This window comes from Carica papaya, chromosome 7, assembly GCF_054855325.1.
Source record: "Carica papaya isolate Zhongbai chromosome 7, ASM5485532v1, whole genome shotgun sequence".
NCBI classification, from domain to species: Eukaryota; Viridiplantae; Streptophyta; class Magnoliopsida; order Brassicales; family Caricaceae; genus Carica; species Carica papaya.
The window spans coordinates 12,055,819-12,177,714 of record NC_142315.1 but is presented as its reverse complement, the minus strand read 5'-3'; the positions used below and the strand labels follow the sequence as shown (position 1 = coordinate 12,177,714).

The 121,896-nt window shown below is 35.5% G+C and overlaps 5 protein-coding genes across 10 annotated transcripts; 3 read left to right on the top strand and 2 right to left on the bottom strand.

The window, feature by feature from the left end:
• The first annotated feature begins 10,072 nt into the window (after positions 1–10,072).
• LOC110817699 (tubulin-tyrosine ligase) lies at positions 10,073–16,683 on the top strand. The gene is made up of 15 exons (XM_022046339.2): positions 10,073–10,432; positions 10,948–11,196; positions 11,666–11,790; positions 11,873–12,086; positions 12,316–12,441; positions 12,543–12,799; positions 13,577–13,684; positions 13,925–14,066; positions 14,159–14,324; positions 14,643–14,800; positions 15,063–15,386; positions 15,517–15,591; positions 15,820–15,889; positions 15,997–16,154; positions 16,303–16,683. Exons 1-15 carry the CDS (start codon positions 10,166–10,168, stop codon positions 16,450–16,452), a joined length of 2,589 nt encoding a protein of 862 aa, XP_021902031.2. The 5' UTR covers positions 10,073–10,165; the 3' UTR covers positions 16,453–16,683.
• Positions 16,684–19,260: 2,577 nt separating this feature from the next.
• FIP1 (FRIGIDA interacting protein 1) lies at positions 19,261–52,134 on the bottom strand. 6 transcript variants are annotated; one of them, XM_088206860.1, is made up of 14 exons: positions 51,868–52,132; positions 50,563–50,654; positions 50,317–50,421; positions 49,582–49,631; positions 49,086–49,152; positions 48,143–48,215; positions 44,449–44,504; positions 28,896–28,992; positions 28,552–28,636; positions 25,915–25,977; positions 25,120–25,179; positions 20,379–20,471; positions 19,723–19,785; positions 19,261–19,613 (listed from the first exon to the last, which is right to left on the bottom strand). In XM_088206860.1, exons 1-14 carry the CDS (start codon positions 51,921–51,923, stop codon positions 19,500–19,502), a joined length of 1,074 nt encoding a protein of 357 aa, XP_088062986.1. In that variant the 5' UTR covers positions 51,924–52,132; the 3' UTR covers positions 19,261–19,499. The 6 variants fall into 6 exon arrangements, with proteins under 6 accessions (XP_088062986.1, XP_088062989.1, XP_088062987.1 ...); XM_088206863.1 differs by having other exon boundaries at positions 49,582–49,654; positions 51,868–51,915; XM_088206861.1 differs by lacking the exon at positions 25,120–25,179 and having other exon boundaries at positions 51,868–52,134.
• Positions 52,135–52,295: 161 nt separating this feature from the next.
• Positions 52,296–61,873, top strand: LOC110817675 (Pentatricopeptide repeat (PPR) superfamily protein). The gene is made up of 2 exons (XM_022046311.2): positions 52,296–54,633; positions 61,152–61,873. Exon 1 carries the CDS (start codon positions 52,738–52,740, stop codon positions 54,514–54,516), a length of 1,779 nt encoding a protein of 592 aa, XP_021902003.1. The 5' UTR covers positions 52,296–52,737; the 3' UTR covers positions 54,517–54,633; positions 61,152–61,873.
• Positions 61,874–62,309: 436 nt separating this feature from the next.
• Positions 62,310–65,267, bottom strand: LOC110817702 (thiol protease aleurain-like). The gene is made up of 8 exons (XM_022046346.2): positions 64,987–65,267; positions 64,756–64,877; positions 64,178–64,293; positions 63,968–64,041; positions 63,611–63,875; positions 63,010–63,141; positions 62,745–62,880; positions 62,310–62,614 (listed from the first exon to the last, which is right to left on the bottom strand). The coding sequence occupies exons 1-8, from the start codon at positions 65,169–65,171 to the stop codon at positions 62,577–62,579; spliced, it is 1,068 nt and encodes a 355-aa protein (XP_021902038.1). The 5' UTR covers positions 65,172–65,267; the 3' UTR covers positions 62,310–62,576.
• A 22,855-nt stretch (positions 65,268–88,122) lies between these two features.
• Positions 88,123–90,129, top strand: RIPK (Protein kinase superfamily protein). The gene is made up of 4 exons (XM_022049373.2): positions 88,123–88,664; positions 88,771–88,906; positions 89,016–89,152; positions 89,253–90,129. Exons 1-4 carry the CDS (start codon positions 88,260–88,262, stop codon positions 89,931–89,933), a joined length of 1,359 nt encoding a protein of 452 aa, XP_021905065.1. The 5' UTR covers positions 88,123–88,259; the 3' UTR covers positions 89,934–90,129.
• Positions 90,130–121,896: the final 31,767 nt, after the last annotated feature.

Here is a 121,896-nt window from a genome sequence, read left to right as displayed (position 1 = left end):
GGTCTCTAGGTACGGCGACTCCACCAATTATCTTTTGCGGCTAACCTACACAAGAAGACGGTGAACACAATGGCCAAAAAATAGTGTCAAACAGGAAACAGGAAGGGGCTCATTGGAGAGGTTTTAGGGTTTTGGCTGCGGCGGCTCTATTGAGCTTTGTCGACAATTTTCAGCTCATCTGTCATCCCTTTTACTCTAATATGGCCATAGAGAGGCTCGAAATTTAATTCCGAGTGCGGAGGAAAAGATTTTACCCGTTTTGGTAGTTGACAGTGGCTTTGGTGCGACAACGGTATGGGATCAGCCTCCTTCTCTGATGTTTGGTTCTTCTTCTCTAGCGAGGGCTGGTCGGCTAGACTTAGGTTCTCTTATGATGTGATGTTTAAATACCCATCCCGTGTTGATATGGGTTATCCGTTTGGGGACACATGGATAGAGGAGGGTTGTTTGATGATTTTCCATTTAGGCTGATTACATGGACGAATCTGGACCATCCATCACGATCAATCTTGTTCATTCGATCGTGTCTAAAGAGGGAATGCATTTGGACCGTCAGATTATCCAAGCACGCGGATCGCCCTCATGGCTTCCTGCGTGGAGCTGATGTCAGCCTACCTTCTGCGTAGCGTGCTCTGATTCGCTCAGGTTGCTGACTAGTTTGTCCCATGTGGCCAAACCTTTTTTTTTCAGTTTAGCCCTCTGTTTTCAATTTTTCTTTTAAAAATACCCATCAAATTCAAAATTTTGCCCTTTTTTTCAAAATTATTTTTAATTTCGTCTATAATCTATTTTTCTCGATAATTTAAATAAAATTTAAATTAAAATAATATTTTTAATTATTTATATATATTTTATAAATAAGAAAATTTATCTCGGGCTAAATTTCGGGCTTGGATATTACAATTCTCCCCCGTTAAGAAAAAAGTTGATCCCTCAAATTTGTCAGCTTCTCACTTTGTTAAACAGTTGGTGGTATTGGGCTTTGAAATCCGTTTCTAGCTCCCTTGTGGCCTCATTCTGCGTGTGATTCTGGCATAGGACCTTGGCGAAGAAAATTTCTCTATTGCGAAGTACTCTACTCTTCTGGTCTATAATGTCTATCGGTAGCTTCTTATAGGATTGATCATCTTGGAGTGAAAGGAGTTCGTGAGACAAGATATGCAAAGGGTCTGGGTTGTACTTGTATAACATAGACACATGAAACACTTTATAAACTCTGGATAACTCTGAAAGTAGTGCTATTCTTTAGGCGAACGTACCAATCCTATCTAAAATTTCAAAGGGACCAATGAACTGAAGATTCAATTTTTCCCTCTTGTCAAACTTGCTAATTCGTTAAAAATGGGTAACCTTAAGAAATACTTGATCGTCTTCTTCAAATTCCAAATCCCTACTCCGGGTATCTGCATAACTCTTCTATCTGCTCTGAGCTATCTGAATGTTCTTTCTGATCTTAACTATCTTGACTGTAGTCTCCTCTATAAGATCCGAGCTAAATAATTTTCTATCACCCACATCTTCCCAGCAGATCGGCGACCTACAGGGTTGGCCATATAATGCCTCATACGGGGCCATACTGATGTTTGCTTGATAGCTGTTATTGTCGGCGAACTCTATCAAAGGTAGGTGATCATTCCAATATCCCCCAAAGTCTATAACATAAGCTCGAAGCATATCTTTTAATGTGCAAATTGTCCTCTCTGATTGCCCATCAGTTTAAGGGTGGAATACAGTGCTAAAGGACAGTTTCGTTCTCATGCGGCGCTATTGTGATATGTTTATACTTCCATTCCGGGATCGGTAATGGCTGAAGTAACCTGCCTGAGCGTTGATGTTCTATTTTAACTCGTTGATATATCAGACACTTAAAGACAAAGTCAGCTATCTCTCTCTTCATCTTATTCCATCAAAACTGAGATTGTATACTTTGATACATTTTAATACTTCTAGGATGTATGGTGAATTTTGAGCTATGAGCCTCTGTCATGGTGTCCCTTTTCAGTTCACTGTTATCTGAAACACACACCTTGTCCTTATATCTAAGCAACTCATCAGCAGAGACTCAAAATTCTAAATTTACTTCATGTTATACATTATTCTCAAGAGCTGTTATGGTGGAATCGGTTAATTAGGGTTCCTTTATTCTCTAGATCAATTCGAGTTAGACAGCTAGGTGGGCCAAACATGTAACCCTATTCAAGTTCTGAAGTCATATATGTTTTGCAGCCCCTATTACCCTACATTTGGAAACTACTAAATGAGCTAATATACCTGTACTTTTTCTGCTGAGCGCGTCGGCTACCACATTGCCCTTGCCTGGATGATATAAAATCTTACAATCATAGTCCTTTAGGAGCTCTATCCAATGTCTTTGACGCATGTTGAGATTCTTTTGAGTGAATATGTGCTTCAAGCTCTTATAGTATATGTAAATCTTAAAAGTCTCCCCATAAAAATAGTGATGCCAGGTCTTCAATGTGTGGATAATGGTGGCCAATTCCAAGGCGTGGGTGAAGTAATACTTTCATAACTCTTCAACTGTTTAGACCCATAGGCAATGACCTTCCCATGCTGCATCAGAACATAACCCAATTCTAAGTAGGAGACATCACTGTATACTGTGTATCCACCTGTCCCACTCGGTAGCGCCAATACGGGTGCAGTAGTTAACCGCTTCTTGAGTCTTGTAAAGCTCCGTTCGCAATTCTTGTTCCACTCAAACTTGACATTCTTCTTTTTAAGTCAGGTCAGTGGAGCGGCTAGATTAAAAAATCCTTCCACAAACTTGTGGTAATAACCTGTCATTCTCAGAAGGCTACGAATCTCTTTAATCAATGTCAATTTCTTCCAACCAAGTACTGCTTCAATTTTTTTGAAGTTCACTGATACTCCATTTGTTGATATAATGTGCCATAGAAAGATAGTCTGTTCGAGATTCACACTTGCTCAATTTTGCATACAATTCTTCTTTCCTAAGAACTTGCAAAATTCGAGTCAGGTAGTGAGCGTGTTCTTCTCTGCTCTTTGAATAGACCAAGATATCATCAATAAAAAAATGACGAATTGATCCAGGAATTGTCTAACAACCCTATTCATCAAGTTCATATAAATGGCTGGGGCATTAGTTAGTCCAATTAACATAACCAGAAACTCATAGTATCTGTACCTGGTTCTGAAGGCTGTCTTGATAATGTTCTCTACCTTGATCTTTGCCTGATGGTAAGCTGAACGTGAATCTATTTTGAAGAATATCTGGGCACCCTACAACTGGTAAAAAAAGTCATCAATTCTGGGGATGGGGTACTTATTCTTGATCATGACTCTGTTCAATCCCCTGTAGTCAATACATAATCTTAATGTCCCATCCTTTTTTTTGCAAATGTGACTCTAGCACCCTAAGGAGACACACTATGTAGGATGAACCCAATATCCTATAATTCATTTATATATTTTCTCAACTCTTCCATCTCAACACGACTCATGCGGTAAAGAGTAACGGAGATAGGCTAGGTGTCAGGCTAAAGATCTATGGAGAACTTAACTTCTCTATTCATTGACAGTTTGGGTAGTTCATCAAGAAACACATCTGGAAAGTCTCAGACCACCGAAATTTCTTGAATGCAAACTTCTTTCTTAGGTTTGCCTATGTAGAAAAGACAATCTAGTTAAAGCACTATGTAATAAAAAAATTGCCATAAGGGAATAATATTTAAAATTTTTATTATTTTATTATTTTATAAATGACTCTTCATTAGGAAGATTAAATACAAGTTTCTTATGAAAATAATCTACGGTGGCATGATACGCCGTTAACTAGTTTATTCCCCAAATTACATCAAAGTTTTATGTGTTAATCTCTATTAAATCCATACTCAGTTTCCTATCTGCTGTGTCTATGATACAAGTTTTGTATATAGCCTCTCCTAGTAGTGTTATACTTTTAGGAGCAAACACAAACAACATAGAATCAAGTTTCTCGAGTAATATATTTAGGTTTTTTACATAAACATGTGAGACAAACGAATGTGAAGCACCAGTATCAATCAAAATATGTGTAAGGTGATTACAGATAGTGTACGTATCCTGTATCACGTCTGAGTTAGTTTCAGCATCTTGCTAGGTGAGGTTGTAAGCTTTGCCCTGGATAGGAGGTCTGGCTTGATTCTAATTTTGCGAGCACTCTCTTGCATAGTGTTGGACTCTCCCATATATGCAGCAGGTATTGTTGAGATGATAACATGGTCGGTCTCCATGATCCTTAACATAGTGCTCGTCCTGTTTTTGGAGTCTGAGGAGGAACTTGAGTCACTAGTCTAGGCCTCTTGTTCTGTTGAACCAGTACAATGGGTGCTGGTCTACAGTGTGAGACTAGGGGTCTGGGGTTCCCCACTATTGGAGGGAGGATACGAAGGTTCCTCTCCATTAGCTGTGCCTTGCCCAAAATGGCTGAGTAGGTGCCGAGCTCAAATATGTATAGCTGTTGTCTGATCTCAGAACGGAGGCCCCACTCGAACTTCCTTGCCTTCCTACCTTCATCCATCATACTCTTGGGGGAATATCGGCCCAACTATAAGAACTTTTGGGTATATTTTGTCACAGTCATATCACCCTGAACTAGGTGTGCAAACTCCATTTTCTTCAAATACTGGAGGTCCTCTAGGAAGTACTCTGTATTGAAGGCCATAAGGAATTATTCCTAAGTGACTGGAATGGGCAAGGTGGCCTACTTGAGCTGCCACCAGCGACCTGCCTCTCTCATGAACATGTAGGTGACAAGTACAACATTATGTTTAGGAATTACCCCAAGAGTTACGAAGACCTTCTCTGTCTCAGCTAACCAATACTCGGCCTTCGAAGAAAGATGCCCCTATAAAGATAGATGAGTTTAGTCTTTTATACTTCTCAATGTAGTCTAGGTTCATCATGGGTGAAATTGGGTCCTGTAGAAGAGGGACTAAATTGTATTGGGGAGGAACCAGGTGGCCCTGTGGTGGTACCAGATAATACGGTGGAGGCACTGGATTGCATTGTGGCGGTGTCGAATGATACGATGGAGGAGCTGTGTTGTATTGAGGTGGCTTCGGATCTTTCTACTACAAGGGTGGCTCAAACTGTGCAGTAGGGGAGGGTCAGACAACTCTCTCCTTTCCTCCCAGGCCTGTTGGGTAGAGATGAGTCTCTCTAGTATCTCAAAAAATCAATCAACATCCTCTCGAAATAAACCATCCCGGGCTGCTCGGTTTAGTGGGGACCTTTTTTTCCTCAAAATTTTATACCTGTATTTCATAAGAAAGGGTCGAGCGATAGTTTGTATTTGGTGTTTTTAAGTCTTTGTGTAAGGAATTGTTCCGAGAAATGTGGCTCTGATACCAACTGTAAAAGTCCAAAACCTTAAGCAAAGAAATATATATTAAAATAGCAGAAGTAAATAGTAATTTAGAGTTTACATTTCTTACACAGTAAATTAGAATGTCTAATAGGGCTTACGAGAATATCCCTACTATAACTGCTCGTAAAAAGAAGCAAATAAATTGCTTAACACAAATAGATAATTATCCTAGGGGTTAACCTCCACTAGCTCTTAAAGGGGTTTGGGAGATAAAGTACTCACAACCTTCTTCCTGATTGAGATCTGGATCTTAATCCTCTTTATTTAAAATGGTTAATAGAAAAGTGAGCTATACTAGCCCAGTAAAAATATCACACTAATCACTGATAAGAAAAATCGAAGGTTGGTAAAAATTATAAAACAACTAATGAAGCCATTTGCTTTCTTAAATAAATTCATTTAGCATAAAACTGTTTATTCCATACTTACCATTACGAGTTTTCAAAATCGACCTATAAGGATAATAACTCAAATAATATTATGATTTCATATACAAGTTAGCAAGAACAACAACTTTTATTTTTACCCATTTACTAGTACCTTTTAGGGTTCATAGGGATGTCCCCCCTACGCGTGAACTTAATATCCAAATTTGTTAATCAACCGGCCGTTCCCATACCCCGTCCAGTAATGAGCGCCACAAATACCATCGCCTTAATATACCGTTCAGTATGAGGGTAAACCATATCTCCCAAACTCGTCCGATATGGGACTTTCCAGTCCCGCCCAACTAAAGTAACGTTCACAGTATGATTTTTTCTATGTATCAGGTTCGTCCACACTTTTCCAAGGTACCCAGTAAGCTTTCATACATAGATCCACATTATCAACTAATGTCCAATTACATATCAATATCCTATATTTACTAATCAACAACAAGTTATGCAAAGAGACGGTACGTAAATTAAGACAACATAATTGAGACACTTATTGCAAATGAACCAATAATTAAGGCTATCAGTTAAGTAAACTAAATAACTGAGAAAGCAATAGAAACTAGCAATTTAATGCACACTATATAATAATAAGTATTTTAGGCAGTATAGGAGAAAATAAAAAGTAAACTAGGACGAATATGCACTGATCGATTCCGACTCCACTAGTGACCTGCAATTAATTTTTAAGATTTTTTAATTTTTACAAAATATAACATTATTGATTATTAGGTTTCAATTTACCGTAACAGAAAAAAATGGTGAAGGATTCTTACCGAGATCAGTGTTCGAAATGTCGTGCTACCTACTGCGCCTTCTGACGGTCCTTGAATTTTTTGAATTTTCCTTGTAAAAATTAAAATACCCTTTGCATACCCAAAAATACCACAAAAGGCCAAAATCGGTATTTAAAAGGCTTTCTGGTTAATTTTAAGATTCTGGCACGGCGGTGTCACCGTGCTTCAGCGCTGGTTCTATCACCCACAGTGGCAGTTTGCCTCAGCCTGGCTAGTTTTGGTCGGTTTTACACGTATCCCTGCGAAAAAATATATTAGGAGGCCTCGGTTGACCAGAAAATAAAAAACAAAACTGAACCTACTGGCAGAGGGGTCTCCAAGTGCGGCGGCTCCATCGGTTATCCTTTGCAGCTGGGATTTCTTCTACGGCTAACCTGCACACAAAAAGACGGTGAACATAATTGTCGAAAAATAATATAAAACGGGAAATGGGAAAGGGCTCATCGGGGAGGGTTTAAAGTTTTGGCTGCTGTGGCTCCGCTGGGCTTTGCCCGCAGTTTTCTACTCACCTATTGTCCCTTTTGTCAGAGAAAAAAGTTTTATCTTTTTTGGTGGTCGATAGTGGCTCCGATGCGGCAGCAATCGGGGATCGACTTCCTTCTCTAGCGTCTGGTTCTTGTTCTCCAACAAGGGCTGGTCAGCTAGGGTTATGTTATTTTATAATGCGGATGTTTAAATACTTATTCTATGTCGATTTGGATCGTCCGTTCGGGGGCACATAGAGAGCAAGGAGGATCGTTCGATGATTTTCTGTTTAGGCTGATTACGTAGATAAATCTAGACCGTTCATCATGATTAATCTCGTTCGTCTGATCGCGTTTAAAAAGGGAATACATCATGGCCGTTCACGTGCGCGTGATGCGATCTGGGCCATCGAATCGCCCAAGTAGGTGGATCACCCGCGTGGAGTCAATGCCTGCCTGCTTGCCATGCAGCGTGCTCTAGTTCGCTCGAGTTGCTGACTGGGTCATTCCACGTAGCCAAATTTTTTTTAATGATTTAATCCCCTATTTTTAATTTTTCTTTCAAAAATATTCAACAGATTCAAAATTTCATTCATTTTTTCCAAAATTATTTTCATTTTCTTCCATAATCTATTTTTTTCTCAATAATTTAAATAAAATTTAAATTAAATAATATTTTTAATTATTTATATATATTTTATAAATAAAAAAAATTTATCTCGAACCAAATTTCGGGATCGGATATTATAACACTCACTCACCCAACACCTCCACACTATAAGAGTGCCACCACCAGATTATCTCTAGGACATATCCTTTATGTTTCCTGTACCCCCATGTCGACGTGCAATGGCCACACATTCACAGGATACTACTTTAACTATCAGACTACATACAATGATAATATACTCCAGTCTCACTCCTGTCACCACACTCCAATCAACTGAAATTACCATCAGTCTATATATATATATATATATATACACATAAATATATATCAACCTTAGTTCGGCCACTCACGCACACACAACCACACATACATGCACATGTTGCCTCTATTTACGCAACCACCAAACTAGAATTTGTGGAACTCAATCCACACTCCCACACACCGACCCAATCGACCACACACAAATAGCAACATCATACACATATATACATACAGTCCATGTTTTCCCAAAATCACCCATTCAGTGCATACTCACACACGTACGGCCACCAGTTGGCCACACATACACTTATTTTCGATAGCACCGGCATTGATGTGTCAAACTTCTCTTTATCGTCACCAACATCGGTGCACCTCCAGTTCACAGCACCAACATCGACACCTCAACACCTTGAAACAGCGACTCACATCACCGTTCCAGTTTCCTGTAGATTCTCTCTCTTACCTACAGTCCCTACTTTACACTTTTTCTAACTCATCTTCTCCCTCACCGAACCTAAACCTAAATATACCATCTTTCACACTCCTGCCCCACAATTAGTCTCCTCCTTCCACTCTACCACCAAACAACTCTATTCATCATGTTCCGCCTCTCTATACCTCAAAATCGTGAATCAATTACTAAATTTGACCAGATAAAGACTTACACTATATCATCTTACCAAATTCGAAATTGGGAATTTGTTTAGCTCTGGCTTCCATCCTTCCCTAGACTTGTAAAACGCCTTTACTCGTAGCTCTCTTCGACTCCCTCTCTTGAATCTCCTTTTAAACTTTCTAAATCTCCCTTCTCCCTGGTAACCCGATCTAGCCCGATGTCTCATCCCCTATTTCATTTTCTTTCTTTTTTTCCTATTTTCTCTTTTCTTTTTTTTTTCTTCTCAGCCCACCCCTATTTATATTTACCTTCTCATCTAACCACCTCCCATCCTCACCATTCACCTAACCCTATGTACACTACATAAGACGTAGGTGATAAAAATGTTTCAAGTATTAGTAATGTGGGAGATGAGTTTGAGGTATGTTTAAACTCTTAGTTCCGCAAATTTTGTATTTTATAATATTTTTATTTGGATTAACTATGCTTATTTTGTATAATTGTTGATTATAATGATGGAAATGAGTTTGACAACAAAGATAACAAAATTGTACGTAAAGATGACAAAGATAAAAACGATTGATATTTATGTACTCATGAGAATTGTGATTAAAAAAAAGATATTCTTTATTTTTTTTAATTATGAATCTTTGTTTTAAATTAATAAAAAAATGATATCAAGTTTTTATCTGTTAATTTTATGATTATTTGGTAATTTCTTTTCCTTTTTTTTGCCCATTGTATAGTTAAGAAAATTGAAATTTATTATACACATATTATATATATCATTTCAAGTTAAAGTTAAAAATTAAATATTTGTTACTTTTTGAAAGTAATACATAATATTTTTAGTTACAAACTATTTTCATTGTTTTTATTCATTGACGAAATAATTTCTAATTATCAACCTGTTAAAAATTATAATTCAATCTAAATCATACATAAACAAATACTTACAACTAAAAAAAATCCTCACTTATGCGTTTTACATCCACAAGGGATTATCAGAAGCAATTATGTATCTGACAAATTGATTTTATTTTATTTTCGCCTTAATTTATTATCATTATATATTATACTATTTGCATAAATTACTTTTTTTTAGATATAAACATAAACTATACTTATTACAACTAAAATCATTTTATTCATTTGTTATATCAAAGAAATAATTAGGACATGTGAAAAGGACTAGTTACTACACAAGCCAAACTCAACTTTTGAGTATTTATGAGGATTAGAGTTGAATTAAAGAAAAAGCTTCAAATTATATGAGAATTAAGATATCAAAACGGTACTTCAAATTTTATTTTTTGGTTTTTTTTATCTCAAACGACGACGTCTAATGGGATGACATAAGAAGTTTTCAGTGTAAACAAACAAAATGCTAAAAGCCCGAAACAAATCGCTCGATTCCACGATTCAACCACGTGGCCGAAAAGCCAAAAACCCTCCCAAAAACCTCCTTCGCCTACACACGCTCAGACAACATTTAAACAAGAAAAAAAAAAAGAAAAGGAATCAGCGAAAGATAATGGCGAGACTCCAAAGCTACGAGGAGTTCGTCAAGGCCCACGGTCTGCTACTGGCGGCGTCGGGCTTGCCGCAGCAGCTGCATCGGAGGCTGTTCCAGAAGCTTACGTCAGAGACCTTTGATGCCGGTGCTCACTTCCAGATCGAGCCTTGCGAGGATGGACGTCAGAGGCGCCTCCTCCTAACCTCGGCCTCCGTGCCCATGCATTCTGATGTCTTCCTCATCGACCACGCTTGGACTTTCCGCCTTCCCGATGCCTACAAGCAGGTTAATCAATTCCGTTATTGTACTACTCACAAAGCTTCCTTTTTTCTTTTTCTTGCTTTGATAGAAATGTAATTCACTAACACTTGACACTTCCAAGAGGGTCTCTAAGTGTTTATGGAATCTAATACTTTAATTGCGCCGTGCAATTGATTCTTTTTGGCATTTGTTTGATGTTTTCAAATCTCCGGTAAGCAAGTTACTTGGAAATTGTTAACAAAAATGATAGACGCTTGCCTAACTATGACTATGAACTACCTTTCGGAGAGAGAAACTGATATATCTGCAAGATGATAAAATTGACGTTCTGATATCTCTGGCGTTTGAATTTTTTATTAATGAAGAATCATGTGTTTGCATTGGAGCCGTAATTTTATTTCCCTGGGCAAAACACGCATTAGTTTATCCCATGAAGACAAGATGTTTCTAATATTTCCTGCCGTAGCATAATTTTGATGTGGGCTAATTTTTTCTTCTCGTGTCATGTTGCCACGTTTCTGGTGCTCAACATGTTGCAGCTGCTTGAGGTTCCGGGGTTGGCTCAAAGGATGGCTTCACTAATGTGTGTGGGCACTGACTTGAGCTCAGGACTTGAAAATGGAGTTTCGCAGCAAGATAATGATAATTTGAGTGTTGATGAGATATTGGCAAATGAGATAAATTATTCCAAGGAGAGAGGCAAGGACAGTACTAGCTGGCTAGAGCTTGAGGAGCTTGGCATTGATGATGATATGCTACTATCTCTTGATCTGTCTAGTAAATTTCCAGTATGTCTATACTTTTCTTTAGATAAATCTTGACATATGCAAATATATATATATATATCTAAAAACAATATGTAAAGCTTTATATAAGTTGCTATATTGGTTAATTCAGTAAAACCTTCACTATAATGAGTAAAACTCACGTTGCTGTGCTACTTGTAAAGAATAATTTAAATGTTGGTTCTTTAGAATTTGGCCAGGATCAAGTGTTTACTCGAAGAAAAAATCTTTGTGGGGCTATGTTTCATTTAACTAAACTGTGTCAATAATCTTTTTAAAAAATTATCTTTGAGAGAAAAAGAAACCTTTAAGTGCAGCTCACTTTATGAGTTATGTGTGCTTCAAGATCTCAAGTGCACATATTAGCCATATTTGCTTTCTCTCTTCTTACATGTGTCACGTTTGTATGGTGATGCCTAGATATTGTTTCTAAAGTTCTTTGTATGTGTTGCCTTCTGCTTTGGTGGATTAGGGTTTAATAGCACTTAGCCTCTATGGAAACAAGCTCAAGAATGTGGAAGTAATTATTCAGGAGGTCACTAAATTTAAGAACCTAAGAGCTCTCTGGCTGAATAACAATCCAGTTCTTAATAAGTGGTATGTCTGGTGAATGCTGATATTCATTGAAAAAATAGCAGTCATTATTTGATGAAAGATATCTGACTGATTATACATCCAGTGATGGTCGTATGACTGATGCAATTCTCCACGGATGTCCAAAGCTGGAAATCTTCAACTCACATTTCACTCGGAGTTTTGGTGTCTGGGCGTTGGGATTTTGTGGAAATGTATTTGGGAAGGATAATCCAGGCTGCGATAATCAGGACCGGCCCCTTCATACTGTGACATCGCTTGAACTTTCAAATAGAAGCATTCACAATCTGGTCAATAAGGTGCAACTATTTGCTGTGACTATTTACTACTGTATTTCTTATCATTCCTATTTGAAAATTCTAGTCATCAAATATAAGTTTGATTGTACTTTTTTTTTTTCTTTTTAAATTAAGGTTCAAAAGATATGCCTTCTCTGGATAGGAGTGCTTCTACAAGTTGTTTCAGATCTTTATTAATTTCATATCGATTTTTTTTTTTAAATTTTATAGTTCCATTTCTTTTCCTTAGGCATTTTCTCCAGTTGAATTGCCGTTTCTTTCACATTTGAACATCCGGGAAAATCCATTGGAAGAGAACTCAGTAGCTGAATTATTCCAAATCTTGAAGGGATTGCCTTCCTTGTGCTCGTTGGAGGTAGTTTTTGGAAGTAACTCTTCTATTTTCTGTTGTCAAAGGATTGGTGCTCAGAGCATGGAGAGAAAATGTTAGAGATATTTGAACTCTCTTTTATGCAGGTGGATATACCTGGTCCCCTTGGAGAAAGCGCCGTACAAATTCTTGAATCTCTTCCAAAACTTTCTTTATTGAATGGTGTTAATGCATCTAAAATCTTAGAAATGGAGAAGCATGTAGTTGATTCAATGCTTGAGCTCCGTCTTCCTGAATGGACTCCTGAGGAACCTCTTGCTGATCGTATTCTGAATGCTATGTGGTTATATGTAATGACATATAGACTTGCAGATGAAGAAAAGATTGATGAAACCTCTGTCTGGTATGTGCTTTTGCGTTAATTACTTTTATTAGCAGGACATTTTACTCATATTTCAACTTTAATTTCAAAATCTTTGCACACGGACTTTGTGAGGGCAGAAATTTGATTAGAAGACCTTTATGTTCATTCTTCATATTTTTGTTGAAAGGGTGAATGCATGAAGGGATTTCTAAGCTGGAACAAGCAAATTTCAAATTTCACTCTCTGCTTTAATTCATTTCTTTTTGAATCTGGCTTTCCCTCTTGTTCCAAGGTGGATTATTGTTCTATCCAATAGAATGATAGAACAAGTATGTATTATGATACAATGAGTGAGTATAAGTGTACATCATAATGCATTAGAAATGAGAATGTGAATTCTTAGTGGAGGACTGGTGACAAGGATGGATTGCTAACAGTTGCTTCATGATCTTCATTTATTTATTTTTGTACTTATTTTACTATTTTTATTGTTCTTGTTATTGATTGCCTAGAGATTACTGAACAGTCCAAATCTTGTGAAGATTTAAATCCGTCTATGCCTATGAATATTTACACATGAAATATTAACAAATACCAATATGATGGAGGTGTGGAGAAAGTGCTTTTCTTTCATGTGAATACTTGTGCGTTAATAGTTAATGCATTTATTTCAATGGAACAAAAGCATTAAGACTTTAGATGTCTAATACGAAACAGCCGATTTTGTTGAGGGACAGTAGTTAATTTTGAAATATGCGCATGTGCATTAGTGACTGCTACGAAATGAGCCGATTCCTATGATGGAGTTCTTTATAGGTATGTAATGGACGAGCTAGGGTCAGCTTTACGGCACAGTGATGAGCCAAATTTCAGAGTTGCTCCTTTCCTCTTCATGCCAGAGGGAAAACTTGATTCTGCTGTGAGGTAATTCTTTTTGCCTTTCCTCTGTCTGCTGTCTTACAGAACTGTTACCTACTATTTTTGCTTTCAGGATTTAACGTCTAACCTTAAAAAAATTAGCTCTTTCTCCTGTACTGGCTGTTGTGAACCTGGAATGCACATACTCATGATCTGTATTTATTTATGGGTTTGAGATTTGTACTGTTCTTATCTCTTGGTAGTAAAGTTATTACAAAGTAGTGACATGAAAAGTTTACTTGTCAGCTATTCCATATTATGGCCAACGCAGAATGTTCAAGAAGGTGACGAGTGCACTCGCGATTTCCTGTCTGGTATTGGAGAGGAAAAACAACGATCTGCCAGACTTACAGCCTGGTTCCAGACACCTCAAAATTATTTTATTCAAGTTCTGTTTCCTTGCGATAAGACTTGCTGATATTTCTTGCGCCTGTTTCTTCTTGATTTGGTAGGGGTACTGATTGACATCACTTTTTTCAGGAGTTCAAGAAACACCATCAGAAATTGCAATCGAGGCATATAAAATCTCTGCCCCAGACGCCGTCTACTACGGTAACTGCATATCATAGTGATGGGCCCCCCCTACGCGTTTATACTGATATACCTCAAGTCGAAGAATTTTTGACAAGACCTGAATTTGTTATCAGTACGTATTCTGATCAATTGCTGAAGTCATGTTTCTGGACTCTTTTCTATTTCTCTTCATGCAATGAATATAATGAGTTGCTTACAGGTTCATTATGGGTTATTTGATTTAAATGTCTTTGTCAGTTTGGATGATTTGTTTAGCATTTTTCTTCTCCTTTTGCTTTGTGGTTCTCATGGTGTGTAAAACAAATGTTTTGGTATTATTAACTTTGATATCATTGTACTTTTTTTTTTGAAGTCTTTTACTTAAAAAAGAGGTCTGACCTATTTATTTCTTCCTCCTTTTGGACTTTTTTATATCTCTAAATGCTTACAGCAACTGAGCCGATGGATGCGGATATTATATGGACAAGTATACAGGTAGATGAAGAGATGAGAAAAGCTACTGGAATAACAGATCAGCAGTACACTAATCAGTTTCCCTTTGAGGCTTGCCTTGTCATGAAACATCATTTGGCGGAGACCATTCAGAAGGTTAAGTTAGCAAACTTAGTTTATACTCAGATGTCAAACAGTAGTTAGGGTTATTATCAGAGATTTTATGGAGATTATGAAGAAAGTTAAAGTTAGATTGTATACCTTTGTGTTAGAAGCTATGGTAGCTCTACCTGGTGGAGTCTGTTAATCTAAGATCTCTAATTGCTAAATTATTTTTTTCCTCTTTGTTTTTCCCTTCCAAAAAAAATGTAAGATCTTGAACTACAGGTTAATTAGTTCTAGTTCCTTTTTCCAACAGGCACAGGGATCTCCAGAATGGTTGCAGCCTACTTATAATCTTGAAACACATCTATCTCAACTTATTGGTGACTATTATATACGAGAACAAGATCGATTGAACAATCTATGGATCTTAAAACCTTGGAACATGGCACGGACTATTGATACAACTGTTACCGACAATTTATCTGCTATTATACGTCTGATGGAAACTGGACCTAAAATATGTCAGAAGTATATTGAGCACCCTTCCTTGTTCAAAGGAAACAAGTTTGATCTCCGTTACATTGTACTGGTTTGCAGTATATGTCCTTTGGAAATATTTCTTTCAGATGTTTTCTGGGTACGTACTTCTGTTAATACAAAGTCTTTCTGACACCAATAGAATGTGATAATAAATTCTTCTTGGTTGATTATTTTCTAATATTAAGATGCTACATTCAATTATAGCTCTTTTTGGTTCAAAATTTCAGGTTAGATTGGCAAACAATCCTTATTCATTGGAGAAACACAGCTTTTTTGAGTATGAGACTCACTTCACTGTTATGGTATGCATAAGAACATCATTTTGCAGGATGGATGATTCCATTTATTTGGTTTTGGGGGCTGTGAATTTTCGCTACTTTTGTCCTAGATTTTTAAGCTGAAATTTTTGCTACTTAATTTCACCAGATATTTCTTTTATCAATTACCGGACATTCCTTTAGTTAGTAGTTACATAAATTAATACGTTTCAGCATGGTAGTTGGTCCTCTGATTGCTTTTTTGATTTTCAGAACTATCGTGGGAGATTGAATAACAAGAACACGCCAGAATTTGTGAGAGAGTTTGAAGAGGAACATCATGGTATCCAGCGCAACTTAATTATGCTTGTCATGATAGATTACAGTTGTCTAGTGCACCGGTACTGGTACTGAAGTATCTTGATATGTGTATTCCTCTTCTTGCTGCAGTTAAATGGTCTGACATTCATCAGAGAGTAAAAAATATGATCCGTTCTGTGTTTGAGTCAGCTGCAGTAGTACATCCTGAGATGCATAATCCAAAATCTAGGGCCATGTATGGTGTGGATGTGATGCTTGACAGTTCATTTCAGCCAAAGTTATTGGAGGTTTGTAACTGAAGCAACATTTGCCCACAACCATACTCTAAATATCATAAAACTTCTCTTATCTATCTTGATTGGCTTTTCATTCCCCAGTATCACTTTTCTGCTCATCATTTTTCACAAAGTAACACATTAGTTTACGGTGGTGTAGGTTACCTATTGTCCTGACTGTACAAGAGCATGTAAATATGACACGGAAGCAATATGTGGAAATGGTGAAGTGCTTAAAGGTCGTGATTTTTTCAATTATGTGTTTGGTTGTCTCTTTTTGAATGAAACTACTAATGTAACGCAATTGTAATTCCAGTTCTACCTAATTGTTACTTGTATGATTGTTGCGGTGTACCGAATTAGAACACTAGACATTGTTCTTATGGTCTGTTTTCCTTTTTTTGTTGAGTCTCCCGGCCTTTGTACGCAATGTGTCTCCAAATCATGTTTGGTTTTTTCAACCACGTTGTTTGTGTATTAGACAGGGAGTTATGGTAAATCATGCACGATGAATTTAAAAAAAAAGTGGCTTTCTGATGAAGTTGTTTCTCATTACGTTTAACCATTTAAAACAGATAAGCTTTCAAGACAACTACTTAAAACAAAGCCCGTAGCAATAGGGAAATGCAGATTCCATATAATTGTATTTTTATATGTTATTATAAACTTTTATTATTGTTTTTTTAAATAATTCACCGATTTAAAAATTAGAAAATATAGGCCATCCTTTGAACCTTCAACTAACTGCAACCCGAGTCGAGCAGTGTTCCCAACCCCTTTGCTTGTCCACATATTCATCCCTTCTTGTATGTGGATTAAAAGCTTTGAAGTAATAGAAGTTACTTATTAAAACAGAATTCCTGACTTTATTGCCTTTATATAACAAGCTAAGAGCTTTCTTAGTAGTTACAAGGTGAGGGAGGTTCGAAGCAATCATACTCCCTTTGTTGCCGTAGTTGCTAGGTGTTCAACAATCAATACTTCGGACTTTGTTATAGTTTACGACAAGTTTAGGGTTCCTAACAATTATACTCGGATGTTTCCAGGAGAGAATTGCTTCTAACCGTAGAGTGGATATGATAATCTTTTTAGACCGCTTCTATGATAGATTGCTTTTCTCTTTGCAACTTTTCATTACTTCCTTCGAGCATTCAACCTTCTTCCTAGAAAAATTGCTCCCAATTGTTTTAGGTCGATGGTTGTATCAATCATTCTTTTCTCTTCCAAGAATATCCCATTAATCTTGAATTATTTTTCTTCTTTTCTTGTCATAAAGGTGAATGAGGGTCATTTTTGGTATGTAAACTTGGAAAGATTCAACTTTTCTGATGAAGGTTCTTGATTTACTTAGGGAGTAGAAAGATATATTCTTTTTTGCTTCTTTTATAAATCGGGAGTTTGATACTGTCAAGTTTGGGATGATGTGGAACATATTCCTCTCATCCTTTTAGGGTCTCACGCCATTCACCTCCCACTCTCAAAGTCTCATACTTGAATTTCCTTCTCGTTCATGACGATCACGAGAATGCCTTCGACCTATGGTGCTTCTCATAATGGACAGTACGTTCTTCCGTATATACATCAGTTTACTTGGGTTCCGGTTTCAACCTTCATTCTTTAGCTATCTTTCATGTGCCTCAAACCTGGCGATGTTGCTTGCAGCCAATTGAGTGTTGCAGATTGTTTCATACAACTTGGGTGAGAAACTGAATGGGGGAGGGGTGGAGGAGGATTTATTTACATAAATGACAGAAGGTGGTAAAATCCCAAGAAATTCAACTACATATTGTTAAACATGCTTTGAATCTAATGCAAATTGGAGTTTTCAAATTAAAATAGCGAGTTGAGTCTTGTAAACTCACTTCATATCATATCATGTCTGTTTTTTTATCCTTATATATATATATATATATATATATATATATATGTATTATATTTAAAAATTTAGTAATGGTATTTTGCCATTCTTATTTGTCCATTTAAAAAAAACAACTACCCTACTTGAGTTATTGAACATTAAATTGATTTGAAAATACAATTTTCGTTTAGATATTTATTTTATTTGTATTATATTCTTAATTTTATTTTATAAAAAATCGCATTATACTATAATAGTGTGAAAAAGAAGATCATGTCTATGATATTGTATCTAATTAGGAGCTATACACAAGAAGGATGAGCCTTAGAGCAGTTGAGTTAGGGATGATGATAAAGTTTGGGGCCGAGTTTCACCATTTCCGAACCCAACTTATATAATTTCTTGAATTATTGTCTATGTAATTGACTCTTTTTTAAAATTTTGCTCTTAACAATTCTCGCCTTTAAGATATCAATCCAATTAGATTACGAATTACAAATATTTAAAAAAGTGCCAAATAATTAACCTATTTGTCAAGCAGTTTTATATAATATTTTCGATTTGTAAACCTTATCATAATCGTCCCTCATTTGTTTATCGACAAGTGTATTTATAACTTTCTTGTACCAAGTTTTCCTTACACATTTTCTAATTATAGATCTCTACTCATTGTTAATAAATCAATTAAGATTTATTGTTATGATAGATAACTATTTTGTAAAATTCATTAACATTGGAACTCTTTATCTGAATGATTGACCTCAAAACTGAGAGGAAGAACCGGTAAGAGATATACAATCATCTATCCTGGTTCTATATTTTTTCAAATAAGATGTTTAGCTAATTACATAAATCTAACCCAAAAATCAATTTTTTCTTGCAATTTTTCCATCTTTCCACTCATCTTTTGCATGAACCCACCTCTAAACGGAGTACGTTTATAAAATTCTTCTCTTTTTCAGATCATGTCAAATTTGCAGGCTATCCGATTTGCACCCAACTTAGTGACTATATTCTATTTATGTATACATATTTACTCATATATATATATATATACATATATATCTCTTCACATATATTTATATAGTTCAGAATACATATATAACAGGTCAGATTGGATAGGTTCATCTTGCATCAAACCCAAACCCACCATTTAACAAAAATAGGGTATCGAATTGATGGATTCAATTCAGAATACTCGTATTAAGCAGGTCTGAATCAAAAATACCATCACTTGATAGATTAAAAGGAATCACAAGATCGGACAAAACAAAGATTTCATATCCCATATAAAAGACTTCGGCTTCATATATTGTCATATACAATGGCCTACAAAGAACCAAAAAGGAAAGAAAAATCTATATCACTTCAAACATCTTTGTAGTGCTAGCACTGCGATGCCTCTTCTTCAAACTTCCTCTGATGTGTTACAAATAATTTCAGTGCAGTTACTTGGGGACAAATTACTGCATACCTGGATATAAACTGAATAGATAGGTTTACTGCTGCTGCTCAATAGGGGCGGCTGACTCCTGGGATTGGCTTCTCAGGAGAGAAATTTTCTTTTGCAAATCAAGATTTGACATCCGCTCAACCTCCAACGCTCTCTCAAGCTATATATAATTCATGGGTTGAATTAGCACAATCATTTCATAGAAGATAGATTACTGTCAGCCAATAATAATCACTAACAGATAGCAGAAAGAAATACGATGATGGTACCTTCGCTGCCCGCGTACTCCATTCTCCTAAAATGGCTCTCAGCCTTTCATTCTCCTCAACATACTGCACCAGCATTTCAAAGAAAATTACGATAAATATTCAATTTGCAAATTAATATAAAGATTTTCATCCACGTAAATAATTGCATAGGCCATAAAACTCATTAGAAACAACTAGATGGTTTCTGTATCCATAAAGCCTTTAACAATTTCTTGACAAGTTCTAAGGATTGATTTCCTAAGTTACTTTTTGAGTTCAAGGGTATTGCCCTTTGCTCAAGTGATACAAGCTAACCTTTGTGCTTAGATTCAAAATGTTTGCAATGGCAAGGATATGGAGGAAGTCAATGGAAAAAATATCAGAAGCATTCTAACTGAAGGTAAGTTAATATACATATGTCCGAATGAGCTGTAGTGCAATTTTATAGTAAAAGGTAAGAAGATTTTTTTTTTTTTGAAATAAGTAAAAGATAAGAAGAAAATATTAATTTTCCTCTAACGGAGAGATGGTAGAAACACGACATCTGGGACTAAAGAATGTTTGATAAGTTTTGGAGCCCTGCTATATTGATGCCAAATGGACCAAAGAATCTTACCCAGGATTTATTTTTCCCAGGTAATCTCTTCCTTCCAGAGGTCAAAGCTAAGTGCTCATACCTGATTGTTTGTACTGCGTACACGCTGGATTTCGGCATCTCTCTCAGCTATCAAAGAACGAGCAAGTCTAAGTTCAGACTGAAGCTGATCCATCTGCATGGAAAATAACCTCAGTATATATATGGCAGAAATACAAATATTATAAGAAAGAGAAAGGGGAGTATAACAACCAAGGACTAGTTATTCCCAAAAGAAAGAACAAAAATAAAAGTAAAAAGAACCAGTAGTGCTCAATAGATGATGGCCACTAATCTCTATACAAAATAAACAGAGAATAATCTTTAAGATGCTCACGGCTGAAAACCAAAGAGACACTGAAAACACAATCAATTCCAAAGAAATGAAAATGAGAGAAATGGTCTACAAAAATCCCAGCATTATTCTCCAGCCAAATCACCCATGAACAAGCAAAAACAGCATTGCGCCAACAAGACTTGGCCTCCTTCCTCCTATCAAGACCACAAAGAGCAGAAGAAAAGGAACACCCAAGATGAGGAGAAACTCAGTCTTAACTTTGTCAAATAAATGGGTCCAAAGTCTCCAAGCTACATCTTAATGCAGAAAAAGGTGACCATGAATGAAGCACATCACACACATCCCAGGAAAGAAGGCACAGTTTCGCCTGCGAGCTTGAAGCAAATAGCTGGTATCTTGAACTGTTCATAACTACAGCCCAAACAAAAGACCTGCTGGAAAAAGAACTTTCCAAAAACATTGAGTAGAAACATCATTGCAAATTGTTTTGGTTATTGGTCAACCCTCATATTCCATGAAGGATTTAGGAGAATTGATTAATATCCTTATTGACATGTAAATAATTTTATACATGGGTTTGCACACCCTTAGTGCTTGTATTTAATGATACTTAAACTTTTTATTTCAAAAAAAAAATATTATTACAAATTGAAAGATTACAGGTTAAGAACACAAAGGACCTGCAGATAAAAATGTTGGAAGAGTCTAAAGACCAAATTCTACAATGAGGGCCTAGATAGAATCAATGAGCTAAATCGAAGAAACCACATATCACTGCACAATCATTGAGATTTCTAAAAGAAGATATGTTTCATGAATCAAAACCCATAGAATAATAATAAAAATTATGATATAAGACACAGATTGTACAAATGCGGAACATAATAACCAATGAAATATTGTCAATCTGGGGTTGCTCTCAAGAAAGAAAGGGATGAAAACATCATCACCTACCCTCAGTCTACGAAAGGGATGAAAAGATGCATAAAAAACTAAAAATTGCTTTCAAGGGACTTCTAGATGTTGTAAAGCACCAATTTGGATTGTCAACCATTTTGATATAGACCAAACTTACTGTTAATCACCCAATGCCAGTCAGGTTTCAATGAAAACCACCATAACTATTTAGCCAATAAACACAGATTTTCCAAAAAAAGTTCCTAATGACAAGATCCTCTATCATTCTTAAACAAACAAGACATCCCATTTCACTAAATGGTCCTTATAGACTCACTCGACACAGACTAAAAGGAATTCTTTATCACCCTCTATCCATGACACCTAGGAGATTTGAACAAAGAAATAGCAAAGAAGAATACTGGAAAGAAATTCTTGAACAAGAGTGACCAAACCACCAAGGAAGAAAAGGGCTCCTCTGCAAAATTTAGGGCACTTCTAAATCCTACAAACCATTGGATTCCAAAAGGAAGCAAAGGAAGCAATCTGAGTACCTCCCAGAGAGACAACTAGGTAAGTGATGTGTCACTCTAAAACATCATGTGCCATTGACTCTGCCCACCCTCCAACCAACTGACCCTTCACATTGATATCAACCAGGCTGCTCTTCTTGAGATCGATACACAGACTCAATATAGTCTCAAACATATGCAAGATTTTAAGAGAATTCCAAGACATTCACTGATCATGGAAAAGAAAAAGGACCACATCATCAACAAACCAAAGATAGGGAATTACCACACTATTCCAGACCATATAAAGACACACAATCACACCTGTTTTTGCCACAAGATAACATCTGGCCGAATACATACACCATAATAGTGAAAGAACAAGGGAAAAATGTGATATCACCTTACCTCAAAGCTCTTTACCCCTGAAACCTCTAGTACTGTCATTCACCAAAATAGAGGACATAGAGGGGAGACACCCTGAAATCCAACTCCACCTCATGCCAAAGCCTTTCCTCTCCATAACATTTTTTTGAAAGGGTTAGACTACCCAATCATAAGCCTTTTGAAACTCCAATTTGGATACCAAAACCTTATTATTCAACCTCTGAGATTTATCCACCCCATCTCATTAGCAGTAAGAGTAGGTGACTAATTAGAGTTTAAAGTGATTTTTCCAAGAGTTTAAACTGATAGAAAACAACTTGATACCATTTCAGGCACAAATTCACAAGGATAAAAACAGGGATCAACCACATGTATGCCTTACATTGTATCGAAATTAATCAATGAAAATAGGACAACTATCAAGATTCAATTTTTTTTTTGAAATAAAAGTATAAATATATTAACAAACACCAAAGAGGTGCCAAAGATTATACAAATTATTTACAACTCTAACAAAATTTCTGCAAAGTCCCTTAAATTCTCCCTAAAATAAAGAGGATGATGGATAATCAAAAAATCAAAAATCTGGAACCATCTGTTCCTAATTCTATCAAAATCCCCCTCCTCCACAATCCTCTCAAAAGCTCTTATATTCCTCTCATTCCAAATTACCTAAAAGATGGTAGGTGGAATGAGGTCCACTTGATTCCTCCGTCACTCTGCCACTCTTCCAAGCCCAGATTTTGTCCTTGACAGAACCCACCATCACCCACCATATATCCAACAACCCATACATTGTTGACCAAAGCTTGCGCTCGACTTGGCATCATAAAAGAACATGATTGCAAAATTCCGCAGCCCTTCTACATAAGTAACATCCATTCACCATATTCATTCCCTTCCTCATCAACTTATCTATAGTTAGAATTCATCCCCTTTCGGCCACACATGCAAAGTAAGCTATTCTAGGAGGAACTTTAACCTTGAAAATTTGTCTAAAAAGAAAATTCAAACCATGACTTTCTTGCTTAGTCAAGAACTTCTTATAGGATTTGACTGAAAAAACTTTCTGTAGAAGTAAGGCTCCACAAAAGTTGATCATTGCTTCCATCCAGAGTGGTAAGAAAAAGAAGCAATAAGATTCTTGTACTTTAAAATCTCTTTTTAATCATTCAGGTTTTTTATTACATCTACTTGCCATTCCAAAACCCCACTTCCACTATCTTTGGACCAGTCACTGATCAAAATATCTTTTTATTGTGATATTTCAAAAATCTGGGAAAATCATTCTATGAGAAAGCCACAATCCAGCCAAAGATCGTGCTAAAAGTGGACTTTGTGACCCTTGTCTACCCTCCATTTAATACACTCCTGGAATCTATCTCTTCCCACATATATTTTCTTCCATTCCTCTTTCCCATGCGGTCTTGACAATGTTTTGGTGAACTACCATTTCTCATCAGTATCATATTAAATCTCTAATTCTGATACCATACTAAATAATAGAGTTGAACCTATTTTTCCAAGAGCTTAAGCTGATAGTAAAATGGTTGATATATTGTTCATAAACTAACAAGAGGCATCAAGAATTTACTAACAAGAAATCTGGTCCCCAAAAAATAGTCTCATCAAGTACCTCATACAATCTCAATCAAAGCACTTTGTTTAGTAATAATCTTATAAACACTAGTGACCAAGCTTTATAAAGAGATAACCAGAAACCTTAATGAAGTGATCTTTCTAGATAACCAACATTATGACAGTAGAGTTCATGCTAATGTCAACCTTGCCATTTAAGTGAAACTCCTCAAAAATCTTAACTTTGTTACCCCTTAACCACATCCCAACAATTATATAAGAAAGCCATAGTAAACCATCTGGTTGAGGAGCCTCGTTCACATTGAGAGCCCAAAAAAAATTTCTTAACCTTTGTCTCACCATAAGGTCTCTCAAGCCAACTTGCCCTCCCCATCAATTGGACACCATGAAGATTCCAAATTAAGGTTTATTGACAGTTTCATCCTCATACAACTGCTTGTAAACATCTGATCGCATAACCAATCACCTTCTGATCTCTCTCGAATCTACCATCCTCAAGTTCTGACTCCTCAGTATGGCTCTTCCTCCTGCAACTGACCATTCTATGGAAGAGACTAGTAATGGCATCCCCATCCTAAATCAAATTAGATCTTGACTTCTTGCATCTAACTGATATCCTCTTTCACTAGAATGTCTTCAAAGTGAATCATAAAGGAGGAAAATCTCGCTACTAGGCCGTTGTTAAGAGGGTTATCTGAAGCTAATCTATCAAGAAAGGAACGCTCAGCATGAATCTTATTTTCCACAATTCCTATATCCCCAAAATGTTCTTATTCCATACCTTATATTTGCTCTTAAGGAACTGAAACTTCTTTCTAAACTTAAATCCTTTACACACAACAGGCACACTCTCTGCCCACCAAGTGCTAATATTCTCATTGAAATTGGCATGAGTCAACTATATATTCTTGAAACAGAATAAAATAGTGAAGTTAAGAATAAATATATCAGAATTTGGAAATTCTTGGAATGCAAAAATGGATGCATTACATTGATAAGGTAATAATAATAGAAAATAATTGCAATTTTCTCCTATTCTCTTAGGAAACTTTATTTTGGCTCATATTTCACCCCAAAAAAAATTATTTTACCTCAGCTGAAAGTGTCCGCAACTCCTGATCACGAGCTGCTAACAGATGAGCAAGATCAACCTAAGAAGAAGCCACTAGTAATTATTACACCAGTTACTACTAATATGATATTTTACTAATGCAAGACAAAGACTACGCCTATAGCCCCACCATTCAAAAGGGCAAAGGAAAGAATAAATATTTATCAGGATTATATAAAATTAGTGGATCCATGTATAGTTGAGCAAAGCACTGATGTATTTACATGCAGATGAAAAGGTATTTACACTCCATTGCTAGACCTAACTGAAGTTCAGTTTCTGCATGTTCTTTTGTGACAGTTCAGTACCTCTTGGTTTGAAGGTTTCTTATTTTCAACTTTTAATTTTTTGCAAAATAAAAGTTACACTTGTCTAGACTTTTAAACAAGAATAAATTGAAGTACATTGCTAAATATTTTTGTTTTTTGGAAATCAAAAGTATAGTATATTTCATTGCTAAATAAATTAACTCAAAAAAATATAAGATAATAGCTTAAAACTAATGATTCTATATATAGAAACACAAAATCAAACCATAGAGAACTGAACTGTTATAAAAAAGAAACCACAGAGACCATACTGCAATTAGGCCAATCCACAAGTGTAATTTGTTCCTAACTAAAAAGAATACGACACTGGGGGTATTAAAATTCATAAGGATTGTTAGTCCATGTTAACACAAATCTGTAGTTAGTCAACAAGAACATTCAGATTGCTTCTTGAGACTACATGGCTCCAAAGATAACAATGTTGTTTAAAGCAGAATGATTGGCACCTGAGGTGTGCTTCCGTCACTAGACCGTTCATATTTGCTTAAGCACTCTTGTAAACGAAGAATCTGCATGTACCAAAAAAAATAATCACAACATAACCAAGACAGAAAAGCTGCAAAGTAGGGTGGGTTGATTGTCACACACTACAGCCAAACCCAAAACAACAGGCAATAGTCCAGTGGCTCCTTCGGCTCAATTTATGTTCTATGCTTGGATCTCAGTTAGTATGTAAAGATCGGATCATAACTTCAGTATGTAAATCACAATTTAACAAATTTCACTCTTATTCTGGAATTTTACTGGTTAGGTAGGAATCAGAAATTTATCTAACATAATTAATCATGAAATTAAAATATTGTTCTTATTAACCTTTTATCCCATACCCATTGTGTTCTCATTCTTATTCCATGAACCCAAGAGCACTAAGGAATTTTTTTTTTTTCTAAATAAAATGTGTGGTATAATTCACTCACAAGCATCAAGGGGGTGCTAATCCATGAACAAAAATATTTACATTTTAATCAAAATATCAATAATATCCCCAAAATCCTCCATTGAATAAAGAGAATGACCCATAAACAAAAAATCAGAATTTGGAAACATCTGTCTCTAACTCTATCAAAGTCACTTCCACTCTCCCAAAATCTCTCATGTTTCTCTCTTTCCACACCATCCAAAAGATATTAAGGGGAATGAGACTAACATGTTTCTTCTTTCCACTAATACCCTTCCGCGTCCAAATCTCTTCTCTCCCCGAACCAGCCATCACTCAATTGATGCCTACTAACCCATAAGCCAAGATCCACAATTTATACACAAACAAACACCGCAGAAGGATGTGATTACATGACTCCTCATTCTTTTTACGTAAAAAACATCCATACACCAATATTTTTCTGCTCCTAATCAGCTTGTCAAGAATAAGAATACACCATTGACCTACTTCCCATGCAAAGAAGCAACTTTGGATGGAGTGTTAACTTCCAGATTTGCTAAAAAGGAACATTGATTCCTATGACATCATTTTTAATTAGATGATTATAGAAAGACTTGACAAAAAGGACCCTTTAGCATTGAGTCTCCAAATTGGTTGATTGTAACTCCCATTGATTGTAATGGTAGAAAGGGCTTGGAGGAGACTCTCATAGTCATTTACTTCCCAATCATTGAGATTTCTCATAACTTCCACATTTCACTCCCTTTTCCCCTTAATAACCCTATACGACTAGTTGATCGAGAAATTCTTGCACTGTGCAATAGCATAGATCCAGGGGAACTGTTCTCTAAGTGACAGCTCTCTTAACTAGCCATCATGTCAGAAACTAATCATGTCCCCAGTATCAACCCTCCAGCTGATACAATTTCGGAATTTATTTTTGCTCATGCATATTTTTTTCCACATTCCCTTCCCATGAGATCTAGCTGCTAGTATGATATACTACCTTCTATCCACTATCCCAAACTTCACCTCAACCACCCTCCACCAGACACTACCATTTTCATTCATGAATCTCCAAAGCCATCTCTCTATAAAGCCAAATTCAGCTCCACCAAAGATTTAAAACCCAAACCTTCCTAATACATAGATTTTTTAACTTTATACCACGTCACCAGGTGATACTTTTTCCTACCCTGATAAATAGAGTTTTTCCCTAGTACTATTTCCTTATTAAGTTGTTTTTGCTTATTTAAGTACTTGTCCCTATAAACTATGATTGGTGTGAGTTTATTATTTTCTATTTTGTCACGATCTTATTTATTTGCTATAGGTTATTCCAATAATTAAATTATTTTCCTATGTAGCAGAATTTTTCTATAAATTTAAGTATTCCTATTTTAATTGAGTTGTAGTACTTATGAATAGGGCAGTGCCCCCTTGGCACCAATAGTCGATTGTTTAATCGATTTGTAAATCTTTTATAATTGGTTGATGCCCCCTTGGCACCTTTACTTCAATACAATTTCATACTTTTATTTTTTTTTAAAAAGTACTTATGAATAGGATAAAATAGGTTAGTTATTTTGGCAGACTAATCATATGATTATTATGTAAAAATTGGATTACTAATTTGTTTATTTAGATTCAAGATCTCCAATTTTTTGTTCTTGATAAATTTTCTGCAAGTATTGTCTTCAAGTTCTCTTTGTCCTACATCAATTGGTTAGTTCTGATGCTAATTGATTAAGAAAAAAAGAACTTCAACACAATACTTGAAGAAAATTTATTAAGAATAAAAAATTGGAAATCTTGAATCTTAATAAACAAAAAAAGAAGTTAATCAAATCAATAACTTAATGTTTATATAGCAATCATATAAATACACTGTCAAATAATTAAGCTATTGTATTCTGTTTATACATAATGGAGTATAATCAAAATAAAAGTTTATAAATCTATTTGGTAATTCTGCAAAATAGGAAACTAAGATAATTAACTGGAATAACTTGTAACAAAGACTAGCTAAATAGGATTCCAACTAAATAAGAAAAATAAACTCACACCAATGATGTACCTATAGGAATTAGTTCCTAGACAAGCAAATAGATTATAATACAGAAACATTACAATTACATCAAAATCTTCTTGTTTTGTGACAAAGAAACAAGTATCGATGTGATAGTTTTAGACAACCATTTACCTCCTCACTTAAAAAATGAAGATTTTCACGCTGATATTGTAACAAGGCCATTTGCTGATCAGAGAGGCGACCACCTTCTTGATACCTATGGCAGCAAAAAGTTGTCAATATGGCATCTTATTACCAATTTTATACAAGCTAAAAGATGATGCATGCATTAAAGCTTGAGGTCATTCATTATTTTGATCCCATCACAGTTTAATCAGTAATGCCGCAAATACGGTATTTAAAATTGCCAGCAATCTTCAGTTTTTTCAGGAAGTCTTAGTAATATGTAGATTAAGGAATGAATCAAGCAAATTGTGTGTACACTTTTTACATGGCTAGAGGGAGCATTTGATTACCTCAAACCTTCCAAAGAACTTGACGGTTGAAGGGGAGAATATAATGACTTTAGAACATCAGGCTGAGAATTCAAGGAATTGTACTGGTGCACATAACCTGCCAGCACGAAAACATGTGAAAGCTATTATCCAAGGAGAGCACACACACTTAAGAAAGAAGTTGTCAACATAGATTCATTGTAGCACACCTGAGAAAGCCATTAGACACAATATCCATAAGTTTAAGACTAACACCTTGGCATAGGCAAATAGGTTTAAAAAAGAAAATACCCAAAGGAATATAAATGACATTGGATTGGCATCATAAGATCATTTCAGATCCATGTAACCATGCATCTGTTATGTCCAACTATAGGACGAACAAGGATGAGCAAGATTCAGCATATTTGTCTGTTCAGGACAGCCAGTAGCACTGGTCCCACGGGAGGAAGAATTGTGTTTTGGTTTCTGTTTTAGCCTTTAGGAGTTATTTAAGCTGTGATGAGAAAAAATCAGAATTTTTATAGAATTTACTTGGAAGTCAACAACTTGTTTAAAAGTTCTATCTCAAATTATCATAATTAACAGAATTTAAAATGCATTATCTCACACCTAGTTTCATTAAAATTAATGGAATTTAGAATTCATTGTTCTAATTTCATTCAAAATTCACTATGAGCTCATTCTTTTCAAATAATTTTCTAAGTATTTAAATAAATTCTACAAAAATTTTAGATTTGTTTCAAATATAATTTTAGGAAGAAAGCATGATAGGAAGTCTAAGTTATTTTTGGGATAAAATAGAATAGGAAGTTTAGGTTAATAAGAATTTGTCAGATCCTACAAATTGGGAAATTAGGAGCAATGATCTTCCCTTTATATATACACTACTTCATCAGCAAAAATTATCAGTCAACATTTTATCAAAAAGAAAGGTCCTAAAGTATCCAAGTTTAAGAGATCGAAAGATTCTCTCCAATGAACCCCTAACCAAAAGCAACCTTTGTGCTTGCTGCATGAATTAACAGTCAGCAGGCCCTTAACTCAATCCTGAACACAAGACTAACATATTGGTGTTAGACCAAAAAGTATTGGGTTACATGAAGAATTTTCAACAAAAGTTTAAGGAATTTCCTCAAACTCTACCAGGAGGATTGCATTCACATGGAAAAGAGACATATTGGCTTCCAAAGCAGAACAGATCAGCACCGTGAAAGCTTCAATTAACCACCTGTTTGACAAGCAACCAGTTGGCTCTGGTCATAGTGCAGATCCTTTTTGGGTGGGTTTTCTTTTCTTTTTTTTTTTGGAAATATAAATTGTGAAGTATTTTACTATAGGCACCAAGAGAATGCCAACCATGTACAAAAATTTACATGTTATCCACAAGATTCGTTAGTTGGTCCATAGAACAAGGAGAACAACCCTGCAACAAAAACTAAGGGTCTAAAACCATCTATTTTTTAAGTATATCAAAACCATCAGCATCCTCAACCACATTAAATGTTCTCCTATTTCTCTCCTTCTACACCATCCAAAATATAGTTAGAGGAATAATCTCCACCTGCTTCCTTCAACGACTGATGTCCTTTCAAGCCCAAATTTCTTCCCTCACCAAACCTATCATGACCCAACTGATTCCAAGCAATCTATAAACCATAATCCATAACTTGTGAATTACAGAGCACCAAAGCAAGTTTCTATCTAAAGGAAAAGAATACTAGTTTACCACTTGTAAGAAAGAGAAACTAAGCGAGAGAGAGAGAGAGAAACTGAGCGTCTCTATCGCCGTCGACACAGTCACAACAGTGTCATTGTGTCTGGGTAATATTTACGGGTACCCAGAAATTTTTAAGGGTAGGGCAGAAGTCTTTTGACATTACTGGAGAAGGGGAATGGCTGAGAGTTTTTGAGAATGGGAAAGGATTTCGGAAGTCGATCTTTTTTCTTAAGAGGGATGCTGATGGCTTATGAGAAGCCTGAGGGAGTTTTGGTGGGAGAAAAAGGAGGGTTGAGCAAGCAGTTGGCGGAGTGGGGAGCAGACACTATGGATGGCCCTGAGTTCGATTCGGGGAGAGAAATTTTTGGTGTTATCCAAAGGTTCCACTAAAGGAAGGAGGGGCTTTAGGCGAATCTTTATTCTGGAAGGGGAGAAGGCATGTGGATGGTGGCAGTTCATGGAGTCGGTTAACGAAGTTCAAGGAGTCGAGCTTGAGGAACCAGAATGGTTGAAGGGTAAGGGGAAGGGGAAGGTGATGGTGGAGCAGAAGAGCATGGAGGATTCGAAAAAATGTTCAGCATCCGGAATTTTTTTCACAAGTTGTCCATGCTGTGGTGAAGAAATGGAGGCCAGTGTAAGTAGGAAAGGGAAGGAGATGGCGGCGGCAATACTCAAACGACCAGTGCAAGATTTGCATCGGGTACGGCAGGAAAGACCCGTACCCGTAGTTGGACCCAGTCTCATGCAAAACGGAGGGGTGGGTGGTCGTTTCGGGTCCATAGGTATCCAAACTGGTTCGGTTCGCAATGGACCAAGACCAGATCAAAACGCAGGTGGGAGCCATCGTTGGGAGATATTAATTGAGAAGAGGGCTAACGATCCTATGGGCTGGAGAAACGGGTTGAGAGTGGGCCGTAGGTTTACATGGCTGGAGAAATGGAAGTGGATTGATGTACTCGACCCAAGCAGGTTCAAATCCAACTTAAGCCCAAGAGGCTGGTTGGTTTGGAGACTGGTGAACCGCAGCCCGACCGGGAATCCTGAACTGGTTCAGGATGGAAAAACAGACGAAAAAAGAAAAGAAGAAGGGGAGAAAGGGAAGGAGAGTCGGGTTTCAATGGAGGATGCGGAAATGGTGATCAGGGGTGTCCAGAGTCAGGTGACAGTTGTTTGTGATGGAGTTTCTGGCATGGAGATTAGAGATTCGGCCGAGGATAGTGGAAACGTTACAATGCTGGATGAAGAAAATGGTGGTTTCGACGGAAAAGAGAGTGTGCTACTGCCAGAAAGCGTCAGTAGCAGTTCCGCAGGCGGAGAGGGGTGCACACTGGTCTGTTCGGTCGAAGGAGGTACTGATTTAGCGTTGATGGTTGTTGAAGAAAATTTTGATGATTGTAACACTGATTTTGAGGAGAATGGGCAGGAAGGCAGCAGGGAGATGGAAAGGTTGTCTGGTGAAATTGATTTAAATGGGTGAATGTCGGTAAAACTCAAAATATTCAAAAAATTAGTAAGAAGGTTGAGGTATCTCTTTATGGGTTTGGAGGAGAAATTGTTGGAACTTTTTATTAAAATAAAGAGAAGAAGAATGGAAAACAGCAGTGGGGGATCAGTTGGTGAGAAGGTGAAGAAGAAATCTGGAGAGGAGAGAGCTAGGGATTGAGAAGTTACAACTTTCTGTTACTCATGAAGGTAGAAGGAGAGGCAGCAGGGGTGAGGGAGAAAATGGAAGGAAAAAATGATGAGTGAAAAATTATTTCTTGGAATGTTAGGGGGTTAAATGATAAAAAGAAGAGAACAATGATTATGGGATGTTTGGGCTGGTGGAAATTGGATGTATGCTGTTTTCAAGAAACAAAAATTGGAGGAGATTGGTATTGGGTTCATTCGTAGCTTTTGGAAGAAAAAGGAGATTGGGTGGAATTGTATTCCTGTGAATGCACCAACGGATGGTATTTTAGTGATATTGAGAGAGGACCGTCTTAAGTGTAGAGATGTGATTTTGGGTGATTATTCTATTTCTTGTCTTTTTTATTATTGTGGTGGAGATTTGCAATGGGTTTTTATTGAGGTATATTGTAAGGGCACAAGGGTTGAAAGAGGGGGTTTATGGAGGGAGTTGGAAGCTTTCAAGAATGCTTGGGGCGGGAAATGGGTAGTGGGGGGGATTTCAATTTGGTGTTAAGGAGGAGGGAGAGAATGGGGAACCAATTTTATAGAAGGAGAACAGAGAAATTTAGCGACACTATTGATTCCTTGGGTTTGGTGGATTTACCTTTGATAAGGGGAAGGTGGACTTGGATGAGTGGGCGAGATCCTCTTACGTGTTCGAACATCAATCGTTTTTTATATCTAACGAGTTTTTTGTTGATTTTTCAAGTATCTATCAGAAATTATCACAACGTACATTGTCAGATCACTTTCCGATTTGTATAATGTCAGATGGGATTCAATGGCGGCCAGTTCATTTTCGGTTGGACAATAGGTGGTTAAAGAAGGAGGGTTTTAAGAGAGTGGTGGAGGTGTTGAGTCAGGAAAATGTGTCTGGTAAGGCTAGTTTTCAGGTGGCAAAAAAATTAATTGTGTTAAAACCTACTATTAAAGAGTGGGTGAGGGAGGAGAGGGATAGGATGGAAGAGGGTACAAATAAGTTGCTAGAGGCGTTAGAGAATTTGGATATTGAAGATGGAGACGGTGTGTAACGGTGTCAGAAATTTAAAAAGGAAATATATATAAAGAATATAAGTGCGGAAGCAAAATAAAAGGTTTTGATTAATATCTCTTACACAATAACTTAAACGTACTAACAATACCGAAAATAAGTCCTCTAAAAGAAAATACTGGAAATGAAAGACAATAAAAGAAATAAATAAATATCTAGGTATCTACTCGCCGTCTTCTTGTAGATCAGGCTCGGGAACCAAATCCTTTTGATCTGAAATGGTTAAGTAAGGAATGAGATACACTAGTCCAGTAAAGACATCACACTATATCACTGTCACAGAAGTAAAGGTTTGTAGAAAACAAAAAATAACCAATGGAGCACAAGTTTCAAGTAAATTTATTTATCAATAATCAAACCATTTACCATTCACTTATCTCAGTAGAATTTATAAAAACGACCCATGAAAACAATAACATCATAGATATCATAAGTTCATACATAATCTGTAACATGCTACATGTCATACTTTTATATTTCAATCATCAAACAACAGTTGCTCCCTTTTTATCAGCCTATTAGTATCCGTGAGGATCCATAGGGGTCCCCGCTACCCGTGAACCCTTGACAAACTTAATTTCCAGGACCGTCCCCATACCCCGTTCGATATGGGTGTCAAACAATAAACCTCAATACCTCGTCCAGTATGAGAGTGAAGCGGGCCGTCCCCGTACCCCGTCCGGTATGAGCGCTAAAATATTTAAAATTTCCATACCCCGTCCGGTATGAGACAACGTTCCCTATGGACCCGATCCATCCACCATCTCCCAGGATATCTAGTGAGACTGTCAACTTATCCATTTATCAATTCACATGCCTTTTCTTTTTTTTTCTTAATTTTCCGTTTATCACATAAACATGAATACTTAAACAAATAACGAGCATCCAACAAGACAAGCATATCATCAGATTCACAAAATCAAACCATAATAAAGTAAACAGTGATTCATGCATTCAAAACCATAAAATAAATAAATCAGATACTATACGACATTTATACTGTAAAATAAATCAAACAGGAACTGACAGAGAAATATGTCCGGCTCAGGCTCCATTAGCAACCGTAATAATTATGTATATCTATTTAATTCATACAAATACAGTTTTATCATTTATTAGACTTTAATCCCGTGATAGGAAATAGGGTGAGGGGTTCTTACCTGATTAGAAGCCGAAAACCGAATTTTCACTGCGCCTATGGGCAGTCCCTGGTTTTCCTGAATTTTTTTCGAGAACTGAAACGCGCTTACGGTACCTACACATGTCCTAAATAACTCAAAAATTAGATTGAAGGCCTATTCGGCCAATTTCAAAATTCCGGCCGTTGTGCTCCGATGACGGCACCGCCGCTCGCAGCAGCGATCCACCTCGAGTTGGCTGTTTTTGGCCGTTTTCGGTCGAATTCGGCCAAACTTGCATTGGTTCCTGTGAGACCCTAGGGCTCTCGATGGGCCAAAAAAACACCGAAAATCGAAACTTACCGGCGGCGGGGCTCTTTGGTGCTGCGACTCCTCGGGCTCGAGTCACGATTTGATGTTTTGCTCCGGTCAACCTGTAAAGAAATGAACGGTGGTCACAATGGTGTAAAAATTGTATCGAACGAGAATCGGGAAGGACTTCATCGAAGGCAAAAACCAAGAAAACCCGCGGTGGCGCCGCTGGGCTTCGGCGGCATTTTCCGGCCAATTGGTCGGTGTTTTTGTTCCGATTTGACCATAGGTGAGTTCAACATCGAATTCTGAGCCAAGGAGAAAATTTTTACCTCGTTTGGCGGTCGAAAATTGCTCCGGTGCGGCGGCAGGTGGCGGCAGTCGGCTCCCCGGCGACTGGACTGTCTTTTCCGGCGAGGGGCTCTTGCGGCTAAGGTTAGGGTTTGGGTGCGGATAAGATTATTTATAACCATCCGCTTTTAATCTGAACCGTCCATCGCGATTTAATCTGAGCCGTCCATCGCGATTTAATCTGAGTCGTCCGATCGTAATTAAATAAAAAATGAATTTGGGCAGTTCATCGCAATGCAATCTGAGCCATCCGTGCGCGATTCAATCTGGGCCGTCCGTACGCGTTTTTTATCTGGGTCGTCCGTGCGAGCGGGAACAGATCTCAGCCGTTCGATCACGCGCACGCGGATCGCCCACGTGGCTCCCTTCCGCGTGTCCTCCCGCGTCAGCATCTCTGCCACGCGGTGTGTCCTGGTTGGCCGGGGCTGCTGACGTGGCGCAATTTTTCTAAATTGCATTTTGACCCCAGTTTTCAATTTTTTTTTTTCAAAAACATCCCTACAACCCAAATTTTCATCCATTTTTTCAAAAATTGTTTTCAATTAAATCCCTAAAATAAGTTTAGCCATTTTTATTATTATTATTATTATTATTATTTCTATTTAATTAAATCAAACTAAATTAAAACCATATATTATTACATAATAAATCATTATATTCATATAAAAATTACAAAAAAAATTAAAATAAAATAATACTAATAATAATAATAATAATTGGGGTGCTACACGGTGGGTAATCGAGCGATAAAGGGGAGAGGAGGGAGGTGGTTAGAATGGAGTTGGCCAATAGGTTATGTAAGGAAGAAATCACAAGGAAGCAGAAGGCAACGGAGAAATGGATAGGAAAAGAAGAATGTAACACTAAGTATTTTCACAAGGAGGGTAGTATGAACTATGTGGACGAATTGTATATTGGTAATGATTGTGTCTCGGGGAATGATAGGTTGAAGGAGGGTACTATGAACTTTTTTCAACAGTTATATGCAGAAGAATTTTTGCTAAAACCAAAGTTGGATGGGCTTCATTTCAAGCAAATTAGTGAGGTTAACAAACAATATCTTGAGGAAGAGTTTTTCGAAGAGGAGATCCTTGATAGCCTTAGAAGTTGTAATGATGATAAAGCTTAGGGGCCGGATGGTTTTAACATGAAGTTTTTCAGGAGTTTTGGCTTTTATTCAAGGATGATTTGATGAATCATTTCAAAGAGTTACACCAATATGAAACTTTAGTGAAATCTCTCAATTCAACCTTTATTGTGCTTATTGCTAAGGTAGGGGGCCCTAAAGACATTAAATAGTTCCGACCTATTACCTTGGTTGGCTGCATTTATAAGCTCATTTCCAAAGTTCTTACTTGAAAATTGACTAGGGTGCTTGGAGAGGTGATTGGTGAGAGTCATCATGAGTTTGTGGGAGGTAGATAGATTTTGGATGTGGTTTTGGTGGCTAGTGAGGTTGTGGATGAGCTTGTGGATAAGAGAGAGAGATGAGTTTTATGTAAATTGGATATGGAAAAAGCGTACGACCATATATGTAGGGAGTTTGTTGATTATATGTTGGAGAAGTTGGATTCTGGCATGAAATGAAGGAAGTGGATGAAAGCTTGCATAATGACAACTTCTTTTACAGTCATGGTCAATGGTGGCCCATTGGCTTTTTTCAGTGCCACTAGAGGTTTGAGACAAGATGACCCTTTATCTCTGCTTTTATTTATTATTTTTATACAAGCTTTGAATAGGATTCTTGAAAAAGGCAGGGAGGAGAACTTGATTAAAGGTATTTTGGTTGGGAGGGGTGGTGATCAATTGGAAGTGTCTCATTTGTTCTCTGCAGACTACATTGATTTTCTATCATCCGGAAGAGGAGATGATCTTCAATTTGAGATGTATTCTTGTGTTTCCAAGCGGTTTCTGGGTTAAATATCAACTTGCAGAAGTAAGAATTAGTGATGCTGGGGAGTAAAGGTAATGGTGACTGGTTAGTTAAAGCTCTTGAGTGTAAGATTGTTAATTTGCCTATCCTGCTGGGGGCTAAGTATAAAGATGTGAAGTCTTGAGACCCTGTGATAGATTTATTTGAGAGAAGACTAGCGAAGTGGAAAAGAAACTTTTTTTAAAAGGAGGAGATTAACTCTTATTAAAAGTATTCTCATTAATCTCCCTATTTATTATTTGTTCGCTTTGACTATCCAGGTGAAAATTGCTAAAAAGTTAGAGAGCATACAATGTCACTTTCTTTGAAGGGATGATGAGAGAAACCGAAAAAGACCATTTGGTTAGGTGGGATGATGTGAAGTTGCCTAAGGGGCAGGGGGCCTGGGTCTTCAGTCTTTGGTGGATTTGAACAAAGCTTTATTAGGGAAGTGGTTATGGAGATGCCATTCGGAGGAGGGATTGTTGTGGTGTTGGGTCATTAGGGTAGGATCACTGGGTTGAGGTGGGGGAATATGGTGGGGAGAGGGAGTTATAGGGGGTTAGCTAGGCCTCATGGGGTGGGTCTTTGGAAGGGTATTTGTATGGAAAGGGAGAAGTTCATGGAGGGTATTCAGTGGGAGATTGGGAGAGGCAACATCATTAATTTTTGGGATGATGAGTGGTTAGGGAGGGGTAGCCTTAAGAGCCAATTTCCAAGAGTTTATAGTTTAGCGACGAGGAAAAATGTGGTGGTGGAGGTGTTTAGGGGGAGGGATGAGAGGAGTGGGTGGGATATTGATTTGGTTAGAAATTTGAATGATTAGGAGATTGACGAGTGTACAAGACTTCTTCAAGTGCTTGCGGATGTCCATTTGGATACAAATAGAGACAAGGCCACTTGGAAATTCAGGAAAGATGGCACTTTTACCGTGAAATCCTTCTATGACTATTTGACATCCAAAGAGGATAATAGACTGAATTTTTCGGACAAACAAATTTAGAAAGCAAACGCGCCTTTGAGGATTGCTTTTTTCGCTTAGGAAGCGGATCGGGAGAACATTCTCACTATTGACAAGTTGATGAGATGGTGACGCATTATGGTTAATGGGTGCTACCTTTGTATGGAAGCTGCTGAGTCATGCAACCATCTTCTTCTTTGGTGCCTGGTGACGCACAGTTTATGGCATATTCTGTACAGCTTACTGGGTATCATTGGGTGATTGGGGACTCAGTAAAAAATGAATTGTGGGCTTGGTGCGGGATAAGAATAGAAATTGTTGAATTGATTCCCTTGTCTATTTTTTGGATTATTTAGAAAGAAATGAACAACAAAGCATTCAATGGGTGTGTGAGGGATGTAAGAACAATTAGAGATAGATGGTTACATATTTTTTGAACTCCAATTATAGATCATGATGTATACGGGTGAGATGATTTTGGGGAGGGTATTTGATGAACTTACTGATTTGTAAATAATTTTGTATAAGGGTGACACCCTTTTGGTGTCATATACGTAATATACATATTTTTATTTTAAAAAAAAAAAACAAGGTACTAAAACAGAAGATGATTATAAGATTATAAGTCTTTGCCATCTTACAAAAATAACAAGCATTGACCAGTATCTTTCCCCTCTTCCTCAGATTATCAAAAGTCAGACAACATTCTTTGCTAGCCTCCCATGCAAAAAATGAAACTCTGGGAGTTATTCTAGGCTTCCACATCTGCTGGTAAGAGAAAATGCTTCCACTATCTTTATACTTGAACAGTTTTTTGTAGAAAGATTTTACTGTAAACAAACCATTTGCTACAGGCATTCACTTTGGAGTGTTAGTATTGTCATTCAAAGTAATAAGGGTACGCAGTAATTCCTCATACTCACCAATCTCCTAGTCATTTACGTTTTTCAACACTAACACTTGCCACTCCTTCGTGCCACTATTACTTTCCATAGTAGATTTACAAATCTTGACATCTTTATGTTGAGCACTGACATAGATCTGCGGGAACTTAGCTCTAAGGGTACGACCATCCATCCAGGAATCTTCACATAATCTGACTCTATCCCCCTACCAACTTTCCATCTGATATTCTCCTGAAAGTTCTCCCATCCTAAACTGATTTTCTTCCATAAGTTCTTCCCATGTGGTCTAGATCCCAACTTTGTAAAACACCCACTATTGTCCCTACCATATTTAGCTAAAAAAGTTCTTCCTCCACATTGCACTTTTCTCACCGGATTCCCTGCTTCAATATTAATGTAGACCCACTCAAATGGCTTAACTGCTCTAAACATTTTTTCCATCACCATCAATAGTTGAAGATGAAAAGGTAGGGCTTGCTTCCTTTCACTTGGAAGAAGATGCTCAGTTGTGGTTCCTTAATCTGAACGGTAACAAACTATCAAGAATCAAGATCCAAGGCAGTGATGGGAAAAAAAGGGAAGACTTCTCTGTTTTTTTGCTAATTTGTCAGTTAGTGATTCAATATTGTACCAGAAAGGACAGAGCAGACTATAGACAGCTGTCAAATACAGTAAGAATATTACCGTTACTGCTGCAAATGATTATTGACAGTGCCCTTTAGATATCTGTTTGTCAATAGGCATATGAACGAAAACCATATGAATTCACCCTAAATTCTCTAATCTGCTCTCTCTATTCTCTCTTCTCTTTCTCTTCTCTGAACCTCCACCTCCTTCTTTACTTCTCTCTCTCTGCCTCCTCCCTCTGAGCCCTATTCGCGCCAAAACCCTAGCCTTTCTCTCACAGTTTAGCAGCTAATGAGTCAGTCCCCTGACACAAACTTGATAAATCTTCCAAATGCAACCTGCCTTTTGGACCCCTAGTACCTTAAAAGCATTGGTCAAGTTACATGAAACGAGTGGGTATGGTAGAAGACTACAAAAAGTTCTTTGAGAAGAAGGCTGCACAAACCTTACCTAACCCCAGAACAAGATGCGGAAATTTTTCTCAGATGACTCTAGTAATACATCAATACGGAGATAGAATTGCAGCATCCACCCAACCTCACAACAGCCATGGTCTTGCTAGGTTATGTGAATGATGATGAACAACTTTCACTTTCCAAAAGAAAGTTGCAAAAAACTACAAAGTCACTGTTTATTTTTTTGTTTCACAAAATACAGGTGCAATACGAGAACTTTTCAAAAAGTTAACCATCTTAGTACAAATGATGTGAGCAAGGAAAAGGAAAACACGCATGGGATTTTCTTTCTTAATCCCTCGAGAAATCTTTATTTTTAAGAGGGAGAATCAGCCAAGAAAGGAAATTAATCATAAATCGCAAGCTTGTTTGAGAAAAGAGAAAAACTCCTTAAATACCTAGTCATGTGAAAAAGGAAAATATATTTAAATTCGTTCATCTAAATTAGCCACAATTAATTAAGATCTTCCTTATTTAAAAATGTTTCTACAAAGGGAGATCATATTTATTTTATTTTAATTGCAATTCCCTTAGTTTTTACTAGTTCTCCTACTCCATTCTAAATTTAATTTTTTATGTAACTTTTTCATTAAATTAGAAGATTATTTTTCTTATTATTCACATGGCCTAGATGACGCGAAAAGGTATGGAGATGATTGAATCTACTCCTAAAACCCACTTAATGTATGTAATACCGAAACAATAACCATTTAGAATTATTAAACTCTTCTCTCCAATTGAATCTACAATATTAAAGGAAAGTAAAAATAAACACAAAGGTAAATAAACAAGGAAAGAAAAAACGTCACAAATTTACCGATAAGTTGATTCCCGCTCCTTTACTCAATAAGACTTTTGAAAACTCTTACTTCCCAAAAAATTTGAAAAAGCTAATTTTAACAAAAATATTAAAAAAAGAAAAACTGAAACTCTCAATAATTCTCTCAAATTTATTCTCAAATATTATGTTTACATTTTAGGGGCAAAAACTTATTTATAGCATTTCTCGGTCAATTTAGACGAATACAAAATCTTGAGATAATTAATAAAATAATATCATAAACAAAATTTTATTTTAATATAGGATAAATAATAATAAAATAATTATTCTATCTCAAATAAATTAATTAAACAATCATAAGAGATAGAATTATAATAAAATATTAATTCATTTAAACTCATATTTACTCCATGTGAAATCCATATAAATCACATGTGGATAATTTGAAAAGTGGGTCCCAAACTTTTTAAAAAGATTTTTAAATAATAAAATAAATAAATATTAAGTAATTTAAATATTTTAAAAAGCAGAAAAGAGCGGCTTGCCGGTTTGGGCTGCCCGGATGGGCCGGGCCAGCTGGTCCGCGCGGATTGCACAAGAGAAGGCTTGCGAGAATCACAGGCTGGGCTTGGGCTGTTTGGGCCGTCCGCGCGGGGTGCAAGCATTTGGCTCCTTGGGCCTGTGCGTGCGCGATCAGTTTTGTGCAGGCTTAGAGGGCCGCGTGCTTGGGCGCTCTCGGGCACTCGTGCACGCAGTGCGTGTGGGCCTCCTTGCTCACGTGTGGGCCTCCAGGTCTCTGCGTCGAGAAAGTTGCCTATCTCTGGTTTTCCTGCGGAGTATAAGGTTGCCTTGACTGTTTCACCACAAAGACCGGGGAACATCGGTGGATGTGTGGACCAAGTATCATGTACGTGCATTGCAACACCCTACGGGTATCCAAACTCATGTTACATTCGGGCTTTCTTCTTGGATCAGGATTTTCGGGCCGAGTCGTTCCTTAGTAGTAAGACCCATTATCCTTCGGGTGTTGTTTCTTCCTAAGCCGGGAACTTTGTCTTATGGATTCAGCTTCGCTGTTTGATACTTGGTCAGGAACAGAGTAACTTGGAGTATTTTCATAATGACTTTATACAACGTCCTACTTGGTGACAATTTCTCAAAAAAAAGTAGAATTGGTTAAATCCCGACATAAAAAGTGTCTGATTCAATAACGAATCGTTTTTTAAGAGGGAGGGGATGATGTGACCAAGGAAAGGGAAAACTCCTATGGGATTTTCTCTCCTACTCCCTCGGGAAATTTTTCTTCTTAAGAGGGATAATCGGCCAAGGGAGGAAATTGATCCTAAATTGCAAGTTTGTTTGAGAAAAGAGAAAAACTCCTTAAATGCCAAATTTTGTGAAAAAGGAAAATATATTTGAATTCATTCCCCTAAATCAACCACAATTAATTAAAATTTTCCTTAATTAAAAAAGTTTCTATAAAAGGAGATCATATCTATCCAATTTTTGTTAATTTTCCTATTCTATTCTAAATTTAAATTTCTATGTAATTTTTCCATTAAATTAGGAGATTATTTTTCTTATTATCCACATGACCTACTTTATAAATAGATCATCAATTCTTACTTGTAATAAATTCAAATTTGAGAAAAATAAAATTATAAAATTTTAGTTTTCAACTAGTGAGGTTTTTGTCAATCCTCTCATTAAGTAGAAATTGATTCAACTTATCAAGATAAGTTTTTGTGGCATTTTTATCAATCCCTCTTGAATTGATTTCACTTATCAAACTTCCATCATATGGAGTTTAATCAATTCAAATCATCATCCCAATTAGCTTACTTTTCACTCCCTTGTTGAGTGCGGGTTGAGTAGAGAGGGTTTATTTCAAATTTTGAGTTCTGATTGCTAATGTATAAGTTTTGGATCGCGTTGTTGATCTTGGGTTCCGCATCAACTAGCTTAGTTTTCACTCCTTTGTTGAGTGCGGGTTGAGTAGGGAGGGTTTATTTCAAATTTTGAGTTCTTATTACCAATGTATAAGTTTTGCATCAACTACTTTCGCCCAAACATACTTAACTGCGGAGTTCTGATAGAATCCGGTGTATTAATGCTGATATTATTGCACCTGCAAAGTCACTGTTTGTTAAACAATTAAGTAAGACGAAGATGGAGGAGAGACATTTAAATTGTCTGAATTCCAACTATGATTAACCATATGATGATGAGGAAAATTAGTCAAAACTTCTGGAGGATGAAAACATTGAGTTGTAGAGTGTTGAGATATTGGATGAGCAGTTATCATAATATGTTTTAGTTGCTGCTAATGAAACTATTTCAAGGAGAGGATCAATGCTATGCCCCAAATATGGGAAGAACAACGAACAACAAGATGCAGCATAGCAGTTAGCTAGGAAAGGCCAGTAGCACAAGTCTCACAGGAGGAAGAAGAAATCACTCTTCCTACCTGCTTGTGTTTTGGTTTTTGTTTTAGTGCTCAGAAGTTACTTAGGGATAAAGCAAAATAGGAAATTTATGTTAGTTGGGACTGAAATAAAACAAGAAATTTAGTTTAGTAAGGATTTGTCAGATCTAATTAATTGGAAAACCAAAAGCTATATTCTTCTCTATATACATAATCTATCTTACCAATAAATGAAAAAAGAAAAAGGTTTGAAAGCACCTAACTCTAAGTGATTGAAGGGCTTTTTCTAACAAACCCCAACCCTATATCATCAAGGCTGAAAATCGAACACGCAAGCTTCATGCTTGCTGCAAACCTTACATGTCAACAGGCCCAATCCCAAAACGAAGACTGTGACAGCACCCAAGTTGAAAAATTGGTGAGGTTAATCCCAACAGCGCCACGTGTTAGAATTTACATATCAAACTAGATAAAAAATAACAAGAAGCAACAGTTACGCCCCTCTGACTGCTATTAGTTATGGGATTGTGCAGTGGAACAATCAGCATTCTTGCTGGACTTCTGCCTTCATGACCTATTTTAGTTGGCTAAAAGAATCATTGAGAAAGAACCCTTTGATCTCTTACATATGAAGTACATGTTCAGTAAGAGAAAAACCTTTGATCTCCAAATTATAGGAAACTAAGAAGCTTTCTGAATTCTGCTCATCTTTTATTCAGATCTTGATTGTACTTATTTATGAAATATTCAGCAACTTCATAGGGAAAAAAACTTCTTTTTGGATGTAACCAACTTCCTGCATCCACAGGATAAACTTGTTAAAATTAGAAACTGGCAAACTAATCCTAATCCCATAACTACAGGGAAACAGAAAAATAATAATTTCAACCGCCCCTCCAGAATCTGCCATATGTCCCTCTCTTATAGACCAACCCACTAAATTTTTTATTTCGTCTGCCCAGGACACAACGAAATTGGTACCCAGCATCCAAAACTTTGTAACTGAAACAAATTGAACTTTCAGGATCTACTATTATTGAGGGTCTTAATTCAGTTTAACTCAAGAATTTTTGCAGCAGTTTCATCAAACCAAAGGTTGCCCATAGAGAGATTGTTGGAGAAATTGCATTCTCCTCAGAAACTTTCAGGACGGAGTACTATAATTTGCCTTCCAGGATAGTATGATAAAACCACATCCTTGCATCCCTTGCCACAACTTTACTTCTAAAATAAACCCTATCTGGAAGGAAAAATACATAAATGTTCTAAAAGATTTAAAACTCACCAATATATACACTCATAAAGGAACCAGCACATATTGCTTCAACCAACATAATGATCCTGCAAATTAATTGTATTTAGATGAATATTATCAACACTATACAATCCAACAAAAAAAACAGCTGACATTTAGCAGTACTTCTATCTTTCTTTTCAGTTTTTCCAGCACTACACAAACAAATGGGTGGCATGTTACCATTAATCAGTTTTGCTTGAGTGACAATTAAAAATGTTAGGTTCCTCCAAGAGAATATTTATATACATAGTATCATGTAATCATATATATAGATATATATGTATATGCAAATCAGAGCCTCTAACCTGAAAGAGAGCAATACAAGAACCAATTCTAGACATCTCAGAGAAACAAAATGAAGATAAAAACTCAGTGTTTGTAGGATATACAATTGAATCTAGTTCATGTTCCAAATAATTGAAATACTCAGGAATAATTAACTAACTTTCTGAACACTTTCGTTTTTGTAGTGAAATAAATACTATTCCCTCTGATTTACAGACAAAATAAAATAGATACTATTAGGAAAAGACAAGAGAAAAATACATCAACAGGAATGACGTTATGTGCATATCAGCTAACCTTCACCCTATAACAAATTTTGAGGTCGTGTACACCAGAGGAGGCCCCACAACAAGTCCAATCAGATGGCAATCCACAGAGCCTGGAGAAACTACACCTTCAGCTTTTACTTCTGGATAGGACTCCTAGCTGCTTCTGATAAGGATTTTGGCTACTCGGATGTACTAAGGGACTTTATACTAAAATTCCTCCCAGCATAAGGTGTTACTTTATTTTAAATTAGGAAGTTTGTTTAGGTTAATTGTTGTTTAATTGTATTTGTTTAGGTTACATAGTTATTTTCTATATTATAATGATTTAATTATTTCCTAAATTATAAATATCTATTACTAATGAATAAAGCATCCAACAATTACTTAATTTAGAGAAGAGATCGTGAGATTCTCTTTGATGAGCCTAATCATTGACCACCAAGGGCACATGACGTAAGACAAGTAACAGTAGAACCAAATTATCCTATAAAGTAGAGAAATTGAGGAAAATATGCAGAAGAGAAAAGAAGAACAATGATAGGCCTAAGGAATTTAGAGATCAATGATAGAATAACCCAAAAACAAACACAAATAGAGATAATAAAGAATAAAACCTTTAAAATGATATTCTTAATTATCTTCGCTTGTTTGTTGGTAGCTACTAGTTTTTGTATAGGCGTTAGTTACAATGAATAAGAAAAATTATATAAGAGGAAATCTAAAAGGTTCTAATTTCTCTAATATTTAAAATCAACTGAAAAAACTAAAATATTAAAGCAAACTAACAAAATAGTTAGACAATTATTACAATTTAGTTTCTAGTTTTTTTTTTTGTTACAACTGGGTCATTGATGTTTTTCATTTGCTTCAAACATATATTTTCCTTCTATTTTCTAATAGGAAAAGTTAAAACAATTAAACCATATTTGGATGTTTTAAAAACAGTTTAAAAAATTGACTTCGACTAATTAGCTAAATTAATAAATTCATAATTATTAATTTAATTTAAATTAGTTAGAATAATTATTTTGATCTCTTTCTAAAGGATCTAAACATGATTTAGCTATTTTAACTTTTCTATTAGAAAATGTAAAAAAACTAAATATTTAAAACAAATAAAAAATCTTAGGGACTAAACTGTTACTAAGAAAATATTAAATTATAATAAGTGTCAAATTTCAAAAACTAATTAGATAATGTATCCAAAATATTATAATATCAGGCATAAAAGAAGACATTTAAAAGATTCTAACTCGTAAAATTTTTCAAATCTACCTAAATGGAAACTCAAATATTTAAATGCCCAAATAAAATCTAAATAACCTAAAAAACTTAAAATACAAAATAATAATAATCATTATGAAAGAGTTCTTTAATAGAAAATTTACTCCAAACTAAGATATTCTTGTTATGCATCATTCTATTCCACTTGATGAGAGCTCCTAGTCGAATTTTGAAGAGGTGGAACATCAAGATAGAAAAAGCTCAAAAGTGTTCTTCAAAATATTCAAAAAGTTGAGACTTTAGATAATCTTCAAACTAAAAAAAAAAATTAAGCTTAACCAAAAATTATAGGTTCCACCTACTGAAGTTTAAAAACAAAATTATCCCAAGACTCTTTAATGTAGTCATTATGAACAGGAACCACCATGGCAAAGGTAGAACAAAATTGTTGAAAGAAGCAAGTTGCTCAACACCATCAGCATAAACATTTTCTTAGGAAAGGAAAAACACAAGCATGTAAAAAAAAACAACTTCAACAGGAACTAATATCTCTTGAACTGCTACTGGTGGTATGGAAGGAACTTCAAGTTTTTCATCTTCTAACACAGAAGAAGTGTTAGTTTTACTCTTAAACTCAGCCTTTCACTTTTGCAGAAGATCTCACCCTTGCCAAGCTTTTGAATATAAGTTTGTTACATATTTGATATTTATATGTGCAATGGTCATTGAGAGAGCTTTTTCACATAAGAACACCTCTTATACATTGACATTGAATACAAATTACCTGTGGATCATATCTCAATACTCTCTATGCCTCCATAGGGGCAAAAAACTTGGTACTACATAAAATATATAATCAGGTAGATTATATGATGAATTGGAACAAGAAGTTAAATGGATTCTTTTTCGAGTCAAAGGTACTCAACTCTGAAGTGACTCTAAGGTGCAATTTGACCAATCTGATGCAGTGACAAACTTGAGATTTTTTTATGTTTTTTTTGTAGCTTAAGAAAGTGGCAAAAGGTAGTAATAAGAGTAAAACTATGATACCAACTGATATAGGATAATTATAGTAGAACCTGGATTATCCTACAAACTAGAGAAATAGAGGAAAATATAAGGAACAGAATCGAAGAACAAAGATAGATAAGAAGAGATTCGAGATCAAGATGAAGAAATATTTGGAGAAGTAGAATTAATGAGATAGATTAGACAGAAAAACAACCCCAATAACAAACACAAAAAGAGAAAATAGGGAATAAAAATCCTAGCAATTCATAATTTTCATCCCTTCTTCGTTAGTAGCTAATAGCCTTTGTATAGACACTAGTTACAATGAATAAGAAAAATTATAGAAGAGGAAATATAAAATATTATGATTCCTATAGTACTTAAAATCTACCTAAAGAAAACTACAATATTATTATATCAAATATAAAAGAGAAAAACTAAAATGTTATAATTCCTATAAAATTTGAAATCTATCTAAAAAGAAATTAAAATATTTAAATACCTATACAAATCTAAATAACCCAAATAACTTAAAAATACAAGATAATAATAATAATCACAAAAGATTTCAATAGAATATTATTCCAAATTAAGATGATCTTAATTTGCATCACCAAAGTTCCAACAAACTTCGCCCTATGGGACTTCTCTTTGAGTAGGCCCGAGACCCGACCCAAAGCTAGAGATGTCTTACCGAAATTTTAAACATCCGTCAATGTCGTGCATGCTAGTGACGTTTCATTTTGTATTTTAAAAGAACAAAGCAAAAAAGGTCAGTTATTCTGGTGTTATTATTTCATTCCATCTCATTTCATTAATATAGCACATGTTAAACAAACATATACACATGCAAACACAAATAGGTTCAGATTGCAAGGTAGAGGCTTATGTACCTTAGCAAAGTAGAGATGGGAAGAAAATTGATATGAGGATTCCAAACCACGACAAGTACCATTGCAGCAGTTCCTAGTATGGAATTTAAATAAGCACTATGAGTGTGAGGCAAATATGATAATGGTTTCAAAAATACAGAAAAACTGAAAGACCTAAAAGAAGGAAATGCAAGCTATTAATAAGAATTCTTTATTTCAAAACACAAACATAGATGAGATCTATAAGAATACTTGTGAATGGTATTATAATGCTAACTGACATAAAGAACAGTGAAAAGAATAACAGTAACTTTTCTTTGAGGTAAAAGAAAAACCTAAGTTATCCAATATTTAGACCTGTTCCTTCAATCATACACTCAAAGTTCATGTAACAAGGGTTTGACTTTCAACCGTGTAATAAATGGAACAGTCAAAAGATGTACTGTGCAAGCCCAGGGAAGGCAGAAGCCTTATGTTGCTATCTATTGCAGCAACAAGAAATCATTTTCTCCCTCACTATAAAATATAAACTGGTAATTCCATAATGAGATGACACTTAAATAAAGTATTAGTCAGTTTAGTTCAGTTCAATCTTGGGGTATTCATGAATGCCTTTTCATTACCAAGCTCTGCATTGAGGTGGGTTATTCTATTCATTCCTGTGAAAAATTGACTCGTAACTATTAGATCAACTGATATTTTCTGCATTCAACCCACCCAGCAATCAGATTTGCCAGTGTGTACTGGTAGTAACATGAGAACTGCAAGTGCTTTCAGATGAAAGATGGTAAGCGAAGCAGAGTTTTGTGAAATTGAAGGACAATTTGCTATTATGATTTACTAGTGAATCCTTTCGCAATTGGAGATCTAAAACAAGAATTGACTACTTCGATAAAAAAACAAAAAAGAAGAGAAGGACTAAAATTAGCGAAGAAAAAGGTTCCTTCAGAAATGAATCACATACCATATGCAGTAATTGCGAATGGCAAACGAACTATATGCTTCAACTTCTGACTGAAACTATAATATCCCTACAAAAAGAACATCTGCATTTAATGGTTTCAGCACCATTAACAATTATCATTCCTATCAAAAAGTGCAATTTACAGAATGGAGAGAGACTAATCCAAAGTACATAAGATCAGGCTAGAGAACATTGCAGACAGAAATATAACCCATGACTTCAGTTGAAAAATTTATTCAATTTCAATGAGCGGGTCAACTCTTTTCGTGATTAAACTATTGAGCTAACAGCATAAGAAACTTTCAAGTTAGTAAATCTTAAGGAACTTCCTCAAACCAGGGGAATAACAGAACTTTCTCTCATCCTCCCATAATGAGTGATCTTACTGTACCATTAGATGACTCCTCCCCACCCCAAGAAAACAAATTAATGAAATGGAGTGACAAAGAAAATACAAACTCAAGAATATAAGTCTTTTACTGATCAACAAGGTTACCTGTAACCGTATTTTGTGGACTTGATAAACTAGATATTGTTGAAAGATGCCTGTAAGAGTGAAATATAAACATCTATGGAGGATCAGATATCCATAAGAAATACATATGCACTCATTAACATGATAAATAAAAAACTAGAAACTATCTTGTAGTGTTTGGTAGAGGACAGGCAAAGTGAAGAATATAAAAATGCAAATAACAATCCAATCATACAATAGTAAAGTGTTAGCTTCTTGTCTTTTAAACAACTGAAATAGCTTTTCTTTTTTTTTTTTTTTTTTTTTTTTTTTTTTAAGAAAAAGTAACTGCACTACCATGTTATTGATCTATCAGTTATTGCTAGTGCCTTGACTTATACTTTTGGCTTCAGAACTATCTTTTTTTTTTAATAAAAAGCTTCAGAGCTATCTTTCTATGCCATATGAAAAGACTAAACCAATACCATGTCAGGAGAACCTTTGCTCTCTAGTTCTCAGAGATTTGGCTACAATGACAAAAAAAATCCAGATATGCTTTCTACTTACAAATCCGTGAGGAACCAAGTCAACTGTGTGATGTATGTTACATTTTCAAACACATTATTACATTTCAATATGTGCAAAAAACGTACTGGAGATGGTTGCATCTTTTATGTAAAAGAGAAAATGATGTCAGAATTTTCTTTAGAAGAATGTACTCAGTGGAAAATTTAGACCCATAAACAAATGTATTCAAGGTAAGATCAAGCATGAAACCTGTGACTAGTAGGAGAGCAACATTGCAACTGCAAAGCAATGGTGGGACTAATTTTCGTATCAGGTGAAATATCCATGGAGATGCTGCAGCCAAGATAGCATAACCTACCTAAAATTGAAGAAAAAACAAAGCTAGACTCATATTCTTTTCCTCAACGAGCAAAACAAGAGTGAATCGCAACCGCTTGTAAATATCAAAGTTTGCCTCATTGTGAATGAACTTTAGCTTTCACAGGGACAAACTACTTGCCAATATGACAAAGTAAACATAGCTTCCGAAAAGACTTCTAGACTTCCGGTGCCCTAATAAAGGAGCCTCGTGCAGTATGTCGAGAAACCTATTATGGAGCAAATGGTTAACTGATCAGCTACGAGTACTAGTCACTTTTTTAAAAAATAAAAAGTGTAAAGAATGATATTCACAAGGTACTAAGGGAGTATCACCCATATACAAAGAATTTACAATTGTGTTAGGAGATCAATAACTCTCCCAAAATCTTCCATCCTATAAATGTCATTCCCCAAAATCAAGGATCCAAAAGAATGCAACCATTTATCCCTGATCTTAGATATCTCACCCTCAATATTGTCAAAAGCCCCACTATTTCTTTCTTACCATAAAACCCAAAAGATAGTAAGTGGAATAAAATTTACAAATTGTCTTTTTTTGCATAAACCTTCTCAAGCCCATAGTTTCTCTCAACGACCCCGCCATAACCCAAATGATCCCTAACAAACCATAAATCACTGTCCATAATTCATAGGCCACTGGGCACCATAGTAGACTGTGATTACATGATTCAACATTTTTCTTACACATGTAGCACCCATTTAACATTATTTTGTCTCTTTTCATTAGCTTATTAATTGTCAATATGCACTCAGGGCTCGCCTTCCAAGCAAAAAAAGGGACCCTTGAAGGCACCTGCACTTTCCAAATCTGATAAACCGGATAGTTAGGAATCCCGTCCTGCTCTCAAACCCACTAGATACTTATAAAAAGACTTGACAGTGAATTCCCCATTCTGTTTAAGTTTCCACTCAATCTGGTCCCTATACGGGTACTGGTCACTTTCTCTTTCTCTCCTGGCAGATATCAAGCAAAAGCAGTTCTTTCTTGGTGAATGACAAGTTATAGTTCAAACACAATGTCAAATTAAGCTGCAGAGGTATCTTCCATTACCCAACATATATTTCATTCTATATATTAAAAAACAGAATATACGTTTCGTAAAACTTCGGAAAAAGGGCCATTTCAACGCACCCGTTTCAGTTCTCAAATGCAATAGCAGTCCTTACATTGTTGTCTCAAGCACAAGACAAAAAACTCCCAAAAGAGTTACACTAATTTTTTGCTATTTCTTTTTTGATAAAACCAGTTGCACAAAATTAAAACAGGATTATAGGGTAGAAAAGACGCCTAATAGCAGAATAAGAAAAATGCTCTCTAATTTCTAATGGATTTCCTACATTATATAATAATTCAATCGACAATTAGAAAAACCGACACCAAAGAAAAATGCTTAATGAATTGGAGGATCGAAAACTTACATGGCGTTGTCTTCAGGGGTGGTGGAAGTGGAAGAAGCATGTCTCTCACTCGACATCCTGAAAGGTGTTTCTTCTTCTTCTTTAATGTTCGAGATTTCCGAAGTTATCTGTAGAATTTTTGATGAAACAGAGAGCGTGAAACGATACTAGCAGTCTTATTATTTTCTCTTCTTTTCTCCTTTCTGTTAAGGGGGAGTGAATGTGATAATAATCTTCATGTATCTGTAAATTAAAGAAAAAGTAGAACATTGCAGTTGCTTCGCTCAGTAATCAGCTTAGCTGTTTGCGTTGAATTTGATGCACCTGGCTCGCTCGAGCCGCCGCCTGGGCCGCTCCTTAGCAATCCTGATGGTTCATTACTAGGCCCATTATCTTCAACAATATTTGTTATACTGGCCCAGTACTTTATTTTAGTTTTCTTAAAATATTTTTTTCACTTTGATTTGGGAATGCGTCAATTCTAATTCCAGGCATCCTGCAAAACCCTAACACTCATCTTTCTGCTCCTGAACCTCATAAAGGTTTTTGTTTTGAGTTTTACCTGATCAAAGATCAAACATTTTTCACATCATCTTAACATCTTCAGCATGGCTGCAAAACTCCAACTGCATTGATAGATTTCGAATATGGAAAAATGCCGTCTTTGTTCTCTGGTCAATTTGTTCTTTTTAATTCGTATGTACTCGTCTGGCTTCTCTTGAGAATTGTAACATTCGATTAGAAGCTAAAAGAATCAACCATATTACAAGAACCGTGGTCTTATCCTACTTGGGGTTTTCTGTTTCAGATGGAGTAGTATACTCTCTGGTAGTTTGTTTTGGTTTCATTTGATTTGCTATGCTGCCGTAACTGGCAAATTTCACCATACCCATGAAGAGTAGAGAATTCAAGCAAAAACCCAAATTAAAATCTGGGCGACCCAAAAGAATTCCAGTGTTTGCTAGAGAGATTCGTGAGTATAGAACTGAGCTTAGCAGTGGCCTGGCGTTGCAGATGACCTTCTTTTTATTCACAGCCCGTCTTTCGAGGGTTCGAGCCTCCAAGATCGCCATTGCTCATCTTCACACTTACGCCGACGCCAACGGGGGATCTCGCTCTGGACCCTTGTATGGTAGCAGAGAGGCAATACAATATTTCGAGGCATGGTTCGTCAAAGTTGTGTGCACTCTCTTTATCCATAAGCATTCGCTCGATGCCTTTTCCTGTTATTTGAGCAAGAACTTGACACCTTTGATTGCATTGGAGGTAATTAAGAGGTTGAATAATCCAAAACTCGGGTTGAAGTTTTTGGAGTTAGGTAGAGAAAATTTGGATATTAGTCATTCTTTCTGGACTTATAATTTGCTTATGAGATCACTTTGTCAAGTGGGTCTGCATGATTCAGTTCAAATGGTATTTGATTACATGAGGAGTGATGGTCACTTGCCGGATGGTCCTATGTTAGGATTTTTGGTAACATCCTTTGCACAGGCGGGAAAGTTTGATTTTCCAAAGAAGCTGCTTCGTGAGATTCAGTCTGATGGCATTGGGGTTAGTTCTTTTGTACTAAATAACTTGTTGAATGCTTTGGTTAAGCAGAATCATATAGAGGAGGCTGTTAGTTTATTTCAAGAGCATTTGGGATTAGCTTCTTGTATGGATACCTGGACTTTCAATATTGCTATTCGGGGCTTGTGTGGTCTAGGAAAAGTTGAAGAGGCTTTCAAGTTTTTCAATAATATGGAGAGTTTTGGTTGTTCTCCTGACACTGTTACTTATAACACTCTTATAAATGGATTGTGTAGGATTAGTGAAGTAGAAAGAGCACATGCCTTGCTGACTGAACTTTTGTCGAGAGATAATTCTTTACCAGATGTTGTGACCTATACATCAATCATATCAGGTTACTGCAAATTGGGGAAGATGAAGGAGGCATCTCTTCTCTTTGATGAAATGATTAATTGTGGAACAAAGCCCAGCACAATCACTTTTAATGTTCTTGTTGATGGCTTTGGAAAAGTTGGTGACATGGTTTCCGCGGAATCCATATGTGGGAAGATGCATTCTTTTGGTTGTCTTCCTGATGTTGTTACCTTCACTTCCTTGGTTGATGGTTATTGTCGAGCAGGACAAGTAAACCAAGGCTTGAGAGTTTGGGATCAGATGAATTCAAGAAGCCTATCTCCTAATGTTTACACTTATGCTATTCTTATTCATGCTCTCTGCAAAGAGAATAGGATACATGAGGCTCGTGATTTTTTGAGGCAATTGAAATGTATGGATGTTGTTCCAAAACCGTTTGTGTATAACCCTGTGCTTGATGGATTTTGCAAGGCAGGAAATGTTGATGAGGCAAATGCAATTGTGGTAGAGATGGAGGAGAAAAGATGTAAACATGATAAGGTGACATTTACAATTCTCATAATTGGGCATTGTATGAAAGGGAGAATGTTTGAGGCAATTAGCATATTCAATAAAATGTTGGCAATTGGTTGTATCCCAGATACCATTACCGTGAGTTCTCTGATATCTTGCCTTTTGAAGGCTGGAATGCCTAAGGAAGCCTTTCGCATTAAGCAAATGGCATTGGAGGACCTAATGATTGGTCTGTCTCTCTCAAAAGAGACTGTTCCTTCAAGGATAATTGCAGATGTTCCAGTGGCTGCTTGAGAGTAACTGTAATACAACTGGACTTGGCATTCCAAGCCTGTTGTATGACAATATTCTTCCACCATATGCACTGAATGCCATATGAAGCATATCCAGTTAGTAGACCGTGAACTAGCTGTAAGTATTTGCTTCTTGTTTCAATTAAGAAAAAACAGCATTCTTTTTCTTGTATTTTTTAATGTAGATGAAAAGCATCAATTTTGCAAAGAATGTACTTTCTTTACGTGTTTATGTAAAGTTTAACATTTAGTGCTTTCAAAAAATATTTAGTAGTTTTTTATTTAAAAAAAAATATTTAGTAGTTTCAATAAAAATAGTGATGGATAGTCCTTCCTATACCTTTTGTTTTGCATGATCTAGTGACTGTTGAATTGATGTTTGGCTCTGGGTCTTTGTATGAGGAGAAACCTGGTATTGTGGTCCTTTACATTGTGCTTTTGAAGCTCTTCGAGGAGATATATTGATTCAATCTCTTTGCTTCGACGTTAAGAGTTGCATTATGTCCCTTTGATGTTCGTGTCAAAGAAAAAAAAAAAGGTTCCTATTGATGCAAGACAGTTTAGAATTCATGAAGTGGGACCTAGGAAATTATTGGACAAAAGAGTTGACCTAGTTTTTATAAGGGCTGTGTAAAAAATGTTAGAATAAGGGTAGTTTAGTGTTTACTCTTTCTGCCCAAGTGGAATGTCCACCATCACCACTAGAAATTGGTTACCTTTGTTGCTTATTTTTCTTTTTCTGTTTTTCTCTCACACCCTCACCTTTGGTGTGACATCAGAGCAATGAGTGCTTATAAATGGCACCTCACTCTCTCTATTTTAGTAAGTAATAAAGGAGAGAAAAACCTCTCATTTTATCTCCCAAACTCTGCTTCTATTAAAATTTTCATGGTATCAGAGCTCCTCTAATCCAGATCTCCTTCCGTGTGCGCCAGATTCTTCAATGGCCACGGATGACCGAAACTCTTCATCACCCGATGTTATTTCGGGTACGTATCTCCCCAACTCCATCAACACTGGAATGGTGGAGCAACATTCATCGTTCATAACCAATCATCGACTCAATGATGATAATTACCTCCAATGGTCGACGTCTGTGCGGCTATTCATCTGAGGGAAAGGACGCGATGAATATTTCACAGGAGAAGCTCTAGAACCTCCATCGAATGACCCACATGCTCGAACTTGGAAAATCGACAACAGCATGGTAATGTTCTGGTTGCTAAGCTCATGACTCCCGAAATCAGTGAAAATTTCTTCTTGTACGAGACAACTCACGAAGTCTGGGAAGCTGCTCGTGAGTTTTACTCTAGCTGCGAAAATATTTCAGTAATTTTCGAAGTCGAATCCACCTTCCTCAAGTTGCGGTAAGGTGAGCTAAACATTACTCAATACTATAACGCTCTCACTCGCAACTAGCAACAGTTCGACGTCTTTGAAGATCATCAATGGAGCTGCCCAGAAGATGCTAAGAAATACAGAGAAATTGTGGAGCAGAAAAGAATCTTCCGGTTCCTCATGGGACTCAACAAAAGCTTGGATGAAGTGCAGGGTCGAGTTCTAAGCACGAAACTACTTATGGGTATTCGTGAGGTCTTCTCTGAAGTTCAGCGAGAAGAAAGCAAGAAGAAATTGATGTTGGAAGAACTTCAGTCGACTTAGCTGAGTGAGAATGCTTCTGCTCTTACTCCTCGCTTCTCTGATTCCCGTGGAAAGAAAGAGCATCCATTCTGTGAGTTCTGCAAAATGGTAGGGCACGTTCATGAGATGTGCTGGAAGCTTCATGGGAAACCAGGAGAGAATAGGATCATCAAGACACCTCATGGAAACTTGGCGACTTCGAAAGAGCTCTCTGTTCAGCCCGAAAGTGCTCCCTTCAGTCCAGAACAAATGGAGGCACTGGTGGAATTTTTTTCGTCGAAAATGGGAAGTTTGGGTAATTCCTCTGCCTCTGTTACCCAAAAAGGTAAATACCCATTTGGTTTATCAACATGGTTCCATAAAAAACATATTTGGATTGTGGATTCTAGGGCATCTGACCATATGACAGGAAATCAGTCCTTACTTGGTGATTATCTTGAATATAAGGAAGATTTATTAATTAAGATTGTGGATGGTTCAAGTTCTAGAGTGGCAGGAATTGGCTCCACAAAAATATTATCCTGCTTGACACTCAATTCAGTTTTTTATGTGCCTAATTTGTATTGCAATTTATTGTTCATAAGTAAATTATGTAAAGACATGAATTGTATGGTAAAATTTGACAATCATTCTTATGTATTTTAGGACTCGGTTTCGGAAAAAACGATTGGTAATGTTAGGATGGATTCAAATCTCTACTATCTTGCAGTTGACCCATCTACCTCAAGTAGACAAGCTTCTAATGCTGTATGTGATAATTCGGTTTCTATAGATTGTTCAAACGATGATCACACAATTATGTTATGCCATCATCGATTAGGTCACCCAAATTTTTTGTACTTAAAGTAATTATTTTCTACTTTATTTAAGAATAAAAATCCACTTTCATTTTAATGTAAAGTGTGCCAATTTTTATAACACATTCGCAATTTTTTTCCTAGTATACTATATAAACCCACACAACTATTTGTTTTAATTTATAAAGATGTTTGGGGACTTTTACAAGTCAAAACTATTACTGGAAAAAAATGGTTTGTATTTTTTATTGATGACCATACTAAAATTATCTGGGTCTCTCTTGTGAGAGAAAAGTCTGAAGTGAGCCAAATATTTCAGAGATTTAATACTATGATTCAAAACCAGTTTCACATTACAATACAAGTACTGAAAACCAATAATGCATGTAAATACTTTGAATCCACCCTAGAAGAATATTTTAATAATCAAGGTATCCTCCATCAAATCTCTTGTGTATACACCCCACAATAAAATAACATAACCGAAAGAAAAAATAGACACATTTTTTAAGTTGCCAGATCATTGATGTTTACAATCCATGTTCCTAAATTTTTGTGGGGTGAAGCCATTCTTGCTGCTACCTACTTGATCAATTGAATGTCCACTCGGATACTAAATTTTAAAACTCCTTATAAAGCTCTTCTTCAGGCATTTCCAAAATCTCATGTTTTAAACACTATCCCATTGAAAATATTTGGCTGCACCGCCTATGTTCACATTCACACATACCTCAGGAGAAAACTTATCCAATGACTCTTAAATGTGTGTTTGTTGGTTATTCTTCAAATAAAAAAGGATACAAATATTTTTTTCTCAGGTATTCATCGTTTTTACAATACTATGGATGTAATCTTCTTTGAGAATCAATCATTTTATTTCACAACTAATATTCAGGGGGAGAATTTCACTCAAGAATATCAATTGCGGGATATAAGCCCTCTTCTATCTCAAATTCTGTTGACATCTTCACAAAATATTCATATCCAGGAAACCACAAAAAAAACCGAAAACCCACCACAAATACTAATGACATAGATATTGATGGCACATTATCTGCAAAAAGTAAACTACGGGTCTACACAAGGAGACATAAAACTCAAGATAGTAGAATTCCTTAATTAACCACGCAAAGTCATGAGTCAACTTCTGGACCAAGCACTCATAATATTACAGGTAATGAAATTTCTGACTCAGTGGTTAATATTGACACTAATGCTAAACTTTTTATTGCCTTAAGAAAATGTGTTCGGTCTTGCACCATGTATCCCATATAGGATTATGTGTCATATGACAAGTTGTCTCCAACATACAATGCACTTGTTAATAAGCTCGATAACAACATTGTCCCAAGAACTGTTCATGAGGTACTTGAGTTTTCATAATGGAAAGTCGCAATTCAAGAAGAGATCAGTGCTTGAGAAGAATGAGACATATGAACTATCTGATCTACCTTCAGGGAAAAAGCTTGTAGGGTGCAAATGAATCTTTACCACAAAGTATAATCCCGATGGAACTGTGAGCCGTCATAAAGCTCGGCTTGTTGACAAAGACTTCACTCAGTCATATGGGATTGATTATCAGGAAACTTTTGCCCCAATTGCTAAACATAACACAATATGGGTTCTATTTTCCTTAACCTTAAACCTTGATTGGTTTCTTGATTAATTGGATGTAAAGAATGTTTTCCTCAATGGAGATCTAGAAGAAGAAGTTTACATGGAAATCCCTCCTGGGCTTAGCATCGAGTTTAAGAAGGTATGCAAACTAAAAAGGGCTCTCTACGACCTTAAGCAGTCTTCAAGGACATGGTTTGAGAGATTCTCAAGGACAGTAAAACAGATGGAATATGTTTAGTGTCAGTCTGATCACACACTTTTTACCAAAAGCAGTGCTACGGGGAAGAAATCTATCCTAATTGTATATGTTGATAACATTATCTTAACAGGTAATAATGATGAAGAAATTCTAGAACTCAAAAAGTTTCTATTCAAAGAATTCGAGATCAAAGACTTTGGGTTACTTCGATATTTTCTTGGGATGGAAATAGGTTGATCTAAGAAAGGAAGGTATCTCTGTTTCACAACGCAAATATATTTTTGATCTTTTAAAGGAAACAGGTATGCTTAGTTGTAAACTTGTAGGAACACCGATGGAGTCCAATGTCAAAATCAGTCTAAAAAATGATAGCAAACCTGTTGATAAAGAGAAATACCAGAAACTTGTTGGCAAACTTATCTATCTTGCTCATATCAGACTTGATATCAGTTCTGCTGTGAGCACTATAAGTCAGTTTATGGTTGAACCAACTGAAAAACATATGAGTGTTGTTTACCGGATTCTGAGATACTTAAAGATAACCCCTGGTCGGGGATCGTTCTTCTAGAAAATAATAAACAAAGACATTGAGATCTTTACTGATGCTGACTGGGCAGGATCAGTGACTGATAGAAGATCAAAAACTGGCTACTGTACATATGTGTCGAGCAACCTAGTCACTTGGCGAAGTAAGAAACAGTCAGCTGTATCTAGAAGTAGTGCTGAAGCTGAATTGAGGTCTCTTGCTCATGGAATATGTGAAGGTGTATGGTTGAAGAAGATTCTATCTGAACTAAGCTTTGGTATTCCTAATCCTATGAAACTCTGCTGTGATAATCAATCAACCATCAGTATGGCCAAAGATCCAGTGCATCATGATAGAACCAAGCATGTGGAGATTGATCGTCATTTCATTAAAGAGAAGATAGAAGACAAGACCATTACCCTACACTATGTTTCTACTGATCTTCAGACTGCTGATATCTTAACAAAGGCACTACCAACGGGAAAATTTAATAACATCGTATCCAATTTAGGATTACTTAATATATATATAATCTAGATTGAGGGGGAGTGTAGAAAATGTTAGAATAAGGGTAGTTTAGTATTTACTCTTTTTGGACAGGTGGAATGTCTACCATCACCACCAGAAATTGGTTATGTTTGTTGCTTTTTTTTTTTTTTCTGTTTTTCTATCACACCCTCACCTTTGGTGTAACATCAGGGCAATGAGTGCCTATAAATGTCACCTCACCCTCTTTGTTTTAGTAAGCAAGAAAGGAGAGAAGAACCTCTCATTTTATCTCCCAAACTCTGCTTCCATTAAAATCTTCTGACTGTTACAATTTCCTTATGTAGTTGAATATAACTAATTCAGGTTTTTGTTTAAAGATTTTTGTTCACTGTGACTTAAGAGTACTTGTCTACAAATTCTCTTTTACAATGACATCAGTATAATTTCACCTCCATGCCCAAGAAGGAAGAAGCAGAACATTTCCTTCAAGAGATGGTCTCAATGGAAAAAATTATTTTCATGTCTGCGGACAAAAACTCATAAAAGTCTCCCATTGTAATCCTTCCAGTTTTTGACCCAAAACAAGCTGCTGTATATTTTTCTTGATGGGGGAACTAGGTTGACCTTAACCTGAACTAGTTATGGTTTGGGACTGCTACATGTTGAAAGAGAAATTGAAGTGTAACACATCAGACTGAAACTTTGTTCTGATCCACTTAGGGGAAGAGTTTTAGATTCCACTTAGAACATCTGTGAGCTAACAGAAGTAGGATGATCAAGTGTGACTAAGAGCATCAGAGTCATTGAAGTAAAGTGCTTGCTTCATAGTGATATAGGACCTGGTCTGCAGTCAGCATCACTTTTTTTTTCTGAGGAACCAGTAAGTAATTCCTCTGTGGAACACATGCTGCATCCTCGGTACTTTTATTAGTGTTGGAAAGTGAATAGAAGAGACTGGACATTGCTTTTTTATTGAGCAACAGGATACCATCTTTTTGCTTTTTCAAGTGTTTATTATTTGTCATGTTGTGAATTAAAGATCAGGTAAGATGTGTAAGTAATTTCCAATCAAGCTTTTTAAGGGTGTTATCAAGGAGTCTTGCTTACAGCTTTGAAGAATTTAGTTTTTGAATTGACAAGATAGTAGATCTCTCTGAACTTCCTTTCTAATTACACTCATAAAAGTTAGTTGTAAACAAGTTTAGAGTTGTGGTATTTTTTTCTCAATCTTCTATGCTTTGATATACATAATTGTTTTCTCGGAACTATTGAACTGCCTTATTAACATAATGATCTTGCATTTTTGTGGTTTATTACTTTCTCCCGTAGACAGTTAATATCACCCCCATGTTTCTGTCGATTTGCAGATTGGCTGCTAATGCACTTGTCCTTATATTCGAAGCCGAGTGGTATTGCTACCTTGCCTTTCACGATAGGGGAACACCATTGGAGGTCAAAGGGAGCTTTTCCTATCTGTACCTTATGAACGAACATGAAATGCAAAGGCTGACTTCATGTCAGTGAATTACATACAAAAGTGGTGCAGAAAGTAGTCTTGGTTGGTGAAAATTCTGTTGGAAGTGGCTAGATATTGCCGTGTAGGGTGGGAACGTATTACATAATGGATTGCCATTGGGGAACATGGAGCAACCTTTTTTGGTCAAATTGACACTTAACTCAATCTAGTTGGTCTGTTATCACAATTTTGTGAGTCATAATTTCTTGTGTTATTGGTGGTGCTGTCCAGAGTTTGAAGAAATAAAGTTTCATGAACCAGCCTTGAAAGCTAAGGATTGTACTGGGAAAGAAAGAGAAGGGACTGGTAAGACCAGTATATTCTAATTCCTAAGCTGGTCTGCCTGCATATTGGACATGAAGTGTCAGATGAAAGCTTTTTTCTGTTAACTGGCATGCTCCTTCCCCTTAAAAAAAGGGGACTCTTCTATATACCAATTTTATGACTACTGTAATTTTTGTATTTTGAAGATAGATTCTGCGAATTTCGAAAATGTTATGGCCAGCTGCATGTCATGAATGAGCTAGGATTACATGAAGAATATATATTGGTATACAATCTTATACGTCAGAATTTTCACTCCAAATAAGATACAATGGGTGTTGGATGGTGAAATTTTCTTTGTGCACTATCTTATACTAGTACTCTTCTAGACATGACAATGCATATGATATGAGAGACATTCTGGTGCAGGAATGGAACTCTTATTTTCTCATATTAGTTCTCATCTAGACATGACCATGTATGATAAACATGAACATGCATATTAGAAACATCCTACGGAAGTGAAGTACCCATTGCATTGCGAGCAAGAAACTTTCTAATTGCTCAAGCATAAATTTAACCCTATACAATCAATCATTTAGGAGTTTAGCTCTTCCAAAAAACCAAACGGGCGTGCCTCTTTAAATTTTGTGATTCCTTATTGATAGTTTCTCTTCTTGAACACATTATTCAGAACTCTTTTTCGAGGATTCTTTGTCCTGCGAATATCAATAAGCAGATTCCATGTTTAACATCAGCCATCAATTTATAGTATAATGCCAACTGCCACCAATTCACACAATGCCTTCTACAAAGAAATTTATCAAGTCTTTCGCTTAAATATCCTTAAAATATTTTCCAGGACAGTTGTACAAGTTTATTCCGTATTCTACATCAAATCCAGCTATACCCCACTGTGCTATGAGGATGCGACTTTGGGAAGGGCAACCGATATACATGCCAGAGTAACTTCAAGAATACATATAACCACTCTAAATTTTTCAGAATCGCGCTAGGCAACAATGGGGTAGGATGCACAGGTTGCAACGCCTGCAAAATTATCACCAATCAGTTTAAATGAGATTAATCACTACATAAGTCCAGAGTATTGTGCAACTGTAATTTGCATATTGATTTGTGAAAGACAATATGGAAGGTTTGGATTAGATTAGGTGCTTACCGCACATGTTTTTTCCCATTTCCATCTTAAAATAGCCATTTTCTCCCCAGTCTCCTCCCCAAGAGTTCTTAATGAGCCAATATGGAACTCCATCTTCTACTCCATACCCAACTGCAAGAACCGCATGGTTCACATCCTGCCGCATAGAGTGCAAGAGAACATTATTTTAAAAGAAGAAAAGTAAAAATACCAAACATTAATATGAGGACGTGCCTCAAATTACACATGTAAGGTAACTTGCATACTTGAAATTAGAATAGCTTACCATGGGAGTGCTCCCGCATGTGGTGCTGCTGTAAACTCCCTTCTTGTAAAATCGGAAGCTACGCACCACCTCAAATGCCACGCTCACTGGCCTTACCAGCGCTACTGCATGCTTCAATTCATCTTCAGCGCCCTGTAAGATCACTCTAGAAATTAGAGGCCAAACAATATATAAAATTTCTATTTAGGAGTTCACTATCAGGAAGTACTGATGTGAACACTTGAAGAGACTTAAATCTAGCATAATCATCAGACTGGAATTGATGATAGGCATGCTAATCAGATTTAACCCAAGAATGAACCTATTATAAGCTCTCTACTTTTGGAAAAGTAAAATGGATCAGGTTTGGACTAGTGTTCATGCAAAATTGCCTAATAATCATTGACTGGATGTGATGATAGGCATGCTAATCAAATTGAACCTAAGAATGAACCAATTATAAGCTCTCTACTTTTGAAATAGTAAAATGGATCAGGTTCGGACTAGTGTCGACGCAAAATTGCCTAATAATGCGAGATAATCCATGCCTAGAACATAGCTAAGCATAAAAAAGAAAAGTAAATGAAGAAAATTTGGAGGGAATCTATACATCATAACTTACCAGGGTAATGTTGACAGAATCAAGGACTTGGACACCAACATTTTCGGATGAGAATTTACATTTACCATCCTCTGCGGTGTAAGGATAAGCCTCTTCCGTATCAAGGCCACCATTGTATTTGATGTATTCAAAAGCCTGGGATGGCAAACCACCATGGCAGCCGAAGTTATTAAAAGCACCCGCACAGTCCACAAGTTGCTGCTCAGAGAGAGAGATACCCTTTCCAAATGCTTGATGGTAAGCTGCCTCAAGAGCTCCAGTTGTGCTGAAGCATAGTAGCATAGATTAAAGGTTAGAATAATGATATCAAATATAACTAAATCACGTTGACTTTGTGATCTTAAACCTCAGATTCACCTGAAAGTCCAGCAAGATCCACAGCTGCCTTGATCTTTGACTGGGCTGACTACACCTTCCTCCCTCCAGTCTTTCTATAAGCACACCATCAAAATAAATAAGCAAATAAGCAAAGAAAAATAAGTGCAAGGTTTTACTACAGCCTTAAATTGTCTTCTTTTTTGGGAGCCTTAAACTGTCAACTGTGTTTGTATAACTAGTGGCAAGTACCGTCTCAGGTAGATCGACAATAGTGAGCTTGTGATTGCCGTTTGTAGTGGCAGAGCAGTTCTGGGAAGCTCCCAACCTGTGCCTCTGGAACTCTTGCCAGGTCCAATCAGCAAATTCTGCATTGCCAAATTAAGTCAATCAAGTCAAATGAAATTCCTTCAAATAAAAGCTTTAATGTTTGGAATAAAACTACTGCTTTTGCAATGCGATTCATGAATTTATGTAGTTCAAATAATTTAGTAAAGAGAACAACAAGATGATAAAATCGATACGAATTAAATCGGTTTAAAATTAAACAAAAACAGAAAGATACAAAATGTCAATTTCTTCGAGTAAGCATTCGGTTATGGTAATTCTAGTTCTGAGTTCCCATCTATATATCCAGTATCAAATGTAATTATTTGCTTGTATTTAATAAATCTGATAAGTATTATTTACTCAAACTTCTAAAAAACTCAAAGAATAAATTTAACAGTACCATTTGGGTGTAGCACAGGGTTTTGATAATTATTATGAGTTTGCTCGTACAATCAAGCAAAAAAAATTAAAAACAAAGTTCAAAGCATTTTCACACTTACTATTGACAGCGAGTTTGTAAGTCAAACCCTTTTGGTTAGTGGATCTGATCAAATTCAAGTTATCTTTAAAAATCTCGAACCGGAGCTTTATTTCCTCAACAGTTTCGTACCTCTTGCCGTAGCTTCAGATTTTAGAAAGAAAAAGAGGAAGCAAGAGTAAGTGATCAAAATCTCGCCGGAAATGAAATCACAACAATGATCCGATGATGATCGGAGGGTGAGGGGACCTACCGATGAGCAAAGCGGGCGAAGGAGAGGGCGTGGCGAGTGTGGCCGATGACTTGGAGGAAGGAGGAGTCGAGTTCCTGGAGACGGTCCGATACCAATCTGATGGGGTTGGATTCATCGAAGGATGATCCTGCGGCGGCGCAGCATAGCACCACCAGGATGGAGCAGACCAAGGCACGGCGAGTCATGGTGTGTGTGTGTGTGTGTCTCTCTCTCTCTCTCTCTCTCTCACTCAGAGGACTGAGACAAACAGTATGGATTGGGAGCGAGATTGGATGAATTATTATTGTTGCTGTTTTGTATGCAACTCCGGAGATGTAGACACCGAAGGGCACGTGTAAACATCTGATTGGTGATCTTCTTTTAACTTTTTTTAAGAAATTTCTGATCCGTATGTAATTCAAGGAAATTTGGTAGCTGACGTCGTCGATGACGTGGAATTCTTCACGTCGTTGTAACGGAGGGGTTGGAATTGGATTGGTTTACAAATCAAACCGGCATTGGACGGAGATAAATTTCTGAAATCCAGATATTTTTCTAACGTTATTTTCGTCCATTTGTTTTCTTCTTAGGATAATAATATATTTTTAAAAAAATAAAAAATAAATTGTGACTTTTTTTATATAAATGTATGAAAATTTAAAAAAGTTTGAAACATAAAACTTCCCTTTCCTAATATTATATTCAACATATTTAAACATGCTTTGTTTTTATTATTTTTGTATATTTTGATTTTTATGTTAACATATCTCATTACTAAAAATATAATAATACAAAATTAGGAGTAAATTAAAAATTATAAATAATTTTATTCTTTCAAAGTTATTGCAATTAGATATTTTTGTTATATGTCCATAATAAAAACAAAGAAACTATTACAATTATTTAATGATGATATATTGACTAAAAATATATTATTGTTATTAGTAACTTTTAACCGAGTATTAAAGGAAATCATGTTTTGAAGAATAAAAAATCTCAACCATATTAAGTATTTAAGGAGCATTTTTTTTTTCTTTTTTTCTTTATAAAAATATTATTATAAAATTGATAAATTATATCTCTCATCTTATCTATAAATATATATATATATATACATACTTTTTACTCATTCTAAAAGAAATATTTTTGTCCAGATAATATGTTTAATTTCTTTTTTTTTTTTTTTGTGAAGTAGCCTTTCATCCCAAATTCTCTTGGATACTTTTACATATTATCAGTTGTGCTTTTAAAAAAAAAATAAATTAAATGTTGGGAGCGGGAGTATTATTTTGGAATTAATCACGTTATTTACTTTGCACTCTCTTTGGTTTATTTTATTTTTATGAGAATTTTCAAATATATATATTGTTATTGGGTCACTTGGTACACCGAATTTGTGCTATTAAAGATAGGATTTATATTTTGTTTTATAGGTATCACAACCTAATAGTAACCCTCCTGAATATCTTCATCACCAAAACCTCTATGTTTTTTAATTGACACTAATTATAATTAAGGAAGAGATACGACGAGGAACTACATCTTGTCACAAGATATAGATGCTTGGATGAGTAATTTTAAATAGACTTCAAATTCTACTAAAATTAAAATTAGTGATAAGTTTTAAAAGTCCATAAATAATTGATAGATGCAAACAAAATTAATAAACAAGTAAACTCAAAATTTAACATGTTTAATTATTCATTAGACCTAAATAAGTATCACTTTGTTTCTACATCTACAAGTGTTAAACATGTGCGTGACAAATTTGAAGTGAGATATACGAGTACCATATAGGTAAAAACTAGATTATTCAACTTTTTGGAACTGAAGCGTACCATGTATAGTTCAAACTGAAGATTGGATTATTTAACTTTTGATTCAAACCAAAATGAATCAAGTAGATCAATGATACACAAGACTCTTATATGGAGTTTAAAGATTTGACCTCTTGAATTGACTCAGGACTTAATAGAGGGGGAGTTGACTCTTGCTTAGTAGAGTGAGATTTGGCAGCAAATGTGCAAGCGAATGAGAGAAAGAAGGGAGTCACCAATGGTAGCCGGCCTTAGGTTTGTTGTTAGTAGAGTTTCAAGTTCAATTTTGATGCATATAAAAGAGATAAAGAATAATAGTCAACAGGCAGTCCAACATAGTGGGAAGGAGGAACAATTTCAAGAATCAATATTTGGGTTTGATAAAATGGTTTTGACGATTAACACATATTTCACACAAAATCAAATATAAAAAAATTAAGCATGTGAGTAAAGGTAGGTTTTATAATTATTTGAAATTAATTTGAATTTAAACAGATTTTCACCTTCAAAATTTATGAAAAACATAGGTCAATTGGGCACTTGCCACAATTTGGGTGATGCGATGCTCAAAAATAGCTTTGCAAAAAATATGTTTTAATTTTAAATAATTTTCAGAATCGTTTATGATCTTATTGAAAACGAATTCGACATGCTATAAAAATCACACTAGTCCAATTTAGATTTTAGCCATGGAACAATATGAGGTAGGAAGGTGTAAGACACCTATTCTCATGATGCAAGCTAATTAATCGGTATAATTTGCGTGCAAAATTAATAAGTGTATGCTAGTGTTATTCAAAATCATAACCACTATTTACAAGTCATAGATATGGAAAATAATATACATCCAAAGCAAAAAGAGATGGAAATAAAAAATACATAAAATTTAATACATGAAAAAAGAATGAGAAATATACAAAAATCACATGGGGGGTTCTTATCAATTTTGCGCATAATCTTTTTCTCAAAAGTCTTCACCATTTATCCATTAATGATACTCTTGTTCATGGTTTCTAATATTACCCTTCTTTTTATTTTTTTTTTATTTCTAGGCTTTTTCTCTTCACCTTTTAATTTACCCATGTCAAGAATATAAAAAATAAATGTTAACCTCGAAGTCATATAAGAATCATTTAATCAAACTTTACCATTCCTAATGCTCGCATTTTGCTTTAACTTAATGAAGCCGAGAGATTACACTAATATTCTCTATTTGCCACAAAGTTATTCAAAACATCATCATTTTCAACAAGCATCCTCATCTTTTTATTTCTCATGAAGAAAAAGACTAGCATTATCATAAATTATAAATTCCTAAATAAGCAAACAATAGTAACCGTTCAAATAACAACCAAATATTAGTAACATAGATTCCTTAATGTTAAACCGATATGCTCAAAAATCTTGTCAAACACAAAAAACCATGACTACTCAATTAAGTAGTGAATGAATTCTTCAACTTCGAAGCAACTTTTTTATTCCTCAACCACCTGCCCAAACTCATAGTAATTAAAATAGAAAAAAAAAAATAAGTCTCCTATGTTGAAGTTTGGAAATGAAAAATATTATAATCAGATTCTAATATATACTATAATAATTCAATACAGAGTTCCTCAAGATTGAATAAACTGTTAGGTCCTAATTAAAGAATAATTAGTTGTAACACCCGGGTCCAGAAATTTGGCCCAGGGTGATTTTTCAAGTTATAAAATATATATAAATAATTAAATTTTTATTTTAATTTAATTTTAGTTAAATTTTTGAGAAAAAATAAATTAAAAACAATTCAAGAAAAATGGGGCGAAAGTGTGAATAAGGAAGTGTTTCTGAAAGAAAAATTAAAAAACCGAGGGTAAAATCACAAAAAGAGAAAGTTTAGCCACATGGGATAGTCCGGTCGACAGCCACGACAAGTTAGAACGCGCCGCGTGGCGGACACACTGACCTCGGCTCCACGTGGGCGATTCACGTGCCTGGGCGATCTGACGACTCATATCGCATCCCCCGCACAATAACAACTCATATGCATTCTCTCTTTAAACGCAATCAGACGGACGAGATTGATTGTGATGGACGGTCTAGATTCGCCCATGCAATCAACCTAAACAAGGGTATCGAGGTATGGGTATATTTGGCACTCATTATCAGACGGGGTATAGGGACGACCAGTTAATTGACAAATTTGAATATTGGATTCATGCGTAGGGGGACATCCTTATGAACTCCCAGAGGTACCAGTAAGCAGGTAAAAAGAAAATTTGTTATTCTTGCTCACTTGTATATAAAATCATAATGTTATATTGAGCTATTGTCTTTATAGGTTGATTTTGGAAACTCATAATGACAAGTATGGAATAAACGGTTTTACATTGAATGAATTTACCTAAATTAATGGTTTCATTAGTTGTTTTATGATTTTTTTTTACCAACTTTCGGTTTCTGTATCAATGTTTAGTGTGACATTCTCATTTGGCTAGTGTAACTCACATCTCTCATCCCCTCCCCCCTCCCCCCTCCCCCATTAACCATTTCAGATCAAGAATACCAAGATTCGGATTCTGAATGGTAGGAGAATTGTGAGTAAAATTACCTCCTAAACCCCTTCAAAATTGCTAATGGAGGTTAACCATATAAGACATTTATTTCCTTGTTTTCAACTATTTATTTCATTTTTTTTAACGAACTACTGTAAACAGAACATTTATGTCACTCTATTAGGTACTCTAATTTGCTGTGTAAGAAATATAAGTCTTAATATTATTATTTGTTTTCATCATTCTAATATAAATTCTTTTCCTTAAGTTTTCGAACCTTTACATTAATTGTATAAATTAAAATAATCACATAGTAAAATAATAATAATAATAATTAACAAAGAAAATGAATGTAAAAAAAAATAAACACATGATTTTAAATGAAAATCTTTCCATATAGAAAGAAAAACCACGAATACTTGGAATCAAATTTACTATATTAAAAATGAGTAAAAGGTAATTTTTAGAGAATAAGCAGAAAAGTAATTAATTCCCTTCCCTTTTTGTGTACGTGAGAGAGAGAGAGAGGAAAGCAATAAAAAATAAAAGAGTGAGATGTAATGATGATGGGTGAGAGAAAAAAATATTAAAATAAATATTCCAAGAGGCAGCTACAAATCGTCATATGTACATGTGTGTGTGTGTATGGAACCTTCCTATTTCTCTTTCTCTCTTTCTTCTCTTTTTTTTCTTTTATTTCATGCGCACACAACTTCTCCCTCTCTCTCTCTCTCTCTCTTTCTTTTTCGTTCTACTTTCTTCTGCTCTCGGCTTTCACTTCTCTGCTTCAATGCTTCTCTTTTTATAGGAGAGAAAAGTCGTGAAAATCAATTTTTCTGTCGAAAAATCTTCAAAAAATCCCATAAATTAATTTTTACTATACTACTAAAATTCCGCAATAGGTTAGAGGCAAATATATTTTGATTGCGTGTACGACTTACTCGTATCTTTTTTTTAATTATTATGAGTTAGAACTAACAGTCTCTTTCTCCCGCACATGAGGAGGGAGTGTTTGCACATTCATTGCTCAATTGTCATTCAGTTCCATCGTCTTGGTGTAAAATTAATATTTATCACAAATTCTCATCTTAATCAACATGTCAGCTGAATTTTCATCAGTGTGAATCTTATCTAAAAAAAATTTATATTGATGACAATCCAACTAACATTTTGACTAAGGTGGTGATTCGTGACAAGTATTACTTATACACCAAAACAATAGAACTGAGTGACAATTGAGCAATGAATGTGTGGACATTCCTTCATTGGCTGGAGGAAGATATTGTTAGTTCCAGCCCATCCCTAAAAAAAAGAAGATAAGAGTAAGCTGTACACGCAATCAGAAAAGATTTACCTTTAACCTCTTACGGATTGACAAGTATCAATTCATGAGATTTTTGGAACATTTTTGGGGCAGAAAAATTGATCTTCACAACTTCCCTCGTCTATAAAAGGAGAAGCCTTGACGCAGATAAGTGCAAGCCGAGAGGAGAAGAAAGCAGAAAGAAGAAGAAAAAAAAAAAGAGAAGTTATGTGTGCGCATGAAAGAAAAGAGAAGATAGAAAAAAAAGAAAAAAAAAAGAGAAGAAAGAGAGAAAGAGAAATAGGAAGGTTCCATACACACACACATATGTACATATGACGATTTGTAGCTGCCTCTTGGAATATTTATTTTAATATTTTTTTCTCTCTCATCATTATCACAACCCTATTTTCTTATTAACTTCCTCTCTCTCACAGGTACACAAAAAGGGGAAGGAATTAATTAATTTTTCCACTTTTCTGTTTTATTATTACCTTGTACTCATTTTTAAATATAGCAGATTTAATTTGGAGTCTGTACATGTAGTTTTTCTTCAGTACCGGAGAGTTCATGTAAAACCCTATGTTTATTTTTTTTGCTAATTATTATTATTATTTTACTCGGTGATTATTTTAATTTACACAATTAATTATTCTATAATTTAAACCCAACATAAACATTTCCAGCTTAATTATCCAATTTCAAATCCATTAATGACATCTTTTTTCTTTGACAGTCATAAAATTCTTAAATCACATCCATTAAATATAACATGAAGCAAATAGAAACTAAACGAATTAAAATGTACCAAAACCAACAAGTAAATCCATCTTTGACTTCTTCATTCTATATAATATTGCTCACAGCACTCCCTATTCTCTCACCCCTAACTTTTTTGCTTTTCACTCAACCGTCCCCAAAATACTCCCTTTTTCAAAATTTTCATGACCCAAGAAACCTACAAGAAAACTCCCCGACCCATTTTCTTTTGTTCAAAATAAGCCTCGAAAAAATTAACTCTTTTTTCAAAATAATAAGCCTCTTTATTGCTTCCTAGTCCCCCTCTTCTTTTTCTTCATCTTATATTCAATGGAGCCTCCTTTTTATCTCTATTTATAATGGCATTCAAATTCTATGCTCATGCTCGCGCTATACTCCTTTCACCAAGTTGTTTCTCTTTCATCTTCAGTCAGTGGGAGTTAACTCACCATTACTCAACATCATGTATTCAAACATTAACTGGCCACTTGTTGATGACATGAAAAAAATACATCATCCTCCATGTCTTTATGTCTGATTGTTTTTAGAAAACAAGTCCCTTTTACCAAATCACGTAATCCCTAATCTCATATTTTAAAACACTAATTTAGAGAGAAGTTTGAGGAAAGAGAGTGTGTGAAGAACAAAGATAAGTTTTACAAAAAAGAGAGGGCTCGAGGATATGCTCACTATAGATGTAAGTTGGAGTACATATTATATTGAACCAACATTGTTTGAGTAGAGATAAGCTTGACAAGAGAGAGAAGGCACACGATGAAGTTTTTTGGATACACACTAAAGTTTGTCAAAAAGTTGAAAAAGCTTGAGAAGAGAAAGACACATGTTCTAATTTGGTTTAAGGAGAGAGAAACATGTCTGAAAGTTGAGAAAGCTTGAAGAGAGAGATGTATAGATTCTAGTTTGCCTAGAGGAAAGAGAAGTTTGTCGAAGGTGGGGATAATAAGATGAGTTCATTTCCATTATCAACTATAATCACAAAGAAGTACAAGCTACCTTATGCAAACTTATATATAATAATATTGTTCTCTAGCAACAAGATATTTATTATAAATATCATATAAAATTTTATTTTTGTACGCTATTCAACAAGATCTTCCAAAAGAAAATAACATGTTTAGAGTTGAGTAAAAAATATGCAAGCAAGCATAAAGAAATAATTTTCGAGTGACATGGAGGCCATAAATGGAGTTTATATATACAAGAAATATAGTAGCAAGTAAAAAGACATTGTATGTTGGAATATGTTGATATAAATTATGTATCATACCTTCTATACGAGCATTAAGTTGAGAATTCGTTGTTTATACGATTAATCATCTAAGACTTCACTTGGATTGGGATAATGATAGATGGATTTTTTCATCGAAGTTTTTTCTGGATCTTTATATCATCTTTATCTTCTTTCTTGACAATATTTTTTGTAACTTTGTTTTTAATTTTTTATTTTAGTAGTAAAAAGGTAGCATTGTAATGAGATGTTTAGGAGACGTGAATAGAGTGGTGAAATCTTCTTTTATTTTTTGATTAAGCGAAAATAAATATTGATGTGAGTCTCTCTCTCTCTCTCTATATATATATATCTATATATATATATATATATAATGTGTGTGTGTATGTTTATGTGTAGGTATAATAGTATGCATACTCTATATATATGCACACACAGCCCCCCATATCTAAATATAGAGATTAAAGCTCTTAAAATGGAATTAAGAATGATATATAAATACAAATGGAGTGAAGTGTTTTGGAATTGGAAAATATCCAAATCCAACTTGCATATATTAAATAGCTATAAATTAATGGATAAAAAATTGAATGTCATAATATGCAACAAAACCATGGGTTTTATTAACCAAATCATTTAGGAAACAAAATTTTCTCTTCAATTTTTTTAATCACCAAATTGTTATTTTTAAAACACGTTGTTGGAGCGAGTGTGAATATTCAATTCAATTCAATTCAATTCAATTTCCATAACCAAAATATGGGCCAATACGAACCAAGCCCAAACCAAAAATCCACAAGCAACAAAATTTTTGCCACTTTGGGCTGAATCTTTCCAAACTTATTTTTGGATCTACCATGAGGAGGACAAGGACAAATTAAATGGGTATTAGATTACATCATTTTCCATATTTCCAAAATTTTATAAACTATAAAAGGGAATATAATGTAAATATATATAAGATTTTTTATAAAAAAAAAAAAAATTAGTTTAATATCTAGTTTAAATAAGTTTTTGTAATAAAAATAATAGTTAAGAAATAGTTATCCTTAAAATGTGTAAAAAGATATAATTAATTATTATATATTTAGTAATTAAACTTTAAAAAAATTAAGTGGAAATAGAACACATTTAAATAATATAAAACATAATATCATTGGAAATAATATAATCAAAATATAAGTTTATATATATGTTAATTGAATTAGTATATGGTTAAAATATATGTTTGTGCTCAACAAGTAGGATAAATAAATTCATGTTTTCTTTTTAAAGACAGAAAAGAAGCTTCGAAGATTGGTTTTTTGACTTTGACCCATCACTTTGCTTGCCGCGGTTTCCAATTTAATCCTTTGTCTAAACAAATGCAAATTAATATTATTTAAGCCGCAATTTATGACAAATTAAGGAATTTTAATTATAATTAAAAAAGAAAAAGAAAAATTCTCTACGGGTACTATGGAATTTGGCCGTTCAACTGAAGTGGATGGTAGCTACCTAATTGATACTATTTAATTTTTAATTTTAGTTTAATCAAATATTCGAGATATACTTTAGTTTAATATGAAAGTTGAGAAAAGTTTCATTGACTCATACATAATTATAATTATTTCAACTCTAACGATCCCGGAATGTCCAAAAAAATAAATTATAACTTACGTGCGGAAACAAAATAAATAATTAAGATTTACATTCCTTACACAATAACTTGAAGTATCAAATATTGTTACAGAAATTACTCTTTTAAAAGAAATACAAGAAAATAAGGAAATGAGCCAAAAATAAATAAAACTAGCATCCTACTCGCAACTCTCTTGTGGATCAGGTTCTGCATTTTGGTTCTTTTGATCTGAAATGGTTAAATAAGAAATGAACTACACTAGCGTAATAAGAATATCACGTCAACTCACCGACACAGAAATGAAAGTTGGTAGAAAATCAAAACAACTAATTGAGATCTTAATTAAACAAATACGTTTATTAATAATAAAATCATTTACCATCCACTTACCGTAACGAGATTTACAAAAATAACCTATAGAAACAATAACATTATGCATATCATGATTTCATATGTAATCGGTAACATAGCACATATTATACTTTCATATTCAAATAACTGAAACAACAGCTGTCATTTTCCATCAACCTGCTAGCATCCATAGAGGTTCATAGGGACGTCCCCGCTATGCGTGAACCCTTTCCTTTAATATTCTCAATTAACAGGCCGTCCTCATACCCGTTCGGTATGAATGCCAAATTATTAAACCTCAATACCTCATTCAGTATGAGGGTGAAAAGGGTCATCCCCATACCCCTTTCGGTATGGGCATCAAATTAGCAAGTCTCGATATCCCATCCGGTATGAGACAATGTTTACGGTAGAGTTCTCTATTGTAGTCGGTCCGTTTACCATCTCCCAGGATATCCAGTAAGGCTACCGTTTCATCCATTTATTTACTTAATCACACAATTTTCTATTTTTCTTTAGTTTTCAATTTTCTAATTTAATCGTAATCATATAAATCAAACAATTCATGTATTCAAAACTATAAAATCGATTAATAAGGTTCATGCATTTAAAATATAAAAACAACCAACATAATAACAGTAGATAATTTTCGGTTCTGACTCTATTAGTAATCTGTGATTAATTATGAATATTTTTAAAATTACACAAAATACCATATTATTATTTATTTAGACTTCAATTCTATAACAGAGAATAGGGTGATGAATTCTTACTCAATTTGATGCCCGAAAGGCTAACCTGTTGACTGCCTACTGGTGGTTTTTAGGTTCCCTGAATTTTTCTTCGGGGATTAAAACACGCTACAAGTACCTACAAATATTCTAAAAAAACTCAAAAACAGTGTCAGGGCCCAATTTGACCAATTTTGGAATTCTGGCACGGCGGTGTCCACCTCGAGTCAGTTGTTTTTGGTCGATTTTGCATCAATCCCTGTGAGAAAGCACGTTAAGGGGCCTCGGTTGGCCGAAAAAATATAAAAAACTAAAACTCACCGGCAGCGGGGCTCTCCAAGGTGATGGCTCCTCCAGCTCACATTGCGGTTGGATGTTTTGCTCCGGTCAACCTATAGAGAAAGAACCAGTGATCACAACGGTAGAAAAATTATACATAACGGGAATCAAGAAGGGCCTCATTGGAGGCATTTTGTGAAATTCCCTATAGTGGTGCCGCGGGGCTTTGCCTACAGTTTCCAGCCAATTAGCTAGTTCTTTTGCTCCGATTTGGCCATGAGGGTGTTTAAAATTGAATTACGAGCAAATGGAGAAATGTTTACCTCTTTTAGTGGTCAGAAAGGGCTCCGGTGCGGCAGCGAGTGGCAGTGGCTCTCCTTCTGATGGCTGGGTCTTCTTCTCCAGTAAGGGCGTCTTGTGGCTTGGGTTAGGATTTGGTGTGAAGAGGGTTATTTATATTCGTTATCATCTAATCTGGGTTGTCCATCGCGTTTGATATGGACCGTTCGATCGCGATTAAATAGAGAGTGAATCTGGATTGTTCATCGCGATTTAATATAGGTCGTTCATCGCAATCTAATCTGAACTGTTTGATTGCGTTTAAATATGGCCATCTGATTGCATTTGAGCAGGGAACACATCTAGATCGTCCGTGCGCGTGGGAATAGATCTGGGTTATTTGATCACGGGGACGCGAATCGCCCGTGTGGCCTCCCGTGTGGCACCGCGTCAGCGTCCGTTGCCACGCAGTGCGTCCTGATTCATCGGAGCTAGTGACCCGGCATCCTGCGTGAAAAAACCTTTTTAAATTGTATTTTGACCTCCAGTTTTCAATTTTTCTTTCAAAAACATCCCCAGAACCCAAATTTCTACCCATTTTTTTCAAAATTATTTTCCATTTCATCCTCTATCACATTTCTTTTATTTTTACACTAAATTAAAATTAAAAAATTAAAAAAATTACAATTATAAATTAATTTAATTTTTATTAAATTAAATTTGGGCATTAAAACGCTCCCTCCTTAAAAGAAATTTGGTCCCTCAAATTTATCTTTCTCACTTTAAATCAAATAGTTGAGGATATTGGGTTCTGAAGTTTGATTCTAGCTCGTATGTTGCCTCTCTCGGTGTGTGATTCTGCCACATGACCTTAACAAATGAAATTTTCCGATTGCGGAGTAATCTGCTCTTTGGATCCACAATACCGATCGGTACTTCCTCGTATGACAGATCCTCCTGGAGTGGAAGAGGCTCGTGGGCAAAGACGTGAGAGGGGTCTGAGTTGTACTTGCGTAGCATGGACACATGAAATATATTATAAACCCTGAAAAGTTCTGGAGGTAGTACCAGTCTGTAGGCGGTGGTACCAATTCTGTCTAAGATCTCGAATGACCCTATAAACCGGGAACTTAGTTTTTCCATCTTACCAAACTTACTGATTCTCTTAAAAGGAGTGATCTTAAGAAATACCCGATCGCCTTTTTCAAATTCCAAATCCTTCCTCTGAGTGTCCACATAACTCTTCTGCCTACTCTGAGCCGTCTGAATGTTATTCCTGATCTTAACTATTTTGGTTATAGTCTACTCTACGAGATCTAGGCCGAACAGTTTTCTAGCATCTACTTCTTTCCAACATATCGGCGATCTACATGGGTGACCATACAACGCCTCATACGGAGTCATGCTAATACTTACTTGGTAGTTGTTGTTGTATGCGAACTCTATCAGGGGTAGATGGTCATCCCAATTGCCCCCAAAATCATGAACACAAGTTTGGAGCATATCCTCAAGTGTGTGGATCGTCCTTTCTAACTATTCATCAGTATGAGGGTGGAATGCAGTACTAAAGGACAGTTTTGTTCTCATAGCTTGTTGAAAGCTAGACCAGAATCAAGAAGTGAACTTAGAGTCCCTGTCAGACACTATTGTTACTAGCACTCCATGTAATCTGACTATTTCTCGCATGTACATTCTTATCAACTTGTCCAAGGAATCAGTCATTCTGATGGCCAAGAAGTGGGAAGACTTGGTAAACCAGTCAACAATTACCCAAATGACATCATGTCCTGAGCGTGCCTTAGGCAATACTGTCACAAAATCCATGGTGATATGTTCCCATTTCCACTTCAGAATTGGTAATGTCTGAAGTAGCCCACTTGAGCGTTGATACTCTGCCTTGACCTGCTGACATACCAAACACTTAGAAACAAAGTTAGCTATATTTTTTCATCTCGTTCCACCAAAATCGGGGTCGCATACTTTGATACATCTTAGTACTTTCGGGATGCATGACAAACTTTGAGCTATGGGCCTTTGTAATGATGTCCATTTTTAACTCATTGTCACTTGGAACACACACTCTGTCTTGTAATCTGAGCAACCATCGGTAAAGACTCAGAATTCTGAGTTAAACTCCCTGTTCTGCATCTTTCTTGAGGGCCACTAGGGTAGAATCAGCAGACTTACCTTCCTTTATTCTCTAGATTAACTCTGGCTGAACAATCAGGTAGCCCAAACATGTGACTCTCTTCATATCCTGAAGTCGTACCTGTTGTGCGGTCTATATCTGCCTGCATTTTGAAACCATCAAATGAGATAATGCACCTGTATTTTTTTCTGCTGAGTGCGTTGGCTACCATATTGCTTTTATCCAGGTGATATATGATATCACAATCATAGTCTTTAAGGAGTTCTATCCACATTCTCTGACGCATGTTGAGATCTTTTTGAGTAAATATATGTTTCAAGCTCTTATGATCGGTATAGTTCTAAAAGGTCTCCCCATATAGATAATGGTATCAAGTCTTCAAGGCGTGAATAATTGCAGCTAGTTCTAAGTCATGGTTGATGTAGTTTTTTTCATGATTCTTCAACTACTTGGACTCATAGGCTATGACCTTCCCATACTGTATCAAAACACAACCCAACCCTAGATATGAGGCATCTCTGTAAACTGTATATTCACCTGACCCGCTCGATAAGGCTAACACAGGTGTAGTAGTCAGTTGCTTCTTTAGTTTTGAAAAACTTCTTTCATAGTCATCGTTCTGAAACTTGACATTCTTCTTTGTGAGCTGAGTCAGAGGAGCATCTAGACTAGAAAATCATTTCACAAACCTGCGATAATACCCTACCATCCCCAAAAAGCTACAGATCTCCTTAACCGATGTCAATTTTTTCCATCCAAGCACTGCTTTAACTTTTTTGGAGTTCACTGATACTACATCATTTGATATGATGTTTCCGAGGAAGGTAGTTTGCTCAAGTTAGAACCCATACTTACTCAAGTTTGCATACAGGTTATTCTTCCTGAGAACCTGCAAAACCTGAGTCAGATGATAAGCGTGTTCCTCTCTACTCTTTGAATAGACCAAGATATCATCGATGAACACAATGACAAACTGACCCAAAAATTATCGGAAAACTCTGTTCATCAAGTTCATAAAGATAACTGGAGCATTGGTTAGTCCAAATGGCATGATCAGGAACTCATAATGTCTGTACCTGGTTCGAAAAACTGTTTTGTAAATGTTTTTTGCCCTGATTTTTATCTGATGGTAACCTAAACGCATGTCTATCTTGGAGAAGACTTGGACACCTTACAATTGATCAAAGAGGTCATCGATCCTAGGGAGGGGATATTTGTTCTTGATCGTGATATTCAAACCTTTGTAATCAATACATAACCTCAAGGTCTCATCTCCCTTTCTTGCAAATGTGACTCCGACACCTCAAAGGGACACACTATGTTTTATGAATCCACTGTTCTACAATTCTGTGATCTGTTTTCTCAGTTCCTCCATATCAACGCAGCTCATACAGTAAGGAGCAACCGAAATAGGCTGGGTGCCTGGCTGAAGGTCTATGGTGAATTTGACTTATCTGTCCACTAGCAGTTCAGGTAGTTCATCCGAAAATACATCTAAAAAATCTCAGACTACCGGATTCTCTTGAATACAAATTTCTTTCTTGGATTTGCCTAATTAGAGAAAATAGCTGGATTAAAGTACTTGATAATAAGAAAATATTCCATGAGGGAACAAATGTTAAACGATTTTATTAATTTATAAATGTTTCATCATTAGGAGGGTTGAATACAACCTTCTTGCTAAAACAATCTACAGTGGCGTGATATGCCACTAGCCAGTTCATTCCTGAAATTACATCAAAGTTTCTCTTGTTAATTTCTATTAGGTCCACACTCAATTTTCTATCTGTTATATCTATGACACATGCCGTGTATACAACCTCCCCCAGTAGTGTCCTACTCCTAGGAGTAGGCATAAATAATACATAATTAAGTTTTTCAAGTAATACATCTAATTTTGATGCAAAAACATGTGAAACAAATGAATTTGATGTATTAGTATCAATCAAGACATGAGTAAGATGGTTATAAATAGTGTACATACTCTGTACCACGTCCGAGTTGACTTCTGCATCCTACTCATTGAGATTGTAAGTCCTGCCTTAGATAGGAGGTCTGACTTGATTCTGGTTCCTCGAGCACTCTTTTGCATAATGTTGGGCGCTACCACATATGTGGCAGGTATTGTTGAGACGATAACAAAGTCGGTCCCCATGATTCTTACCATAATACTGACAGATCTTGCCGCGTCCTGCTGTTGGAGCTTGAGGGGGAGCCTAAGTCATCGGCCTGGGTCTCTTGTTCTGTTGAACAGGTGCAGTAGGTGCTGGTATGTGGTGTGGAGCTGAGGACCTGAGGTTCCCTACTGCTTAAAGGAAGGTATGAAGGCTCATCTCCACTAACTGTGCCTTAGCCAGAACAGCTGAATAAGTACTGAGCTCGAGCACAAACAACTGATGCCTGATCTCAAGATAGAGACCTCACTCGAACCTTCTAGCCTTCCTACCTTCATCCATTATGTTCTTAGGAGAATATTGACCCAACTCTAGGAACTTGAGAGCATATTCTGATATGGTCATGTCTCTCTGGACCAAGTGTGCAAACTCGATCTCTTTCAGATGTTGGAGATGCTTTGAGAGGTACTCTACATGAAAGGCTGTCAGGAACTGTTCTCAAGTGACTTGAAAGGGCAGGGTGGTCTGCTTGAGTTACCACCAACGGTCTGCTTCTCCCACTAGCATGCAGATACAAAGGATGACCTTCTGTTCGGGGATCTCTCCGAGGGTCTTGAAGACCATCTCTATCTCAAATAATCAGAACTCAGCTCTTCAAAGGAGGATCTCCATGCAAAAGTAGAAGGATTTAGTCTTTTATACCTTTTTATGTAGCCTAGGTCCATCATGAGATAAGCTGGGTCTCGTGGATGAGGGACTGGGATGGGCTGGGCTGATGATGGACTGGGTGGCCCTGCAGTCATACTTGATGATACGGTGGAGGTATCGAATTGTATTATGGTGGTGTCGGGTGATGCGTTAGCTGGGGTATCGGATCATGCTGTGGTGGTGACGGGTGATACTGTGGAGGAGCATGGTCATATCGGGTGGCTCGAGATCCTCTCACTACAGGGGTGGCTCAACCTGTGGCAGTGGAAGAGGGTCAGGGAGCTCCTTCCTTTCTTCTCGGGCCTACTGGGCAGTAATGAGTCTCTCCACCATCTCAAAAAACTGGTCAACATTCTCTCTAAGCGAACCTTCCTGGGCTGCTCGGTTTAATGGGGGTCTTCCTCTCCTCATATATCTATAACTGCATTTCACAATGAATGGTTGAGTGACAATTCATTATTTTTGGTGTTTCCTAAGGGTTTTGTGTAAGGAATGAGTCCGAGAAATGCGGTTTTGATACCAACTATAATGACCCTGGAATGTCCAAAGAAATAAATTATAACTTAAGTGCGAAAGTGAAATAAATGGTTAAGGTTTACATTTCTTACACAATAACTTAAAGTACCAAAGAGTGCTATGAAAATTACCCTTTTAAAAGAAATACAACAAAATATGGAAATGAGCCAAAAATAAATAAAACTAGCATCTTACTCGCAACTTTCTTGTGGATCGAACTTTGGATCCTGGTCCTCTTGATTTGAAATGGTTAAATAAGGAATGAGTTACACTAGCTTAATAAGAATATCACACCAACTCACCGACACAGAAATGAAGGTTTGGTAGAAAATCAAAATAACTAATGGAGCACTTAGTTAAACAAATTTATTTATTAATAATAAAATTATTTACTGTCCACTTACCGTAGCGAGATTTACAAAAACAACTTATAAAAACAATAACATTATACATATCATGATTTCATATGTAATCGGTAACATAGCACATATTATACTTTCATATTCAAATAACCGAAACAACAACTATCACTTTTTATCAGTCTGTTGGCATCCATGGGGGTTCATAGGGATGTCCCCGCTATGCATGAACCATTTTCTTTAACATTCTCAATTAACTAGTCGTCTCCATACCTCGTCCGGTATGAGCGCTAAATTACTAAACCTCAATACCCCGTCCGATATGAGGGTGAAACGGGTTGTCCCCATACATCGTCCGGTATGAGCGCAAATTACCAAGTCTCGATACTCTGTCTGGTATGAGATAACGTTCACTGTAGGGTTCCTTATTGTAACCGATCCGTCCACCATCTCCCAGGATATCCAGTAAGGCTGTTGTTTCATCTATTTACTTAATCACATAATTTTCCATTTTTCTTTAGTTTTCATTTTTCTAATTCAATCATAATCACATAAATCAAATAATGCATGTATTCAAAACTATAAAATCAATCAATAAAGTACTATCATGCATTTAAACTGTAAAAACAACTAACAGAACAATAATAGATAATTTTTTGTTCTGGCTTCATTAGTAATCCGTAATTAATTATGAATATTTTTTAAATTACACAAAATACTTTATTATTATTTATTTAGACTTCAATTCTATAACAGAGAATAGGGTAATGAATTCTTACTCAATTTAATGCTCGAAAGGCTAAGCTATTGCCTGCGCCAACTAGCGGTCCCTAGGTCTCTTGAATTTTTCTTCGAAGATTAAAACGTGCTACAAATACCTATAAATATCTCCAAAAAAAAAAATCCAAAAACAGTGTCAGGGCCCACTATGGTCAATTCCAAAATTTTGGCACGGCAGCAGTTCACCTCGGGTTGGCTATTTTCGGTCGATTTTACATCAATCCCTGTTAGAAAACACGTTAAAGGATCTCGGTTAGCCGAAAAAATACAAAAAATCGAAACTCACCGACAGCAGGGCTCTCCGGTGCGGTGACTCCTCCGATTCATGTTACGATTGGGTGTTTGACTCTGGTCAACCTATAAAGAAGGAAATGGTAATCACAACGGTGGAAAAATTATACAGAACAGGAATCGGGAAGGGTCTCATCAGAGGCGTTTTGTGAAATTCCCCATGGCGGCGCTGCCGGACTTTGCCTGCAGTTTTCGACTATCGCGTTTGATCTGAACCGTCCATCACGTTTGATATGGACCGTACGATCGTGATTAAATAGGGAGTAAATCTGAACCGTTCATCGTGATCTAATCTGGACCATCGATCGTGTTTAAATCTGGCCATCCGATCGCGTTTGGGAGGGAATGCATATAGGTCGTCCGTGCGCGCGGGAACAGATCTGGGTCATTCGATCGCGGACATACGGATCGCCCGCGTGACACTGTGTCAGCGTCCATTGGCACGCGGCGCGTCCTGCTTCATCGGGGCTGCTGACCGGGTATCATACGTGGCAAAACTTTTCTAAATTGCATTTTTACTTCCAGTTTTTTATTTTTCTTTAAAAAATACCTTTATAACCCAAATTTCTACCTTTTTTTAAAAAAAAGTATTTTTAATTAATCATCCATCACATTTCTTTATTTTTACACTAAATTAAAATTAAAAAATTAAAAAATTATATTTATAATTAATTTAATTTACAATTAAATTAATTTGGACATTACATCAACATAAAGAATCTTTATGGATATTTATTATAAGCATTTCTAATTTCATAAATTTATAAATATATAAACTAATAGTTTATAATTGAAAATATTTAGTCGTATAAAAGTTTGAATTCAAAAGTAGAATTAAATAATCACATATATTCACTAATTTTTTATTTATTATTCAATTCATTTTTTTTTTAAATAAAAATATTATGCCCTCCTATGGAACGGGTGGCTCTTCTTATCTTTCCGCCCACTGTGTTGACCGAGTCAGCTAATTGTTTTTTTTTTTTGAATAAAAAAAATGTTCAAAAATAGTAGACTTACTTATTCCGTTTTTTATTATTAAAATATAATATTATTTTTAATATAAGATTTAAATGAGAAAAAATTAGTTGATCGGAGAAAATTTTGATTTTATTTAACGTAATGCATATGTTTTAACTATTACATAAACTCATGTATTATACGTGATAATTAATGAATTGGAATAATTCCTAGTATTTGAGAGAAAAGAGAAACAAAAAAATAGAAAAAAAAATGAATTGTAGTTTTTAATTTAAATAAATAAATTATGTTATTGTTTTTTAAATTAATAAATTAGGAAATTTACAAACTTTTTCATAATTTACCTTACTAAAAAATTCTATAATAATAAATCCTTCAAACATTTATTATAAAATTACAAATACACCCTTTGACTTTCGTCAAGTGAGATTACCTACTCCCCTCATTGACAAAATTACCCTTTGATTTTCTCTCGTGTGTGCATGAGCATGACTTTCTCGTTTGGAAATATATTTAAAATTATATTTTCTTTGAAATATTCTTGGGATATAACCGCGGAGGGCCAAATTAATTGCTGGAACCATCAATTATTATTCTAAAAGGAAGGAATATAAATTATGAAAAAGAAGCTTCATCATATAATAATATTAATTTGACATTTAATTTCGAATAATTATTAGTTAGTACAGTAGAAAACATTGATACATACATCTAACATTAAAGTTAGTTTATACTTGAATGACAAGTTATTACTTATTATAAACCTACTTTTATTAACATATCTTAATCAGACACCATGTATGTGTAATTAATTGGTGGTGACTGAGGTTTATTGAATATATACATATACATATATGACCCAGAATTCCATGCACATAAAAGACTATAATATAATCTTGATTAGAGACTACTTCTTTGATAAGTAATCTAAAAGTTTAATTTTTTTAAAAATGAATGTAACACCACGAGAATCTTTTTTTTTTTTTTTTTTGGTTCCTTAAATCTCTTAAGATAAAGAAAAAACTTTAATTATCTTAGTGCACAAAAAATAACCTAAATTTCTATAATCATAGCAATATCAATATATATATATATATTAGTTGTGGCGTCTTCTCTCTCTATTATCCCCAAATAAAAATTAAAAAAAAAAAAAAAGTAGATGAAACATGTTATAAGCGAAGAAGATTGATTAAACATTAATTTGAGTCGACCAAATTTCGAGAGTAAAAAACTGATGATGTAAGAACTGGCTTGAAAAATGGGAGTAAACGATTGACTGCCAGCTATTACTAGCATTAAGGTGAATTAAACACATATATATATATATATTTAATTCTAAAGTGTATGATACTTTGTCTATAAAAATTACTTTCTAATTGTAATTTCTTTTAAAGGTGAAGTTATAATTATAAGATTTTGTTAATACTTCAATTAATACTTTATTCTTTCCAATTTTTTAGAAAATTATTCTTACTTATTTTTTTACATAAAAAGTAACACCATAATCAGGGATGATACTAAAGTGGGTTTACTAAATTAGAACTCGTCTCATATATGTAAAGAGAAAATTTGAATTTGTCTTGACTTCATAGTGTGTTTTAATTTTTTTCAATTATATTGAGTTTGTGAATTATCTTACGATATAATCATCTGTTGAATTAATAAATCAATAAATAAATATTTATATTAAAATAAATAAAAATCTATATTAATATATATAAATTATATTTATTATATGAACATAATTATATGTATTACCAAAATGTAGTATATTTATTAACATAAATATATTAATGATTAATATATATATATATATATATAATGAATCCGATCTAGATAGGTTTTGAAAGAGTAAACCCAAATCTAATTGGATCATAATAGATCAGATTCAAATATGTCAGATGAAATAAATTTGAATACAAAATATCATCCCTAACTATAATTAAGAACTTATATATCTGGAGCCCAAAAATGCTATAATATTTAGGAAACAATAACATAAAAACTTTTGGTATAATATCATCAAACACAAAAAAATTCCAAAGAGAGGTGGTGAGACAAATCATACAAAGAAATCTGTATAACATTTACTTTTCTTTAAATATAGTTATAAATCACTACTTCATCCGTATTCACCAAAATTTTTATTTTTCCAAGAAGATTACAACTTCAGAAAACTCCATTACCTTCATTTGATATAATTCAAAATCCATTTTCCGACCTTATGATAGTCTTTATTCAAAACAAGATAAAGACTTTTAGTAATTCTTCTAAGTTAACTGTGAGTAAAATCACAATACTTCGTTTGCATATAAAAATTACCACTTAGTTGCTAGAATAATTATAAAATAAATCTCAATATTTCGATAGTTTAAAGATAACTAGAAGATTGAAGATCATTGATCTAAACTGAATTTATAGGAATAAGAATCTTGTGAGAATAATGAACTATAAAATTGAGGAACAATATTCTTAATTATGCTATTGTAGAATAATTTAATAAAAAAATATGAAATACTTAATACATCCTAAAAAATGAACTTCATATAACAAATAATAAGGTATGCAATATGTGATGGTAGAAGAACATGACAAGACATGATGTAGGTTATGAGGTAAAAGATATACTTAATAACTAGATCAATTAGACCGTCTTTAATGATAATCATTCATAAGACGTAATCTTAATATTTAATGATACTATGCTATTACTGTTGACATTATAGAAGGCTATTATCAATGTTTAAAAGAATAGCCATTAACAAAGCTTGATTATTCCTTCTGTTTTTTTGTTCTCTAAGTAATAGGGATGATAATGGATCGAGTTTTGGGTAGGTTTCTCAAAACCTGAATTTGATTCATAAATTAAAAAGTCTAGAACCTATTTCTGGTGTTAGACGAGTTTTAAAAATAACATTTAACTTGATTTGTACGGATTTTGTATTAAAATTGACTCATTTCATGCCGTTCGTTGTATAAATTTTACTTTTATTTAATTAAAATTAAACATACAACATTATTGTCCTTCAAACCAAACTCGAATGGTCCGTAATGGTAAAAAAATTTATAAAACTTAAATTGACGACGTTCAACTCAATTTTAGTTAAAAATCAAAATGAAATTAAGTGAATTAGTTTAGGTTTACTAGATCCCATATTTTTGTCAAACCTCGATCGTAATTTATTTTTTATTTTTGTGTGATTTTAAGATAAAAATAGAAAATCAATTGAGTTGATGAATTGAATGAAATATCAGTTTATTACTGGCATTTATTTATTTAGAGAAATCAAGAGCAGAATAACAGAAGAAATATTGACTCAACAGCTCAAAGTTAAAGACTTTTAGATCTAATTATAATTACTTCCTCTAAAAATTAAAATTTTCAGGAAATTTTTTAATCACCATCCTTAAAAGTATGATTAATGTATCTTAAATGTTTAATTAAGTGTTGAGATAATAAACACACTGGAAACTGATTTAATCAAGTTTTATCTCCCGATTTAAATTACATCAGGTTAGTTCAAAGAGTTTTGTAACGGCAGGATGATTATCAAAGATTCTAAAATTGACTCTTCACCTACCTCTCGCCCTTGCTTCATATAAAAGGTCAACTTTCTAGAATACCTCATCACCTCCACAAAGAAAAAGTCCGCAGATCAAGCGGTTGAGATTTGCCTTCTTTTTGTTCTTCCTCGTGGGTGGATGTATATCTGACGGAGGATGATAACACTTTCTTCCCACCTCACCTTCTAGAAACTTGCATAACATTGCAATCATTTCAATTTGTTACATTATTAAAACTTCCTTAACCACCAAAAAGTAATGTGTACTGGGGTTTTAATTACTTTTTGTGGAGTTCATTTATATATAATCTGCATGACCAATATTATAATTTAAAATATGTAGATTTGAAAACTTGGGTAATGTCCATATGAAACAAATTAAGGAGTCAATTTTAGTAACTTGGAATATTTCCTTGTGTCCAGCTAGTATACCTAGCTTGGGATTGGCAAAAGACAGAAACGGTGTCTTGATGGATATACATAATATATAAAGAATGTGCTAAATTTCCCTACCGAAGGTTCCATGAAAATAAACAAATAAATCCTCCACTAAACCAAAGAACAAAGTCAAGAGGGGTAACCGCGTCTTTTTCCCTCGGAACCAACTTTAGCAGACTAATAGAAATAATCAAAACCGAATTTGACATGTGCACCAAGAACTTGCAGAACTCTTTCTCCATTTGATCTCAAGAGCAGTTGGGTTGATTTGAAAAATCCATTCATCTCCTCATCATAATATATATATATATCTCTCCCTTTCCGGGTACCCATACAATTCCTTCCTCTAAAAGCTTTTACCAACAACTCTAATACATACTTTTATTTCATTACACTATTCAATATTCAAGAATCATCTTATCATACATACATATCCATCCATCTCCGATTTAAGTTCTAACAAGGAGCTGCAATGACTCAGTTGAAGAAAACAACGTGGAGATCAATATTTCTTCCAAGCTGTTACAAGGTTCATGATGAGGAGATCCACGACCCACCACCAAAGTCTAAGAAGGAGGTGACAAAGCAGAGTTCATTTCAGAGGATTTCCATTTTGGATCTGAGTAATCCAGGCTCCACCACCTTATCTGAAGATCTCTCTCACTCTCTTGCCGGTTCTAATCTTCACGTTTTCACGCACGCCGAGTTAAAACTCATAACCCAGAATTTCTCTTCCAGTAATTTTCTCGGCGAAGGTGGGTTCGGTCCGGTGCACAAGGGCTTCATCGACGATAAGCTCAGGCCAGGCCTCGACGCTCAGCCCGTTGCAGTCAAGTTATTGGACCTGGAGGGTCTGCAAGGACATAAGGAATGGCTGGTGAGTTATCTTTATTCGTTATTAACCTTCTAGTAATTTTAGATGTCATTTTATTTAACCTTTTGGCTTTTTTATTAATTAATTTCTACTTTCTCTTTGATTCCAGACTGAAGTAATCTTTCTTGGGCAATTGAGGCACCCGCATCTTGTGAAGCTCATTGGGTATTGCTGCGAAGAAGAGCACAGGCTTCTGGCATATGAATATATGCCACGAGGCAGTTTAGAGAATCAGCTTTTTAGAAGTATGTATTTCTTCCTCTTCTTCTTCTTATTCTTCTTCTCTTTATTAATTGAGTGCATATTTATGACAAGAGATTAAATCTTATTATTAATTTTCTTTGGTGGGTGCAGGATTTTCGGTATCATTACCATGGTCCACCAGAATGAAAATTGCTTATGGAGCAGCACAAGGGCTTGCCTTTCTCCACGAGGCAGAAAAGCCTGTCATCTACCGCGATTTCAAGGCTTCTAATATTTTGTTAGACTCGGTAAGTCTTCTACTCTCTGAAAATCATCTCCAACATAATTAATTTCATTAACCCATTTGTTTAATTAGCAGCAACTGATTTGGGTTTGATTAATTTGCAGGATTATACAGCGAAACTTTCAGATTTCGGACTGGCAAAGGATGGGCCTGAGGGAGATGACACTCATGTTTCAACACGAGTTATGGGAACACAAGGCTACGCTGCGCCTGAGTATGTAATGACAGGTCACTTAACCGCAATGAGCGATGTGTACAGCTTTGGAGTAGTCCTATTAGAGTTGCTAACAGGGAGAAGGTCAATGGACAAGGGGCGTCCCCAAAGAGAACAAAACCTGGTAGAGTGGGCAAGGCCGATGTTGAATGATGCCAGGAAGTTGGGAAGAATAATGGACCCTAGGCTTGAAGGACAGTACTCTGAAAGTGGGGCTAGAAAGGCAGCTGCATTGGCTTATCAATGTCTGAGTTACAGACCCAAGCAGAGGCCAACAATGAGCAGTGTGGTCAAAATCCTTGAGCCACTCAAGGACTATGTTGACATCCCCATAGGAACCTTTGTTTACACAGTTCCGGCAGATCAACCTGCTGAGGATCCGAAGGAAACTGAACACAAAAAAGAAACCAGCAAGAAAGACAATTCTTCCCACCACCACCAGCATCACCATAACCATAAGCTTCATAATCAGCAATTCAAATCGCCTAATAGGTCTCCTCTTCACCCACGAGCAGCCGCTCGCCATCAGCATGGTTCTCACTCTCCCTTGCACCACAATCACAAGGATTGATGCATACATACATGCATATCAAGTATATATCACACTGTAAATATAAGTTTTACTGTTAGATAGAGTTCAAGGCCGGGGTTTGCATTATAGGTCTATGGTTTTTTTGTTTTTTTTCAAATCTTTAAAATCTAAGGATGAAATATTCACTTGGGATTTTGGTACTTTGGAATTATACAGCAACTTTTTTGTCTTTGAATTTGTACAAGTAGAGGCAGACCAAAACTTTAGAATTTTATTTTTTAATGGGAGCCAATGTAGAAGATAGATCAAACAACCACATTCACCAACTACAGATATGTCTTGTCAAAAGAATATAAACAATTTGCCTCTACATTCAACATTTGTTCAATCCAGCTAAGCAGACTTTTTCTAATAAACCGCGTTGTTGCCTTCGGCTATTTTGACTCCCAACAAAAAGACAATATTATTTATTTTTTCTGCAATTGGTTTTCTTTCTTTTCTTTTTCAAGTGAAGGGCCGCAAAAATCCTACTTGGACTGGCAAAGCCCAAATAAGTGAAGGGCCCTCAAAATCAAGCTGAAAGGAACCAAGAACCCAAAGTTGTGGATATGAATAGTGTCTCGTTCTGGGAATTATTACAAGCCCGGCTAGAAACCATTGCACAGGCCTTGGAAGCAAATTTATGCAATCGGCCGAAGCACATAAACCATATACCTGTTGGACACTTTTCTATGAATTTGAGTGAGACTTCTCGAGGTTCTTCTCAACTTACTGGTGAACAAGGTCAAAGAAAAGTGAATAAGGTAGAGGCAGGCCCATCGGTACTAGCTAATCCGGTGACGGAGTCCTCGAATCTCTGCAATAATATTAACCAAGTCAATCCAAAACTTCTCTCATTGTCAAAAAACTTGAAGGGATGGAAGAAAATCCAATTCGGGGTGTTTGTACGAATGATCAAGTATGGTGTCTATGGGTTATAGAGTAGTCAGTAGGAAGATTGAACACCAAAAAGGCAAAGATAGAGGATAAGAAAAGAACGGCAGAGTAGTATTTTTGAGTAAAACCAAGGAAGAAACTGTTGGAAATGTTTGAAGAGATAGATAGTTGAATATAATTCTTTGTTGAAAATGAGAAAAAGAAACTAATAGAAGGACTCAAATTTTTATCTGTGGTTCTTATAAAAAATCTTAAAATACATAGATATCTATAAACACCAATACAACTCTTAAAATTTTAAATACATGAATGATAATTATTTAGAAAATTTTAAAAAATTTATATTGAATTCTAATTCATAAATCATAACCTATAAAAATTAAAGAAACATATTTATATCTTTGACTCTATATAAGATAAAAAGTTTTTAAATTATTATTTTAAATTTCCTAATTAAGTTTACTTACTTTATTAATTATTATTTTTAAAAGATAAATAATCTCATTAACTTGTAAATTATTATTTTTAACGAAAAAAAAAAAAAAAGTGATAGACTTATTATACTTCACAAATGCTGAAATTGTACAATGTATTTAATTAAATACTTCAAAAATGCCTTTTCACGTTATAGAATGATGATATTCAAGCTTCCATTATTATCACATTGATATATAAATTTCCTAACATGGCGATTCACATATTTTTAGGGCTTTTGTACTTAAAGAATACTTACACTATCTTTAGATGAATTTTAGTGATGAATAATTAATATATAACAATCACAATAATTGAATGAATGACAATGATAGTAAATGAGAATGACAAAATTTTTTCATATTTAAATGATTGTATATTAATGTATATTAATGATACCTGTTTTGTTTGGATAATATGATGATATAATTGTATTTTCAGTCAAATTATTTATTTATTTATATTTTATTATATATAATAGTAAATGATATATAAAAAATATGTAATGAAAAAAATAAATTATATAAAAATATAATTAAATTTATATTTAAATAAATAATATTATACATAATTAAATTAAAATTTTAAATTTAATAAAATAAATAATTATCATTTATATAAAAATAGAATTTTTGTATGGAATGGTATAACATGAATTAAACATATTTTATAAGGATATAATGCAAAAAAAATTATTAGCCCATCAAATATTACAAATTCGAAAGTTTTTAAAATTTATCTCAATTTTGTAATTCGGATACTATCTGCTGACATCCAATCATATTTGAAGTAAAAACAAACATGATTTTATCATGCCCCGTGAAATATCGTACATTAATTGATTATCATTTACCACCAAATAAAGATAATGTTAACACACTAACTTTCACAATACAACAAAAGACAACAAAATTCTTATCATAAAATTCTAAAATTTATAAAAATATAATAAGTCACAAAATTTTAATAGATCAGATTCTAAAAATAATTAAACTTTGGATGGTAAATAAAGTAATAATTCTATTTCTTGAAGTGAAATTAATAAAGCATAAAATATATATATCTATTACATAACAAAATTTTTAAGTTCTCATATATGTCTTTATATATATGATAATAAAATTTAAAACTCATCACTAACAGTATACATGTATGTATAAATATAATAATATATATCTATATATTACTCAAAACTAAAAACACTGACTTCTCTAGCAATTACAATCCAATTAAATTAAATTATCATCTAACAATCACTAAACTTTCTAACAAATCACAATCTATACTCACTAATGTTATACACCCAACTTGAACTCTCTAAATATTTACTAACTCAATTTTTATGGAGGGTATCAAAATTCTTTTTTAAAAGTAATATTTTTAAACTAAACTTAAATAAACTAAAAAATTAGGTTTGAGTAGGACCCTAAGAGCACGTCAAGAAATAATTTTTGTAATTTTATTTGAAGTTTTAAAACCATAAAGACTAAGTAATATCCATAATTAATTTTTTTTTAAAATTTAAAATTAATGTATAAAATATAATTTTTAATTATAAATTTCTATTTATTGTAAAAATTAGAAAAAATAGGTGGAGAATGAATCAGAAATTAGGGGTCAAAATATAATTTAAGAAAAATGTACTATGTAGGACTGCCTAGTCAGTAGCCCCGATGAACCGAAGCGGCCCACGAGGCAAGGCACGTTAACACGGTACCATGTGGGAGGTCGGGAGGTCACGCTGGCAATCCACGTACCCGCGATCGAACAGTACAGATTTATTCCCGCGCGCATAGATGGTCCAGATCCGTTCTCTCCTCAGACTCGATCGTATGGTTTAGATCAAATTGAGATGAACGGTCCATATTCATTTCTTATTTAAACGCGATCGGACAGTCGAAATCAAACGCGATAGACAATCCAGATTAAAGGGATATATAAATACCTCACTTCACACTGAACCCTAACCCTAGCCACCAGCCCCCGCCGGAGAAGAAGAACCAATCGCTGGGAAAGAGAGCCGACCGCCGCCGCGCCGGAGCCATATTCGACTGCCAAAAAAGGTAAAAAAATTTTATTCGCTTGAAATTTGATTTTGAACACCCTCATGGCCAAATCGAAGCAAAAGAATTAGCAAATGAGTCGGAAATTGCGGGTAAAATCCGGCGGCGTCGTCGCAGAAAAAATAAAAAATTGCCTATGATGAGACCATTTTCGATTCCCGTTTCGTGTGATTTTGTCACCATTATATTTATCATTTTATTTTTCACAGGTTGATCGAAGAAAAATGCCCAACCGCAAAGGTGAGCTGACGAAGCTGTTGTACCGAAAAATTCTGCCACCGATAAGCTTATGTTTTTCGACTTTTTTCGGCCAATCGAGACCCCTTAACGTATTTTCTCGTAAGGATGAGTACAAAACCAGCCGAAATCGGTCGAAATTGGCCAAAAACAACCAGTCCAAGGTAAACCACCGCCGCGGGCAGCGGTGCTGCCATGCCAAAATTTTGAAATTGGCTGAAAAAGAGTTTTAATACCGATTTTTGATATTTTGGATATTTTTAGGTACTTGGAGCGTGTTTTAATCTCCGAAAGAAAATTTAGAGAGCTTGAAAACCGTCAGTAGGCGCAGCTAAAAGTTTAGTATTCGGACACCAATTCGCGTAAGAATTCCTTATCCTATTCCTTGTAACGAAATTGAAGTTTAATTATAAATAATGTGGTATTTTTTACAATTTAAAAAATTTCGATAATTAATCACAGGTTACTAATGGAGGCAGAACCAGTTATTATTCACTGTTTATCCTGTTTGATTGATTTTACAGTTTCAAATGCATAATAATACACTGGAGTTGGTATGATGATTCAATTGTGCTTTCTCGATGCATGTATTGCTTATTTTGCGTGATGTACATTTAAATTGTGAAACTGAAAATTAAATGTAAATGAAGAATGGTAGTCTTACTAGATATCATGAGAGATGGTGGGCGGATCAGGTGCATAGGGAACCCTGCCGTGAACGTTGCCTCATACTGGATAAAGTATCGAGCATTGGTATTTTGGTGCTCATACCGGACGAGGTATTGAGGGATAGTATTTTTGGCGCACATATCGGACGGAGTATGGGGACCTCTGGTTAGTTGACAATGTTGAATAAAGGTTCACGCGTAGTGATGACATCCCTATGGACCCCCACGGATACTAGTAGGCAGATAAAAAGGAAAAGTTATTATTTTTACTTAATTGAATATGAGATTATGATATTGTCGTGTTATTATCTCTATGAGTCAGTTTTGAAAATTTCACTATGGTAAGTGTACAATAATGATTTTATTTATGATAAATGAATTTACTTAAATTAAGAGTTTATTAGTTGTTTTCATGATTTTTACCAACATTTATTTCTGTATCGATAAGTAGTGTGACATTCTTACTAGGCTAGTGTAGCTCACTCTTTCATTAACCATTTCAAATCAAAAGTACCAAGATCCATATCTCGATCCACAAGAGCGTTGCGAATAGAATGTTTACTTGTTTACTTTTCATTTATTTATTTAATTTTTTGTTATTCTTTTAGAATGGTCATTCCCGTAATCCTATTGAATATTCTGAATTATTGTATAAGGAATGTAAACATTAACATTATTATTTCGCCTTTTACATTTAATTTATAATTTATTTCTCATTCTAATTTCGGTCTATTATGAACTAAGCGCACTATCAAGAATAAAAATATATTATTTTGAAAAATATAATGACCTTATAGTGATATTTATTTCTAAATATGAAAAATATTTTCAGATTAAAATGATTGAATCTCTAATTGTAGGTTGTGATATCTCTCCATCCCAAATAAACTAAAATATAATATTCATAATATTATAATATTCAAGTTTATCTTACCATACCATTCAATTCAATTTTGATGATATGAATGAGAATCGCTCGTCCAAAACTTTCTAACAAAATAAGAAATTAGTTAATATTAACTTTGATTTTATGTTCTTATCGCAATATAATAAATCTAGGATTTACAACACATTTATAATAATTTACTAAAAGGTACGTTAGAGAAACTCTAGCATCTAGATTTAATTAATGAATTAATTAAATTATTATTTTAATTAACACCCTATCTGGTACATTGGATATCGTAAAATACTCACCAAGAAAGAGTTTTAATTATATATATACATACATACGTACATACACACGCGTATATGATCTAATTTAACATAAGTTAAACTCCTCTTTGGATCAAAAAACTAATTGATACATATCTGTATATATAAATTAATATGGTTCAAACTAAATAAATTAATTGAAATAGTTTTGTAACACTAACATTGTGACAAGATTAAATGACATTTTAAAGTTTAATAGATAACTAATACTATATTATTAAAATAATTTTATTCTTATATTTAAAAATATTTCAAGAAGTAGCACATGGTAATATTTTTTTCTTGCATGTCATTTAAAATAAACTATTTAAAGTCATATTAAGTACACGTGAGCCGCGCGGGGATAAAAAGAATTCCCATGTGTATATACTACATAGAGCATATAAATATAGAAAGCAGGTCCCTTGTGTATGGTAAACCCTCACGCTTGAGCTCTAGCATCATGAAAACATTTAACAATACTTGTTGCTTTCAAAAATCTCCTTTCCATGATCGTCCCCCAGCGGAAATTTCCTCCAGGCTTTCCGCCATGGCCATTCAGCAACCGTTTAAACCTTTTTGGTCCTCTCCCCCATCAGTCCCCCTACAAACTACTTCGAAAATTAGGTTTGACAACCTATAGAAAATTTCCACCGATCATCATCAATTTTATCGATAAAACTAGTTCAGGTCAACTTAGACCACAGTCTACATGTATATGGTCAAAGATTCAAGAACTCATGAAACAGTAGTCCAATCAACGGCTTAAGACAAATTCTGGTATATGTATATATAAAATGACCTGAACAAGAAGAGACCCAGAACTCTTTTTATATACATGCTTTATGAATTAAAGTCGCTGATTTCAAGTCAAGTCACATGGAAGTTGCTCAGCTCCTTACACGAAATCACCAACGAAACTGTAATATATAATGGGGACAAATTAAATAAATTAATAAATAAAGTATCCAACCATACAATTCTCGTAACTATTTTCTCTGTTTTCTGAAACAGTACCGGACATGGGAAGAGATAAAAGCATCGACAAGCCACTGAAACGCCGAAGAAGACAACCGGGGAGGAGAGGCGACAGGTCAAATGTTGAAAAGTACTACTACTGCTGGGACCCGGTTATAGTTGTTTGTGCTTTTGTTCTTGTTGTGTTTCTCTTGGCCATGGCCTTCTTCTGTTTCATCTACTACTTGGGCAGTGGGTTTTGATTCTTCATAGCAGCTGGGTTAGATTCATTCAGATCAAGAGATAGATTGATATTCATTCATCTTCATGACATGGGTTTGGATGGAGCTCCATCTCACCTTGTGATGCAATTTAATTAATGGGTAATAGCATAGGGATTTCCTTCCTTTTGGGTTATTAATCAATTTATTATAACTTCTTCGTAGTTTTTAATATGTTAATATCAATCAAATCTACACTCTCTGACTGACAACTACCAGTGACAACGACAACAAACTAAGGGGAGCAATATATATATTTGGTTTCTATTTTTTCTTCTTCCAGTAGATAAAATTAGACTTGGTTAGTTTAATTAAAAAATTATTTACTATGGTATTATATAAATTTATTTAAAATTCTATAAACGTATTCAGCACATAATTAAAACATAAGCATCTCTGATATGTCATATCTTTAATAGAATATATAAATTATATTAACTTATTTAATCATAGAGAAACATGTTATGCAGACTTTCCAATAAGTACTTTTATACTTAACATTTTATTCATTTAGCTAAATCAATAAACTCCAATTAAGTTCAAATTCAAGTTTGGCAGAATTAAATATATAAACCACCACAAGCATGTTTCTTTTGGCCTCTGAAGTAGAAAATAGGAATTTCAAACATATCTGTTATGGGTTTGAATTATTATTTGACAGGAATTGGAAGTTGTCAACTTGGTGTTTTAAAATTCACTTTAGGGAATATTTGTTTAACTCTGTAAATGTTTGACAGTTTTTTTTTTTTTTTTTTTTATGAATGAATGAAAAGTTCATTAGAAAAAATTTAGAAAGTTATTGTACTAGAGCTTAAAATATCATAACGGATCATTAGCTATTAGATTAACCACAATTAGTTAACTACAGTCAAAGTATAGTTAGAGATTTAACCACAGTTAGATGACGGTTATCTAGACTAACTGTAGTTAGTTGTTAATTATAGCCAGTTAGTTACAATTAGTCGCATGATTACGTTAATCTCTTCCATGTATATAAATACTATCATGATTAATTAATGAAAGCTAAGCATTCATTTTAACCTTTACCAAACTCTCTCTGCATTTTTCTCTCCACACCTTTCCTCTCTGTCTTTCGTACAAAATTATATTCATAACAGTTTCTTGTGATTTCATAATAACTTCATGTTGATTTTTCTAACATCATATCGGAGCTATAATAATCTCTAACCATTCGAAAGCGACTGTGTCTATATAGCTCGTACAAAGAAATCTTAACTCAGCTTTTGACTACTCAACATATCTTCCAATTTTCGCTACAAATTTTAAAGGAAATCAACCACTCAACATGGATACGACATCATTCGCTATATGTTCTTCAAGAAACAAAGAGACTATGACCAATCCGTTTTATTTTACATCTGAACTAAAGTCCATTGATATAGCTCACATTGATGGTGTTAATGTTAAGTCCAACTCATTAAAAAAAGAAAAACAAAAGATGCAGAAATGAACAGGAGATAAAATTTTAGACTTTTGAAAATTTTTCAGAGTAAGAAGTTGATTTAAACTGCTACTCTAGCCTATAAAAGGAGGGGAGTAGAGTCGAAATCAAATTCAAGCGGAGGAGAAGAAAAAGTTTAGAAAAAGAGAGGTTGTGCGAAAAGAAAGAGAGAGAGAAGGAATAAAAGAGAAAAGGAAGATATAGAGAAAAAGGGGTGTACATATATATACATATATATATATATATATATATATATATAGGTTAAGTGGTGGCCAATAGAAAAGAAAAAATTGAATGTCATTCTCTCGCATTAGTGACATCATTGTTGATGCCATTTATTTTTATCTTTTTTCAGTAATTTAATTTTTTTATCTTTCTTTTTCAAGTTCTACACAATCAAAAATGATCTTGTACTTATTTTTTTTAATAGTGGATTTGATTCGAAACTTGACCCGTGATTTTTTCTTTCACAATAAAAGATTTTTCACGTAAAATTCTGTGTCTATTTAACTTTACGGTTATTATCTGCTTATTATTTTTATTCAATTGTGCATCAATTTAGCTTGAAATTATTGTTATTAGTTACTACTAATTAATTTGGAATTATTTTAATTTATACAATTAGTTATATCCATGTTGGGACCCAATAAGTGGTATCAGAGTGTGGTTGATCTGTGGTCTAGAATTAATTGTGCAAATTAGGATGGATGAATACACATGTATTATGATTAAACTGACGGCTTCAAATTATTCAATTTAGAAGATGTAAATAGAGAACCTTCTTTATTGTAAAGATCTATATGATCCTATTAAATTAGGAACTACTAAGCCAACTGAAAAAAGAAGATGATTGGGAAAAAATGCATAAGAAAACTATTAGAACTATTCTACACTGGATGGATATAAGTATCTATCACTATATAAGCAAAGAAGTCAATACATATGACTTGTGAAAAAAATTGGAGAATATGTTCGAAAGGAAAAATGCTCAGAATAAAGCTTTTGTTGTTAGAAAGTTGGTGAATATGAAGTTACGAGATGGATAGTCAATAATAAAACACTTGAATGAGTTTCAAGATCTAGTAAATCAATCAAATATTATGAAATTAGTTCTAGATCATAAAATGCAGACATTATTACTTTTGAATTCGTTGCTAGATAATTGGTAGACCTTGATGGTATTTCTTAGTAATCTGCTCCAGACAGTGTTTTATCTTCATCTATGGTAAAAAATAATCTCTATAATAAGAAGATCAAAATGAAGCATATGAGCATTGATATCTCACAGACCCTTATCACAGAGAGCAGGGGTAAAAGTAAAAGCAGATATCATAAAGAACGAAATAAAAAAAAATCAGTTGTTATCATTACAGTAAGGAATGACATATGAAACAAAACTGCAAAATTTGAAAAAAAAGGATATAATAATTAGAAAAAGGTAGATGATTAGAATACTATAGCAGCTGTAACTGATGATGAAAAACTGATTGTACTTTTTTTATTGAGAATCATGATCATGTTATTGATCTTGATACTGAGTAGATTGTTGATTCAGCAGCATCCTACTATGCTACACCCAGAATGGATGCCTTTACTATATATAAAGCGGATAATTTTGACAGAGTAAAGATGAATAATACCATTTATGCAAATATTGTAGGTATTGGTGATATTTATGCACAGACAGATGTTAGTTGCATGTTGACTCTAAAAAATATGCGATATATGCTTGATTTACGCTTAAATCTGATTTCTACATATTCTTTGGATCTTAATGATTATTACACCTCATTTAGTGGTAAAAAATAGAAAGTCATCAAAGGTTCAATTATGGTTGTAAGGGATAGATTATGTCACACACTCTACAAGACTCAAGTGAAGACAATTAGAGATACTTTGAATGTAGTAGAAGAAGATGTTTTGTTAGACTTGTGGCACAGAAGGTTGGCTCATATAAGTGAGAAAAGATTGCAGATTCTAATGAAGAAGTCTCTCATTTCTTTTGCCAAAGGTACGAGTTTAATATGCAATATATAATTTCTTTTAGTAATTCTTCTGAAGGAAAAATAAATGCATTTGAGTTAGTCTATTTTGATGTATGTGGTCCCATTGATGTGGAATCATTAAGCACTAGTAGATACTTTGTCACATTTATTGATGATGTTTCACGAAAAGTTTGAATATTTATTTTGAAGAGAAAAGATAAGGTTCTACAGTGTTTCAAGCAATTCCATGTTATGGTAGAAAAAAAAAAGAACATTTTTAAAGTGTCTTCGCAGTGAATGGTGGTGAATACACTTCAAAAGAATTTAAAAATTACTATTTACAACATAGAATCAGACATAAAAAGACTATTTCAAGTGCTCTTCAATACAATAGTGTTGCTGAAAGAACAAACATAACAATACTAAAGAAATCAGATGCTTGCAAAAAATTGCTAATCTACCAAAGCCATTTTGGGGTGAAGCACTTTACACCTCCTGCCATATAATGAATCTATCTCTATAAGTTATTTTGAATTTTGATATTCCTGATAGAGTATCGTTTGATAATGACGTTAACTACTCTCACTTGAAGGTATTCAAGTACAAGGCATATGTGCATGTGCCTAAGGAGCAAAGACATAAGCTAGTTAACAAGACTATTACATGCATTTTTCTGGGTTATGGAGGTACAGAGTTTGAGTGTAGGCTATGGGATCCAGTGAAGAAGAAAGTTATCAGGTCCAGAGATATAATCTTTGATAAAAATAAGACCTTATTGGATTTTAAGATATCATAGAAGAATACAAGTGAAGAGATTCATTTTCCTACACTGATTGCTCCTGCAATAAGAAATATCAATAACAAAGGAGATGAAAATGATTATGTGTCAGTACTAGTAGACGTAAATGATGATATTGAGTAGGAAAAAGGTCAAGCAGAACACATCAGATTGTTGAAGAACCTTAAGTTAGAAGGCCAAACAAAACACATAATTTATCTACTACATATCCTCATTCTAAGTATATTACAGTTACTGAAAATGGGGAGCCAGAGAGCTTCTAAGGAGTGCATAGTCACAAAAAAAATGTTTAGTAGATAAATACAATGCAACAGAAGATGAATTTCTTGAAGAACATGTAAACACATCATTTATCTACTAGATATCCCAGTTTTAAGTATATTACAGTTACTGAAAAAGGAGAGCTAGAGAGCTTCTAAGGAGTGTAGAATCACAAAGAAAAAGTTCAATGGATAAATGCAATGCAACAGAAGATGAATTCTTTGAGGAAGATTCAGATTGATCTGGTTAACATTGTGACCAAAATTCATGACAAGTATTATTCCTGTACCAAGACCCATTGAGCGAAAATTGAGTAACAAATATGGATAACTCTCATGGGGTGGAGGGGGAGATTGTTAAGTCCAACCCATTAAAAAAAAAAAGAAAAAGATGCGAAAATAAACAGGAGCTAAAATTTTAGACTTTCAAAAAAAATTTAGAGTAGAGAAATTGATTTAAATTACTACTCTAGCCTATAAAAGGAGGGGAACAAAGTCAAAATTAGACTCAGGCAAAGGAGAAGAAAAAATTTAGAAAGAGAGAGAAGAAAGAGAAGTGAAAAGGAAGAAGAATAAAAAAAGTAACCTATATATATACAGGTTGAGTGGCGACCAAGAGAAAAGGAAAAAAATGGTTGTTATTATCTCTCATCGATGATATCATCACTGGTCATCTATTTTGTCTTTTTCTCAGGAAGTTTAATTTGATTTTTTTACCTCTCTCTTCAAGTTTAATTTCCGACAAAGTTAAACAAGAGAAACTTGGATTAGTAGAAATCTCTTAGTACCGAAGTATAATTTGGTCTTTCCTCTTATGAAAACATTCTTTTGTGTTACAGTCTCCCTTTGAGCCATTATTTCCTTTCTTTTTGGCCTCTTTTTCACTCAGTGGGTCATTAATTTTCTTTTAGACCTATTTTTTACTCAGTGAGCCATTTTTTTTTTTTTTGCTTCTTTTCTCTTTTTCTTTTCTTGCAAACTCATCATAGGACCTCTTAATTTTAAGCTGGTTTTTGTACACCTCCTTTAGAAATAAGGGTGTAAGCATATGATTCATGCCATCTAATTGCAAAAAATACTGATTGTTGCTGCCATCATGATTGATCTTCCTATCGTATTGCTAAGGTCTCCCAAGTAAGATGTGACTCGCATGCATTAGAATAACATCACAACAAACCTCATCCTCATACTTGCCGATGGAGTAAGGAATATTGACTTTATTCGTGACCTGAATCTTTCTGTAGTCATTCAACCATTGTAACTTATAGGAATTAGAGTGTTTGATGCAACTTAATCCCAATTTGTCCACAGGTAACATACTGGCAACATTAGTGCAAACTCCTTCCATCCATAATTAGCCTACATACTTTATCATTCACGAGGCATCTAGTGTGGAAAATGTTCTCTCTTTGATCCTTATCCTCAGGTGTGACTTGTATGTTTAGCGTTTGCTTGATGATAAAGACATCCCTTTGGACTAGTGGTGCTATGCTTTCTTCACAGTCTTCCAATAGTGACATGTTATCTTGGTACTTGTATTTTGATGTTCCTGAGATCTATATTTTTTTTTCCTTTTGTAGTCCCTTCTATCACCTAGAGCATTGTAATAAAATCTGGGCTCTTTCTGTGCTAGTTGGTGTCAAGGTGGGTTACTGTTCCATCTTTATTTGAACTTGTTCATCCTGGTAGTCATGTTTCCCATTTGAATACTTAGCTAGTGAACGTTTCCTCCATCTTTTCCTCCATGGTAACGAGTATACTATTTTTGTCAGGTTGAGACATAATGAACACTTGCAAAAAAAGGTCAGTGAATAAATTTTCTACCTCATATTCATTCGTGTTTACCTCATAACTCTCAACACTCAATTTTCTTCACTCAAATTAAGCGTTTGAGATCGAATTCTCTTAAATTGAGATCTACACACATTAGTCTTAAAGACACTTACAAGGAATCCTAAGAGGATATTGATTCTAGAAGCTCAAAAAATAAAGAACAAGAATTAAGATGTGATGCTTTAATTAATTAATACTAAGTAACTAGAATACAAATCGTCACTTAGAATTTGTTATAGAACTAAAGCACGACTGAATGAATGAGACTTAGAGTGTAGGGAATAAATCTAGACGTTAAGTGTAATGGATCCAATCAATCCAGAGGGAAATAATTGGAATATTATTCCTAATTATTCTACCCGACGATGGTTACACTCTATGAATGATTTAAATTTCCTTTATGCAATGTATGATGTAAGTAATGAATTGAAATATGAATAAACAACATTTTTCGTGCATCTTTAAGTGAGTTAATCTTCCTTTCTCGGTGGAAGTTGATGTGGCCTTAAAAATTGATAGATGTCAAATCACTTGGATACAACATAATGAATATAATTGCCTTATGTTGTGCAATTGAGTCTAATGCTTTATGCGGTACTTTTTTTACTAATGGATTGAATAATTCACTTGAAAATTGAGGACGATTAAAATTCAAGCAAATAAACAACAATGAATAAGAAATCAAGTGATAATTACGCAAGAACAATGAAAAATTCTAAACATAGTAGATTTATTAGGAGTATAAGCTTTGATGCCAAAAAAATGTGGAGAATCATGCAGATCCCTGAGTTGGTACGAGTGCATATTTTGTTCCAAACTTTGATGAGTCCATTTTTTTTTGTAGATGAGGCTTGTATATTATATTTTGCAAAGCTTCTAGCCTCAATGATGTAAAATTTGGAACTCAAATTTTATTCTATAAGGGATTTGTAATATTTATTTTGCTGCATATAATTATCTGAATCCACTTGTAATCTATTTCTATATCTGGCTCCCTTATGCTATATTTTAGTATATGAGATGTCATAGTTTCAACATAGTGAGGACACAGCTTTCCTCTCTTTCCAAATTCCATTCTTCCCTTGTATAGAAAGACCCTAAGGAAAACATGGTCACTAATAGCAAATTCTAAAGGCCTTCTTTGATAATCAGGATAACTATTCTAACGATGTTGAGTAATGACGAGGTGTTTTCGAATGACATCAACCTTCTCGATAGTTTTTTAGATATAATCCAACACAACGAGACACCTATTTCTAACTTCATTCTAGCAATTGCAGATTAGTAGGGCCTACCATAGAGAGCTTCAAATGGAGCCATACCAATGTTGGAGTGGTAATCATTATTTTAAGCAAATTCGTAATAGGAATGGTGCTGATCCCAACTGCCACTAAAGTCTAGTACACAGGCATGGAACATGTCCTGAATGGTCCGCTCTGACAACCCATCAGTTTGTGGGTGATAAGCAGTGCTGAAATATAAACTGGTATCAAGGGCTTTTTAGAAGCTATTCCAAAAGTGAGAAGTGAAACGAGGATCTCTGTCTGATACCACAAAGCAGGACACCATGGAGTCGGATGATATCTTCGACATACAGTAGGGCTAATTTTGTGATGGTGTCAGTTGTCTTGATCGCAAGGAAATGAGTTGACTTGGTCAGTCAATAATCTGCAATGATCCAAATGGCATCTTAGTTTTCACTTGCCCTTAGCAAACCCGTGATGAAGTCCATGGTCACGTACTCCCATTTTCATTTGGGGATGGGGAGACCTTGCAAAAGATAACCAGGTCTCTGATACTCAGCCTTGATCCTTTGGCAAATGAGACACCTTGAGACATGATCAATAATATCTCTTTTCATTATAGGCCACTAGTAATGGTGCTTCAGGTCTCGATACATCTTAGTACTTCCTGTGTAACACCCAAGTGTTATTATTTTTATTTTTTAATTATTTGAATTTTTTAGATTTTTAATTAATTTAATTTGATTTAATTTAATTTAATTTCATAAAAATAAAAATAATAATAATGATAAAATTGGGTAAAAATATTATTTGGATTTAATTGAAATTGATTTTGGGAAAAAGGGATGAAAATTTAGATTATGGGGGTGTTTTTAAAAAGAAAATCGGAAAGCAGGGGTCAAAACGTAATTTAGAAAAGTTATGCCACGTCAGCACCCACGTCAGCGGCCCGGTCAGCAGCCCCGGCCAACCAGGACATGCTGTGTGGCAAGGAAACGCTGACCAGGGGACGGGCCACGTGGGCGATCCGCGTGCGCGCGATCGGACGGCCCAGATCCGTTCCTGCGCGCACGGACGGCCCAGATCAAATGTGCACACGGACGGCCCAGATTCAATCAGGCACGGACGGCCCAGATTTAATTCCAATTAAATCGCGATCGAACGGTTCAGATTTAATCTTGATGGACGGTTGAGATTAAAAGGCAAAGGGTATAAATAACCCCACCCACACCTGACCACAAAACCCTAGCCGCTAGTGCCTCGCCGGAGAAGAACAACCAGATGCCAGAGGAGTCGGCCGCCGCCACTCGCCGCCGCACCGGGGAAGTTTTCGACTGTCGATCGTGGTAAATTTTCTCCTCCTGGCTCGTTTTTCGATGCTGAGTCCGCCTATGTCCAAACCGGAGCCAAACCACTGCCCAAACGCCCGGAAAACCCAGCGAAGCCTAGCGGCGCCGCCGCGCCCCTCCTCTATTTTTGTCTCTGATGAGGCCCTTCCCGGCCTCCGTTCGATGCAAATTTTATACTATTGTGATCACCGTTCTTTTTTCTATAGGTTGATTGGAGCCAAACATCAAAATGCGACTCACGCCGGAGGAGCCGTCGCACCCGAGAGCACCGCCGCCGGTAAGTTTCAGTTTTTCGTGATTTTTTGGCCCACCGAGGGCCCTGGGGTTGTTTTATCGCAGGGACTGATGCAAATGTGGCCGAATTCGGCCGAAAACGGCTAACCTGAGGCGAATCGCCGCCGCAAGCCGGAGTTCCGATATTGGCCAAAAGGGGTCCTAGGTTTGATTTGGGATTTTTTGGGACACGTGCAGATACCGGTAGTGCGTTTCAGTTTTCTGAAAAAAATTCGGGAAAATTAGGGACAGCCTATAAGCACACTGTAGAGTCGAATTCAGACCCCGAAACAGGTAAGGACCTCTCACCCTATTTCCTATCACAGTATTAAAGCTAAATAAATAATTAAACTATACTGTGTGACTTTATATATGTATAATTGATTAAGATTGCCAATGGAGCCCGAGTCTGATACAGTGTTGGTATGTTATTGTTTGATCTAATTTTCAGTATTAAATGCATCATGATATTTGATGTAATTATATTGTGGTCTCGTATGCATGAATCATGATTTCTTTTATTATGGTTTGTATTATGGTGAACCTGCTACTGTGTTGTTTTGTTTGGTGTCAATTACTAGGTTACATGTTGTGTATGATTGGATGATTAAGATTAAGAAAAAAGGCAAAAATATTATGTGAATTGATAAGTGAAAAATGTGGACAGCCTGACTAGATATCCTAGGAGATGTTGGACGGATCAGGTCCGTAGGGAACCCTACCGGGAACGTGGTCTCTCATACCGGACGGGGTATGTAGACCTTATGTGTTTTGGCGCCCATACCGGACGGGGTATTGAGGTTCATGGTTTTGGCGCCCATACCGGACGGGGTATGGGGACGGCCCTGAAATCAGGTTGTAATGTTAAGGGTTCACGGGTAACGGGGACCCCCTATGGATTCCCATGGATACTAGTAGGCTGGTAAAAGAGGAAAATATGTTGTTTAATGATTGAAATGCAAAAGCGTGGTAAGTGTTATGTTATACAGTTTATATGATTTTATGATGATGATAATGTTATTACTTTCATATGTCGTTTTCATGGATCTCACCGAGGTAAGTGAACAGTAAAGGTTTTTATATTAATAAAAGAGTTCGTTATAAATTATGCTCCATTGCTCATTTTTATTTTCTATCTACTTTTACTTCTGTGGCGGTGAGATAGTGTGATGTCTTTACTAGGCTGGTGTAGCTCATTCCTTATTTAACCATTTCAGATAAGGAAGACATTGTTCCCGAGCCCGTTCCGCAGGAAGACGGCGAAAGGGACGCCTAAAGAATCCATAGTTATATTTATAGTTCTTATATCGAGTATCTCTTTTAGTTAGTTTGTTCTTTCATGTTTTGAGTACGTTTTGGTTATTGTGTAAGAGATGTTAATCAAAATTTTTATTATGCTTCCGCATTTGACATTTTTAATACATATATTTCATTTAAATTTTCGGGGCCGTTACATCTTGGGTGGATGGATAACTTGGATGCTTAAGCCTCCTTTAGAACATCTGATCTGAGATCATATCAACAATGTAATCCAAAATTCGCATATAACATTAACATGCAAAAAATCTTAAATCTGTAAATAAGCTCAATAATTCTAGGAGAATTATAAGCTAAGGTAAGTAGGAAATAAAAATAATAGAAAAAATGTCACAATTTACCCAATAAGTCAATTCAATTCTTTAGCTCAACAAGACGATCAAAAAATTTCTCTTAAATAAACACTCATAATTTAATTAGCAAAATCTGAAAGAAAACTCAACTGAATAATTTTTATTTCTGAAAGTTGTTTTTTTTTACATACTAAGAGTAAGGCCTTTATACAAATTTTCACTAGACTAATTTAACTTGAATTGAAAGGCTAAAATTCTATCTAAATAATAGTTTATCCTAATCCAAGTATATTAAAATAATAATTAAAAATACTTAAACATTAAATGGATAACTCTTCCTTCTCTCTTGGCCGATTGCTTTTAAATTATTCCATGTGATGTAATACTTTCTTTTAGCTGCAAAAAACATAAGAAACATGTGAGAAAATAAGGGAAGAATTTTCCCTTTTGAACTCCATCTCAACCCTCGGGGATAAGGCACATTTCCTCTGAGATTGGGTTTGTCATGTGGTTGCCTTCTTTTTGGACTATTTTTCTCAATTTTCTCTCACATTTTTCTCCTTTTGCTGCTTACGTTAAGTCCTAGAAGGACTATTTATTTTGTCCTTTGAGAAGAGTTGAGGAGGACTCGTCATGCTGCAAGAGAAACCCGCAATGTTGGACTTCTCCACTTGGCCACACATACAGGTCATGTAGCTTTCATATGCAGCATATGTTTGGTATGGGCCTCTAAGGTTGCTTGGACCTTTTGTTGGCAACTTTTGGGCCCTAAAATGTCTTATTCTTGACTCAAACTTAGACACACAGATTAAATCCTTTTGGAAACACATTGAGTCAAGTTTTTGGACCGATGTTCAAGGACTTTAGTTTCTTTTCTTCTAGACCTTTAGGTTGCATTTTTGAACCTTTCTTAGATAGGTTTTGGACTTAGGCCGCTACTAAACTCCTCATTAGGCTTGAAGTCTTACCCATTTCAAATGTGGGCTCGTGAAAGTCCTTGTAGGAGAAGGATTCTTTCTTCTCGTGGGAGAAATCCCCTTCCTAAAAGTGTGTAGGCTTTCTTATTGTGCTTGCTTGCTCGTGTAATTGTGTCCACGTGCAAACACGTGTGTGCACAACTCTTCTACTATATGTGTGCGTGTCACATGCTTCTCCGATGCGAGGACTTGGACGTAGGTTGCATCCCCACGAGATTGATCACTCTGTGGGAATCCATCTTCTTACGATATTCTTCCATCTTTTGAACATGTCTTCCCCTCTTTCCCATGCTTACATCGTAGGGATTCTATTGTATCTTATAAATAGTAGGGAAAATATTTTGTAAGAAACAAGCCTCTTATCTAAATTCATGCAAAGTCTAAGTAAACAAAAATTTTTGGTTGTCAAACAAATTTTAAGATATTTAAAGGGTACAAGTTCATTTGGAATATAGTATAATCAGTCTAACAACTTTAAATTGTACGGTTTTTTATAGTGATTTGGGAGGTTGTATTGAGGATTGGAAGAGCACAACAAACAATGCTTTCACAATGGGTGTTAAAACTATTTCATGGAGTTCAAATAAACAACCATCTACATCATTGTCATTTTTGGAGGCTGAATATATGATCGTTATAGTAACAACATGTTAAGTAATTTGGTTATGAAGAATCACGGTTGATATGAAGTAAGTTCAAGAAGAGGTGACTACCATCTATTGTGATAATCAATCAACTATTGCAATGATAAAAGATCTTGTCTACCACAACAGAATAAGGCACATAAACACTCTTCATCACTTCATTATAAACCTGGTTGCAGAAGGAGACATCAAAATAGAGTAATATACAATACTAATGATCAAGTTGGTGATTTTTTACCAAGTCACTTACAATGAAGAAATTCATATATTCCATCAAATTACTGAAACTAAATTTAAGTAAAACTAACACATAAATTAAATTCTGACAAATTTCTGGAGCAAACAGTACATCATGTAGGAATAGGGTTCGGCTTTCATGTATCACCAACTTGCATGTACCAATACCCTTAACATCTAATTTTGAATTGTTTCCTACATATATCCATCGTACTCTATGCAGAATGCGTTAGAATTCCACGAAGGCATTCTTGTCCTTCACTATATGATCTGTGGCTGTTGAATCTTTTTGGGCTCACTACAATCGTGAGTAAAATGTCACTTGTTGCCATAATTATAATATTTTACCTTAGTAATATTTTTCTTCTTGATATGACGTTTTCCTTTCATTTGTTGGTGAAACTTTCTTTTTTTTTTTAGTTTTGCAACCCCATTTTTCCTTTTGTTGGAATCCACCATGGAACTTGCACTTATGTCTTCCAGCTTTTTGTGAGCTAGAACTAGTCATGTACACATCAGTACTTAACTTATTGGCCTCAATTTAATCATCTTCTAGCTCCATGTGTCTCATGACATCTTTAAGAGATCTAATGCTTTCATTCTAGGTTAGGTGGATCTTCATATGTTCTCAATTTTAGGGCAAAGAACGAATCACAACTTGGACTTGTTATTCATCAGTAAGAATATGGCCAGCATTTTTCAGCTCACCTATCATGTTTGACGTTTTCCTTATATGTTTTTTCATTGTATGATTAGGATGTTTCTTGTAAATGTCAAACTTGATATTAAGTAACTAACGTTTGGTCAAGGACGTACCACTAAACCTTTGAGTTAATGCAAACCACATGTCCTTACCTAGGTCTTACTTCTTGAACTCTCTCATGATGCCATTTTTCACACTACTCAGCAACGTAATGCAAGCGAGAGAGTTTTTTCTTCCGAATCTCAAATTATAACGACTCTAGAAATTTTAAAGGAAATAAATTATGAATTTAGTGCGGAAGCGAAATAAATGGTTGAGGTTTACATTCCTTACACATAAACTTAAAGTCCCAAATAGTGTTACGAGAATTACCATTCTGAAGGAAATACAAAAAATTACAGAAAATAAACGAAAAATAAATAAAACTAGTATTCTACTCGCAACCCTCTTATGGATCGGGCTCTGGATCCTAGTCCTCTTTTTCTGAAATGGTTAAATAAGAAATGAGCTACACTAGTCCAGTAAAAATATCACGCTTATCACTGACACAGAAATGAAGGTTGGTAGAAAAATCAAAACAACTAATGGAGCTCTTAATTAAACAAATTCATTTATGATAACCAAAATCTTTTACCACCTACTTATTGTAGTGAAATTTACAAAATAACTTATAGAGACAATAATATAACCCATATCATAATTTCATATTCAATCGATAACAAGCACATCTTATAATTCCATGTTCAATTAATTAAAATAACAACTATCCCTTTTAATCAACCTGGTGATATCCATGAGGGGTCCACAGGGATGTCTCCACTACGCATGAACCATTTTCTTTAACATTCTCAATTAACGGGCCGTCTCCATACCCCATCTGGTATGGATGCCAAATTACTAAACCTCAATACCCCATCCGGTATGAGGGTGAAATGGGTCGTCTCCATATCCCGTCCGGTATGAGCGCCAAATTACTAAACCTCAATACCCCATCTAGTATGAGACAACATTCACAGTAGGGTTTTCAAATGGACCCAGTCCATCTACCATCTCCTAGGATATTCAGTGAGGCTGCCGTTTCATCCATTCACTTAATCACACAATTTTTCGTTTTCCTTTAATCTTCTTTTTTCCCAATTCAACCGTAAACTATAACACAAACAATACAGCATATTCAAGAATATAAAATCGATTAATCAAATACTATCATGCATTTAAACCGTAAATTAAATCAATAGAATCAGCAATAAATGGTTTCCAATTCTGCCTCCATTAGTAACCTGTAATTAATTATAAATATTTTCTAGATTGCATAATTTACCGTATTATTGTTAATTGAACTTTAATTCCGTAACAAAGAATATGGTGAGAGATTCTTACTCAATTTGATGTTCGAAAAGCTAAATTGTTGATTGCGCCTACTAGCAATCTCCGGGTTTCCTAAATTTTTTTCTTCAGGAATTAAGACGCACTATAAGTACCTACACATATCTCAAAAAATCCAAAAACAGTGTCAGGACCCCTTTCTGGCCAATTTTGAAATTCGGGCACAATGGCTCCGCCGTGCTCCAGCGACGGTGTCGCTGCCTGCGGTGATGGTCTGCCTCATATTAGCTGTTTTCAGACATTTTTGATCGAATTCGGCTGGTTTTACATCAATTCCTACGAGAAAACATGTTAAGGAGCCTTGGTTGGCCCAAAAAAATTAAAAAACTGAAACTCACATGCGAATGGGCTCATCGGTGCGGCGGCTCCGACGGCTCACTTTGTGGTTGAGTGTTTTACTCCGATCAACCTGTAGATAAGGAAACGGTGATTAAAATGGTGAAAAAATTATGTAGAACGGGAATCAGGAAGGGCCTCATTGGACGCAATTTTTAAAATTCTGCGCGGCGACGCCACCGGGCGTTGCCCGTAGTTTTCGACAAATTTGCTGGTCTTTTGTCTCCAATTTGGCCATGGAGGTGTTTAAAATTGAATTTTAAGCAAAAAAGAAAAATTTTACCTCTTCTGGCGATTGAAAATGGCTTCGGCGCGGCGGCAGCTCTCTTTCCCGGCAGCTGGGTCTTCTTCTCCGGCGAGAGGGTCTAGCGGCTAAGGTTAGGGTTTGGTGTGAAGATGGCTATTTATACCCATCTTCTTTTAATCTGAGTCATCCATCGTATTTGATATGTACTGTTGATCACACTTAAATCTGACCGTCCAATCGCGTCTGGAGAGTGCACACATCTGGGTCGTCTGTGCGCGCGAGAACAGATCTGGACTGTTCGATCGCGGGGCACGCAGATCGTCCGTGTGGCCTCCCACATGGCATCGCGTCAGCATCTGTTACCACGCATCGCATTCTGGTTCATCGGGACTCCTGACCGGGCATCCTACATGGAACAATTTTTTTAAATTATATTTTGACCTCCGGTTTCTGATTTCTCTTTTAAAAATACCTCCAGAACACAAATTTTCACATCTTTTTTTAAAAATATTTTCAATTTCATCCTCCATCAAATTTTCTTCATTTTTACACTAAATTAAAATTAAAAAATTAAAAAAAAAAATTAGAATTATAAATTAATTTAATTTTTATTAAATTAAATTTGGGCATTAAAACTCTCCCTTCCTTGAAAGAAATTTGTCTCTCTCACTCTCAATCAAACCGCTGGGAATATTGGGCTCTGAATTCTGATTCTAGCTCCCATGTGGCCTCTCTCGGTGTGTGATTCTGCCATATGACCTTGATAAAGGGAATTTTCCGGTTGCGGAGTAATATGTTCTATCGGTCCATAATACCGACCGCTACTTCCTCATAGGACAGATCTTTCTAGAGTGGAAGAGGCTCGTGGGCCAATATGTGAGAGGAGTCCGGGTTGTAATTGCGTAGCATGGACACATGAAACGCATTATGGACCCTGGAAAGTTCTGGAGATAGTGCCAGTCTGTAAGCGGCGGTACCAATTCTGTCTAAAATTTCAAATGGTCCAATAAACCGGAGATCCAGTTTCCCCCTCTTGTCAAACCTACTAATTTTCTTGAAATGAATGATCTTAAGGAATACCTGATCACCTTTTTTTAAATTCCAAATCCCTCCTCTGGGTGTCCGCATAACTCTTCTGTCTGCTCTGAGTTGTCTGAATATTTTTTCTGATTTTAACTATTTTGGTTGTAGTCTCCTCTATGGGATCTGGGCCGAACAGTTTCTTATCACCCACTTCTTCCCAACATATCAACGATCTGCATGGGTGGCCATACAACGCATTATACTGAGCCATGCTAATACTTGCTTGGCAGCTGTTGTTGTAGACGAACTCTATCAGGGGTAGATGGTAATCCCAATGGCCCTGAAAGTCAAGAACACAAGCTCGGAGCATATCCTCAAGTGTGTAGATCGTCCTTTTTAACTGTCCATCAGTTTGAGGGTAGAATACAATACTAAGGGACAGCTTTGTTCCCATGGCTTACTGAAAGCTAGACCAAAATCGAGAAGTGAACCTAGGGTCTCTATCGGACACTACTGTCACTAGCACTCCATATAATCTGACTATCTCCAGGATATACATTCTTACTAACTTGTCCAAGGGATTGGTCATCCTGATGGCCAAGAAGTGGAAAGACTTAGTAAGTCAGTCAACAATTACCCAGATGACATCATGTCTTGAACGTGCCCTAGGCAATCCTGTCATGAAATCCATGATGATATGTTCTCACTTCCACTCCGGAATTGGTAATGGCTGAAGTAGCCCACCTGCGCATTGATGCTCTGCCTTGATCTGCTGACATACCAAACACTTCAAAATAAAGTCAGTTATATCTCTTTTCATCCGGTTCTACTAAAATCGAGGTCACATACTTTGATACATCTTAGTGCTTTTGAGATGCATGACAAACTTTGAGATATGGGCCTCTAACATAATGTCTCTTTTCAACTCATTGTCACATTGAACACACACTCTGTCCTGGAATCTGAGTAACTTATCGGCAGAGACCTGGAATTATGAGTTAACTCCCAGTTCTACATCTTTCTCAAAGGCTGCTAAGGTGGAATCGGCGGACTGAGCTTCCTTTATTCTCTGGATTAACTCAGGCTGAACAGTCAGGTGACCCAAACATGTGACTCTCTTCAGGTCCTAAAGCCATACCTATTGTGCGGTCCCTATCTGCCTATATTCTGAAACCATTAAATGAGTTAATATACTTGCACTTTTCCTGTTGAGTGTGACGGCTTCCATGTTGCCCTTACCCGAGTGATACAAGATGTCGTAATCATAGTTTTTGAGGAGTTCTATCCACCTTCTCTTATGCATGTTGAGATCCTTTTGAGTAAATATGTGTTTCAAGCTCTTATGATCAGTATAGATCTGAAAGGTCTCCTTATACAAGTAATGGCGCCAAGTCTTTAAGGCGTGAATGATTGCGGCAAATTCTAACTTATGGGTGGGGTAATTTTTCTCTTGATTCTTCACCCATAGGCTATGACCTTCCCCTGTTGCATCAAAATACAAACCAACCCTAGGTAGGAGGCATCACTGTAAACTGTATATCCACCTGATTTGCTCGACAAGGCCAACACTGATAGTCAACCATCTCTTTAGTTCTGAGAAACTTCTTTCACAGTACTCATTCCACTCAAACTTGACGTTCTACTTTGTGAGTCGAGTCAGAAGAGCAGCTAGATTAGAAAATCCTTCCATAAACCTATGGTAATAACCTGTTATCCCCAGAAAGCTACGGATTGCGATGAACGGTCCAGATTTATTCCCTATTTAATCGCGATCGGATGGTCCAGATCAAATGTGATGGATGACTAAGATCAAAAGAGGACGAGTATAAATAACTCCCTTTACACCAAACCTTAACGCTAGCCACCAGACCCCCCTCGCCGAAGAAGAAGATCCAGCTGTTGGGAAGGAGGCCACCCCCACCTGCCGCCACGATGGACCCATTTTCGACCACCAAAAGAGGTAAAAAAAAAATTTCTTACCTTGGAATTCAATTTTAAACACACTTATGGCCAAATCAGAGCAAAAAAACCGGCAGATTGATCCAAAACTGTTGGCAAACCTCGGCGGCGCCGCTACAGGGAATTTCACAAAACGCCTTCAATGACGCCCTTGATTAAAACGCACTATAAGTACATACAAATGTCCTAAAAAATCTAAAATCAGTCTCAAGACCCATTTTTGGCCAATTTCAAAATTTCGGCACGGTGATCCTGCCGAGCTCCAGCGGCGGTCCACCTCTGGTCGGCTGTTTTTGGCCTAATTCAGCCAATTTTTTATCAATTTCTATGAGAAAATATGTTAAGGGGTCTTGGTTGGCCGAAAAAAAATAAAAGACTGAAACTACCGAAGGCGGGGCTCTCTGGTACGGCGGCTCCTCCAGCTCATGTTGCGGTTGGGTGTTTTGCTCTGATCAACCTGTAGAGAAGAAAACGATGATCACAATGGTAGAAAAATTACGCAGAGGTCAATTTTTTCTATTCGAGCACTGCTTCAACTTTTTCGGGGTTCACTGACACTCAATCCTTTGATATGATGTGTCTTAAGAATATAGTCTGCTCAAACCAGAACCCATACTTACTCAACTTCGTATACAACTTCTTCTCTCTGAGAACCTACAAAACCTGAGTCAGATGGTGAGCGTGTTCCTATCTGTTTTTTGAATAAACCAAGATATTATCGATGAATACAATGACAAACTGATCTAGGAATTGTCTGAAAATCGTGTTCATCAAGACCATGAAGATGGCTGGAGCGTTGGTTAGTCTAAATGGCATGACCAAGAACTCATAGTGTCCGTACCTGGTTTGAAAGAGTGTTTTGGGAATGTTCTCCTCCATGATCTTTACCTGATAGTAACCTGAACGCAAGTCCATCTTGGAGAAGACTTGGGCACCACGCAACTGATCAAAGAGGTCATCGATCCTGGGGAGGGGGTACTTGTTCTTGATCATGACCTTGTTCAGACCTCTGTAGTCAATACATAACCTTAATATCTCATCTCCCTTTCTTGTAAATGTAACTCCGGCACCCCAATGAGACACACTATGTCGGATGAATCTACTGTCCTGCAATTCAATGATATGTTTCCTCAATTCCTCCATCTCAACACGACTCATGCGGTAAGAAGCAACCGAAATAGGCTGGGTGTCTGGTTGAAAGTCTATGGTGAATTCGACTTCTCTATCTACTGACAGTCCAGGTAGTTCATCCAGAAACACATCTAGAAAGTCTCGAACTACTAGAATCTCTTGAATACAAATTTTTTTCTTGGGTTTGTTTAGTTAGAGAAAACAGTTGGGTTAAAGTACTTGATAATAAAAGAATTTGTCATGAGGGAAACAAATGTTAGAAAATTTTATTAATTTGTAAATGACTATTTATTATGAGGGTTTAATACAACCTTCTTGCTAAAACAATCTATGGTGGCGTGATATGCCGCTAACGTTCATTCCTAATATTACATCAGAGTCCCCTATGTCAATCTCTATTCGATCCACACTTAAGTTTTTATCTCCTATATCTATGACACAAGCTCTGTATACAAGTTCTCCTAGTAGTGTCCTACTCCCAAGAGTAGATACAAACAACACATAATCAAGTTTTTCAGATAATACATTTAATTTTGATGCAAAAATATGTGAAACAAATGAATGCGATGTACCAGTATCAATCAAAATATAAGCATGATGGTTACAGATAATGTACATACCATGTACCACGTCCGAGTTGGCTTCGGCATCCTGCTAAGTGAGGTTGTAAGCCCTGCCCTAGATAGGAGGTATGGCCTAGTTCTAGTTCCTTAGGCACTCCCTTGCATAATGTTGGACACTACCACATATGAAACAGGTGTTGTTGAGGCGATAGCAGGGTTGGTCCCCATAATCCTTGCCATAGTACTGATAGGTCTTACCGCGCCCTACTGTTGGAACCTGAGGGAGAGCCTGAGTCATCAGCCTAAGTCTCTTGTTTTGTCGAACAAGTGCAGTAGGCGCTGGTCTACTGTGTGGAGTCGATGGCCTAAGTTTCATTACTGCTGGGGAGAAGGTGTAGAGGTTCATCTCCACCAACTGTGCCTTGGCCAGGATAGTCGAATAAATACTGAGCTCGAACACAAACAACTGTTGTCTGATCTCAAGACGAAGAACCCACTCGAACCTTCTAGCCTTCTTGCCTTCATCCGTCATGCTCCCCAAAAAATACCAGCCCAACTCTAGGAATTTGCGATCATATTCTGATATAGTCATGTCCCCTGAACCAAGTGTACAAATTCCATCTTCTTTGGATGTTGGAGATGCTTTGGAAGGTACTCTGCATGAAAGGCCGTCAGGAACTGTTTCCAAGTGATTGGGAAGGGCATGGTGGCCTGCTTGAGTTACCACCAACGACCTGCCTATTCCACTAGCATGTAGGTAGCAAGGATAACTTTTTGTTCGAGAGTCACCCCAAGCGTCATGAATGCCTTCTCTGTCTCAGCTAACCAGTAATCAGTCTCTTTAAAGGAGGATCCTCCTACAAAAGTATATGAATTTAGTATTTTATACCTCTCGATGTAGCTCGAGTCCATAATGGGAGGAGCTGGGTCCGGTGGAAGAGGGATTGGATAGACTGGGTGGCCCTACGGTGGTACTGGATGATACAGTGGAGGCACCAAATTGCACTGTGGTGGTATCAGGTGATGCAGTTGAGGCACCGGGCCATACTGTGGTGGTGCCGGGTGGTACTATAGCTAAGGCACCAGATCATACTGTGGTGGTATCGGATGGTACTGTGGAGGAGTAGGGTCATACAAGGGTGGCTCGGGATCCTCTCGCTGCAGGGGTGGCTCAACCTGTGGTAGTGGAGGAGGGTCAGGTAGCTCTCTCCTTTCCTCTCGAGCCTGTTGGGCAGCAATGAGTCTCTCCAGCATCTCAAATAATCGGTCGACATCCTCTCTAAGCGAACCCTCTGGGGCTGCTCGATTTAGTGGGAGTCTTCCTCTCCTCATCTATCTGTACTTGCATTCATAAGGAATGGTTAAGTGATAATTCTTTGTTTTTGGTGCTTCCTAAGGATTTTATGTAAGGAATGGGTTCGAAGAACGCGGTTCTGATACCAACTGTAACAACCTCGAAAATTCTAAATGAAATAAATTATGAATTTAGTGCAAAAGTGAAATAAATGGTTAAGGTTTACAATCCTTACACATAAACTTAAAGTCCCAAATAGTGTTACAGGAATTACCATTTTGAAGGAAATACAAAAAATTAAGGAAATAAACGAAAAAAAAAAAAAACTAGTATCCTACTCGCAACCCTCTTGTGGTTCAGGCTCTAGATCCTGGTCTTCTTTGAAATAGTTAAATAAGAAATGAGCTACACTAGCCCAGTACGAATATCATGTTACTCACCGACACAAAAATGAAGGTTGGTAGAAAAATTAAAATAACTAATGGAGCTCTTAATTAAACAAATTCATTTATGATAACCAAAATTTTTTACCATCTACTTATCATAGAGAGATTTATAAAACAACTTATAGAGACAATATCATAACTCAGATCATGATTTTGTATTCATTTAAAAATATGCACATATTATAATTCCATGTTCAATTAATCAAAACAACAACTGTCCTTTTTTATCAGCCTGCTGGTATCCATGGGGGTCCATAGTGATATTCCCACTGCGTGTGAACCCTTTTCTTTAGCATTCTCAATTAACGGGCTGTCCCCATACCCCGTCTAGTATGGGTGCCAAATTACTAAATCTCAATACATCGTCCAGTATGAGGGTGAAATTGGTCGTCCCCATACCTCGTAAGGTATGAGCGGTAAATTACTAAATCTCAATATCTCGTCCGATATGAGACAACGTTCATGGTAGGGTTACCAAATGGACCCAGTCCATCCACCATCTCTTAGGATATTCAGTGAGGCTTTCGTTTCATCCATTCACTTAATCATACAATTTTTCGTTTTTCTTTAATCTTCTTTTTTTCCAATTCAACCGTAAACCATAAAACAAACAATACATGCATTCAAGAATATAAAATCGATCAATCAAATACTATCATACATTTAAACCGTAAAATAAATCAACAGAATCATCAATGAATGGTTTCCGGTTCTGCCTCCATTAGTAACCCGTAATTAATTATGAATATTTCATAGATTGCATAATCTACCGTATTATTGTTAATTGGACTTCAATTCTGTAACAGAGAATATGGTGAGAGATTTTTACTCAATTTCATATCTGAAAAGCTAAGCTGTTGACTACGTCTACTGGCGGTCCCGAGTTCCCTAAATATTTTTCTTCAGGGATTAAGACGCGCTATAAGTACCTACAAATATCTCAAAAAAATCCAAAAATAGTGTCAGGACCCCTTTCTGACCAATTCTGAAATTTTGTCACGGTGGCTCCGCTGTGCTCCAGCAACGACGCGGCGGTAGTTCGCCTCGGGTTGACTATTTTTGGCTGTTTTTGGTCAAATTCGATTGTTTTTGCATCAATCCCTACGAGAAAACACGTTCAGGGGCTTCAATTGGCCCAAAAAAAATTAAAAAATCGAAACTCACCGACGATAAGGCTCTCCGATACGTCGGCTCCACCGGCTCACTTTGCGGTTGGGTGTTTTGCTCCAGCCATCTTGTAGAGAAGGAAACGATGATCAAAATGGTAAAAAAATTATGCATAACGAGAATCAGGAAGGGCCTCATCGGAGGAAATTTTTGAAATTCTCCGCGCTAGCGCCGTTTGGCTTTACCTACAATTTTCGGGCAATTCGCCGGTCTTTTGGCTCCAATTTGGTCATGAAGGTGTTCAAAATTGAATTCCAAGCAAATGAGAAAATTTTTACCACTTTTGGCGGTCGGAAGTGGCTCCGCCGCGGTAGTGGGGGGCGGCACCTCTCCTTACCGGTGGCTCGGTCTTCTTCTCCGATAAGGCGTCTGGCAGCTTGGGTTAGGATTTGGTGTGAATAGGATTATTTATACCCCTCTCCTTTTAATCTGGGCCGTCTATTGCATTTGATCTGCACTGTCCGATCGCGATTAAATAAAAAGTAGATAAGGACCGTTGATCGCGTTTAAATCTGACCGTCCAATCGCGTCTAAGAGTGCACGCATTTGGGCCGTCCGTGCGCGCGGGAACAGATCTGGGCCATTCGATCACGGGTATGCAGATTGCCCGTATGACACCACGTCAGCGTTCATTGCCACGCGTCACTTTCTGGTTCGTCAAGGCTGCTGATCAGACATCCTACGTGACACAACTCTTTTAAATTGTATTTTGACCCCCAGTTTCTTATTTTTCTTTTAAAAATACTCATAGAACCCAAATTTTCACCTCTTTTTATCAAAATTATTTCCAATTTCATCCTCCATCAAATTTTTTTTATTTTTATACTAAATTAAAATTAAAAAATTAAAAAAATTACAATTATAAGTTAATTTAATTTTCATTAAAATAAATTTGGGCATTACACAAATGATGTATGGTTCCTCTGATGCTAGGTTGTGTTCCCTTCTTCAGGTTCATTCATGAATTCATTCAAAGCTTTCAAAATCTCTTGCTCTTCAAGCACATACTGAATTTTCATACTCTATATCTCATAATTGTCGCCATCCAATTTTTCTCCTTTATTGAGTTCAACGATATTTTTTTTTTATATAAATGTCGTTTCTTTATACATGTAAATATTATGTACTTTACTCAATGCCTAACCACACACATATACGTCCTTAACATATACTAATTATGCTAACAATAATCTCATATTAAACATAGAATCAAAAGAACTTTATGTTTCCAATCATCATTTAAAATTCTAATATTTTATTATTATTAGTATAATTAATCATGTATGGTGATACTTTTGGTTACTAAAACCTCTTAGTTTTATGAAAATTCATACATGCCAGATAAAAGAAGAAACATGCTATCATATATATACATAAATAAATATGAAACAACAACATTTTATTAACAAGAATAAAGTATATAATTTATAAGCATTACACAAAAAAAAATAAAAATACAAAATAATTATCTTATTTTAATACTATGTTTAGAAAAAGATTTCCTAAGCTTATTTTTAAGGTCATCCTTAAGAAAATTTGTGATTATTTTAGGTAAATGGACACCAACAATTTTAAGATGTCCTCTTCATGTGAACACTCATATTGAAGCACCTGTTGTCTTTCTAGCACCCTAATTAACATATTCCTCCATAAATTTGTTAACTGTGGGTTTATATACTTGTTCTTTGTCTCAACAAAGCTCAAGCAAGTCTCGATGACTAGGGATATGTAAACTTCCCTTGAGATCATCATATGTTTATTCATCTTTTAAAAGACCTCCTTTCCATACAATTTTTTGAATCTTTCCATTGATTTTAATAATATGGTTCACTAAAAATTCAACTTCAATTTGTCTACCAATCTCTAACATATAACTATTTTTTAAGTCTTGTACCATACGATTAACTTTTTCTCTCTGTTGAGAAGTCTTAATTGTCATAGAAGTTTTTATCATTATCACAATTGATTTTTTGTAACACATGCATAAAATAAAGAACATATTAACAAACTATCTTTACAAGTTAATTAACTAATAATTAATTTTTATAACGTAGCTATTATAATAAATTAATCAACTAATAATTAATTTATTCAAATATGACACAGTTAATTAACTAATAATTAATGCATTCAAAGTGGTTATTATAATAAATAAATTAACTAATAATTAAGTTATTCATGTATGATAAATTAATTAACTAAAAATTAATTAATATAACAAGACATGTTTTATTCTATTGTTCAAAGGATAAAATATCATATTT

Bases quoted from the DNA above. Each gene is read 5' to 3' on its own strand.
- LOC110817699 (XM_022046339.2), top strand. From the start codon at position 10,166: ATGGCGAGACTCCAAAGCTACGAGGAGTTCGTCAAGGCCCACGGTCTG. The intron at 11,791-11,872 runs GTATGTCTGGTG...TTATACATCCAG, and splicing joins AATCCAGTTCTTAATAAGTG to TGATGGTCGTATGACTGATG. The intron at 15,890-15,996 runs GTATCCAGCGCA...TTCTTGCTGCAG, and splicing joins GTTTGAAGAGGAACATCATG to TTAAATGGTCTGACATTCAT.
- FIP1 (XM_088206860.1), bottom strand. From the start codon at position 51,923: ATGTCGAGTGAGAGACATGCTTCTTCCACTTCCACCACCCCTGAAGAC. The intron at 50,422-50,562 runs GTAGTTTGTCCC...AATTTTAGGTAG, and splicing joins TTACTTTGTCATATTGGCAA to GTTATGCTATCTTGGCTGCA. The intron at 44,505-48,142 runs GTACATAAGCCT...ATTAATTTGCAG, and splicing joins CCCATCTCTACTTTGCTAAG to GATCATTATGTTGGTTGAAG.
- LOC110817675 (XM_022046311.2), top strand. From the start codon at position 52,738: ATGAAGAGTAGAGAATTCAAGCAAAAACCCAAATTAAAATCTGGGCGA.
- LOC110817702 (XM_022046346.2), bottom strand. From the start codon at position 65,171: ATGACTCGCCGTGCCTTGGTCTGCTCCATCCTGGTGGTGCTATGCTGC. The intron at 64,042-64,177 runs GTACTTGCCACT...GTGTGCTTATAG, and splicing joins TTGTCGATCTACCTGAGACG to AAAGACTGGAGGGAGGAAGG. The intron at 63,876-63,967 runs GTGAATCTGAGG...ACTATGCTTCAG, and splicing joins GGATCTTGCTGGACTTTCAG to CACAACTGGAGCTCTTGAGG.
- RIPK (XM_022049373.2), top strand. From the start codon at position 88,260: ATGACTCAGTTGAAGAAAACAACGTGGAGATCAATATTTCTTCCAAGC. The intron at 88,907-89,015 runs GTATGTATTTCT...TGGTGGGTGCAG, and splicing joins AGAGAATCAGCTTTTTAGAA to GATTTTCGGTATCATTACCA. The intron at 89,153-89,252 runs GTAAGTCTTCTA...ATTAATTTGCAG, and splicing joins CTAATATTTTGTTAGACTCG to GATTATACAGCGAAACTTTC.